The 144,179-nt window shown below is 47.0% G+C and overlaps 1 protein-coding gene and 1 long non-coding RNA gene across 2 annotated transcripts; both read right to left on the bottom strand.

Moving 5' to 3' along the window:
• Positions 1–41,321: 41,321 nt before the first annotated feature.
• Positions 41,322–104,832, bottom strand: LOC142582216 (uncharacterized). Its single transcript, XM_075691652.1, has 2 exons — positions 103,882–104,832; positions 41,322–42,748 (listed from the first exon to the last, which is right to left on the bottom strand). The coding sequence occupies exons 1-2, from the start codon at positions 104,290–104,292 to the stop codon at positions 42,413–42,415; spliced, it is 747 nt and encodes a 248-aa protein (XP_075547767.1). The 5' UTR covers positions 104,293–104,832; the 3' UTR covers positions 41,322–42,412.
• A 23,070-nt stretch (positions 104,833–127,902) lies between these two features.
• On the bottom strand, positions 127,903–131,514 carry LOC142582215 (uncharacterized). The gene is made up of 2 exons (XR_012828392.1): positions 131,314–131,514; positions 127,903–131,128 (listed from the first exon to the last, which is right to left on the bottom strand). It is a non-coding gene; the product is annotated as an uncharacterized LOC142582215 (long non-coding RNA).
• Between the last annotated feature and the right edge of the window lie 12,665 nt (positions 131,515–144,179).

The raw sequence follows: 144,179 nt of genomic DNA, 5'->3' as shown, positions 1-144,179 counted from the left end.
AATGTGCCGTATTGGGATCTTGCAGTTGAGTGCGGGAGTTGGCCGACGTTGAGGAGGACTTAAAGATGAAGATTTAGTTACACTATGTACAGGATTAGCAACAGGTAAGCCCGTGCAGGTGTCGTCATTTCCACACAATCGTTGAACCCGTACAGGTGCCATCATGCTCACCCAAATCGTAGGGTCCATGCAAATAGTGCCATATTCGGCCAATAGGGGCGCTCTATGGGCTCTATTATCCTGTGGCTGCTTCCGTCCGGTGTTGCCTCCTCGCTTAGAAGGCTGGAGGGGATGGGTCGTCCTGAACGACATTCCAGTGCTGCAAGCCACCTTTACCGTGAGAGGGGTCAACGACCTCGAACGTGCCGGCTCCAGTTGCTATTTCGGGAAGCGCCCAGCAGGGGTGAAGACGAAAGCTCCATGCGCGACACGCGAGGGCGGAACCCAACCGGGTTGAAGGGTCCGGTAGCATTGTCAACGCGCATCTGTGCACCATCATTGCTGTGCGACTACGAGTGGTTGCGTTCGAAGAGCTTGAGCGACGCTATATAATGGTCGGCATCTAACAGCCGATTATCTGGCGTCGTAGTCTCTGCTAGAACCCATTCTTCATGTTCTGCCTCGCTCTGCACTACTCTCTAACGACCGTTTCAGGCATTTACCACAGTTGAAGTGCGCGGGATCGTCCAATCTTCAATCAAAGTTCGACTTTCAGCATATGAATTAGCCATGGAACGCGGCGATTCTCACGTCAATGTGAGGTTACATTGACCAACTTCGGATGGAGAGTCCCGCCCTTCAATTTTTATCGATATTGGCCCGGATTTCGACTTCTAAACTTCGTGATGTAAAACTTATAAACTTCGTAAGCTTTGTCACTTTAAAATCTAAACGTTGTAAACTTCTGAACAACTGTTGCAGGAAGACGAAAACATTGATAATTTCCGTCTTTATTGCCGCCGTTACACCTCGACCCTTGCGCAAAAAATTCCTTGAACTCCCCTTCCGTCCTTTTGTGTTCTCAAATATTCCAAATTTATTATAATTTGTAGTTGTGCAGTTTACTGCAGCCACAGGACAATTTACAATTTACTCCATAAGTTTATGGAAGCATCGAGCCGGTTGCGTTGCTAGGGATTCTAACTCTCTGCTGTGATTTTAACACGTGTTCTTTCAATCTAGATTTTTAGAATGGACGCTATGTGTTGTATCACTTAACATATTATCTTGTTTTTTCCTGAAATATTGTTATCTATAACAGGGGCGTAGCCGGGGGGGGGGCTTATGAGGCTTCAGCCCCCCCCCCCCCCCCGAAATTTTTTCGTGCTGTCCATGCGCCGCCGACGAAAGGGACCTCCGGCGCCGGAAATCACTCTGGATTTTGTCAAGGACGTCTTTCTGATGCTCGAAAAGACATTTAACCGCGGAGATTGCGAACTCGGGCTGGATTTCGTGGCAACGCCCATACACCGGGAGTCACATAACGCCAAGCAGACCCATCCGAGCACAAAGTTTCAAGGGCGCTTTGATGGTGAGCGGGCTCGCCGCGGCATTTCACTGAGGCCACGGAATCTATGGAGCGCATGGATATCAATTGCGAAACTTTATGGGTATAAATCTCATAAGCTTTTGATGTGAAAGGTGCATTGACATTTCCAAAGTTGTGCTTAAGATTTTCAATTGCGGAACTTTGTGGGTTTAATGTTGTTATAAACATTTGACGTCAAAGTTCCATTGACTTTTCTAAAGTCTTACGTCGGAACGTACAACGAGACAAGCCAAATCAACACACTAGCAGACGAGTTGACAAAGCACGCAGCGAGGTCCAATGAGACGAAGCGTTGGGGTGGTTCATTTGTGCCGTCATGTCACATAAAAAAATATCAACATTTTTTTTACCTACGCCAGAACATCCCTGTCAAGACACTAAGGCCAGCCAAAGTAACTACGTTCTTATTTATTTTTTCTACTTTGACTTTTATTCGCGAGGACATATTGAGCCTCTTCAATTTTTTTTGGTTCTCGCTACCCTACCCGCGGGCTGCCAGAGCCAGCCAGAGCGCATACGTTTTTCTCGTATGGCCCCGACCACCGCGCTGTGCACTTCGGTGCGCGTTCGGTTTGCTCTGGGCGAGTGGATTTTCACCTGACAGAGTTTTGGACGCTTTCTGGCTAGCAGACGAGAAAAAAAAAAAACAATGGTCGCTCGCCGCCATCACTGTGGGGACTCGAAGGATTGCACCGCGTTCCTTGAGCGGAACCTTTCCGGAAAGTCTTGTTTCGCCGGTGTAGGATACTGAGCAGTATGCGTATGGTTCTGAGTGGACCAAGCGTGTCATGTTTTCTTCGGTATTCCTTCCGTAGCCCCATTAGGTGCCCGAAGTAGGCATTCGATTCTGGCCAACATACTTTCCTATGCGTTTTTTTCTTCTTTTCGGTGCCTCCACCCCACAGAAAAAAAATACATTGTTGCGGCGCAGCGAATTGTCGCATGGTGAAAGTTCGATTTTGTTACTTCTTACTTTGCGGAAAGTAATGGGCGACGGGACGCTTCAGTTGCCGAATACGTTTATTATATTATTGCGAAAGCAATTATATGGACACTCCAGGCGCATTCCTGCCGTCGCCGTCGCCCTCATGTTTCGTATAAAGTCCAAGGATGATAACATCGTGACAACGCGCTGCATGCTGTATGTGCGAGTGAAAGCGTAGGAGGGGAGGTGGAATGGGTGAGCCGACGATGGTGGCTCAGTCTTCTGTGCGCAAAGGTGAAAAGCGGGGAGCAAGAGCGCCGCCTTCCGTCGCGCGCAGTACATCGGGGGGAGTGAATGGAATGGGGGCGGAATCTAGGATTCTGTGAATCTATGATTGTGCAACATGTTTATTTGCCTTGTTTGACGCATTACATACAGTTACATTTTCTTACATACATAGACTCATTGGAGACTTATACGTATACTTAAATATCTTGTTGCGAGGTTTTATGTATACATGCAGTGAACTTTGTTTCCAGTGACACTTTTTTGTCCTTTATCAAGCCGTATTTTCGCATTTGTATATCCCATTGCATCTTTGCATCTCTAATGTACGAGGGCGAGTCAAATGAAAGTGAGCCTACCCTAACCGCGCAATAATGGTTCGGTTCATTATCTGCGAGGCATGCGCGTAGGAGAACGGCATGTCTCATTTACAAAAGTGACACGCAGGTATGAAGATAATTGTTCTTTGTGTTCTCATACACTGGGTTGATTATGGTTGCGTCACATAATGGACGCTTCAATAGTTGAACAGCTCGGTGTCGCGAAGTTTTTGACAGCTGAAGGTGTTTCCAAAACAGAAATTAATCGGCGTATGGCTGCCGTGTACGTTGAACACTGCATTTCATTGACCACTGTGAAGCGTTGGAGCAAAGGGTTCAAAGGACGTTGCAAAGACATTCCAATACCGGGCCAAAACCATCATGCAGTCACTCCCCACACAATTTCAAAGGTTCATGAGCTGATGAAACAAGAACGGAGGATAAGCATCAATGAACTGGCAGACCGTCTAAACATCAGTCACGGTTCGGTTCACGCCATAATTCATGAGCTTCTCGGTTATCGGCTCTTTGGTGCGCAATGGATCCCCAAGATTTTGATCCATCGCGAGAAGACGGAGAAGTTTCGAACTGCCTTGACTCATCTGATCGGGTATCACAATGAGGATGACGACTTCTTGTTTGCAATTGTGATCGGGGACGAACCTTGGTGCCACTACTACGAGTCTGAAACATGACGGCAAAGCTTACAGTGGAAACATTCGAATTTACCACGCACAAAGAACGCAAAGGCCATCATTTCCGCTGGAAAGGTGTTGTTGACTTTTTTTCGATCGTCAGGGTCCATTACTGATAGAATTTGCTAAATCTTGAGAGGCTATCAATTGCTTTCGATATTGTGAAACGCCAGAACGGCAGCGTGTCGCAATCAAGAGCGAACAACGTGGAAAATTGACGAATGGGGTCACCTTGTTCCACGACAATGTCCCCACGTCGCTTATGTGGTTAATACAACAGCGGCAAAGTTCAAGTAGGAAACGCTGCAACATCCGCCATACAGCTCAGACCTGTCACCTTGCGACTTCTACATTTTGGGGCAACCGAAAAAACAGCTCAAGGGAACCAGATAACAGACTTTTTGAAGCAGCAACCCAAGGAATTTTATAAGACGGGAATCACGCGACTCGTTAGTCAATGGGAGAAATGTCTAAATTCTCATGAAGACTACTTTTAATTAAGTACCCCGTTGTTGGCTCACATTCATTTGACTTGCCCTCGTATATTTTGCAGAACTTCTGCTTTTTATACGTGCTCTCTGTCGCGACTATAACTTCGGTGCAATTACTCACGATACACGACAGGGGACAGCTACTCCTGCGTAATACATTGGAACAAACGACAGCGTCATTGAGATTTTTCACTGGCCATTGCTTATATACAAGAATGTAAGCACGGTTCTTGAATGACAAAGTTTCATTAACATATTTGTCCTCAACTTGTTCAGTTCATTGCCTTTTAATTTCTCATATCAGCGGCATCCACTGCTTTCCTGGTTTCAAACTGATATAGTTCTAAAGTTCGTGTGATATTTCCTTTACTTAATAAATAGACAAACATATGGAAGCATTAATATCAGTTATTTTGGGCAAAATTTTTGGAACATACGAGTATATTCTTTTATGAAAAAAGACATATTTATTGTTTTGACAGTGCGTAGCGTTCAAGAATTCGTTTGCAGCATCTTTGGCAATGACAATGCAGTTATTATTCATGTATTTGATCCCTCGACAAATTGTTTAAGAGGAAGCTTTAGCTCGGGCCCAATCCGACGCGGCCTATTCAAATACTTGTAAAACGCAGAAACGCTTTTCTGAGATAATCCTGCTTATCGCTTTTATTGAAATTTGTTGCATTTGTGAGAGAAAGTTAAATTCTAGTGTCTGTTGGAAACAGAACTTCGATTTAGGGCCTGAATTTTGTTTAAAATATTTTGAAAAAATCGGAAGTTTGAAAAACATAGAAGCACGACGTTTACAAACTAATAGCTATGCATGAAGAACAGATATTGTAGTTCTGTAAACGGCATCTATTATAACAGTCAACGCGGACAAGTTTGCTACGTCAATTTGTATCTTACGTTAATTGGTTACGTTGTGTACAAGGGTTCTGCAAAAGCCGTATTTTCACAACACTAAATTTTTTTGAGATTCATGTGTAACATATCTATTTTGTCCGCTGTAGATGTACTATTAGCTGCAATTCACAGAATTGTAGTATCCTTTTTCATTGTTGAGCCACGGAGTTTTAACTTGATAGTTTCGTTGTCTGAAAATTTTCTATTTTGGCCAATTTTTAATAAATAAGTGACCCCCTAAATGAAAAATTCGAAACCAGCAGTCACTAGAATTAAACTTTTTCTTTTAAATGCAAGAAACCTCCTCAAATTTGGTGAAGTGGTTGCAGGGAAAAACGAATTCCCCTTCTACATGTATTTAAATAGGAGCACCCGAGCTAAAGCTTCCTCTTAAGGAGGAGGCCGAGCTGCAATGTGCCCCCCCCCCCCGAACAAAATTTCCGGCTACGCCACTGGCCCAATGTATACATATATATATATATATATATATATATATATATATATATATATATATATATATATATATATATATATATATATATATATATATATATATATATATATTTATATATATATATATATTTATATATATATATATATATATATATATATACTTGGGGCCAGTGGCGTAGCCCCCCCCCCCCCAACAAAATTTCTGGCTACGCCACTGGTCTATAAGTACTCGCTTATTTCTCATTTGTGTGGTCGATATCCCCCTCGTGGGAATGAGCCACGTTCACAAGGAATCACAATTAATGCGGTGGCGTGCCCGCTCTGAGCGGCCGCGTCAAATTCAACCGTTGCGGTAACCATGGCTATTGCGACTTACGCGTGCGGTTGAGGCCGACAGGACCTAACCGGCACGAAATGCTCAGTATGTATTTATTATTAACTAAAATTCTTATGTCCATATACAGGATGTTGCGCCTTATTAAGAAGGTATTTCAAATATATTCGCTTAAATGGGAATTTTAATGTCTATTACGATAATTTTATAGCTCACTTCTCATTAAAGCAAGGTTTCCGTACTAACCCCTGACGCCTTACAGTATAAGCTTCTTATAACCTTCTTCTGAAACAGGGCTGTACATATACCGTAATTTAGCCGTTCTATTGCGATTTTATTTCATTCTCGTGACGTCACATCAGCGTAACTACCGACGTCAGTCGGGAAGTGACCCGCAGCGTTGTTTGGACAGCCCAATGAGACGCTCTCCTTGCTTGTAGGAGGTCGGTTTTGCTTGTTTGGAAGGCAAATAGAATTGTCTACTCTGACAGTTTTTTTTTTTATCTAAGTGGTAGACAAGAGGCCAGAAGCACGCAGAAGTGGAGAGGGTTTCGGCGGGTCCGATCTCGCATAGTGAAAGTAGGCAACCGGACGAGGAGGATGGTGCCGGCGTCTGCGATTCGACCGTTTCTTCTTGCTTAGCTTGCAGTGACTGGTTGAAAATCGCTTGGTATAGCGATATCGTATACGTTCCGAAAGGACTCCACAATGCTATACTGCCAAACGTTCTTAAAAATTATTATTATTGTTATTATTAAATGCAGAAAGATCCATTCTTGCCACAGCGATCGGCGGGCAGCCCTATTTTACTCCTTTCGTAGCAGGGCAGTCTTGCCGAAAAACTCAGCGGCTCTGGGAAGGTGGATGACCAGCGAGGCTGTTTAGCGCGCGACACATAGGTGACCCAGGATATCAAACAAATGTACGAACAGATTTATTGTCCGAATCTGTGGTCATCGTGGCGATATAGGTGGTACGCACACACATTCGCGCCTCATATCTGTTATTAAACGTGTCCGTCACGTAAAACAATGAATGATCATACCCACTTAAATAATGGCTCATACCCCCGTAAACGCGGCCTGCCCATACGACAACAGAAGAGAAGCGAAATTCTACGCTAGAATGATGAGCGGCAACGGAGCCAACCGTGGGAAGCTTAACCAATGCCTCCTTTACTAGATACCTGCCGCATGACCCGAGAAGCTGGTTCCTGCACCTCTCCTTCTTACTCTTCCCCACCCGGGTTAACCCGGGTTAAAACCCCTTAAACTTAGTAAAGTAGTGACACTCTGCTCCTCCGCCTTCACTCCTCCTCGTTTCTCCTCTTTTCCACGCTCCCTCCTCGACCGTAGCGCTACCTACATTGCTCGAGCGTAGCAACGGCGCCAACATGCGCTCCTCGCCACTCCGTAGACGCTTCTCGAGCCAAAATGGCGCTGAAGCAAGGCGCCAGGGCCCACGTGATGCTATTAGACCAATAGCGACGCGGCGGCGGCCTCGGCCAGAGCGCGCGAGGAGGAGGCGGCATTCTTCAAAGCGTGGCACTACTTTACGAAGTTTAAGGGGTTTTAACCCGGGTCGGCTGCGAGCGCTAGCTGCGGTGGCCGCTGCAAACCTAAATCACGTAGCCCTGCCTCCGAGATTTTAGCGGCGTCTGTTGCGATCCCGGAGGCAGGAGCCGCGGTCTCGTCAAGCCATTGGTCGAGCGCGCGCCAGCCTAATCGTCACTTCCTCTGCAACAGGAAGCGGGTCGGCTGCGAGCGCCGTCTCTCCGCGACTACCCTGAACTACGGGAACCTCCGCTCCAATGGGAAGACTAGCGACGCGGCAGGCATCTAGTAAAGGAGGCACTGGCTTACGACGGCGCTCCAGTCATTGTTGATGATGATAGTGCTTGTCACAACGGAGCCAGCTGTGGAAGACGACGACGACGAACGTGGGAGCAGCGACAATAACGCGTTTGCGCGGTTGGCGCCGAGAATTTTTATGCGAAGCATACTAGCCGCACAACCACGCTCTTCCTTGCTGCGCCGCGCGCGGCCGCGTAGCTACCATATGACGTCATAACAGCCGCAAAAGCGGAGGCTCAACTCGTGCGCTCGCTTGCGGCCGCGTAGCTACATAGCCGGGTCTCAGCTCGTGCGCTCGCCTGCGGTCGCACATTGATTGATTGATTGAAACTTTTATTAGAAGGGATGGCCCGTGGCCTAAGATAGGGTTGGGGGGGTTAGGTGAAAGGAAGGATGCCTGCCTCTTTCGCAAAGGAGAGCAAAGCGTTGATTCTTCTGGTGGCATCTGCTTGAGGTGCGACCCAGTCTTCGTACGATGCCACTTTTAGAGGTCGAGTGTGCTTGTCCCTAAGGGTGGCTGTGGCAGGACAGGTCCAGATCATATGTTTAAGATCGACGTTGATCGCAGGGCAGCTGGGGCATTCCACTTCTGTTCTTCTCCACTTGCTCAGGACATCCGGTGTAATAGATGCCTTAGCTCTTGCTTTGTGGATGAGGACCTGGGCTGTTGTAGGAAGGCGGGTGGGAATGGGAGGAAGGATGCTAGGAATGGAGTCCCGTAGTAGAGCCTTCCTCTCGTGTTTCAACCAGGCAATCTGTTGATTTGGTCGTCGCAGATGGTACTGCGGCCTAACTCCCGCTCCTCCCGCTAAGGCACTGACGTCACAACAGCTGCAAGCCGGGCTCAACTCTTGCGCTCGCCTGCGGTCGCACAGCCGGTGCTGCGGCCTAACTCCCGTTCCTCCCGCTAGGGCACTGGCGTCATAACAGCTGTATAAAAGAGCGGCGAGCTCTCGTCGAGGCCAGTTGTATAGCGCGATGGCGGGAAAGGAAAGGGCCGCTCGTCAGACCGCAAAGCGCAAGGTTACAAAGAGCCACGGAAACGGCCGAAGAACGAGAAGTTCGGCTTGCCAAGCGACGTGCACAGTACGCGGCTAAACAGCAGCGTTCCTCCACAGAGTCCGAGGTAAAGGATGAAGTTGCGAGTGTATCTGGGAGTACTTCTACTCGCTCGGAGCGGCGAAATGCAACCAAGCGGAGAATACGTGCCGAAGAAACTCTGGAACAGAGGCAACAGCGTCTCGAAAAGGAACGTGCTTACAGGAAGAGGCAAAGCGAGAAACGAAAGGAGCAGCTCGCAGAAGAGATGGTTTTACTACAGACGCAAGAATACCGATATTGGTTTGAAAATAAAGGAATAAGCAGAGTAACGCATGAGTTGTTTCTTCGTCTAGCCGAACCAAATATAGCCAAGCAACAGCAGTTCACCAGGCTAAACAGTGGTTCAACAACTAAAATAAAGGCTAGTATGCTTCGCATCCTGGGCTTAACCTTAGCTAAGCCACAGCCATTTTTTTAACAGTCCTTGTTGAAAAGTTGTACAAAACATTTCTTTTTCAAAAACATCTGTTCTTACCCTTGTTGTGGGGACTTCTTTGGGTCCCAGGTGTTACAAGGGTAGTTCAAGGGCGTGTTACAGGTTCCCTAGCCCACAGGGGTATGTGCAATTGAGCTTGGACCCTTTCTGCACTATCACCAGGATTGGCCCACACCATAATTTGTTTTTGTCAGCGTCTCAGACACATTTTTTCCAGATCTCTGCCATAGACAGCATCGCTGTAAAAATGTCACTTTTGTTCGGCGTATTAATGCATCTTTAGCAATATTTTACTTGGTTTGGTATCTTAAGAGGAAGCTTTAGCTCGGGTGCTCCTATCTAAATACATGTAAAAGCAGAATTCGTTTTTCTCGGCAACCACTGCGCCAAATTTGACGAGGTTTGTTTCATTTAAAAGAAAAACTTAAGATCTAGTGACTGTTGGTTTCGGATTTTTGATTTAGGTCGTCCATTTTTTATTACAAATTGGCAAAAATTGAAAATTTTCAAAAAACGAAGCTATCAAGTTTACAACTCTGTAACTCAGCAACGAAAATTGATAATACAATTCCGTGAACTGCATATAATAGTACATTTAAAGTGGACAAAATTGATAGGTTACACATGAATGTCAAAAAATATTGTAAAATGGAAATATAGGTTTTGCAGAACCCTTGTAAACAACGTAACAAATTCACGTAAGATATAAAATGACGTATCAAATTTGTCCGCTTTCAGTGATGTGATGGATCTCGTCTGCAGAACCGCGATATCTGCTCTTGATGCAGAGTTATGAATTTGTAAACTTCATGCTTCTATTTTTTTCAAACCTTCGAATTTTTGAAAATCTTTTTAACAAAATGCAGGACCTAAATAGAAATTCCGCGACCAACAGTCACTAGAATTTGACATTCCCTCTCAAATGCGACAAACTTCATTAAAATCGGTCCAGGGGTTATCTCAGAAAAACGTTTTTGCGTTTTTACATGTATTTGAATAGGCGGCGTCGGAGTTGGGCCCGAGCTAAAGCTTCCTCTTAATGCATCTTTAATGCGTATACGACTCTTTTAGATGGCGAGTTCTCGCGGTTTCGTGGCGTCGCATGACATATATAAGTGAAGTGGGCACAAACCGAAAATTTTTTTATCAGTAGCGGTGGGCTAATGGCGAGAAAGGCGTATAATTAAAAATAATGAGAGTTCTATTGTTCGGCCTAATCATGCGCAGTCAGTGCGTGCACGCCGCATCAGACTGCGGTTTTCGTGCCACCGTGTGACAGACAGGCGAAGTGGGCGTTGCCCGAAATAGTTTTGACCAATTGTGTACGGCTAGTGGCAGAAATGAAGCAGAAACAAATTGGAATAGTTTTACGTTATAGCGCTACAGCGTTACAGACACACACATATATGTATATAGTTTCTCGTGACAACGCCAAATTAAGGTGGTTCTATTTGGACCCACGATATTAAACTTATTTTTGGAAGTTGGCGGAGTGCTTGAATCCTGCTTCACCTCCGTCGCGGCGCTATCTCCGGGATCAGCCCACCCATTCCTGTCCGCGATACGGATGTAAGCCGGCCAGGATTATCCCCGCAGGGAACGCATGCGTAGGACACGTACAGATTCGCTGGAAAAATTCAGTTGTGAGTGAAGCGCTGTCCTGTCTGCTTTACTGCAACGTTTTGTCTGTGTGCCGGTGCGCTTCAATACCGGCTCACCTCGACATGCTTTGCGCATCGTTCGGTAGCGCAAATTCAGTGAATGATGTAATAGTTCTGCGGAAACCCGCAATGTGGAGATAAGTAGTTAAGGGAGAATGAGACATCCGCCCAACCGTAGCAATTGCTACGATTGGGTGTATGTCTCATTTTCTCTTAAGCAAATTTAGTGAAGTATGCAAATATCGTTAGGACCACATTCATGGCCGGTGTCCACTCACAGACGATATGTCAATAATTTACCTGGGGCCTTGCCCATTGCAAGCTTCAGGTTACCACCTATTAGCACCTAACCACCTATTACCACCTAACTAGCTGTACGTCAGCATAGTGCAAAGTACTCGGAATTGTTAACGTGAGCTGGTTTTTAACCCTGCCTTTCTTGCCAGAGGATAAATTCCAGATTACAGCCCCGAGATCACGCGTGGCGTGCTTAAAAGCTTTTGGCCCCGGAAGCTGCGCACAACGAAGTCCTCCTTCTCATTTCTCTATGGTTTGTTCACATATGTATACACAGGAGCCACGAGAGAGCCGTGGACGTCTTTCCTCGCGTTTCTCTTTTCGCCTAACAAATGTAAACAATTCGACGCGTTACCATAAAACCGAGGTATAGCGTGCAAAACTCTGAACAGAATTTCATATGCCGTATGCACAGCCGTCGCTGTTTGAACAGAAGTGGCGAAATTTCAAGAGGGATGCTAGAAGGTGTCACTCGAATTATAGCCGTATTCGGTGTTGTTGCGTTTCGCCTGCGACACGCGGTTTTGCCGGCGCGACTGCGGCGGGGCGGCAGACATTTTGGCCCGTTCGGCGTCGCCGCAACGCTCCCCGCCAGGCGTTTCCAGGCGTTTCCAGGCATGTTCCGATGCCACGTGTCTTCATGTGCGTGTGTGAGTGTATGTGCCATTGTGCCCGAACCAGGCGATGCGACAGCAGGGGTCACCCTCTCCTTCCAGTCATTGTGCCCGAACCAGGCGATGCGACTGCAGGGGTCACCCTCTCCTTCCAGTCATTGTGCCCGGACCAGGCGATGCGACAGCAGGGGTCACCCTCTCCTTCCAGTCATTGTGCCCGACCGGCAGCGCTACGACAGTGTGCGTCACCATTAGCCCATTGTACAATCACGTGCTCGTCTATGGAGGGGTTCCTTCTTGCCCTCAACTGCGAGAGTATAAAAACAGCTGCCCCCGGACGCCAAAAGGAGGGCTCCGATTTCTTCTGTTGAGTAAAGTGCTCTCCCGTCTCTCTTCTTCGGTCAACCTGACCGCCAACTCTTTGCGATGTTAAAATAAACAAGTTGTTTTGTTGTTACCAGTCGACTCATGCTTTGCCGGGACCTTCGGATGCTTCCAGTTGTACCCCAGGCCGCCAGGCCAACGCTACCCTTGGGGCTTGCGACCCAGGTACAACCACGGGCGTCAGCGCCGAGTTCCCAACAACCGATGCCATCGGTGGGATCCAAACAACTGTCTGCCAGCGGTGAGATCGCGACAACGGAGGCCAGCAGCAAAGAGATGCAGTTGACGGTATGCTGAGCAGCTCAACAACGATCCGGGAGCAGTGCAACGAGCCCTGTGTGATGACTGGTTGCCTGCAGCGGAACGACTGCGCGGAACTCTTGGCTGCGAGGTTTGGTGAGTGCGGGACTTTCTTCTTCTGAGCTTTGCCAGGCTTTTGTTAGTGTCAGAAACAGAGCTGGTAATTGTGGTTGTCGTTGCTGCCGGGTTAGTTTGCGGCAAGACAATAGTAAGCAGTAGAGAAAGCAGCATTCAGAGCAGCCATGGATTTGAAGTCGTTGCGCAAACCGAAATTGTTGGAGCTTGCAAGAGAGTTGGGTCTGGATGTCTCGGACAAACTCAGAAAACCAGAACTGCTAAAGGCTATTCTTGAGTTAGAGGCTGAGGATGACGAGCTGTCGGAATGCCTTGAGACTATTGAGGAGAGGTCAAAAAGACAGGAGCGCGAACTTAAAGAGCAAAAAGAGAAACAGGAGCGCGAACTTAAAGAGCAGAAAGAAAAAGAAGAGCGCGAACACGCGTTGGAAATGAAGCGTCTCGAGATAGAGATGGAGCGCGCTCGTAATGGAAGTCAGGCACACGGTGCAGGAGAACGCGTATTGTTCAAAATGACTGACCTGATGCGGCCGTTTAAGCTTGGAGAGGACATTGGTTTGTTCCTGGTTAACTTTGAGCGAACGTGCGAGAAGCAGGGGTTCTCTCGGGAAACGTGGCCACAGCGCTTGCTCACTTTGTTACCCGGCGAGGCGGCCGACGTAGTCGCTCGCTTGGATAGAGAGGAGGCAGAGGATTTCGACACAGTGAAATCGAGTCTTCTAAAAAAGTACCGGCTGTCTGCGGAGGCGTTCCGTCGGAAGTTTCGGGAAAATGAGAAAGGCAAAAGTGAGTCATATACAGAGTTTGCGTACAGGCTTATGTCAAACATGCAGGAGTGGCTCAAAGAAGAGAAAGCGTTCGGTGACCACGATAAAGTTCTGCAGTGTTTCGGGCTAGAACAGTTTTATAGTCGGTTACCTGAGAACGTGAGGTACTGGGTCTTGGATAGGCCAGACGTTTGTACGGTGGCTAAAGCCGCTGAGCTAGCCGAGGAGTTTGTGACGCGTCGGGCTCGCGGAGCTAAGGACGGTCAAAAGGATGAATTTGGCTCGAAGTTTGAGAGGCCGAAGTTCACACCCATGAGAGCAAAGGGGAACACGCGTAGTGCGGATGCGAGTGGAAGCAGTGCGACCGAACCTAAGGAGACGGCGGCAGCCGAAGCCAAACGCAGAAAGCGGTTCGAGATGAGGCGAGCGCGCGTTTGTTATACGTGCCAGAAGCCGGGTCACTTTTCGGCGCAGTGTCCGGAAACAACACCAAAAGTTGTGTTTTTTTCAATAGGCAGCACTGACGAGAACATGAAGCTTCTCGAGCCTTACATGCGAGACCTCCTCGTGAACGGGAAAGAGTGCCGAGTGCTTCGCGATTCCGCAGCTACGATGGATGTAGTTCACCCGTCTTACGTAGAACCCCATATGTTCACGGGCGAGTGCGCATGGATCAAGCAAGCCGTGGAAGCTCATAGCGTGTGTCTGCCAGTAGCAAGGGTGCTTATTGAAGGACCTTTCGGAGCGCTTGAGACGGAGGCGGCAGTGTCATCTATGCTGCCACCCCAGTACCCGTACCTATTTTCAAACAGGTCCGATCACCTCCTGCGCGAGAAGGGGCTTTTGTTTGGTGAAGCTAGTGTTCAGGCCTTAACCAGATCGAAGGTTCGGGAGCTCGCTGCAAAGGCGGTAGTTGCGGGGCCGACGTTATCAAACAACGAAAAAGGGTCAGAGGCGCAGCAAGCTGATATTCAGAGCACACCCGAACTGAATAAAATTGAGTCTGTAGCGTTGAAGGCGCCAGATACTGGAGAGGAAAATCCCGATGCGGGAAAGTTAGAAGAGCTATCTACTGATTTGCTCATCGCGCCTACGTCAGACGGACTTGATAGGTTGCTAAAAGTCAGCCGGTCGGCTTTGATAGCCGAGCAAAAGAAGGATGGCAGCCTGGAAAACGTGCGCTGCAATGTCAAAGAAGGTATCGCCAGGAAAACTGCGCGTTTTGTGGAAAGAGGTGGAGTCCTGTACCGGAAGTATCTAGACCGCCGAGGAGTGGAGTTCGATCAGCTGATCGTGCCTCAATGCTATCGTCAGGATCTGTTGCGCTTGTCACACGGGGGTTCGTGGTCCGGACACCTAGGAGTTAAGAAAACTAAGGACCGTCTCTTGCAAGAGTACTATTGGCCAGGGTGTTTTCGGGACGCAGACCATTTCGTGAGGACATGTGACACTTGTCAGCGGGTGGGCAAACCAGGGGACAAATCAAGGGCGCCGTTGAAATTGGTACCTATCATAACGGAGCCTTTTAGACGGCTCGTTATTGATACAGTGGGACCTCTGCCGGTAACAGCCACGGGGTACAGACACATTTTGACTGTGATCTGCCCAGCGACAAAGTTCCCTGAAGCAGTGCCGCTTAAAGAACTCAGCTCAGTTGAGATAGTTAATGCACTACTGTCCATATTTGCGCGAGTTGGTTTCCCTGCGGAAATCCAATCAGATCAGGGCACAGTGTTTACTAGCGCTTTGACGACAACTTTTCTCGAAAGTTGTGGGGTAAAGCTGTTACACAGCTCAGTGTACCACCCACAGTCGAATTCCGTTGAGAAGCTCCACTCCGTCATGAAGCGCGTGTTGAGAGCATTGTGGTTTGAACATCGAACTGACTGGGAGCTGTGTCTGCCTGGGGTGATGTTTGCTTTAAGGACCGCGCCGCATGCGGCTACGGGGTTTTCGCCAGCTGAACTGGTGTACGGTCGCTCGCTTCGATCTCCGCTTCGCATGCTTCGAGAATCGTGGGAAGGTAGGGGCGACGACCCAGTCGTGGTGGAGTACGTACTTAAGCTCCTCGAACGCTTAAGAAGGGCACAGGAGTTGTCAGGTGAAGCAATGACAAAGGCCCAGCAGAGGGCCAAGGTTTATTATGATCGGACAGCCAGGGCCCGTCGTTTTGAGGTGGGCGATGAGGTCATGATATTGCGCACATCGCTAAACAACAAACTAGACGTGCAGTGGGAGGGCCCAGCACGAATTGTTCAGAAACTGTCGGACGTTAACTACGTGGTAAGTCTGCCAGGAAAGCGGAAAGCACAGCAAGTTTACCACTGTAATCTGCTCAAACCTTATAGACAAAGGGAAGCAGTGGTGTGCATGATGGTAAACGTTCCTGAAGAGCTTCCGGTCGAGCTTCCGGGACTAGGCTCAGTGACGAACAGGGAAGACACCGGTCAAGTCATTAGTGACCTTATCAGTAAAGCACCGCTGTCGCCCGAGCAGAAAACCGAACTACACCAGCTATTACAAGAGTTTCAAGGTCTGTTCTCTGAGAGGCCTGGTAGGACTTCTGTCCTTACTCATGACATAGAACTTACCTCCCCAGAGCCAGTACGATCCAAGGCGTATCGGGTGTCACCCCGCCAGAGCGATATTATGGAGGCTGAGGTAAAGAAAATGCTACAGCTCGGTGTTATTGAGGCAGGTGAGAGTGATTATACCTCCCCTTTGATTTTAGTTGAGGTACCGGGCAAGGAACCTCGTCCTTGCGTCGACTACCGCAGGCTTAATTCCATCACTAAGGATCAAATTTATCCGATCCCTAACATCGAGGAGCGCCTTGAGAAAGTTAGTAGCGCTCAGTTTATTTCCACCCTAGATCTTGTCAGGGGTTATTGGCAGGTTCCACTTACAGAAGAGGCTAGTAGGTATGCGGCGTTCATTTCACCAATGGGAACATTCCGTCCTAAAGTGTTGAGTTTTGGTTTGAAGAACGCGCCCTACTGTTTTTCAAGCCTCATGGATAAAGTGTTGCGGGGACAGCAAGAATTCGCTTTACCGTATCTAGACGACGTAGCGATATTCTCCGCATCCTGGTCTGAGCATATGGCACACTTGCGGGCAGTGCTAACCCGCCTGCGCGAAGCGGGCTTGACAGTCAAGGCTCCTAAGTGCCAGTTAGCACAGGCCGAGGTTGTCTACCTCGGTCACGTGATTGGTCAGGGTCGTCGCCGCCCCTCTGAAATAAAGGTGGCCGCTGTGCGACACTTCCCGCAACCGCGCACAAAGACCGATATTCGGTCGTTCTTAGGTGTCGCCGGCTACTATCAGAGGTACATCCCCAGGTTCTCTGATATCGCGGCTCCCCTGACGGATGCTCTAAGAAAGACAGAGCCTCAAACAGTCGTCTGGGACGAGACAAAGGAAAGAGCTTTTAGCGCCCTAAAGAGTGCCCTAACAAGCCAGCCTGTGCTACGATCGCCAGACTATACAAAAGGGTTCGTTGTTCAGTGCGATGCTAGTGAGCGAGGCATGGGCGTTGTACTGTGCCAACGGGAAAAGGGAGAAGTAGAACACCCCGTCCTGTATGCTAGTCGTAAGCTGACCAGTCGTGAGCAGGCGTATAGCGCCACCGAGAAAGAGTGTGCATGTCTCGTGTGGGCCGTTCAGAAATTGTCATGCTATCTAGCCGGCTCGAGGTTTATCATTGAGACGGATCACTGCCCTCTCCAATGGCTGCAGACCATCTCTCCCAAAAATGACCGCCTCCTGCGCTGGAGCCTCGCTTTACAACAATATTCCTTTGAGGTGCGTTACAAAAAGGGGAGTCTCAACGGTAACGCCGATGGCTTAAGTCGAAGCCCCTAACGTAGGAATCAGCCTCAAAATTGTTTGTTACTGATGTTTTTCTTCCTGAGGCAGGATTTTTTTTAACATATTGCTTTTGTTTAGTGTTTCAAAGTGATGATATGCTTTCTAGTGCAATTTTCCAATTTGTGGACGCGTTCTGAGTGATGCTAGACTACTGTAAGGAACTAGGCAGTGGTATAAAAAGGGGAAAGAGCCTGGCAGGGCTTAGTGAGGGTTGTGCCGTGCTTGCTGACTGAGCGGTTGAGTTTCAGCGTAGTTCTAACGCTTGCCGGGAACGAGAACAAAAATGTGAACTCTCCCGAAGTCACTTTGCAGTGTCCCGTGCGAACCTGAACGAGAGAACGAGGCCTTCTCTGTGCGCTGCGCTCAAGAAACGTCGAGGGACGCCCGACTTCGGTTATGAGCATCATCGAGCGACATCCCTCCGGACAGCGGATGCAGTCCCCTGTCCATCGGGATCTCCTTCCCCCGGCGGGGCGGTCTGTTGCGTTTCGCCTGCGACACGCGGTTTTGCCGGCGCGACTGCGGCGGGGCGGCAGACATTTTGGCCCGTTCGGCGTCGCCGCAACGCTCCCCGCCAGGCGTTTCCAGGCGTTTCCAGGCATGTTCCGATGCCACGTGTCTTCATGTGCGTGTGTGAGTGTATGTGCCATTGTGCCCGAACCAGGCGATGCGACAGCAGGGGTCACCCTCTCCTTCCAGTCATTGTGCCCGAACCAGGCGATGCGAGAGCAGGGGTCACCCTCTCCTTCCAGTCATTGTGCCCGGACCAGGCGATGCGACAGCAGGGGTCACCCTCTCCTTCCAGTCATTGTGCCCGACCGGCGGCGCTACGACAGTGTGCGTCACCATTAGCCCATTGTACAATCACGTGCTCGTCTATGGAGGGGTTCCTTCTTGCCCTCAACTGCGAGAGTATAAAAACAGCTGCCCCCGGACGCCAAAAGGAGGGCTCCGATTTCTTCTGTTGAGTAAAGTGCTCTCCCGTCTCTCTTCTTCGGTCAACCTGACCGCCAACTCTTTGCGATGTTAAAATAAACAAGTTGTTTTGTTGTTACCAGTCGACTCATGCTTTGCCGGGACCTTCGGATGCTTCCAGTTGTACCCCAGGCCGCCAGGCCAACGCTACCCTTGGGGCTTGCGACCCAGGTACAACCACGGGCGTCAGCGCCGAGTTCCCAACAACCGATGCCATCGGTGGGATCCAAACAGTGTTCAATGTTGACAACTACCGAAGCGCTGAGAACGATGTTTCATGTAAAAGCACGAGCGCTGCCCAACTGCAATCGTTGATGAGGCGTTCAATTTTATTTCCCCCATCTACCCAGTTTTGCAAATACGCCCTCCGAGAGGCAGAGGCAGGAGGTGCGTGAACACAATAACTGTTTGCAAGTAGCAGGTGTCAGGCCCTCTTGTCATTTTCTCACAAACATTTACGAGCGATTTTCGCCGCGCTTTACAGCGCCCTCCTCAGGCGGGCTTATCGCGTATTTCCACGACTAGACCGTTCCTTACAAGTGCGGGCATTACATGCTCAGAGTAATCAGTTTTGTTATTCACCGCTTCTGAATGCTGTGCAACGGCAGAATCAGCTCCCAGAAGACGTTGCGTGCGTTCTCGATCATGACACCATTGTTCGCAACTTGTACAGCCCGTTCATGTTAATCTCTTTCATTTCGTACTCTTTACTTCGAATACGTTTGTAGTTGTACAACTAGATGCAATTGCGACATATACCAAACAAGTATATTTTTTTGCAAGTGCAGTGTATTTTATTATGTTGCTTCTTGTACTAGGTTTCTTGCTTCGCTATTCTACTCTCGCTGTACTCTGCATGGAGCTTAGATTGCCTTTTGATTGCCTAAACCCTTGTATGATCCCGACATATATTATTCAGACAGCATTGTTTACTAGACTGTAATTTATTAGTGTTGTGCAAATGCTCGGATTTTCGAATAGCAGTTTCGGATATTATGCTGTTCGATATTCGCTTCGAGAGCAGCTGTAATATTCGTACTTTTCGACGTGTTGGCGAATTCACTGCCGCAAGTTTGTTTACTGTCTTATATAGACAACTACCCCTTTTCCGGATGCCCGATTTTTCGGACATGCCCGATAATTCGGACGCGTTCGTGGCACCGCCATGGTACCCCATAGAGTCAATATATAAGAACGTCTGAAATTTCGAACGCAAAAACCCGTCACCGCCTGATTTTCTAGACTTTTTCCCATGACCGCAGGCTCGACACGGCATTAATCGAAGCCATCACCGCCGCTACTTTGATTATTTCGCCGCCTCGAAAAGGCGCTCTCGCACGCAGATCCGCTGGCAGCCGTAGCCACCACCGCGGTAACGCTAGGCCTAGATACTTCGACAGTCGCTACGAAGCTTCTTGCTGTTCGGTGCCGCGTTTTTCATTAAAAGAATTCACCGCTGTTGGCCATGGTGCCGACTCCGCCTTGTCGCTAAAGGCTTCGAAGCTCGGAAAGCACGGCGCGTTGCATAACGCCGGTTCCCGAAAAACTGCTTCGCCTTAATACAGAATTGTTACGCGGTTAAGCATGCGCGCAGTATTGCGGTGAAGCATACGAAGAAAGGGAAGAGGCAATTGTCACGGGGCACAGTATATATTCCTTAATAACACACGCGTGCACTCGCGAGCCCCTGTCACAGTAAGAGCACCGATACGCCTAACAAGTGTGCTGGCAGGCCTTCAGGGCTATTTTGGACGTGCGTGTGACGATTTGAGCTCTTGGGGACAGTAAAAGGCTTACATTTCTTTTTCGAACTGCCCGATCTTTCAGACGTTTTTGTGGCCCCTAGGTAGTACAAAAAATCGGGCGTTGACTGTAATCAGTAAGGCACGATTTTTAAAATAAATATGGACTCACACGTTCAACAACACTATAGCTATCATGGTGGGAGCTTGCAAATATATTAATTGTAGTCATTCCATCAACTCTGTTAAACCACGGGCAAAAGAGACCGAGCAACGAGTTCCAGACAAGCCGGTATGCGCCGGCGCCATCTTTGCCAATCATGGCGCACTGGTTGCCCGCACTCTGTTCTCACCACCGCCGCGCCCAGGTACTAAGTTATAAAAACAAGTATGAGATACACACAAATACCTTTAAAAATTTCTCATAGCCTTCATAATTTCTTAGAAATACTTATTTGCAAGGAAACGCATAAACACCGTTTCAAGAAATTTAAACTATAATATTGCGAAAGAAAGCGATGAGTGAATGACACCACCATTGTAAAAATAGCAGAAGCTTGTTTGGTGAACAAGATGGACTCGAACGACAGCGTAAGAAATCCACTTTGGAAGTATTTCTCAAACTTCACTCTGACAACGAAGCCCGGTGTTTCAATAAGACACATCAAGCGTATGCGCAAGCGCAGCCGGTCACAAAACGAAAACCGCGACTTGCTACTTCTTTCACTCAAGTCTGAGCTAAAAACAAAAATGACAGAAGCTAAACACTTTTACTTCAACACAACACTGTCAACCTTCATGAAAGAAAACCCATCGAAATTTTGGAAAACACTACTACTCTCTTCCTATGACTCTGTATCCTTCATTATCAACCCTCAGCCTTGCTCTGATCCCGTAACCATTTCTGAAGCCTTTAATAGCTACTTTCACTCTGTCTTTCATCTTGATGATGGAACCAATCCTCCTTTCACTCATAGCTCGGAACACCAGTTAGCCAATCTCGAAGTAAGTTACGCTGGGTTTTACAATCTGTTATTGAAAATTGACACAACTGAAAGTGCTGGACCAGATGCCATACCTAATATGTTCTTAAAGAGGCACTCGGAATGGAGTGCCTGTTATCTTAGTCGTTTTTAATAAATCACTGGACACATCCTCCGTTCCCCAGGCTTGGAAAATGGCCAATGTGATCCCTGTGTCTAAATCTGGCGACAAACAACAAATTAGTAATTACCGACCGATCTCCCTAATTTACACTTGCTGCAAGCTTCTTGAGCACATTATTCACAAGCACATTGTTCAGTAGTTAACTTGTCATAATCTTCTGTCACACTGTCAGCACGGTTCTCGATCTGGTTTTTCCACTGTCACTCAGCTCATTAAATTTACTCACGACATAGCTTCCGCTTTAAATAACCGCAATCAAATCTATGCAATATATATAGATTATTCCAAAGCATTTGACATGGTCTGCCATAATAAGCTTCTTCGTAAACTACGTATCATATTTAACGGCAATAAGTTACTCGACTGGATAACTGACTACTTATACTTAAGGCCCCAGTTCCTGACTTTCAACCATGCACAGTCATCGTCAGCCACTGTAACTTCAGGTGTGCCCCAAGGATCGGTGCTTGGGCCTATATTATTTAAAATTTTTATTAATGATGTAGCAAATGTTATTAATGACACCGCAGTGAAGTTACGCCTATATGCCGATGACTGCGTGCTTTATCGTAACGTTGACAAAGCCCATGATCAACAGGAACTAAACAAAGTGTTTTCACTGTTCTGTGAATGGAGTAACGCATGCCAAATGAAAATTAATTTCACTAAAACAGTTGCAATGACATTCAGTAACAGAAAGGATCTGCTGCATGTCTCTTACAGTAATAATGGTAACTATTTGATCCATGTCAGCGAGTTCAGATACCTGGGTGTTTTCATATAACTTAAAATGGAATACTCATATTAATGACATTTCTGGGAAAGCACTTCGCAAACTTGGCTATCTCAAACAAACCTTAAAACATGCCACGAAGGAATGTAAATTAAGTGCTTACAAATCACTAGTTCGACCGATCCTGGAGTACGCCTCAACTGTTTGGTCCCCTCATCACGCGCGCGACATTGACCGTTCGGAAACAGTTAAAAAAAAGCAATACGATTCGTCTTCTGCCGGTACGATCGCAACTTTCGTGAACGTATCGTCATGCTGCACAAGATCGTTCACACGTCAGCTGGCATTCAGGCACCCTTCTCATTTGTGCCCTCAAGCGCACGTGCAACCCGACGGAACCACCCATTAGACATTGTTCCTTTCAAACCACATATAGACTGCTTTAAGTTTTCTTTTTTCCTCCTAACTGTTGAAATTTGGAATCGATTGGGCGGCTCACTTTGCGCATTGCCAATTGAAGATTTCGCTGTTCAGTTGCCTAACAGTTTGACCTGTTGATCTTTTTTTAATACTTCTGTGTTATCTATTTCTAGGGTGCCCATGTTATTTGTTTTTGCTAATGTATGTACCCACTCCTGCTATGTCTCCCCTACGAGACAGCAGTATTTGTAAATAAATAAATAAATAAATAAATAAATAAAAATAAAAGTAAGTCATGCCTGAAGTAACTGTGGTCTCATTCTCACCAAATTAGCCCACTTAATCCCACAAAGCTCGAACACCACTTTACGTCAAAGAAAATTGAAACAATTTGCTCACACGTATTTCTTGTCATGGAGAGTATATTGGCATGAACAGCGAAGTTAGAAATGAGTAAAATTAATTAGTATACTTACTTAGTAATTCCTTTGCTGAACTATTCACAGCTGAACACTCCCTCCAGAATATCGAAAATGCTAGTATGGGCTCTACGTTGGCTTTACTCCACTAAATCAAAATTTTCAGGCATCAAATTGACATATCAAAAATGATACGTTGGACTTTGTGGGGTTAATAACTTCGTATGTCCTATAATTATCTTGCATGCCACTTTGCGGCCTAGATTTTCGAACGCAACTATCCGATATTCGATTCGAAAATATTCGGACAAAATCACTATTGTCTTGAGTGGGCACGGAAGAGCAGCGACGATGTTGTTGCTCAAAATCCCCTTCTGCTTTCATATGCAGTTCATAGCCTTATTCTTCGCGCCTGCGCTTGCGGTTGGACCAACTGCTCCTGCATTGACGCCGTTGCCGTTATCATCACCGCTCTTGATACCTTCGGCAACAGCGAGCGATTATGTCCAGTACGAGCTTTTCCCTGTGCCACCTTCCCATCATGGTCAAGCACGGCATCAACACTGCCGCCGACAGCATCTTGCCGCCTGGATTTAAAGGACTTGCATCGGCTGTCCGCCTTCAGTGGGCACGGGTGAGCAGCGACGATGTTGTTGCTCAAAATCCCCTTCTGCTTTCATATGCAGGTTGGTGCAGCCCCGTCTCTTTATTGTAAACGTTCAAGCAACAGGTTTCTCTTGCTCTTCCCGTGCCCAAGTGTTGTTTGCGATACCTTGAATGACTGTATATTTGTCGTTAAACTTCTGATGCTAAGCGGTGAAGTAGAACAAAACCCCGGTCCTCCCTAGCCTGCTCCTAGCAAATCGCACAAGGAACTGCTTGATGCCATTACTGCCTTGTCAACAAAATTTGACAAGCGTCATACGGAAGTAATGGAATCTTTGGCCGAGTTAAAGGAAAACCAAGGGGCACTCACGCAAAAAGTCTCAGATCTTACAGAAAGATTGGTAACTTTAGAATCTATTGTTGAAGCTATTGAAAATGCGTCGGCGCCAACTGAAATTAACCGCCTTGCTCATGAAACTGTTAGAACTAAAGGTGCCGTACTCAACTCAAGGCTCGACGAATTGGAAGATCGGTCTCGAAGGGACAATTTATTATTTTATGGCATATCTGACAATGCTAATGAGACGTGGGCACAGTCCGAAGACTGTATTAAAGATCTGCTGTCGCGTCATCTAAGCTTGAACGTTACCGATAATATGATCGGCAGAGCGCACAAGCTGGGTTCCTTTGCGCAACTAAAGACACGCCCAGTTATCGTCAAGTTTTCGTCTTCTAAAACCAAAGAGTTAGTTCTTTCTCAGAAAGCTAAGCTGAAAACAGCTGGCATCTCTGTAGGCGAAGACTTCTGCACATCAACACGCTTGTCACGAAAAAAACTAATTGAATGGGGAAAATCTAGCGGCCAACCTTTTTCACAGCGCTTTAACAAACTTATCATCAACAAAAAGCGCTGCATCTACTGCGCATCCACTGATAACGTTTGTGAAGTTGACTCCCCTCGTGACTCACATGGTAATCGCAACCCACCTTTATGCAATACTTGCAATTCGTCTGCGTAGCTATCGTCGTGCCACGCAAATGATGTGTCTCTTCTTTTTAGCAATGCGCGCAGTGTGCTTAACAAGCGAGCAGCACTCTCGGCTCATATTGATTCATGTTCCGCTGATATTGTTATTCTAACCGAAACTTGGCTTTCTGCAAAACTTCAAAGCAGTAAAATCTTTGACTGTGAAAAGAAATACGCTATTTATCGATATGACCGCGATGTTCGTATCGGTGGGGGTGTCTTTATCGCTGTTAATGAAGAGTTTCCTTCCTCAAGTGTGCCAGTCGTGTCAGCTTTAGAAGTGGTGTGCGTGCGTATTACCACTGACAATAGGGATTACATTTTTTGCGTATGTTACAAACCCCCAACTGCACCTCGCTCTTTCTGTGGTGAACTTCATGACGTCTTAAATAATATAGTTACGCGATACCCCACATTGCTTTTCTTTTGTTGGGAGATTTCAGCCTTCCAAACATCTCATGGCACAGTGGTAGCGCCACTATCACAAAAAATTCTTCGGAATGCGCACGGTTTCTTGGTGTTTGTTCAGATTTCAACCTCGCACAACTTGTTGATGAACCTACTCGTACTACTGCAGTTTCCGCTAATATCCCTATTTATTTATTTATTTATTTATTACTACCTCAAATGCCCCATTGAAGGGGGTATTACATGGGGGGGTGGAATTTCAGCAGAACATTCCTTCTATGGATGATCTGAATGACGATGAGTCGATCTGATCAACGATGGCGTGTGGCAGGTCATTCCAGTCCCTTGCTGTATGGACGAAAAAATGATGACAGATGCGCAGAAGTGCGAGCAGGTGGTGGGTAGACGGCCTTCCCGTGGTTTGTGCGATTTGAAATGCGATGGGCGGGGCTGATAATGGAGTTCAGAGATGGATGATAAAAAGAATTTATGAAACAGACACAATCTGGAAATTTTTCGGCGTTTCGCTAAAGTTGTGCGATGAGCATTACGTTTTTAGTTCAGTTACACTTACATGATAGGAATAGGCGGAGAAAATGAAAACGAGCTGAGCGATTTTTGTACAGATTCAAGAGTAATGGAAAGGTTATATTGATGAGGGTCCCAGATCGCGCATGCATATTCTAATTTGGGACGGATAAGTGTTAAGTAAGCAAGGGATTTCACTGATGGGGGTGCTAGTCGCAGGGTTCGTCGAAAGTAATCAAGGACACGATTTGCCTCGTTAGTAACCTGTGAAAATATGAAACGACCAATTTAGATCAGATGTCAAATGGATGCCTAAATACTTGTAAGTTGATACTGAAGCGATTTATGCGTTCCCGATTAGGTATTTTGAACATGGTTGTGAGTGACGTCGGTGGAATGATAGCAGAGATGTTTTTTTTCACATTTAAGGACATTGGGCATGAATTACACCAGGTTAGTACGTGCTGAATGTCAGACTGAAGAAAACAAAATGTCATCGGTCTTAGTAATAGGCCGGTAGATAACGCAGTCATCAGCGAATATCCGAATGTTAGAACATATGTTAGCAGGCAAACCATTAATATGTATGAGAAAAAAGAAGGGGGGCCCAAGACGGTGCCCTGAGGTACCCCAGATATAACAGAGGAACAAGAAGATGAACATTTATTAGCAAAGACAAACTGCTGCCGATTAGTGAGAAAGCTGCATATACAATTAAAACATGTTCGTTAAGATTGAGACAAGAAAGTTTTAGGAATAGTCGTTTGTGAGGAACTTTGTCAAAAGCTTTTTCAAAATCGAGGAAGAGGGCGTCGATAGGAATGTTAAGGTCAATGCTAGAGCTAAGGTCGTTAATAAAGAGGGCTAACTGTGTTTCGCAAGACAAACCTTTTAAAAAGCCATGCTGGTTAGGATGGAAGAAGTTGACGGATACTAGAAATTTTATAATTTGAGAGAAAATTATATGTTCCATTAGTTTAGAAGTGATACATGTGATAGATATTGGTCGATAATTATGGCGAGAAGATGAAGGCCCTTTTTCGGGGACTAGGATGACTTTGTCTATTTTCCAGTCATGGGGTATAATGGCTGATGAAAGGGATTGCTGAAACATATCAGACAATATGGTGCTAGTTGCATGTTTTGTATTTTTTAACACTTTAGTATTAATTTTGTCGACACCAGCTGAGGCGGTTAATTTCAAAGAGTCAATTATTTTGACAATGCCATCAGGTTCGAAGCTGAAGCCCGGCATATGTGGAAAGTTAAAGGAAGGGAAATAGGGTAATTCGTTATCCAGTTCGTGGGTGAAAACTGAGCTGAATGATGAATTCAAAACTTCCGCAACGTCATGATCTTCAATTGGATTATTATCATCGTCACACAGTGTTATGTTTCTGATGGGGTTAGGATTGATGCATTTCCAGAATCGACGTGGGTTTGTACGAATCATGTCGGGTAGAGTAGAAGAAAAAAATGAGTGTCTAGATTTGTATAGTTGTAGGTTATAGGATTTTTCTGCTTCGTAATAATTTTGCCACGTGGTCGGATTATTGGTTTTTTTGGCGGTTCAGAAAAGTCATTTCTTTTTGTTATTCATGCGTTTTAGCACGGAATTGAACCAAGGTGATTCATGGAGCTCAGTTACGGTGATGGTAGGTATAAATTTTTCAATTAGAGCGTGCATTTTGTTTTTGAACAGCAGCCAATTAGTTTCAGGAGTGCGATCATGAAAATCGGTTAGAAACCAGGTTCGGAACGCATCAAGTTCACTGTTGATGCTTTCATAGTCTCCTTTGTCATAAAGTGTGATAGTTTAGTTATTTTTTGGGGGTGCGGTAAGTGGTTGAAAAACGTGGCGTATATTACTGAGTGGTCACTGATTCCTGGCAGATTCAAGAGCGATATCAAGTTTTCTGCATGTGGTGTTAGTATTAGGTCAAATATGTTCGATGATTGAGCATTCTGCCTTGTTGGGCTGGTGACCAGTTGGGTCAGACGAAAAGTGTGACAAGTATTCAAGAAATCGCGCGCACAAGAATTAGACGTGTCAGATGGGTTCAGCCGATTAATTTCGGGAAAGTCACCTAGGACAAAGAGACAAGCGTGTGGAAGTTCCGAAGTTATCATATGAAGGGCGTTGTGCAAGGAAGGTATAAACGAAGCATCACTGTCTGGAGCACGACAGCAAGCGCAGATTACTGTCGGCGGAAATGAGGCTTTAGAACAGATGAATAATATTTCGATGGGAGAGTCAATCGGCATAACATGAAATTTCAGGCTGTGGTGTGTTGCTATAACGCCACCGCTTCGTTTACCGATGCAGTCGCAGCGGAAGACATCACAGTTGCGGAATGCGGTCTGTACTTTGCTATCCGTTATGTTCTCGTTTAACCATGTTTCTGTTAGTACGACTACATTGCTTTCTGTGGTGTTGATTAGGCTAGATAGAGCATCGCGTTTAGGCAGGAGGCTTCTAATGTTAGTGTAAAGGACTGATAGCGAGTTGGGAATGTTTTTTTGGGTCTGTTTGGATGATAGCTATGGCGTTCGAGGTAACACTGATTGCGATGTGTGATCGAACGTGTACGTGGTGGTGCCGATAACCATCCTGTCATGTCGAAGGGTAAACTTTTTTTTATGACTTTTAGCGTAATATATGAGGTTTTTACGGGCAATACGAGTGTTACGGGAGTAGTCTTCGGATACGCTGTGATCTCATTTCTACGCCTTGATATCATTTTTACTACTACACCTGATCTGGTTTCCAAACTTACTTATATACCTGGTTTAAGTGACCACTTGATTATTCATTTCACTTTGCGTGCCCATGTTTCTACTGAAAAGAGCTTTAAGGTTGTTCGCGACTGCAAGCACGCCGATACGGCTTCTATCACGGCAGAAATGGAATCATTCACAGCTGCTTACATCCCCGGTTTTGACGAACGCTCAGTTGAGGATAACTGGCAACTTTTCAGAAATAAACTACTATCTTTAATTGACAATTATATATACCTCAACAAAAGATACCCTCAAACACTAGATCGCCATGGTTCAACAACTCTCTTAAACGCCTGCGCAACAAAAAAGAAACGGTTATTCCGCCGGGCCAAGCAATCAAATCTCCCCGCTCATTGGTCAACGTACCGTCAAGTGGAAACAGAATACATCCAAATGACTAGTAACGCTAAAACTACCTTCTTGAATGTTACACTGCCCTCGTTTCTTCAAACGAGTCCGCGCAAGTTTTGGAGTGTTGTTAATCACACTAAAACAAACATTATACATTTAACTTACCCTGATGGCACCAGTGTTCCACCTAATCAATGTTGCAGCGTTTTAATGAGACGTTTGTCTCTTTCCTCAATGCCAATATCATCGTCAATTTACTGAGTGGACCAAGTTCAAACTTCCCTGTGATGGATCCCATAATAATTGACTGGGTTGGTATTAGCCGGCTAATCAATTATCTGCAGATTTTGTCTGCCAGCGGGCCTGATAGTATTAATTCAACAATGTTGAAATGCACTGAGGTGTTTTCATGTTATTCTTTCTAAAATTTTTGCTCAGTCGTTGCAGTATTCTTCGCTCCCGCGTGACTGGAAGAAAAGAAAGGCGGTTCCAGTCCCAAAATCAGGCAATGCGCATGCTCACGAGAACTACCGTCCCATTTCATTGACAAGCATCCCATGCTAACTTTTGGAACACATCATTTACTCTCACCTTGTTGAATTTTAAGAAACCAATTCATTCTTTCATTCCTGTCAACATGGCTTCAGAAAAATGCACTCATGCGAAACCCAACTAGCTTGCTTTACTAATGATCTTTTGCTGCATCTGACAATAACTTTGACGTTGACTCTGTTTTCTTGGACTTTGCTAAGGCCTTTGATACCGTAACGCACGATCTACTAAACCTTAAACTCGATCAGCTTAACATTAATCTTTTAGTGTTAGCCTGGATTAAGGACTTCCTTTCCAATCGAACTCGGTACGTAACTGCTAATAACGTTTCCTCTGCTTTTTGATCATTTACATCAGGGGTCCCGCAGGGATCCGTCCTCGGGCCTCTGCTCTTTCTAATTTGTATTAACGATCTCCCTGACTGCGTGAAATCGTCTTCAATTACCCTTTTGCTGATGACTGCGTAATATATAATAAGATTAGTGACCCCGCCGATTCCACTAAACTACAAGAAGACCTTAACAATTTGTCTATATGGTGCAATGCGTGAAACATGAAACTAAACGTAAATAAATGTAAATATATGCGCATATCACGCCGCTCTAACAATACTGACACGCGCATATATTTTCTGAATAGCGCTCCTCTCTGTCAAGTTAATTTTTACAAGTATCTCGGCCTTTACATCACTCACGATCTATCATGGCACAAGCATGTTGAATTGATAACTTCTAACGCTAGTCGCACGCTAGGCTATCTACGCAGAAACTTTTACGCCGTTCCTGCATCTTTAAAACTGACGCTCTACAAAACACTTGTTCGATCAAAATTAGAATATGCCTCTGCCATCTGGGATCCCCCTTAAGTATCACTAACCCTCTCCCTCGAAGCCATTCAGAACCTAGCGTCCCGCTTTATTCTATCTGTTTACTCTCGTCATGCTAGCGTAACACTCATGAAGCAAACCCTTAACATACCGGAACTTTCAGTACGTTGTGCATGCAGTCGCCTCTGCCTATTCTACAATATTTACCACAACCCGGTATTAAAAGAAAAACTTCTTACTCCTCCTTCCTACTTTTCATCCCGCAGCGATCACCTTCATAAAGTTTTCGTGCCATCTTGTCACACGGACGCGTACTATTACTCTTTTTTACCTCGCACCGGCAATGACTTGAACCACCTCCCCGCATCGGTCGCTGCTATTATAGACCCATCGAGGTTCAAGACTGCTGTTTTCCATGCCATCTAACAAATATTTTATTCAGTGATCTGCATTCTTTTTCTGTGTGTATGTACCACTCCTTTCTGTAGCACCAACGGGCCTTGAAAGAATTTAAAATAAATAAATAAATAAATTGGCTGCGAATTCGTTTCGAACTCAAAATCCGCTATTCACACAACCCTACAGTTTATTTTGCCTTGTGTCACCTTCTTTGAATTTGCGTTTTGCGGTTGCTTATTTCGCTGCAAAATGTATTACCGCTTTCTTTTATTATTCTTTCCTCTAAGATAAATGCCTCTACTGATTTCTAGGTTGACAGAAAAAAAAAGAACAAGACTACGTGAAGCAGCGTTGTTGGGTGGCTCTAGCGAGTAATGAAAGTTCTAGCACGGAGCGGAGCCGTCTCGAGCGCACTCACCGGTCTTTGTGACGTCCAGAAAGGCGAACGAGACGAGGGCGATCACTGCGCCAGTGAGGCCGAAGAAGAGGCATGCCGCGCCGTTTTTTGCGCTGTAAACAGGGATCGAAGCGGGGCTGATGCCGTCATTGAGGTGGCATCACGCTGACGCATAGCTGCCTTCGCATTTTTCCCCCCAAGTCGATCATCTGGGAACATAGAACTGACATCTAACCATGGAGATTATTGGAATGATTAGGAAAAGCACGCCAGTGATGATTAACAAATTTACCGAGATGAAATCAGTCAAGTGAAGCGACAGACATCGGGCGTCTCACTGTTTAAATTAAAACGACCCTGAATTCCCCATGAAAACTGTTTCACTTACTTCCCCCATTCTACCCCTTTTCTTCTCTGACCCCCAGCCCCTTACGTACTTAATTACTTACTTACTTCATCCTTTGAACTATACCCCCTTTCTTCCTCTGAGCGGTAACACCTGGGGTTTCTACACCTTCGGGGCGGGGTGGTGGGGGAGGAGGGAGCCATGAGCCCTCTCAAGGACGACCGCTGCGTTGGCAAGGCAGACGTGCCCACTTGCGGCGGATTACAAACGGCGCCAGAGAACACGAAGGATCCGCCGTGGTGGCGTAGTGGCCTTGGTGTTGCGCTGCTAAGCCCAAGGTTGCGGTATCGAATCCAGGCCGCTGCAGCCGCATTTCGATGGGGGCGAAATACAAAAACACTTGTGTACCTTGCATTGGGTGCACGTTAAATAACCCCGCGTGGTCAAAATTAACCCGGGGCCTCCCACTACGTCGTGCCTCGTAATCGTATCGTGGTTCTGGCACGCAAGACCCCAGAATTTAAATTAACACGAAGGCCCTAATAGCTAGGAAGAGACAGTACGATCACAATCTGGTTGATCGCCTTGACATCGCCTTATTTTTCATTTTGCGGTGAAGCTGTTAGCCTCTAGTTGGTAGGGATTTTTCGTGGCCTGGTCACCCAAAAACCGGCAGCTGGAAAAGGGGTTTGTGTTTGCGTTTCCGCGTAAAATAATTATGTTTTCTCGTGTGTTAGAATTACAAGCCTATGCTATCATGTCTGTAGGTTGTGTGTAAGGCATATTTTACGACTGGGATACATAGCGCAAAAAATGACACAGGGACAAGCAGAACACAGGACGAGCGCAGGACGAACAGAGGACGAACTACCCGAGACATATCATTATATCGGTTGCTGAAGGCCTGCATCGTCAAAGGAAACTAACTTCACGCATGAGCGATGAGCAGAGAGCGGATGACGAAAGAGAAAGGAAAGAAGAAAGGGACAAACGAAAAGTGGCGGTAATTCCCTACTTCCATAAGGTTTCCCACAACCTAAAAAAGGTTGCGCAACGTTCTGGTGTAAACGTTGTGCTTACAGCACCTAACCAACTCTTGAGGCTGAGTGTGTTGAGCTGTCCAATGAGGAAACGAAAGCCTGGTTGCGCTACCGCGCAGAAAGATCATTTTGTTACATGCACTCGCAATGTTGTGTATAAGATCCCACTTTCGTGTGGGAAGTACTACGTGGAGCAGACGGGCAGATGTTTAAACGTGCGTCTGGCGGAGCATAGTAACAAAGTGGAGAGCATCGCAATAGATGGGCATCTGGCTGCCCATTGTAGAAAATGTGACGCGAAGGCACCATGCTTCCCGCTCTTGAAACAAACTGTTGTTGTCTATCGCCACAGGAATAAGATTACGAGGGAAATTGTGGAAGCAGCAGAGAATGCCAGAGCAGGTGACGAGTGCGTTAGCACGCCGTCTATACTTTTATCAAGGAAAGAGCTTGAATTTTTGGGCATAGTAGTCACATGACTGTTTTTCCTCCTTCCCTTCAGTGTGTCTATTGCAGTGGCGTCCCAGTAAAAAAAAAATAGCGCTCGTCCTGTGTTCCTGCTTGTCCCTGTGTCATTTTTTGCGCTATGTATCCCAGTCTGTATGTATCCCACCAATACGCCCAAACTTCTTCCCTGCTAAAGGATATTTTACGAATTTTCTGACACATTTTACTTTGAGAAACTGAATTAGTTCAATAATTCACTTGCGCTATGCGGAGGGTCTACAAGAATGAGGACGGACCTCAAACGACAGTTGGAACAGGGCTTTGTCTGCGTCCGCGTAACAGAATTATGTTTTCACGCGCATTCACGTTACAATCCGAAGCTATCATGTCTGCAGCTTGCGTGCATGTCGTACTTTACGCATTTTCTTACACCAATTTACTTTTAAACACTCATTTCGTTCAATGAGGCACTTGTGCTTGGCGGATGGCCTAGAAGAATGAGGATGTACGAGGTCTGTTAGAAAAGTATTCGACCTTTGGCCGAAGAAAAAAAAAACTGGCATAACAGGAGCGTTAGAAACCTAATCACCCTCAAAGTAGTCTCCTTGGGACTCCACACATGTCTCCCCGCGGCGCTGCAATTGTTGGAAGCACTCCGAGAAGGCCTCTTTCGAAATGGAGTTTAGCTCAGCTGTCGTTGCAGCCTTAATCTCCTCTCTTGTCTGAAATCGCGTTTCTTTCAATGGCCCCTTGATTTTGGGAAACAGCCAGAAGTCGCAGGGGGCCATATCAAGAGTGTAAGGAGCCTGTTGAACTACAGGAGTCTGGTTTTTCGCCAAAAAAGTCTAAATCAAGTGTGAGGAATGTGCAGGAGCATTGTCGTCATGGATGCGCCAATTTCCTGTTGACCACAACTCCGATCTCTTGCGCCGCACAGCATCACGTAGGCGACGGAGGACATCCCTGTAGTACTCTTTGGTGATTGTTTGACCATGTGGTGCGTACTCGTGGTGTGCCAAAGCGCGGGAGTCAAAGAAAGCTCTCAGCATCACTTTGACGTTGCTGCGCACTTGGAGAGCCTTCTTTGGTCTTGGTGACTTGAAATGCTTCCACTGCGACGATTGGGATTTGGTTTCCGGGTCGAACCCGCACGCACAAGACTCGTTACCAGGGATTATGGTGTTCATGAAGTCGGGGTCACTGTTTGTGGAATCCAGCATGTCCTGTGAGACATCAACATGAAGTTGCTTTTGTTCCACCGTGAGCAGCTTCGGCATGAATTTCGCCACAACTCGCTTCATGGCCAAATCTGTGGTCATAATGGAATGTGCAAAAAAAAGTGCTTATGCCCACCTCTTCCGCAATTTCTCGGATAGTCACACGACGGTCCCGCACCACCACAGCGTTCACTTCGGCAATGACCTGGTCATTTCGGCATGTTGATGGCCCACCCAAGCGCGGCTAGCTCTCCACCGATGTGCAGCCGTCTTTAAACCGGTTGTACTACCCCTTGATCTGTGTGCTGCTCATAGCATCGTCACCGAAACCCGCCTGAATCTTCCGAACGGTTTCCACTTGGCTGTCGCCCAGTTTCTCGCAAAATTTGATGCAGTAGTGCTGCTTCAGTCGCTCCGCCATTTTCCTTGCAATAAAAAACCGACGAGAACACTGCGCCCTACCTAACTCAAACGCTAAGTCCCAGCGACTGACGCTATCGGCAGGCAGGAGAAAATTCGTGCATGCGCACGAAGGTTCAAAGTCGGCTGATGCAAGCGTGCTTGTTTCATATCCATTAGGCGTCCGCAAAAAAAAAAAAGAAAAACTAACGTCGGATACTTTTCTAACAGACGTCGTATGCTGCACTTCCGCACACGTGCGTGTGCGCGTGACCTACGTCGTTTGTGGTGCTTGTTTAAAGTGGTGTAACGTCATACGTCATGTAACGTCATGTTTAAAGTGGTGTAGCCGTCTATACAGTTTGTGTCATCTGTACGTACCACGCTTACTGACATAAATCTGAACCAGATGCTTTGTTTGTGCTTGCTGAAGCACTCTTCCGCAATGAAGACACAGCAACGCCGCCACTATCGGTACGACAGTCGTTATCATGAATGAAAGCTATGTACTTACGTCTGGCTCACTGTAAACACAATTTTAAGAAGTGTGATGAAGGAAGCGTAAGATTGGACACACAACGCTCTTTGTGTCGCTTTGAATATGCGTATTCATTAGTAATCACATTAACTTTATATGTACTTCATAATGCTGGCTTAACAAAGATGGGCCTTAATATTTTATTTATATATTTTTTTGAAGTGCTTGTCAGAAAACAACATCGTGAATGATGGTTGTGATCGGAAACTGCTAAAGATGATAAGATAATCCGCTGCATACACAGGCCACACCTTTGCGCTAGTTAAGCGCATCAGTTACGTGGTGGGTTAGGTCAGGCACAGCGCAGTCCGAACTTGGCCGTGTTATGAATACAGCGTTGCAGCGTGCTTGCCACCATTACGCGCGGGAAGAGAATGCCAGCACAACGCATCGCATGTAATGTGATCGATAGTCGTTATCTTGTGTGTTCAGCAACCATTCATAACTGCTTCCATAAGAAATTTGGCATTATTCTAACGTACTGGACCATTCAATGCTCCAAATTTGTCGGCTGCGTTGTCAGCCATACCACAAACTGAATATTTCCTTGACGGTTTGCCCAATGGTATCGGCTTTCGGGGTCACAACGAGGTAGAGATGAACCGGTTGCTAGCAGCAAGACGCGTCTTCCTGTTTCACAGACTCCCAATCCAAGCATTTACAGTTAAATGACATGATGTCATTCATGAAACAGAAACATTATGCAGTAATGCAGACGTGTTCTTGGACGAAATTGTGCTGCTAATACAACAACGTGCTGCCGTCTTTCACGCACGACAGGATGTCGCGTAGACCATCGCTCCCACCTCGCGCTGTCCGGCTCACAACATCGTGCAAGATTGCAGTCAGCTAGTAGCCCAGATACTCACCCATTCTTCTGGAACGGTTATTTGAAGAGAGATGCTGCGGATGATGATGATGCCCTTGATGGACTTGGCGCATACCCACTCACGGGGATGGGCCAGGAGTGGGGCAGACTTTGTTTGTGTGTTCAGGTAATTAATTTAAAAATCTATAATTTTGATGCATAAATTTAAGCGAGGAAAATTCAAATCGGTTCAGTAGACTGTGAATCAGTCAAAAGAGAAGAAATTATATATAATATAAATGAGGCAATAAAGGAGGAATGAAAAGAATAATACGGTCACCAATGAAATCGGTTTCATTTAACAATGAATTTTTCTAAGGCAATGCTCACATTCCTGTGTGAGTGCCCAACCACAGACGCTCCGAAAGGCAGCAGAACCGGAGTGTTCAATAGCAGGCCGAGCTGTCGCACTGTAATTTCTAAAGTCATTTTTCTGAGGGAGGAGAAACGCCGGCATTCCGGTAAGTAGTGCTCGATCGTCTCTAATGAGTTGTAAAAATGGCACGATGGGGATATTGCCAGACCCCATCGGTGCATGTAAATATTTAGAGATGGGACTCGACAACGCAGTCCCGTTAATGTGACTTCCGTTTGTCTTGTTTAGCATAATTTCCTGCTCCAAGGGAACTGTAAGTGGCCTAGTTCCAAGGATGATATAAGATTTTATTTTGATATTAAAAGGATGTATCTTCTGAACCTGACAGACGTGATAAAACCCACCGTTGGAAGAAGGGTAAGCAGCAGGCCGCTGATAGAAGCCTTGGCCAAGCTGTCGGCCACCTCATTCATAAATATGCCTTCGTGCCCAGGTACCCATATTAATCGTAAACTCCGCAAATGACTTGGAGCCAGTGAGTACAAAGTTTTTAATATATGTGACTTGCCGGGAGCAGTAAGTGAGGTGCACAGCGACAAAGAATCTGTGATTATTACCGCGGTTGTCCTGGAAGATTGTACCTGGAAAAAGCGATGCCCAGCCACAAGTTCGTGTCGCTTCCTCTTCTTTCTCTTCCAGCTTCCCACAATCTTGATTAAGACGTCCATTTCTCAGCGCTTTCCATGACCTACCTGTCAACACGCCAGCTAAACATGCCTGAGAAACTGCTTGGCTAACAACATAGCCAGAGCGGTCCTCATTCCCTCTATTTTCATTTTTACACAGCGTGCATTATAACTTTTATTACGTCATGATCATTGCACAGGCCACCTCGCACGAAGATAACACGGAGCATATCTTATTTCACAATTTTCATTATCATTCATATTGCCTACCAACTGAGTGACTGCCCCACCAATTAACGAATGCCAGTTAATTGCCAAGCCAATGTGGGCAGCGAGCGCGTCGTGTCCCGATTTGTGTAGCCATTGGTTGTTCTCTTCATTTATTGAAATGACAACCCGAAAGGAGAGCTTATAAGAGCATAATATCCAAGGCTACTTCTTTTGGCTTAAGTATACAGAGAATACCGCAAACTTGAACTTTAAGAAGTGGACTGTTTCCTTCTTTTTTGCTGAAAAAGGAGCTCTCTTAAAAAAAAGTCTCTTAATGTCAGCAATAAACTCTTAATTAAGAAATCGGCTAGTAAAGTATTTGATTTTTTTCGAGCCGATCACGCATCAATTCTCGACCGATTGGAAATCGGTGTCGATGAAATGCCACATCATGAAGACGTAAATGGGCTCTGGCGTCATTTCCTAGCAGTCGTAAATGATTGCTTGCTCAAATATGTTCCCCAAAAAACAAAAAGGACAGATTGGCCAAACCCATGGATTACACGAGATATTATTCATCTAAAACGGCGACTGCGCCGTGCACGTCAGAGGATTCAAAGAGACGCGACAGCTATCAGTAACCTCAGTGCGCAAGTGCGTTGCGAGTTAAAAAAAGCTAAAAGCTTTTTCCTTTCCAATACGTTAACTAAATATATGCAAGAATCGCCGCAGAAATTTTGGCGATACATGTTAAGGAGCAGAGACACAACTGAAGCCGTTCTTGTAGATGGTATGTCGTGTTCTGAACCCTCCCTCCTAGCTGAAGCATTTAACAAGTACTTCTGCTCTGCATTCACTTCAAAAGATGATAGTACTGTCATAAAACACTCGGACATAAATCTTTTCAGCAATGACATTGTTATCACCAAAGAAGGTATAATTGCTGCTTTGCTAAGACTAGACAACAAAAAGTCACCGGGCCCGGATATGATTCCAAACGCTTTTCTTAAACGTTATTCTGAGTGGGTGGCATGCTTTCTCGAAAAGCTTTTTTCGTTATCGCTTCATAGCGGTATTATACCTACTGACTGGCTGATGGCAAGGGTGAAACCAATTTTCAAATCTGGATGCAAGCTTGCCATTGGGAATTATCGCCCGATTTCTATTACGTGCACAATATGCAAGGTCCTGGAACATATAATTGCTAAGGAGTTAGTTCAGTACATAGAAAATAATAATCTTTTCTACAGTAAGCAGCATGGCTTCCGAAGAAATCTATCAACTGTGACCCAACTGTTTGAAACCATCCACAGCTTTGCTGAGGCAGTCAACTCGAAAGCGCAAGTTGACGTAATTTCAATTGACATGTCAAAGGCATTCGATAAGGTCTGTCACAGCAAACTGATCAGCAAGCTTTATGACTTTGGAGTCAACGAACAAATCATTAATTGGATTCAGGCGTACTTGACAAATAGGCTGCAATTTGTTGAAATTAATGGCCAACACTCCCAAAGTTTACCCGTTTCTTCTGGTGTACCGCAAGGGTCTGTGTTGGGGCCGATATTATTCTTGATTTACATTAATGATATAGCCGAGCATATAGATACTAGTGTTGAGGTTCGCTTATTTGCGGACGATTGTATATTGTACTGCCCAGTGAAATCAATAGATGATCAAAAATTACTGAATAAATCCTTGGAAGGAATCCACAATTGGTGCTCCAAATGGAACATGGAAATTAATTTTGAAAAGACCGTGTGTATGACTGTCTCGAACAAGAAAATACCACTGTGTTTTAATTACTTTGTAGGCAACAAACAAATAGCCCGCACGACAAAACTAAAGTATCTTGGTGTCACCATCTCAAATAACCTCAATTGGAAGAATCATGTAAACAACATATGTAGATCTGCTCAGCGAAAACTTGGATTTTTGAAAAGAAAATTGTCACATGCAACGCCTGCAGTTAAACTTAAGGCATATACAGCTGTTGTACGTCCTTCTTTGGAATATGCTAGTGTTATATGGGATCCTCACCAGCAATATCAGATTAACCAACTTGAACGCATTCAGAGACTTGCAGTACGGTTTATATTTTCAGCGTATCGCAAAACACAGTCCGTGACCGCTCTGCTCGCTAGGGCAAATTTATCGACACTGGCAACACGCAGAAAAATCGCACGACTGAAGTTTTTGTACCAGCTTTCTACTAATAAATTTAACTTAGATCAGTCGCGCTACTTGTTACGTCCTGGCAGAGTCTCCGCCCGTGTGAATCACCCTTATGTTTTTATGCCTTACAATGCCAGAATTGATGTTTTTAAATATTCTCCCCTTGTTAAGACAATTGAAGACTGGAATGGCCTTGATGTGCAGATTTTTGATGACACAATGACTGTACAATCATTTGAACGGAAGCTGGAAATGTACCTCTCGTGATGTATTTATCTTGTTTCATTGCTTCATGTGTTGTCAAAATGTGTCAATCCTCCCACCCTGTACCAGCCCGAAAAGGGCTAACAGTATTCGAAATAAAATAAAATTAAATAAAAAATATATAATCACAAAAGAAAGGCATACTTAGGCGACCTCTATCGCGTATCCCTCTCTCAGTACTTAATATTTTATCCTTTTGTTGGACCACTCTTTGTCGTGCCTGGAAGGAAGTGTCAGATTGTGCAGGAGTACGTCATTGCTGCAGGGAGGCTGACATTTTAAACACCTTTTATACCGGATTATTAACACTAGACAGCATTGTTTAATAATTTAGCAGCTTCAAAAAAAATTTGCATCCTCACTTTTCAAATATTGTTGTTCATTTGTAAGCAATATTAATTAAATAAAAGTTAAACAGACAAGCAAGCTGAGGGAAGCAACGAATTCTACTATGTTTCCATTACAAACCTTGTCCAATACCCCGCATGGGTATATGTGCCATGTGTTACAGGCAACCGCTAAAAAAAAAAAAAAAAAGAATCACCGACCATTACGATACTCCCTATCCCGGTCACGGCGACCGCATTTCGATGGGGCCGAAATGCGAAAACATCCGTGTACTTAATATAGGCGCACATTAAAGAACACCGATTCCCCTACTACGGCTTGCCTCATAATCAGATCATGCTTTTGCTACGTAAATCCCTACAATTTAATTTTGTTTATTGATACTCATTCATGTGAATTTCGAGCACAGCTGTTCGGGTGTTTGGAATTCGCGATACATTATGGCAAAGAATTTGATTCTGAACGTTGGGGTCCTCTCGGCAACGGGCAGCTCGTTCAGTGCAGCAGCGGCGGACGAAGCACTTGCGCCGGTTGCGTCGTGAATACGGGAACGCGTGGCTCGCGTGGAGCGCATTCTCTAGCGGCGGCTCTGGCGAAGTAGCGCATGCGCAGTGGGTCCGAAGCCCAAGCCAGCGCTTTGTTTTCCGGTATGGTATCGCCCGGCGCGCTCGCCGCACGCCTGGTCGCCGCCGTGAAGCACAACTCGTGGGGCCCTCCGCTTTCCTCCTCACCCTTTCTCAATACTCTCCTCCTCCGCTTTCCACCTCGCGCTATCTTCGCTCTCGCCGCCATACTTCGCTTTGCTCGTTCGCTTGCGGACGCTCAACCCAGAAACGGGCGCCCCAGGAGCTGCGCTCTAACAACAATAACAACTGCAATCTCCCTTAATGGGTACGCGTCATGAAATCTGAACATCATCAACATCGACAACGCTCACAATATAAGATAGACAAGCTGGCTTCGTATCAGCCCATGTTAGAAATGTTCATGTCCACAGAACATAAGTTCCCGCACTTACAGGTACTACACCAGTAATGGTTCTCGTCGTGCCATACAACTGACCAGATCGATGACATACTTTAAGTGGGAGTATGCGCCACGTGTCAACTTGGTTATTTCGGGCTAATCGTGCGCGGCAACGCAACCGCAGAATTTACAATTGATTTTAATACATTCATTAACTGTGCCTTACGTTCTTCACGATATCACATACACAGGCTTCTTCTGCGTAGCAAAACATAGATCCGATTGTATATTGTAGCAGGAGCTACGAAAATGTGTTTCGAATCAAGCTCACTGAAATTTTGCAGATTTAGAGGCTGAGCGCACAAAAAGTTATTTGCGACAGGAACGCTTGTGATATTGCTAAAAAACAGTGCAATACAATGGCGCATCGGGCCCACCTCCTCAAAGATAGAGGTATCTTTCTTTTATGTTGTCGTTGTCGTTGCCTCAATACATGCTTAATGAAAAAAGAGAGCGCTACGAAGACAAGGACGAAAGAACAACGAGTACGACAGACAAGGCGAAAATGCGCCTTGTCTGTCGTACTCGTTGTTCTTTCGTCCTTGTCTTCGTAGCGCTCTCTTTTTTCATTAAGTATGCTCAACCAACTCGCCCACATCAAGCTTCTGCCTCAATACATGGTTGTTTAAATACGAGTATTTCTTAATTCTTGTTGTGCTATTTAAAGAAAGGGTACAAGGAGATGGCACACCAACATGCTTACTTCGTTTGCTTGCAAATAACACTGTCATTGCGGTTTTTGTCGTTTTTTGTCTTGAAGTTATCTTTGTCGGCAGGAAATAAACACAGCACTCATAAAACATTTCAAACAAAACATTATTTTATTGTCTAGTTTTAACTCTGAAAAAAGGCAAACGATATCAGTGATGCATTGCACAGAACCGCGGTTCTCCGTAAAAGTATACCAGCTAAGAATTTCAGTCAGTTCTACGCAGACACTACCATAACAACGGCGAACATATGTCACAAAGCAAAACCTACGTCGAGTAATATTACAGGACCCTTCAGTTATAAAGAATTTTAAAGAGGTTTCAGCAGCGGCATTGGATAACTTCCACCTTATGGAATATTTTACTTTAAAAGAAAGAGCAGCAAACATGGAGGCAGTGAATCAGCTTTTCTTTTTCTGACGCAGTGAGAAGCGGAAACACCCACCTAAACACGCAGCTATTCATACCTCGTCCTAAGCAAACGTTCAGAGCAACTGAGGCAGTAGCGTTTCTTTTTTTTTGCAATTCCAGCGCCCACTTTACTCAGCTCGGAACACTGTTTCGTCGCCGGGTTCCGCTATCACCTAGTGGTCGCGCCCAGATAGATTGTAGCCGTCGTTTGGTGGCCCCGACTTGCCGAAACGTTTGCTCCAACCTATGAGACACCCCTTGTTTGACCACAGTTGGGGCCTCGCACCTGGTAGGCGAGTGAAGTGCTGAAAATGCATCGCAAAGTAAACCTTAGAAATCTATTCTAGCCACTCTCAGTTCGGTCGCTCTGGCGCGAACAACATTAGAGATCCACAATTTTTGGGAAATTGCCGCCAAAGTCTCGTCTTAACAACACAATTGTTATCGCACGAAAAGAAATAAAAGGAACACGAGGGAAACACGAAGGAAAAAAAGAAGCACAACTGGTCTCTTCTCGAAGCTGACGCAGCTAAGCGAACGAGCCCGGCTAACGCAATGTTGGCTTCACTGTTCACCCTAGAGATGCACTTGCGGCGGGCAAATTCAAGCAACGAGCGATACTTCCCGAGCATCTGTATGGAGGCAGTCGCACGCACAATCCGTCATATATGCACCGCACCTCGCGTTCCGTCTCCAACGAACTGCGCCGGCCGACGAGCGGACACACGGCGCACACGGTTCTTGCGTCCGTGCTGTCGACAGCCTTGCCGTCACACGAAGACCTCGTGGTCGGACTCGGAGTGGCTGGAGCCGTAGTGCAACTGCACGCCCGAGTCGTAGGCCTGCGACAGGGCGCGCCGCCGCCTCAGCTGAGCGGCGGCCGCGCACCGTCGACAGCCTCCCGGCTCGGACGAAGACGACGACGAGGCGAGCGACTCGAGCGAGGCCGGCCTGCTGGGTGGCTTCACGGCGGAGCACTCGCCGTGGCTCGTCGTCGCCGCCGGCGTCGCTGGCCTCGTCTCGCGCGCCAGCCTGAGCTCGGCGATGCTCTGGTGCAGGCCCAGCAGCTGGCCGAACAGGGCGTTGTCCCGTTCCATCAGGCAGCTCTGCGCCGGGCAGGTGTGAAAACACACGCACAGTTGTTTTAACGTGAATGAGTTTTAGGGTGTGAATGACTTGAAATTCTCGTCGGCATTTATTACACAGCGAAGCTGTATATGGCTAAGGTTCCGCGCACTTTTGTTCTCAGTGAACAAAACTATCATCATCAATTGCTTATAAGCGAGCATTCATGCTCTCGTAAGCAAGAAAGATATGCAATGGCTCAAAGACCCGTAATGCAGAGGCTACAAGCACTCAGAAAAGTGAAGCGAACACTGCTTAGATTCTTTCTAATTACGCATACAACATACAGAACAGCATGTCAAAAACTGTCATCATCAATGGCTCACACCCCCGTGGCAATGGCTCATAACCCCCAAAACAAGCAAAGAAATGCAATGACTCATAGTCCCGTAAGGTTCATGGCTACTAATTTTGCATGAATCAGCTGCGATAACACTACCGCTGTTGTCGTTGTCGGTGATTTCAATGTGGATGTGTCGGTACCTAAAAGGGAGCGGTTTAGGCATTCCGTGTTGCAGACATATTCCTTGCGATGTCACACCGACCCGTCACAACCGACCACCCAGCAGCGTACGTACATCGATTTGCCATTATCAAATAATGTGATTGCAGTTGCGAGGGAAATCAGGACCACCGATCAATACAATAAACGACTGTGCTTACCTTTCGTGACGATAACCACCAATCAAGACAGTAAATAAGTTAGTGCCTTTGCTCAAAATTATGCGTCACCTCCGTGTCGTGTGCTAAACAGCTTCGCTGGTCAACCACCTGCGCAGAGTATGATGGCTCGTGATTTTTGCATACTAAATGACGGCCATCGAACAAGCTCGAGCAAGCGAGATTGCGTTCTGGCGCCCTGGCGAGGCGTTGGTCGTGTGCAGGCGATATACGCCGGCCAAACATTGCATTTCAGTATAGAGCTTTCTCACTTTCTGCAGTTAAGGCCAGTTGGTTATGCACTGTTTCGTAGGAACGCGCTGTTTTACACAAAACCAGTATAAACGAGTTTATGGCTGAAAATGTGGCGAAGTTGCGGGAAAGAAATTATTTATAAATGTATCTATATCTGTAACCATATCTCTACGCTGCACGAGCATTTCGAATAAATGTCTGATATCGACGTTCTTCCTTTTTCTTAAGGCGGCTGACCTCGTGGGAAGGGCTAGAATAGAATAAAAATAAAAAAGTAAGAGTGCTTGGGCTATATAACGTAAAACTATTCCAATATGTTTTATTCCAATCTCCTGACGTCAAATTTGCGTGACCACCGATGCAAGCATCGGGCGGCGACGCGATTGTTTGCTTTAAAAACTAATAACGTTGCCTACACTGAGCGGCTCGTCTTATCTAATTGGCTGACAAGAGGCGAGGAGCACGCTCAAGTAGAGAAGGTTTCGATGTGGCCGAGCCAGTGCACTGAAAATCGATAACCTGATGAAGAGGGTGGTACCGGCATCTGCGATTGGTCCGCTTTACCTTACTTAGCTTGCAGTGACTGGTCGAAAATGGCGTCGTCATGCAACAGAATGTTAAGAATGCTGCTAAAACGGATCCTCAGCAAAAAAAGAGTTGGCAGAACGAGGTTGTAAACGTGCCAAAAGTGCTCGGAAACGTTACATGGCCATCCAAGAAGCTTTATCGTACGCAAATAAGCCCGTGCTTTCCGGCAGGAGCGAGTATAGCCAGTGCCTGAGCAATCGGCGGCGGCCATCTTTTATTCCTTTCTGAACGGGGAAACCTGCGGCTATTTAGAAAAAAAATTCAGTTTTGTTCGGCATATTAATGGATCTTTAACGCGCCCACGTGACTTTGACGCGGTGAGTTATCGCGGTTTTGTGACGTCGCATGGCAGGTCGGTGAAGTGAGTGCAGCCCTAAAATTTTTGACCAATAGCCGAGATCTAATGGGGAAAGGCGTCGAATGATAAATAACTATCTTTCTTTTGTTCTGTTCAATCATGCATAATCAGTGTGTACGCGTCATATCCGATGGGGAGCTACCGTGGTTTTCGTGACGTCACGTCACAGAGAGGCGACGTGGGGGTGGTCCAAAAAGTTTTTGACCAATCGTGGAGGGATGATTGCAGAACTAGAATAGAAAAGCTTGGAATAGCTTTACGTCATAGCGCCCCTTATTTGTGCTGATAGAATACAGTGTATATCAGGAAGGGAAGGCGAACAAGAAGCATGCATGCGCCGTACCGCCGGAAGTAATGCTCTTAACTAAATGACAGCGTGCATAGCCAATATAAAACCGAGTGGTGTCTTGAAACTTCTCCTGCAGTCTCTACTGAAATATTTCTCCACTTACAAGATCCGAGAGTCAAGCAGCTTAGTAACGGACACTCTCATCATAATAAAAATGAGAATATTAAAATTTCCAGTCAAATGCGTCCTCAGCTAAAGAAACGATGGCCTTATTCATAAATATGCTAGAACTGTTCGCAAGAAAAAAATTCAGCGAATCCTTAGGTTGGTCATCTATCACCAGCGAATGCAGCCTAGAAATGGCAAAGAGCACTTACGAACGAGCTTTGTGAATTAGGCTCGAGGACGACAACTGAATGCGGTACAACGCACCAAGACTGACAGTATGCAGCGTAAAACTGTGGAAGCCAGCAACAATAACTATAACATAAAGGTCGCTTCCCTGCGAATCCTGACATCATACCATACTACAATCTTCTCGCAATATTACGCGTTGCTTAGGGTTTGTACTTACGGTGACAAACGGGTTGATATATCTAGTTGAAGCCCTCTTCGGTGTTGCACCCGAGTGCCGTTTCACTTGAGGGGTAAGAGAGGACAAGACCGCGGAGGAAGGGCTGCATAGTGACAACACACAAGTGCATCCTATAGCTGCCACACTTGAATATTGCGGTCATCAGCGCTTATTGGCTGGATTGTACGATACGTGTCAAAGTGCCTGTACGTCGACAGTGTGCAGCCCGACTGACACCGTGATCTTGACCTCACAGGCGGAAGACAGCGCGAGGAGGCTCCGCCTCGCCACTTGAAGAAAACGTTCGACGAGTCGCTGCTTGTGCGCCAGTCATCACTCGCCACGCCGGGCGGTGCCGACGCCTGTTTTATGGACCCCGGCACAATTGAGCCTATCATCAGGAAGTGCTCTCGTGCGCCCAGAACAATGAGCCCTGTTCTGCATTTAGAGCTTTGTGGCGTTGTCCCCGAGACTTCAGCAATCATGGGCCTTAATGTCTGCGAACGAGGCCACTCATTGTGCCCTAATGCGATTCCAGCTTTTGGCACCCTGAACTCGGTTGCAAAAGCCCCTAGCAGGAGCGGCGTTTCCGTGCTGAACGGGTGGTGTCAATATTGCTGATGTTCGATACCAGCTGCGCACTAATTTAGCGTGAGGGAGGCGTGGCCTGTCATTAGGGGAACATCGAGGCAAATGAAGATTCTCTCACGCACACAAACTAAACATTCGTGAACTGAACTGACTTTGAAAAAGTTATTTAGGCCTATCCTGATCGCCGACTCCCAGCAGTGTACCACCAGCACGAACTGAAATTCGAAAAAAGAATAAACTGCTCAAAATACCCGTTACGCATCATTACATCAAATTCTAGCGCGCAACCACTCCTTCGTCATTTTCTCAGCATGGTGTCGTGCGAGACACACGTTTCGAAGCTTAAGTTGAGCCAAAATTACAAATGCAGACGAACCTGAACCCATGGTAGCGCAACAACGTTCTCGGGCCATTTTCGACTTGTTCGCGTTCAACGTATGCTCAAAGTATAGTTTTGTCGTTGTCGAGGTGGTCCCGGCTTGCATTAACTGAATCGGCCATGAAAGGCAAGGATGAGCAGATGGGTGCGAACGAAACGGTGGAGTGATTTCATAAATCACATTGGTCACTTGGGGGCACACGCCGTATCCGCCTGCGTATGGGAAGAGCAGCTTCTCGGAACCGCCGAGAAGTCGTGCTAGGGAGCACGGCAAGACAAGCGGTTCAGTGACAAAGTGGATAGTCCTGTCGTAGTATATTGTAATGGGACTTGTTGGTGGATCTGGGACTTGGAAACTCGAGTGCGAGCAACTTGACGTGCATGGCCTGCATGTGTAGTATACTCTATCGAGCATAATCAGTCCGTGGGAACCCAGAGGAAGGCACCAGCGTGTCGAAATCCTACATTAACAATGTAGAATTTCGAGCGCATAAGACGAAAAATAAGGGGGGATATTCAATGCACTCAAGTCTGGGACTGGCGTACACAAGTGTCTCAAAAGGCAATACAGCGTCCAAATCCTAGCTGGTGTTCGGAGAACACATACATTGCCAACATATCGGTAATCGTGGGGTCCAGGTGTTCCGTCAAGCTGCAAATGGTAGTCCGTTAGCTAACTTGTGTTGTATCGAGCGAAATATTTAAAATGTTCAAACCACGTTCAAAATTAGATGTCTGCCCCGGTGGAGCAGGAGCTTTCGAAAAGCCCCGTGCTGGAGTATGATGTTATGCAGCAAGAACTCTGCAACATCGGTGCCATAGCTCGCGGGAAGTTCACGAGTGACGGCAAACCAAGTCGCATAATCTGTGGCAACGGCGATCCGCTTGTTTCCAGAAGTGGATAGAGAAACGGTCTAAGTAAGTTGTGGCCGACGTGGTGAAATTATTCGTATGGAACTTCAAGAGGCTCAAAAGGACCAGCAGGCGATATATATATATATATATATATATATATATATATATATATAGTGTCACCTTTTTCCGGCGTTGACACATGTCGCACAAGGCCACGTAACGATGCGCTAGACGGGACACGTCAGACCAACAGAAACAACCGCGTGAGAGAACGTAGTTGCGTGATGTATGCCGAGATGTCGCGTAGCTTGGCCAAAAGAGTGGAACGGAGGTTTGTCAGAATGACAAGCAACAGGTCAGAAATGTTCGGGAGTAAACTGAGATGATATAAGTTGTAACAAAAACAGTGACACCCATTCACCTACACCCTCCTGGACACAGGCACTGCGGTGTGCGTGTGTGATATATATAGACAGAGATAGAGCGGAAAATTTTTCAATTGCTATTCCAGTCACATGGTATTCCCGGGGGCCCAGAACGGTATACAAAAGGCAGGCATTCCAGCGGCTTGTTCAGCGTCGCTGGATAATGATTTCCTTCCACTTGCATTTCTTTTGCCTGCGGCGTTCGTTGCCAAGCTCGCTTTCACCGTCTCGGTCGTTTGCGATTCCCGAAGCCCGCCGCCGAGACAGACTCGTCCCAAGTGGGCCGGCTCGCCCACGCTGACGCCCGCGGCGCACATGCTCTTCCGAGCGCAGCCTTCCTTCGCGGCTTCCCAATTATCGTTTATCCACGCCAACAATCACTCCGGGCACCGCGCCCAGCCGTGGGAATTGGCAAGGACGGCAAACGCCGGAGACATAACGCCTCGCACACGGCCGCGGCGTATCACCACATATTATCGCAACCGAACATTCTCTTCTCTCCGGAGCTTCGTGCTATCATTGAAACGAAATCGCCGTTGGAATTTCTGACGACACCTCTGTTTCTTAAGACGCCGGAAAACACCTGCCTGCTTTTTCACAGCACTGTATGTTTAACAAAAATAAATTACATTCAAGAGGCCTTTCGGCTATTTTCTACAGCTCCTTTAATATGACAAGCTGATGACAAGGCTATTAGCTCCCAATAATGACTTGTGAATGTACAGTGCCTTGCCTATTGTGTGAATCGGATGGTTGACTATCACGCAGGCTACGACAATTCGCAAGGCGCTGAAATGGGCGGACTGCTTCGTCATTTTCAGATCTAATTATTAAGCTCTCCTAACGATGAACAATTCATTGATATTTCATATTGATATTTCATAACGATGAACAATTCATATTAGATAATTCAGAAATACCGACGTCACTCCTCAAAGACAAAAGCAGCAAGAACACATAATTAAAACACCTGGGGGATAACGAACAAGGACAGCTCGCGTAACAACAAGCCAGCGTTTAAAAAATCGGCTTATGTGGCAGCGCTATTAGCGCAATCATGAAGTACTGGGTAATGAAGAACCCTTTACTGCTTCCACACCACAGCGTATAAACCTCCTGGCAGAAAGAAATGCCCGAAATAGTACGCCGAGGTTCCTTGTGCGGTGTGTGCCCTATAGGCGTCATACTGTCACCGCGATCGTACACCGAGAAAAATCGAATGGAAAATTAAGTTGGGTTTGTTACTAACAACGGCCCCGAGTCTCGTATATATTGCGCGTTTTACCAATCACTGAATAATTATTGAAGATGCGTGTACTAAGGAAAGGACTGCTGTTCCTGCAACTCAAGTAAGAGTAGGCCTATTGATACGATCTCGACCCGGTGAGGTGGGTCTTCACCGCAAGAAGCAGGAAACAACGACGAAGCCGGGCATCGTTATAATGAAAAAAAAATAGAAAAGATTATATTCACTTCATTGGTACATGGATGTGAGTCTCACCTGAATCTCGCGCAGTTCTGTTCACAGATGGGTCAGCACGGCTTTAAATAACCTCTGGTGGTCCTGTCGCCTTCGCCATCTTCTTCTCGAGCCTGTTTTTCCCTTTTGCGCATCCTTGGTGTCAGCTCGGGGAAAAGGGGTGACGTCGTCTTGACCTTTGGTTTCTGCTTCTATCATTTTGTGTCAGCTCGGGTAAAAATGTAACGTCGTCTTGACGGTCGGTTTCTTCTTCTATCCTTTTGTGTTAGCTCGGGGAAAACGAGGTGGTGTCGATTCGGAGAAGAGGGCAATTATGTTGACGCGGGGAAGCCCGTTTGAATGCTTCTCACACCTGACAGGTCGATCATAACACTATAATGTTCAAATGTTGAGATAGGGCATTATTGCAGCGATAACAAAAGTAAACAAACCTTGAAATACAGTGCTGCAGATTTTATACAGTTGATTATAGGTGCACTCGTTGTGTGGGTCGCATGTCACGCAAATGTATCGTGTGCGCGGCATTAATATTTGGCGTGTTGTTATTTATGTGCAAAGCAAGGCGTACTGCATGAAGCACCGCTTAATGCCGCCTAACCATGCATTAGTTTTTACGCTTTACGCACGTGCTGTACATGTTAAATTATTTGTAAGGTTGGCTCCCAACCCGTACTTCTATTACTTGCCGCCCAACAGTCGCGCCCATTTTATGCATGTTTACACATACGGCGTTTTACAGTGGTAGTGTTATTTGTCTTAATGCACCGCTGATTTGGTTGCCGGTTCGACAATGCCATAAATCATTTGTAGCGCCAACTTGATGTGTAAATGAGTTAGACATCTGCACTTTTGCTTTAGCAGGTGAATTTCCAGTTACTCCGTTAGTTTAATACGGGGACAGTAAAGGACTGAGGACCAACTGAATGAATGAATGTGTGTTGTTTATTGGCGCAAGGACCAGTTAAGGCCAGAGAGCGCCATGCCAGTGTTAGTGACATCGCAGTGGAGTGATGAGTTCTATGAAGTTGATATGACGTGGCTGTAAAGGGGCCTTAAGAATAGTCGCTGTAAAGTGAGTAAAGTATACGCCTAATAAGATTATGGCGATGACTGATGACGTGTACTATGACGTGTACCATGCTTTGGCTAAAAAATGATACGGTATACAAAATATATCAGATGAAAAACTTGTCTAGAGCACTACTGCCTCACCATGGCCTTTGAAACACAAGGTCCTAGAGGCATGTGCTATGCAATACTAAAATCGCAGCGGCATCCTCTAAAGAGAGGAAGCGCTACGAATTTATGGGGCTAATAACATGTAAGACATCTTTCAGAAAACATAGGACTTCATTAGTACCAAAAGCGGTTCTGGACCGAGAAACATGATAGGATGAAGAGGAACGTGCTGCCAGTATGCTAGGAGAAAATGTCTTTCTCTCAGATTCGGCTTCCCGACACTTCAGGTTGACGTGGAGGACGGTCAGCCACTCCCCGCATCTACGACAGGTTGGAGGTTCATTTCCAGTGAGCAGAAAATTATGGGTGCCAAATGTGTGTCCTATTCTGAGACGACAGAATAGGACATCTGTTCAGCGTGATTTTCTTGCAGAGGGCCAGAAACCTAACTGTGGCTTCATCGCGTGCAGCTTATTATTTGTTTCCGCGTCCCACATGCGTTGCCAGCGGTTCCGCAGTTTCTTTCGTAAGAAAGGTCTCAGATCTGTGATAGGCACAGTAGCGGTAGGATTAACAGGTTGCGATGCAATTGACGCGGCCATCTGGTCCGCTAGAACATTACCCTCGATGCCCCTATATATATATATATATATATGCTGGCCAGGCGCCCAGCATATAATGACATGCTGGTTAGACATGTTCGCTTTACACAAGACGGCTACTCACGGTGGCAAAAGTGGTCAGCATTTTGTTCCTCGCTAATGCTATAATCAAGGGCTTACGGCAGCGGAGCCCGCTAAATGCTGGTCCACTTCTGACCAGTGGGTGGACAGCGGGGATAGTTTCGGTATCGGAAATAAAGCGTCGTCATGACACTGCAGCCAAAGGAAAAGTCAATAACTTTTGCATATGTGGCTCTATCTTTTCAACCTACATCGCAATAAAGTCATGCAATTTTGTGAGCAAATAAAATGTGTTTTCGGCTATTTTCTTTTTCGGCGTCGTATATTTAGTCGCTTGCGCCCGACGGGCGGTGCTTTCATTCTCATCGCTCCGGCCGCCAGTCTGTTCGTCTGCTCTTGCCGCTCTCCACTCACGTGCACGCTTTTTCGTATGCTCTACAGTGAAAAAAAACTTTTTCCTGTGCCCTGGAACGTTCCGTCGATGTCGGAAAAACTGAGGAAAGGGCACACGGCGTGCTGCGCGGCTGTGTGGTGTGGCGACTCGGGGAGCAACAGCCGGGCGAAATTATTCCGTTTCCCAGCAGACGAGCACCCTTTTTCTGCGGCAGTTATGAAGACAGACGGCTATCCTCATAAAAACAGATATAGGACGAAACGAAAGATATTCCACGGTTCTTTTCTAGTGAATATGTTTTTTCTGGGTTGGCGTGGCACATTTTTCTGCGGTGTTGTAAGAATTGAAGCTGCTTGTTGACAGTTGCTCATGAGCCGATTGAGGCTAGCTGATGCACAGACGGAAATTTTGCTTCGCTATATATGTTAGCGGTTGCTCTTCATCTTTTCCACGAGTACAAAACTTGCAATTTTTATTTGCCCAAGGTATTTGCTTGTTGCACAAATGGGTTTTGCTGGAGAGCATTCCACGGACCAGTTGTTTGTTGTGACATTACCACGCTTGAATATTCATGAACGCCGCTGATGCCCCCCCCCCAAAAAAAAGAAACAATTATGAAGCAGTCACCGTTTGCGTTTTGAATTACACGAAGTTTGAGTTACTTACCTGCGCGAGAATCGAAGTGCGCTTTACTTTTAATACTCTAGTATATAGAAGGACAGAGTTTTCTCGTTGCTGCTTCGTAATCTCAACATTGGTTTATATTTCATCATGACCGCGCGTTTCTGCGCGGTTTTCAGATATGCCATATGGAAAAATTACGCTGAATGGGCAGTCCTGAAAGGGCTGACATGGTAGCAGATGTACGTACAATGGCTACCACTTCTGCTTGTACCACTTCACAAAGACTAGGCCAACCCGACCAAAACAATACTGTTGTGGTGGGCTATGCCGGCTGTTAGAGTGGCAGAGCGATACGCGATCGATGAAGGTAGGGAAAAAAAGTTAGTAGTGGGTGCGAATCTGTGCTTCTGTCGTTCATTATTTTCTTACAGAAACCAATAGAGCATGGCGCAAGTGCCACGAGCACGGCGAGCGCTGTCATTTCCACGTCGTCTTCTACGGTGCCGGGTGCCAGTTATACGCAGCAAAATTTGCCCCGCGTGGAGCTGAGAAAACTTGCAACCTCCTCTTTCAAAATTATTACATAGCTACCATACAGGGATCTTGGGATGCTAGAATCTTCTTGAGCTTACTTCGATAATGTTGTGCAAGTTACTAATGTTGTTCGACACACTTCACTTCGCTGGTTTCATTAATATGGCAAAAGCAGGGTGGGGTACCTTTAGGCAAAACCACGAATAATTTTAATAAGCAAAGAAAGCATGCTGTGCCAGAAACGAGTGTTACAGAAAAGTTGAAACGCTTTCGCCTCCTTATTGTGTCGACAACGAAATTCTCATGACGGATGACCTACAGCCAATGATGACATGTATCACTGGTACTATGCGTCAAACAGGTCGCACGAAACTGAGCCTATGAGTTCTGTTAAAGAAAGTGCATAATGCACATGTACTAGCCCAGCAAGCAACCATTCTGCATAATGTACATTCAGCGTATTAGAGTATGACCTTCAAAACCATTCAAAAGAAAATTCTTCTGAGGCGGTTGCCCTGATGCATTGAATGCAACCGAGTTGAGTTACTTTCAAAAATATTTCACCATGTTCTAAAGCTGCGCGTTCAATAATACGGTTGTGCATCACTCTGCCTTTGCCCAACTTCAATTAACGATCACCCGCCGATTGAAACATTTTTCTCCTGCATTTACTGATTCTTGACAAAAGAACTCAGTGCTTTTTGTTGTTAGCTGTCTTGGAAATGCGCCATTTATGCGTAGATGATGCTAGAACAAACTAAGTGCATTACAAATGTTTAAGAAACATCTGCAATATACTCGTGAAGAATTTCGTAATGATACCTTGTTAGCAATGTTACAGCGCTGAATTAAGCTCTACTGCGCATATATGTTTGTCGCGAAATAAAACCAAATATAAAATAATATAGACATTTTTCAATGTAATTTGCTAAGTAGTTATCCGCACATAAGCACAATGAGAGCTATTCAGAAAATTTACTATGCATAGCATGTTTTTTGGACTAGGAAGTATATCCGTCGTATGGAATAAAAAGGGAATTTGTTTTTACTGTTATGCAATGATGTGGATCTGCTGTTCTTGATAATCTTTTTATTATTCGCAACCAGCTATTGCGACAATAACCGCTTTGTTATACTCGCGTTGTGCACAGTAAAAAAACATGGCCTCTGTAGCCCTTTTCTGTCTGAGAAATTTCAGGAAGCTGCTTTATGTATGCATGATCGCAGTACTGAATGCGCCCATTTGTACTGAATAATGAGATACTCAGCTCTATATTATTGCGTTGTGTATTGAATGACTTGCTGTGCGATAGGTTACTATTAAAAGCAGTGAATAAACCATATTTTCCAAACTGCTTATGTTCTGCCGAAACAAAATAGCCGCGTGCCATGGCGTGATGGCTCGCGCATCTTGAACAAAAAAAGATGTTTTCACTCAGATGTGTTGCAGATATGTCGTGACCTCGTCAGGAAAAGTAGAAGCCTCAGGGTGTTGACAACACTGTCTGAAAGATGAAAACAATCTGAAAGAAAAAATCCAGGCGGTGTTGGTTTCCGTTGTAGCGCCTACAGAGAAAGTGGTGCGCTCGTCGAGCGCATAGCAGACGACAAGCGGGACGGCGCTTGCGCATCAACAAAACCGTTTGCATGACAACATGCTTGATTTCTTTTGTTTTTTTCTCTCGGAAGTTTTGCCTACCAAGCACCAGGGGAGAAATTGGTGCTTGTGGCGCTACTCCCGTTTACCTGGGGGTGTGAGCGCCCCGAGGGCCCTGGATGGCAAGGTCGTGCCGGGCTATCTGTATACAATCAGCAATATTGCCTCAGTAGCCTGACAACCTATTCTTAAGGCGTGCTTCCCTTAACTTTATTATTTTAAAGGCCCTCAGGATTGGGGGTATTACATAAGTAGTGGGTAACAAATAAAAAAAATTAATACACAAGGAAAAGATGATTAGGTGCAAGTCTGCTCGCTGTTAAATATGTTAATTATATAGTTCAAAAACATGGATGGGCAGGTGATTGCGGCGATGTCGTGTGGAAGGCCGCTCCAGTCCGAGGCTGATTGTGGAAAGAACGATGAGGCAAAAGTGGTAGTGTGCGCTCTTGAGCGAGCGACTTGAAGGGGATGACCAATGCGGAGTGAAATGCGTGCAGGAGGACTCATGTAGAGTGGATGATGAAGTGAGCTGTAAAAGAACCTATGGAATAAGTACATAGCAGCAATACGACGCCGACAAGCTAGGGTTGTTAGGCCGGATTCTACTTTTAACGATGATACACTGGCATTGTATGAATAGCATGAACGAATGAATAGCATGAAAATGAATCTGAATGAAGACCACTAGCCTATGCCACGACGCAGCCAACTGTGCGAGCTGTACAAAGCGGTATATTTATTGCCATAGTAACGTACCACTTTCACTCGAATGCTTCTGCAGGGCCAATCGTCTAGGTATATGTGCATCAAAGATATAGCGGGCGTGAAGACGTCCCTTCTTTCAGTCAATGTGAAACCTAGCATTGAAAGAAAAATGACCATCCTTGTCTATATATGTGAGACCAACAGTGATGTGCGCCAGGATACAGTCAGCCTATCCCAACCATGGAGAAAGGGGGGCAAGAGTCGTGAAAGGAATAATCGCAGTTTGCTCGGCTTTCTTAAAGTGGACCTTCAGGCAGAGCAGGGCGTTTTCGCGATCCGACCAGCCTGAAAAAAGCGGCCAATCGCGAGGGGACTTTGAACGCGTTTTCCACTGCCCTGGAGGCAGCAGCAGTGTCAGAACAAACCTTGGTCACCGGGGCTTGCGAAGTGGGGCTGGAAGTTTCCTCCCGTGTGCCCGCCGTGAGCGCCAATTGGGCGTCCTTTTCGGCAGTGCGAACGCGTGCACGCGGCCGCGTCACGGCCGAGGAAAACAAAGCTGGCCGAGAGGAAGGCAGGGCGCGCTGGACGCCGGCGAAAGTGGGCCGCCGGAGAGGGCCGGACACGTCACGGCCCCGAGTGGCTCGAAATGATGCGGCATGGAGCGCTGGGTGAGGGGCGCTCGCGTGTCGGCAGTCATTTATTGACCGTTTTAGTAACGGCCAGTGGGAATCGCCATCTTAAAGGTTAACTCCCAAAGGGTTTCTTATCGTGTCTTGTAAGGGGTCGTTGTCTTCTCAGCGTCTCCTGTAATGGCTCTAAGACAGATCGATTCAGAAAGATCTCCGAAAGAATTTCAGACAACGAAAAAAAGAAATGCCAAGTAGGAACCATATCAGTTTGTTGGGTCAGAGAGCTTTCCGACATGACGTGATCGGTGACGTGTGAAAAGGAACAAGGCCGCTGTAGCAACATTTTCAGACGATGTGTTTGACTGCAAGAAATTACAAGTGCTCCCGCATATCGCAACTTTAGATGAAATAAACAAACAAATACCTGCTTTGGGAATGTTACACTGCCGAAACCTTTTACGGAAGCAGCCAGATATGCTCGCTATTGGCAACAACGGTCCCGCGCACTTTGTTTAAAGAAAAATTCGTCGCATGTCAGCAGACTCACCACTGGCGCATGCTGGTACCTCACCGATGTCACCACCGCTACGAACGGCACGACGAGCAAGCACGTAGTTTCTCATGAGGACAAATAGTTGAGCACGCTGGTGTGGATTCACAGTGGGGGCAAGCTAAGGGTAACATCACAAGAGGAACGACCAGAACAGTACATGTGCGGACTCTACAGGCGCCTGGCACCGGACAGAGGGCGCCGCGGCCTTCTCACTTAACATCACAGCGTCGTCGACACCTGCAGCTAGGGGTGCGAAGAAACTAAGAAAGACATTGAGAATCACAAGAACCCACCCGCCATCGTTTGTCTGAGTGTCACGTGCCGAACTTTGCCGATTCATGCGGAGCATGCGCGCATGGACGTTTTCAGATCTCGTACACTCCTTGCCTCGTGATACGTGATCGGAGATGTCAGGGCGAATTCTTATATCATTCCACCTAGTCTGCTTCCACCGCTCGCAAGGCTGTGCTCTGGCGCTGCTGTTCCCGTGGAACGCTTCAGCGGTAGGTGCTTCAACGCACGCTATCTGCGCCGTGACGCTCAATTGTAGAGCGTCCACTTCTCGCCGGTTTAACGTAACCGTGCGCCGCGCGTGCTGTTGTGCCTGGCGATGTCTCGGAACAGAGCATGCTTCACCGGCAGACGTGCAGCTGTGGAGTGCCATTCACGCTTCGTCGTTTACTCAAGGCGACTAAATCAGCGTGGCCTGAGACTGACGGACAAGCAATTATGTTCCGTATCATCGGCTTTTCGACCGCCCAGAGCTGACAGGGGAGGCGAGTGCCCTCCGAGCCTATGACTGGACCTGGCACCGGCGGTGACGCAGAAACAGTGACAGATCACTGCAGGACGACAGCGCCGCGCTCCGACGACCGCCAAGGCCAGTCTCCCGATCGCGACAGATTGACTGTCAGGAACAGGCCGCTAATTGATGAAAGGGGCCATTGGCGAGGACTCCCGTGGGAACGGCATCGACAGGTACATTAGATTCGTCGGCGCCACCTGGACCAGTTCACGATGTGCTGTACCCTGCCATTCGTTTCAGCACTGCAGCAATGGCGTCTGCTGAACCCCGCCATTCGTTTCAAAAGGTGCAGGAGAGGTGCAGGGCTGGTTCATGATTTTGCTGCGCCCACTCCACTGACCGTGCCAACTTGGTGCAAGCGTACAGCTGCCAAGCAGCAGCGTAGCAGACGACGCAGCACACGGGCACGAGTGCCGTTGAAACCCCGCTTGCGCACGTCTGATGTGCCTACGCAAGTGTGGTGTGTATTTACGCCCCAGTAGCCGATCGTACCTGCATTTTAGGACCTCTCAAACATACGCATTCCGTGCCCGTTAGTCGGACATAACATAACGCCTGTACCATATCCCTGCTCCGCGTCTTCACCTTGGCATTCGTTTCGAATTTCGCGCTGTGGCTGCACAGCAGAAATCGAGCTGCACAATTTCTGAACTTATCGTGAACCGCCGTGAACTGGTACACAGTGGCGCAGGTGAATCGAACGGACATGACATCAGGTTCACAGTTTGCCACGTGGTTGCTTCGTATGTGGGGGCGATTGTGCAACGTTGGAGAACGGTTCGGCGTTTGTGAGCAGCCATGAAGAAGAACAGTGAGTTCCTTCGACGAACGAAAGGAAAAGAAAAAACGGGATAAGAAAAGCGGATCTGGACAGCTGTGAAGAGGCTCGGACATGCAAAGACTTAAGCATGCAGTGTGCTCCATACATGGAGCCGTTCTTGCACAATTCGATCATGGACATTTGTACATAAACATTTTTCACATAACTTGAACGTCGCTCGAAACCTTTCTTCCTCCCGGCACCATCTATGGAACCTTCGTGGCCGCACGGACCTCCGACTTCACAGAAGTGGCCGCAAGCGTGCGCTACGCCGGACTATATATCCGCGTTTTAAAACTTGTAAAAAATGTTGATAGGAACCGCTATTCTCTATGCAAGTTCTTGTCTTTCTCTCCCTCTCTCACTGTCCACTCCTCTCACCTATGCGACTGTAGCATAATTCTCCTCTCCATTTAGTTATTTTGACCATCACAAATCAATCTTAGCAATCCCCACAGTACATCGAATAGTTAGACGGCGTTGCGCCTGGTCAACCACAGTTCGTGGTTAATTAATCTCTGGTTGATGCAAAGATCCGTCTACCCTAAACATAAGCTCAACCGTAGCTAACTAAAGAACTTTAAAGTTTACTTTCCTACGGCATTCTACAACTTACTAATATGAATTACATAACACCTCTCCGATATTTATTTTTCGTTCAACTGCTCCTTTTCTTTCTGCGTGGCGACGTATATTTCTTAACTTATCGCCTGCAGTGAACACGACATCCCCGTATCGACTACATAGGCGTGGTAGCTTCTAAAGTCTGTATGGCAGGGAGTGAATCTTAGGTATGCGCAGGACTGCCTTTCTGTCCTCTATGCTGTATGCTAACAGGAATATAGAAATGACCTGTTTTAGGGCACGGACCAGGTGCGCGAACGAAAATATTTTTTTATATTTTGGTGACAAAAAAAAATTTACTCGTCATTCCGGCACTGCGAAAGTGGATGTCCAGCGGAGGTGTTCAAAATCCCCGCTACAACCGCTGAGGGAAGCATAGGACTACGGGGGGCTTCGGGGCTCGAGCCCCCTCCCGGCGATGCCGAAGCCTACCCCCCTCCCCTGCCCCTAACGTGTCAATGCCAGAGTTTTGTAACCCACATCATCTGAGGTTTCTTTTGACTTGTCTCGACCTTTTCACTTAAAATTTGAGTGTGGCTAATAGCTTACTGCATCGTTGTTGGCGCGGAAGTGCATGGATTTTCATTCATACTTCGCTTTATTTCTGCAAATCCTGACAATAGCAGAGCATGCGCATTAGAACTTCCAGCGGCGGCTGCCTCGTGCGTATTTTCGGACTTAAACACTGTCTCAAATTTCCACTCTAAACACCATGCACGTAAAGAATATATTTAGATATATACACAGGAAAAGATTTATTATGTGTTTTAAAGATAAGCAGGCAGCGAAATAACAATTATTTCTAAAGGTGTGGATAGCTTATGCTTAAAGAATGAATATGTTGTTGTGTGTTCGCATCACTTCAAAATGTTTTGCGTGCTTTTTTGGCCCTGCAAAGAACGTGTAGGCTTTAGTGACCCCTTCGGTAGAGTCTTTTATGAACGGCGTGTGAAATGCACATGAATGATGTGTCTCAGTCTCACTTCTCCTTCCTATCGACTAGCCATGTACAGCTCGGCTGTAGAACATCGTCATCGAGCTAGTGCCTCATCTTCCGCGCCTCGGTCTAAGTAACACGTCGCGTTTGGTGTTAGTTAATTGGAAACAAACTGTGATAGCTGTTTCTTAGTGTAGGTAACGTGCACGGATGGTCCTTTCTTTTTTGCCACAAAACCTATCACCACAAAACAAAATGGACGTCAGTGCAAATGTTTAAAGTTGCGTGTTGTTTCGTCCCAGTCGCCATGTGTTTCTCTAAATTTACGCCGGTGTTATGATCTGTCCCATCTTCTTCGATCACACACTGAACCGGACAGCATTCATTGGATGGACGAAATACTGGAAGGAGTGGTGGATGAGTTTCTCAGTGAAGTCCCGCTATCACGTCTTCCACTTCCGTGGTATCAGCAAGGTGGGGCACCAGCACACAGCAGTAGCAGAGCACGAAACTGGCTGGATGCAACTTTTCGTGCGAAATTGGCCGGTCAGGCCACATGACCTCTCTCCACTCGATTTCTTTCTTTGAGGTTATGTGAAAGATCGTGCTTACATGATCGAGACGGAAGTCAGATTAGGTCAAGGCAAGGATAACGGATGTCTGCCGTTGGATTCCAGCGTCGGTCACCAAGAAAGCCACTGAAGATGTGATAAAGTGGACTCAGTACTGCGTAGCTGCAGAAGGAAACACCTCTTCGAACATGTCCTCTAGGCAGCAGCGGGAGTTCAACGGCGCTTACGAATTCATAGATAATAAAGGTACACTGAAATCTGATGTATTTTTTAGTTTGTTTTTGTGCAGGCGTCCCGACTGCCAATTCGGCTCATCTAGAAGCGCTATATTTACTTTCTTGAACGCATCGGTTCTGCCTTTTTCCTACACATGGGTCGCTTCCCAGTCTGTTTATTTCACTTTTATTTTTTCCCACGACCCTATTTTTGCAGAAAGTATACCCTCTCATGAAAAATAAAACCGTCACTCTAATTTGGCTTTGGTCTGAAGCAAATTTCTGGCGCGAAATATAGCTGCGCGCGCACTCTGTCGATTCGGTGCAAGCAAAGCCTGGATTTTGAAACATGCTATGCGTATTACATTGCTTTTGCGTTTCGTCCGTGGTCCGAGCGGCGCTTCGACCGCGTTATCAAGGGGCTTTTGTTATCAATGGGATCAGTCGGCCTTGAGATACGGATAATAAGTGTGACGTAGAGAGGAAGGAATAGCTGCAAAGCCGGGAAGCCTGCTGTTGGTGCTCCTTCCGTACCATAATTAAGGTGGTGCGCTGTCTCTTCGGGTTTGCGACAGCCAATGCAGTTGCTTTCAATAAGTTTACTTCAGGGCGCTGCTTTATGATGCGGGTGGGAGCGTAGCCACTTGATATTTCTCGTATTTCGTGAGGTTTCTTTGCCAGTAGGAAAACACAGCAGTTAGATGCCATTCGGGGGTGCCTGGGGGTGCTTACAGATGCCTCATTGACACTTTGATAATTAGGACAATACTTCTAGAATTAGAAGATTGCAATTGTCGAATTAAATTTAAGGAACGAAATAATTAATGGCGGCTACTCCACTGTACTGGAAACAATATCCAGTAGGCTTTTTTCGAACAACGCAACTGCTCTTAATTTAAGTCTTGGTGCGTGATAGTTCGGGCACCCTGTATAATTCACTCAGTAACCGAAATGAGGCCAAGCCGGATTCACTCCAAATTATAATCAGCAGCAGTCACGCGCAGCAGCGCTTATACTCGAACTCACATAATAAGAAATAAAGACAGAGCAAGGCTGCAGTTTCTCCGGAAACGCGAAACAGTATTAGTGATAGTGAAGTATACGAAAATTACACGAAGGAAGATTACACCACCGAGAGATGCCAGATTCTTGGTGGTGGGAGAGCACTCAGGCTGTGAAATGGAACTGTCTCCTACTATGAGGCCTTCTAAAGTCTTATATAAAGCCGGCACTTCAGTGAACAATTCTTCGAGGTCACACGAAGTTTCTTCAAGTGCAAGATATATATATATGTGCGTGTGTTTAGGAAAGCTGGTTCCCTCCCCCCCCCCCCCCCCTGGAAAATGAAAACTGTCCGCCTATGGAGGGGAGTACGTATGCAATACTTCATTGCTCACGAAGTTCCTCCTCCGGCGCATTATTCAGCCACAGGAGAATGTGAACGGAGAGACTTCCCCTGTGCTGGAATTGCACGGCGATAGGTGACCAGCACCCGCCGTGGTTGCTCAGTGGCTATGGTGTTGGGCTGCTGAGCACGAGGTCGCGGGATCGAATCCCGGCCACGGCGGCCGCATTTCGATGGGGGCGAAATGCGAAAGCACCCGTGTGCTTAGATTTAGGTGCACGTTAAAGAACCCCAGGTGGTCAAAATTTCCGGAGTCCTCCACTACGGCGTGCCTCATAATCAGAAAGTGGTTTTGGCACGTAAAACCCCAAATATTATTATTATTATTATACGCGACCAGCGGCAGCACGCCGCTGCTCGTCGTATTGCTGTTTCGTTTTCCCTTTGGTGCTCCTCGTAATTGCGTTGCTCCTCGGGAGTCCTAATTAACTATGCGTTGCCTATCAATAGCGGTACTGCAACAACAATGAAATCAGTTGCGGGGCTGCTGCTTTTATATATGAAAGACTAGTGGCGCCACTTCCCACTTCGCAAGCTGCCGTCGCCGCGGCTGCTTGCGCAACAGTAATCTTTGGCGTGAAACGTATGCGGAGAGCGCTATGTGCAACGTATTACTAGCAGGAGGGCCTTATCATCAATTATGTAGTTTGTATGCTTGTTTTTTGCTTGCACTTTATTGAAACGAATGATGCGTTGTATGTTCTGTGCGTGATACCAAAGAATACATGCGCTTTTCGCTTCAATCGCTGAAGGTTTTCTTATTATTAATTTTTTTGTCCGTGAGAATGCCGCCGCGAAATATCCCGACCAACTACAGCCAAACAGTTTCTTTGTGAAAAAACTGCAGAGCTTTCAGTCACACCGTTTGGTGCATATGACCAAAGTGCCCGCTACAATTTATACCATACATATTTCGTTGAAGCTCACATACATTTCCGAAATCACCAGTATTGTCACTGAACGTGACCAGAAATACTTTACATAAACATCCGGTGCCGCCACCTGCTGCGAGCTGGAATCTTCGCACATCCAAAGAAACAAAATTTGGTCGCAAGAAATAGATTGTGCTGACGTGTCCGAAGATCACACAAGAAACAGTGCTGTTATTGTGCGGGTGCATTTTTTATCTTGCAAATTTTGAAAGGTGCGAGTCTAAGGAGATCTGCAGATGTAGGTGCAGTGCAATGATTTGCAGCTTTAAGTACAGCACATATAAGTAGTCGTGTAGATAAGTTACGGGCTGTGGGGCCGTGTTTTGTAATTACTCACTTGTCGCAACCATCCTAGTAACCTTGTTCTGTATGTAACTATACTTCGTAACGTGTAGTTTAAAATCTTAGGAAATAGAGCCCAAGTAATGGGTCGTACGCTGACGAAGTAATATAACACATGGTTTAATTACAGACATTAAAATTATTGATACAGCAGCTCAAACAAACGGCTTCGCTAGAACTTGGCTTGCGCTACAGGGCGACGCAAATCTGCCGCTTTACGCTCGCCGCCGCGCTGCGCAGCACGAGGTCGCGGGATCGAGTCCCCACCGCACATCATGGTGAAAGCGAAACGCAAGAACGCATTTAGCACTTACGCTTAGACGCACATTAAAGAACTCTGCAGCTGGTCAAAATTAAGGCGCACCCCATAATCAGACCGTGGTTTTGGCTCGTAAAAGCCCGTAATTTAATTTTAAGTCTGCTGCATCTTCCTTCGGTATATTTGGCTTCAGGGCTTTCTTGTAACATTTAAAAAAATGACGACAGAAATAATTACTCTGGATTCGATTTTAACCTAAAATATACAGGGTCGCAGGGCAATGTTTCGCATTAACTAAAGAGTAAACAAGAAGGAAGGCTTTGAAATACGAGAGCTTGAAGTATATACAGGGTGACCCAAATATCATGCACCAATATTTAAAGATATGCCCATTTTACGTAGCTGGATAGAACCAAAGTAATGTTGTTTGCCGTCGCTTGGAGATATTCAGATTTCTTCCATTACACCTAATTACATAATCAGTCTCAATTAATCAACTTTTCAAATATTATTATTAGATGAAAAGCGTCAATGAGAGAGCAACATGAAAAGCTCCCGGTACAGCTTCCTGCTGCTCAGTGCGTGCTGCATAAAAGTGCTTTTCCGAGCGCGGAATGCCCGCGAATTGCCACGAGCGGCTAGTCGAGTGGCAATTCCGCGTGTATTGGGGGGCTTCTTCTTAAGGCGGCACGCAACAAAAAATTTGAAGGCCCAGTCACCTCTGTGAAGGTGGATCGCCAGCGAAGCTGTTACCATCTATTTAGCCTATTCTGGTCTAACGAATGAAATGAGTGCGCCGTAAAATGCAGTGTATAACCATTTATTGCACAACGACATTCCCGACGGCTTTATGACCACCGTGGTATACACTGAGCTTTTCGGTTTTGACACTTGCCACGTTATTCGCTAACGTTAGGTCGACACCCGAGCCACGGATTGAGTTGGTTAACACATTAACAAACTAGTAGAAACTCTCCGAAGACACAGTCTACGAACCATTTGTTTTCCTGTTTCGAAATGCGCTACACGTCATTTTTTTCTTGCGCTAAATCGTCGATTTCTAGAAAGCCGAGTTCTCTGTGGAGCGCCACAAAAGAATCGCCGGTTAATGAGAGCAGCATTCCGGGCAAGTTGGTAATCCATTGCTTAAATGATATTGCGCGACATAAAAACGACACGGACGTGAAAGAAGACGACACACCAAGCGCAAACTTTCAACTAAGTTTATTGTGCCACTGCGTCATTTTATAACGTAGATCGCGCATGCGCTTACAAGGAAATGAAGTGCCAAGTCATGTAACATGGTTACGTGTCATGTGACGCCGCGTCCAAGTAACGTAATTCTTTTTTTGTGAGAGCCAGAGACGGGAAGCTAACACACGCATCACCCAATTTCGCAATCATCTGCGTTTCAGATATCTCACGGATGAGCTGCGTTCTGCCACGGGAAACAATCGTGCATTGATCCTCAAGAGGCTTACACCCATGATCGCGACAGTGGATCGCCAAGAAACCACCTGAGCCGTTTTTTACATTGTTGCTGTGTTCGCGGAGCCGATCATTGAGGCAACGCCCAGTTTGTCCGATATATTTCTTCCCACATGAAAGCGGGAGGTTGTACACCACCCGGTGTACACACTCGACAAACTTTTTTCGGTGATGCTTTCTGCACTTATCGGAAGGGACGGCATTTGGATCAGTCAGCCTGCAAAGCTTGCCGAGCTTGTCGGGAGCAGAAAAAACAACTCTTACGTTCGCCCTTTGGGCAATCTTTTTCAAGTTGTGGGATATCCCGTGCATGTATGGTATGACACTTACTTTAAGTAGTATGCCAGGAGAGGCATCGGCAACTGACTTCTGCGTGCTGGATCGCGTTTCTCTTAAGATGCGTTCCGCGACAGACACTAGCACCACCCTAGGATATCCAGCCACGGACAACCGTAAAGTTTGCGCTGCTAAGCTTGCGTCCACAACATGACAGCAAGACTTGCTAAGGGCATTCTTGAAGCACAAACTGATAATGGCCCGCTTAGCAAGCTTAGAATGTGCGGACGTATACGGCAGAAGTGGTTTGTTGGCTCGCGGCTCATACGACCAACACGTGTGGCTGTCCTGAAAGTTCAGGCGAAGATCAAGAAAACGAAGAGACCTATCTACCGGCATCTCATGAGTAGTTTGAAGGGGGACTAAGCACTTCTGAAACGTTGCTAACGCTTTCTTACTTTCCAGAATGAAGGCATCAGAAGACGCCGGTTGGTAGAGGTAAACAGCTTCGCAGTAATAACCTGAGTATCTACAAGCGACGGCAAAAAACATTTCCTTGGTTCTGTCCAGCCACGTAGCATTTGCATATTTTGAAATCTTGGTGCATGGTAGCTGGGTACGTGTGCATCTCTGCTATGCGCAGCCAGAGAATAACTTTCGGCATAAAACCTGAACATATAGTGTCGGCTCACACGTATCTAAAGCCCACCACTTTGTTAATAGTGGAATGGTGAATTATATTTCATGGATTCTTTTATTTACTTTATGTTTTGCTTGATTTATACATTCGTTATGTGAAGTGATTTATGTCATCATCAATTCAAGTATACATATCTTATCCAATGGTACAGCGGGAAGGGGCGGCGAAAGGGCAATTGGATGCCTGACAATGCACCAATCCCCGCCCAGACCACGATATTGCATAACACTCATCGTGTCACGCTATGTAATACATAAATGCAGTGAAGAAACGAAAACTAAGCCGTAGTTTTAACAAGTGATCTAGAACATACTTGATATCAAGAGCTTATCGAAAAGAAATTTTCACGGCTGAATTTTAGGGCGCAATACATTTCTGAAAAAAAGTATACAAGATAAGCAAGTCTTACGCAGAATAGAGAGAAAAGATACCTTGTTTGAAGCGAGAGTAGATAAGCGTGTAGCTTTATCTTTTTTATTTTTGAAGATTGCTTCTGATCGGCTTTAATTCACTGTGCTCATGGCCATCCTGTTAGAGTTTAAAAACCAAGGAATAAGGTGTTAGTTTTTGCTTGCCGTAGTTTGTCCGAATCCTTTCACTGTAATAGGTGGTTTTCCTAAGATTATACGTGCTACTCTGGGGGTGCACTCGTTCTTGGCCAATCATCCAGAATGGACGTGTCCCACTGTCACGCAAGAGGTACAGAATCCCCAAACGTTGCTTGATATAATAGGTGTCGTGCTTTTGTGCGCATGGTGCCTGTCGTTGCCACTCTTCCCTCGGCAAAGGTCGCTTTGGTCCTCGTGACATCGCTGCGCAGAAGCAGTGCGTCCGCCTGATTTGGGCTTCGCATTACGGCATAGCTTAGGATGCAGTGCATAAACGTAAAAACTACATGACGATAATGTTGTGACCTTTGCGGTCGATAAAGATAAACGCTAGCTCCATGAGATTACACGTTGTATAGGATGAAATTAAAATTGTACGCATCACCGGTAGTTGAAGAGCATTGATTTAACCACCTTGCTAAAGCTTTAAGAAAGGTTCTGCCCAGCTACGTAGCATTTGTATATTTTTAAATCTTGGTGCATGATAGTTGGGACAGCCTGTTTAAACTCAAGGAAGCAATCCGACTGAATCGGCTTGCATGCAATACGGTAGATAATAAATGTGCCCTTTCCTTTATAACAGCCACATCTAGACTTGTCGAGATGAAAATGAAACGACATTGGCTGTCTTTATTCTTGAATAAAGCGAGAACACTTTATTCGAGTTTCGCCCATCTAATATCAAAGTGGTATGTATGCTGTATAATCTAATTATCTTGCCCTTACTTAGTCATACCTATTGTCAGTAGTTTTAGCACATTCATTTTATAGTCAGCGTTTATAGCAGCAATTGTATGCCCTACCCTACGGCGCCACCTCAGCCCCATTTCCTGTACGCTGTCATTAACTCCAGCAATTATTGACAATGTAAAATGAAGCAAACAATGGCCACGCCGCATTATTACGACCAGGTATGTCTCATAAGTAGCGGAAAGGGCAGAAAATTTTTGCGTAAGTTCGCCGGACCTCAAAACCATCTATTTTGCATAGTCAGAGGAAAGTGTTGGACCGGAGCTAGCTTAGGAAGCTCGACCCCACGTAGAAAGAAAGAACGAACAGGTGCGGATGTGTGTGCATGTGTGCGTCCATGCGTGTGTCTGGGGTGGCTTGGTTCTCGGCTTCTTGTGGGATTCACATATCCAGAGGGGGCCCAATGGAGATTTCATGCGAGAGGCATGGTCTCTGGGCTCCTCTTGTCTGACCGCCAACAGCCTTGTGGAAGAGCGCCCGCAGCGGGTGTGGGAGGCGCGCGCTGCAAACGCGCTCCCGGGTCTGGTGCTCGGCCATCGTGGAACCGCAACGCTTGCAAAGAGGTGTTTCTCCTCGACTCCAAGGCGTCCCCACGTCGACAGGTGCACTTGGGGCGCCACATAAGAAATTGCCGCCACAGGCGCGGCCCAAGCCTTGTGTTTATTGCGATAGCAATTATATATATGCACACTCCAGGCGCATTTCTGCCGTCACCGTTGACGTCGCCGTGAGCACGGTGTTGGAATCACCACCGTGGTCGTGAGGTTCCGTATAAAGTCCAAGGGAGATAAAGTTGTCGCCGCGCACCGTATGCTGTATGTGCGAGCGACGGTGAGTCGATGAACGCGGCTCAATCTCGCGTGTCCGAGCGAGGAAGGCGGGTCGGAAACGCGCCCTGTCCTATTGCGTGCAAGGCACGTGGTGAGGCGATGGCGTGTTGGGGTGGGGGGGGGGGGGGGGGGGAGGATGGCGGCGTTCTTCTCTGGCGGCTGCTGCTTACGGCGTGGCCATGCGGGCGCCGTATCTTGATAGTACACTTCACTTGAAAGCGATCTGCAACGTCGCCAGGCCCGCGAGCGCCTCATATTCAAAGCGATCTGCGATGTTGCAGAGTGCGCGTAGTGCAGATAGATTCGTATGCACCGTGCTTTCGACGTTTCGTTCGCGTTGAAGCGAGAGATGCACGAAGGTCAATTCGACCGCTGCCGCTGCCACGATTCCTCACTCCAGCATTTTGACAGCGAGTTTCTGCGCTGATAGAGCGATACGTGTTCATGTTTACCTGTGCGCGCGTGACACCGTGCTTGTTAATTTAGTTCGAACACTGAGACGGGCTAGTTCGTTTGAATCCATGAGATAATCTGTAAGCGCCACTGAACGAGGACGTACAAAGAAATACACACATACAGCGCGGTCTCTTTATGTCTGCTTTCTTTATCTATACGTCTTCGTTCAGTCGCGTTACATATTATATCATTTTTAATTTAGTCAGCGAATGTTTACAAGGTTATACGGCCGATAAAACTACTACCCTTGCTTCGTACAGCTATCTACTAATTTGCTATCACAATCGGTGCTTCGCCTTTCGGGCTAAACTGCGAATTTTTGTGCCCATAACTAAGGGACCATCGAGTGTAATAACGTCACTAATGCTGTTATCATGTACGTGAGAAAATGTGAATAAACTTGAACTAGGGCTCCGATGGGAATTTATGGCGCAGGCGTATCACCCTTGAAGGAAGCTTCGAACGCCAGGCCGGGTAACACCGGTGCCTGTTTTAGAACCAGTGGGTGCCCGGCGGTGGTGGGAATCGACCACACAACACCCCGCAGCCGAGGCGCGCGCTCTACGACTAGGACACGGCTGCATCGGAAAAGTCAGGAAAACTTACATTATCACCCCTGATGTTCATTATACGGGAAGTGGCCAGCTGCTCTAGCCGTGACTAATTCATATGTTTTGTTGACTTTAGGTAAGAATGAATACCACACAAATAATAATTATCTTTAATAACGATGTTTGCGGACGCTGTACTGTGCTGTGAAAGCTGCTTTTCCTGCCCTCACTGAACCACGGTCACTGCCGGTGCCTACCTCTGTCACGCCTTCCGCTGATGCTTTTCCGAGACCTCGCAGACACGCATTGCTTATTTTGCATGACTAACACGAGGGCAATAATGTCTTCGGTGGCGGAGCCATAATGACATTCCACCCGGCATTTCTAACCGACACAAACATTAACGGCGAATGAATGAAGTCAACTTGAGGACCTCGAAGCCACATGCTCGCTATCGCGCGATTCGCCAAGGTCTCGCGTCGACTTCAGCGTCCACATTCTGCGACTGCGCTCGCCGCCACCATTTTTTCGCCAATGCGCATGCAGCTCGCCAGCTGTCCGCGGAACACGAAAGAGCTAGATGAGCCCGGACGCGAAGTGCCGCCACCGCCTCGAAGAGAAGCCCCCTCGCGTGCCTGCAACACGCGCAGCGTTTGGGGTCAGCTCCACCGCGACCCTCATTCGCGCCCTTCCGGACGTTTGCAGTGCGCGCTGCATTAGTAATGCGTCATTAGCAGTGCGAGACTGCGTTAGGAGTCATTTCTCGGCCACTGACGTGACGTCCTTCTCGAGGCCAAGCGCAAGTAAAGCGAACAGAACGGCGCGGCGAGAAGGCAACCGGCGCACGCGCGCTGTGCAGAGGCGCGAGGCGCGGCGTCGAGCGGCACGCCCTTCAGAGCGCTGAGAAAAACCTGAGAAAAACCAACAGCACAACCCGCCAAATGCAGCTCGCTCGCGACTGTTTCGTGCTGCTTTCGAAGACGCAGCGTCTTCAGGCACCTTATATTCACCCTGTTTTTATCCCGGGCACGGCACCAGGCATAACATCTCAACATCTCTGCCTATACTGGCAGTGGTACGATGCATGGAAACTTGCGCATCTGCAAATAGTGTGGCATCAAACGTGCTTGTCAACCACTCCTCACAAATGTCATTCGCTAGCACCAATCTATCCGCAGGCCACCTCCGACTACAGGCCGGGTCGACGGCTGAAGGACACGGCTTGTGCGTTGGCTTGAGCTTTGCGTCACTCATGCCGCGTGTGTGCGGCCTTTTCCTCTACCTGTCCCGTTTATCTTCTGTGTAAATGTAAATGAAGACAGAAACAAAGAAAGAAGTGGAGTAAAAAAGTTACCATGTAGAAAACTGTTCGCTATACCACGCGATTTTAAAGATTCAGCGTTTCCCTACTCGATAACGAGATGACCTTGTCTCAGTTAAGATTTCTTCTGTGTACACAGAAGAAATCTTAACTGAGACAAGGTCATCATGTGAAAATAAATATGTGTTCAAAAAGTAGTCACAGCTCCACGTTCTGGAAAAATTTTTCTGCGGAATCTTAAAATTTAAAATTAAAATATATGCTGCCCCCCTCACTCAATGCCTCACTTTGAGGACTGTAAGGTATTTTAAGTTAAGTTACATTAAATTATTGAAAATGAAGAATATTCGTGAGCCGCTTTGTGACTTTCCTCATCTGAACATGCCTAGCTGCCTCATCCGTTGCAGTGGCGTCACTGCGCTTTCACATTAGGTTGGTGCATCGTTCATGTGCACGGGGAGAATTTCAGATAGCAGATGTAATTAGAAATCAGTGCCAGAAAAAAAAATGCTAGCTCCCCCGTAATCGAGAGTAGATTTAAGCGTGAAATGGCAACCGGCAAAGCCGATTGGTTGGAGACGATATTAGCCCCAATCTTAACATGGGTGCAGTGCATGTTCGTAGCAGCCCACCCCATGTTTCGTCTCAACACGGCCAAGGAAATTAGACGTTGAGCATGGGGCAACCCCGCCCATTCATCAGCGCCTATCCAGAAGTCAACGCAGCGTTGACATTGACGGTTGACGGGTCACCAAAAGACCCCTACACCTGATAGCCTGAACTAATGATGAAAATGGCCAACGTCGAATGCTACCGTGGAGACGGCTTCGACCTTGGATTCCCAGATTGCTACGCGCTTGTTAAATATGCGGGGGCGAAGGTGGAACTTCGGAGGCGGAGTTCGGCGGAATGGTGCGATATCATGCACTCTTAAGCAAAATTACACCCTTTGGGTTGTGTCTTGCCACACAACAGTAATTGTCATCTGCCTCGCCCGCATTTCCTTTCTGTAACGCCGAGAGCCCGGCACTTCCACGTCACGAGCAGCATGCGTGTTATCAGCATGATAGAGCATTCTCGACGGGAAAGTATCGAGCGCATCGTTTTCAAGAAAGGAAACGCAAGCAAGACAGATGACGATTATTGCTGTGTGGCACGTATACACCCCAAAGGGTGTACATTTGTTTAAGAGTGTGAGCGGGATATTGCGAACGATTCGACGATTGTTATTGGCCGCGGTGCAGCCATCAGATTCCTTACCCTATAGTCACCCAGGGAAGGCGACGGTATTAAAAGAGGAGACCTTTCGTGCAGTGAGAAAAGATTGACGCGTCCTGGTGTGAACTCAGACGTTTAATATGCCCCTACATAGAATAGGCTTCCGTATCTAGAGGCAGTGTTACTAATGTAAAATAAACCCATTCTCCTTCATTCCTTCTAGCAGGCGTATTCGTCAGCGGGCTAGGTGGATTCCTGGCCCAAACGCCACCTCGAGCCGCAGTACCCACCACACCACACCACACCACGCCATACTGTACACTGGTCCATATGGACGCTGCCCAACTAAAAGAAGAAAACTGGTTGAATGGGGCACAACGGGCAGCGAATGACGCCAGGAAGACGGAGCGCACTGCCCAGCTAGAAGGAAAGAGCCTGAAGAAAGCGCGTCCAAACGTCTCAGCAAATATCGATTCTTTATCCATGATCTCCACGCAAGAGCTCGCGTGTTGGGCCGCCACTATGCAAACGGCTGGCTTCACGGTGCGTTCGCGTGCCAAGGCTGGCAACGTATCGCAACGCTCTCTTCATTTAGAGCGCAGCTCTTTGGTAGCCATTCCCGCGTTTCGCATCGCCTTAACCAGCTCCGTAGCCGGGGCCAGCGCGCTGCTCTAGCTGCGCGCGGGTCTTAATCTCCCCTTGTCCTCCAAGGCCGGTTCGCGTGTTCTCGCCTATCCTCTCGTCCCCTTCCTCCGCGCAGGGCTCTTGCGGTGACTCGCCGCTACTGTCTCGCCGTCCCTTCTCACGCTGTCGCAGCACTGCCGCGGTGCCGGCGACCGGTGCTCCTTGCCGCCCCGCGCGTGATGCACGGCTCTCCGCTCCTCCGTTTCCGCGTCGCGTGGCTGTGCAGCTCTGAGCCGTTTCTCTCGCTTTCCCGTTTGCGGGGTGCGTTCTTCAGTGGCACTTGTCGCCTTTGGCAGTGCTTGCGCCTGGCTGTCCTTCTCCCGCCTCCTCTTTTGCCCTATACCTCCCATTACCTGGCGCAGCGCCGTTGCGGTGACGCGAAAGACATTTATAGCGTTTTGTCCCCTTACTTTTACTTCCCACCCCAACCTTGTGCGGCCACATTGAGGCCTGTCTGTTAGGGAATGAGTGTGTGCCCTCTACTCAATACCCCTGTTCTCCACCCGTTTTCTTATCTCACCTCACAAGAAACATTAAATAATAATTGCTAATCTACCCCCCCCCCCTGCCCTCTCCGCAGCGGTGACCCGCTATAACATGGCGCGTCGCCGAAGCGCCGCCTCGATAGTGGCGGATCGCGGTGCCTGATCTGCCTGATCCGAAACGCAGAGCCACCTCCGTTCGGCCCTGTATGCGGTTTCCTGTTGAAATAAGGCAGCAGCTGCGCTCAAAAATCGCATTGCCGAGAAGCGTAATCCGGCCAATTTTTTTCCTTTCTCTATGAAGGCAAAGCAGCGCGTCAGACGCTTCAGGCGCCACGCCACGCCGCAGCTCGGTGAGCGCAGCAAATTACATTTCCCGGAATTGAAGCGTATGGTGCCCGGTATTTGTCTTTTGAACGCCGCTATTGGAAATGATAAATAAAACTTCAGCATACTAGAATTTACGGCTGGAGTTGTGTTGTAAATAAACATTAGGAAGAACTCGGAAGGAATATTTTTTGTAGCTTGTTTGGGCTGTAACTAGCGTATGTAATGCGGTCCTGTACAAAGGGTTGGGGGGCCACAGGCCGCATTCAAATGTTTTGACTAGTTGCCCGGTTGGTGCATGAACCAGCGTCAACAAATGAAAAAGAAGAGGCATGCAGCTCGGGAAGTCACAACGCGCGATGTTCGCTGGCCTCCTCAACTGAACAAGAAGACCGTGACGTGGCGGATCACAACACGCCATGTTCGCTGGCCTTCCAAGCAGCGAAGGACACGCGTGCTGTGGCCGAAAGCGCCTCCACTTCGGCTGCTACCATCACTCCTCCTGATCGCAGCAAAGTTTTAAACGCAGATAAAACACCTGACCCTGCGATCACTACAGTCGATATACCCACTAAATCTGTTGTGGCTCCATCCGCCTCAATTGCACCTTCTACAACGGCGCAACCATTACATCTGAATGAGCCCCCAGCTGCCGAAGTTGTCGGCGACGATGAAATCAATCCCGCCGCCCTACCGCTACCGACATCATCCTCATCAGAAAACAGCTTCAGCCTCGGAGTTGATAGCAGCGTTGGACTCTCGCCAAGCCTGGATGAACTCGACGTAGAAATGGCGGCCCCACGAGACGTAACGCGCGCTCATGCGTCAGCCTCTGGCTTGGACGGCGGCCCGGATCGTCGTGCCGAGTTACAGCGGCCCAAAAACCTCGGCCTTCTTCGAGAGGGTCGAAGAAGTGATGCGTGCACTGCTTAACCCCTGGACTTGTTCCCGGGCCGCCCACTTGAACAACACGACCAGGTCAGTTTGGTGATTCATTTAATTAAATATGGCTGACACCCTGAAGATTATTTCATTAAATGCACAAGGGTTCCGAAGTCCTGTAAAACAAGCCGAAATTATCAGTGTGGCCCGCGCAAAAAATTGTGACATACTGTGTTTACAAGAAACAAATTTTTTCACCATTGGACATGTCCTTACTTTCAAATGCACTTTTAACCTAGACTGTTTCTTCTCCTTCGCGACATCACGATCTAGCGGAGTTGGTATTATTATTTTCAACAGAGCTCTCCCGCGAGTTCATCATGTCTTTTATGATGGGACTGGGCGAATATTGGCATTTGATTGTGTACTATCTTCGTTTAGGTTACGGATATTGTGCATATATGGACCCGCGCAGGCCATTAAGTCCAATGATTTTTTTTTCGTGACCTGGACGTGTATTTCCTTGACAGTCGTAACGTGGTGCTTGTCGGGGATTTGAACTGCGTCTTAGACACGCGAGCAGATGTGCAAGGCCCGGGCTGGGGTCGCCCTGATTGTAACGCACAGGGGTTGCGTCGCCTCGTCCAGCATTTTTCGTTGCTGGATACATATCGACTTTTTCGTTGTGCTTTATTTGCCTGGACCTGGCGACGCGGTGCGTCGTCAAGCAGGTTAGACCGTGCCTATGTGCCAAGCAGTTTAGCTCAGTATGTCACCCGGTCTGATGTGATAACGTTACCTTCATCCCCTGTTTATATTTCCGATCACAAACCAGTTATACTTGAAATTCGCTTCCCTGCTTCCTCATCAGTAAAACCTTGGCGTCTAGACATCCGCGTTCTACATGACGCGCGTTCGCGCTCTTATTTGTCAAGAGTCTTGGGCGCCTCTGTTTATAGATCTGACCGAGAGTCATGGGATGCGCTCAAGGTGCAGTGGCGTCTGCACTGTTCAGTTGAAGGACGTGCACTCAGACGACGTATGTCAGAAGAACTGGCGGATACTGCCACGAAGCTCCGCATCGCCCTTCGGCTCAATCAACTGACTCCGTTGATGCGGTCATGGCAGCGTGAGCTACGGAGGCGTTTCCAACGCCTCATCGCGGCGTCGTCTTTGTCAGCTGCTGCTTGGCGATGCAGACGTAATCTGTGTGCACACCCCGAAGTTCTGCGCTTTTCAAGAAACTCGCTTTTTAGACAGCCGAATGCATTCGGTTCTGCGGCCCCAGGAGCACTTCCTGTTACACCACCTCCCACGCGTGATTATTCGCTCTTTGTAACGCATTTTGAAAACATGGCGCGTACGACCATGCAAATAGATTCTGGCTCTCGAGGATTTGATGCACTGCTTAGTGGGCTTCCTCAGGTTCCACCTGAGGTAGCTGACCGCCTTTGTGCACGACCATCAGCCGAGGAAGTGAAGGCAGCATTATCTTCCATGAAGCGTGGCTCGGCTCCAGGGCCGGACGGGTTACCCGTTGAGTTTTATCTAACGTTCTGGGAAGATATTGGTGCCGCTTTCGTATCTGTTATCAGCCAATGCTTTGAGAACTTTGATTTCCTGTTTAGTTTTCGGGACGGTCGTATTGTGCTAATACCTAAGCACGATCCGTCATCAGTTCGTCCAGAGGAATGGAGGCCAATCACGCTTCTCAACGTTGACTACAAAACCTTCACAGCTGTTCTCACCCGGCGCTTGAGAAGCCTGATGCCTTCCCTAATAGGACACCATCAGGCATGCTCAGTCCCTGGCAGAGAGATACATAGTCTTTCGTTCGTTACGCGTGACATAAAGACATACACGCTGACCAGGTCGGCACGTGGTCTCTTAGTTTCACTAGATCAAGAAAAGGCATTCGATCGCCTTGAACATAACTACATTTTTAATGTACTGACCTCGTTCGGCTTTTCGTCAAATTTTGTTGAACTTATTAGGAATACCTATTCAAATATCCAAAGTACATTGTTCCTTGATGGTCGAGAAAGTGCACCGTTTCCCGTTACTCGTGGCGTTCGTCAAGAGTGCCCTCTATCCCCAGTACTCTTCGTGCTCAGCCTTGAACCATTTCTGCGCTCCATAGTGAGAGACCCTTACGTATGCGGTCTCCCACTGTGTTGTGAAGGTGACAGCCTTCGCCGATGACATCACATTATATCTCAGGAATGAAGATAGCTTAACCCCTAGCCTTCGAATTTTCACTGAGTACGGAAATATTTCAGGTGCTACGCTAAATTATTCAAAATGTGGTTATTTGTTCATTGGTTCACCACAGACACGTCTAAGTCCCCTTTTCCGTCTTCAAAAGAGCAATTCTCTTCGCATTTTAGGCCTTGACTACACCTCTAATGGCATATCAGACTCTGTGTGGCTCTCAATTCTTGAAGATGTAAGGCGAAATATTGAAGATGTTCAAGGGTATGATTTACCCCTATCAGAAAGAAGGTACTTAGCGCAGTCTGTATTTTGCGGCCCAGTGTGGTACGTTGGTCACGTCGTACAGCCACCATTACGGGTTACTAGATCCTTGCAGTCCCTTCTTGGTGCCTTCTTCTGGTCGGGCCGTACAGAACTGGTCTGTCGTGCGGCGCTTGGGCAACCACGCTCTCGCGGTGGGTTCGCCTTCCCATCCGTGTCTGTCCGCTGCCGGCTGCTTGCTCTGCGACTTCTGCTTCGTCTGTTACAGCATGATCAGTGTCCAGCGCGTGAACTCGCTTGCTATTTCCTTGGCACGAAAATTCACTACATGTTACCGGGCGTACACTTAAATCACGGACCACAAGTGTTAAACGCACCTACATTTTACTGTACGGCCGTGGCATTTTATCGCCACATATAACAGGTATGCCCTGATGTAGACGTTCTCCAAAACCGTGTAGTAGATACTATGTCAGCCTTAATGCTTCCTCTAGTTCCCCCAGCGCGCCTCGCACGTTCCAATAATGTGTCGTGGGATGCGATAACGGCGTAATTTCTGCCTGGCCACCTACGCAACTTAATGTGGCGTCTAGGGTGGCAAGTGCTTCCAACTCGGGTCAGGCTTGAGCGGTGGGGCATTGTCCCACCTTCGCTGTGTCCCAATTGCCCCCTTCAAGAATCCAATAAACATGTACTGCTGCAATGCGTCGTTGCCAGGGTACTTTGGAGGGCCGTGCATACTGGTTTTCGCGGCCTTGGAGTTAAGCGCTTTATTACATCTGGTAGCTGCTCACGTGGCCGCTTCGCGCGACCTTTAATTGCTGCGGGGGCCTTCTGTCTATGGCGTAACCGGTGCGAGGCAGTTGCCACGGAACGTCGTCACCGCGCTCTGTTTCAACTTATGGGGAGGCTCTACTCTGAGCTACGGTCGTTTCTGTCGGAGGAGTTGTTCTTCTTTGAAGAAGAAGAGTTCCTTCGACAGTGGCCATGTCGCTTCCTGTCGTTGGCTGATGGACGCGTATGGCTGAATTTTCGTACAGCCTGGTTCTTGTAGCCAGACCATCAGAAGTATTCATTTAATGCACATAGAATGCAGGTGCCCGTGATTTCTGTGTGTGTGTCCTCTCGTATACATCATCATTTTTGTATATACACATCTCGTGCACATCACTTCAAAATTGTGTAAAGTGTTCTATCGCATCATCATTGTACATAACCATTGTGTACACTGTATATATTGAAAATCATTTTGCACATGTGGCATTTAGTTTATGTGTAACTGTGCCTTTCCGTGGGTATATGTGTTTATATGTTGGTGTGCGAGGACTCGGACATCACTTACGTTAAAACGTGCTGTGTTTCGTTTCTTACATGTTATCGTCCCGGTGGAATTGTACCGTGATTATGACTCAGTGTTCGTATCGTCTCTTGTCGAAATAAACTTTTTCTAAACACACGCGACAATGCTTTTGCGTGGACGCTGTAATGATGTTTTGTTGTTGTGTGTGGCAAAGCCAGTGCCAAGCAGACACCATTTGTTATTTCATTTGCTAATCTGTTTTGTTTACATCAGGTACGATGTATTAGATGTGCTATACCTTATATTGTACTTTACGTTCATACCACAGTTGTGCGCGTGCCTACGGGTGAATAAATTTCCTTGTCAAATTGCCCGTTTGGGTGCCCGAATAAAGGCTCTGGCTTTTCGCTCAAGACCACTTGAAGGACGCCGACAACGGGAGCTAAAAGTATTTTATGCTTAATAGTTACCTCCCTTAAGAAAAGTTGCTGCACGCGCTCTCGCATGCTTGCTACCCCAACGTAGCGTAGTACGAATGCCGATGCAGAAGCCCTGAAAGCTCGAGCTCAACTCATTTCATGGCTAAAAAGACGCAATAAAAGCACAATCTGAGTCACTCTCTTGACTGCAACTAAAAGAATGAGCTAAGAATTTAATACGAGCGTGATATTGACCTTATTATTAGAACGACACATAGTTGGAATGACCATACATAAATCTTAAAATACGATAAATTTTCTCACAGTAAATAACACTGCAACATGTTCTCGCAGTACATTTACCAGTACTGGGTGGGAATTCTATGACATCTTCATAAGAGTTGGTGATGTCTTTTTTAAAACCTCGGATATGTTTCAATGTTCGCTATTCTTGCAATTTGGCATTTTGGGGATTCTATAACGAAGTAAATACGTGGTTTAGTTTCTATTTTTTTTCCTTCTTTTTTCGCTTGGGTTGCCACGCGGGATGACGTCGTAATGGAGCTAAATATAAGCATGCAGGCCCGTTTCATAGATAGCGCTACAGTGAGTTATAATATGTGTTGTCTATAAATCATCTGTCATAGTCTTCGACTTGATCACTGTGCAATTTCACACGTTTATGGACCCTTTCGCGAATTCCCTTTGTCCCAGGGCAGGCCCAAAATATATGGCGGGCATTCCCTGCAGACGCAGGAGCTCAGCACTTCGCACACTGAGCCACGCCTTCGTACGGTTGGCCCCAAGCACAATTGTGACGGCTGAAGGGTGGCCCCGGCCCGAAGTATCCGGAGAGAGATTTCCTCATCGCGAGAAAGACTGTGGCAGCAGACATGCGGGAGGATGCGGGCACGAGGGCCACGCCGAAGGATGGACTTTCGGGCAATGTAAACAGAGCGGGGTAAGAGGAGTAGTAACGGGTGTCGAGAAAGAGTGAGCAAATGCGGTCCACGAGGTCATTGTTGTGGTCATGACCACTTGTCTGTGCCCAGCAGACAGTAATGTTTACACATGTGGGACTGGGAATTTCATAACACAGAACTCGGTTTGTAGGGAAAAGTTGAAGAAAACTTACATTCAGGTAATGAAGTACACTAGAACAAAGGACGACATCGCAGCGTAGGAGACAACGTCCACTCTGTCTGGTCTCTGAAGAGCGCCTCCTCTTCTCTACACACACGCGCTCACACACGCACACACACGTGCACACGGTCCGTCCCCCTTCGTCGTCGAAACTCTATCCCACCTCCAAGATGTAAACACAACAGGAGCAACGCCCTGCTCTTCGTCAATTCCCGAGGGCAAATGTTGCCTCCACAGAGGTGGTGCTCTCCCTACTCTCCATTCCAGCCAGACGATGCGTCCGTTTCGGTTTCTCCAGGAAAGGCATCTGGAGTGCGCACGTGTGTTTCAAACAAAATTAAAGGAGCACTTGTCCCTGCGTGGATGAACGCGAAAGTATTGCAACAACGTCAGCAGAAGGGCGTCGATGTCCGGTGGCGCCACTGGCACAGTCACGTGACTCAAGCGGTCACGTCAGCAGAAGCGCCGCAACATCACGTGAGCAACGGTGTTCGTCACAATGTGCGCACAATGCAAGGTCGTGGGCTCGAGTCCCACCAAAGGTCGTGGGTTCGAGTGCCTTAATTAACTGTACCCTAATTAACTTCACCTTCATTGGCAACAAACGTCGTGGGTTCGACTCCTACCGAAGGTCGAGCATTCGTAGTCTTTTTGGACCATTGTGTGGTCACGCCAACGCCGACAACTACGAAGGATTTTCCGTCATCTGAGCCATATAATGATCTCGCATTAAAATAACAAGAATGCAAAATACAACCGTATCTGCTCACAAATACGCATTGCTATCATTACTTGTTCGAGATGTTTAACTGCGCCGAGGCTGCTAGTATAGTTGTGGGTTTCGTTGAACTGTTAAGCAAGTTGACAAGAGTTTCTATCGCATCGTGTACAGCCTGCAGCTCAAGTAATAAGGGGTCTGAAAAGTCCGTTGCGTAGCTACGAGTGGCTTGGATCTCATGGTGTGTAGGACTTGAAAAGGTAATTTGTTCTCATTTTGAGTTAACCGCAGCGTCCGTGTATGTTGCATTCTGTTGAACCCTCCGGCGGAGCATTGTCGCCTTGTTATTGGTTAGTGATCCATACTTCCGCGTTGTTAGGTTGTCCAACTTCGTAGTCATTGCACAATCTACACAGAAATAGGACTAGAGCGCCGCGACTGTCGGTATGTGGCATCTTTTATGCTTCCTTGCTTTTATTATTGCTTTTATGTTTTCTCACTGCTCGACGAGCTCGCATACTTCTTTCTTTAGTTTGCGAGAAACCTTTTGAAGATTTGTCAAAAATACTTTTCGGCTTCACCGCCTTAGCTAAAATGGCCTCAAGAAACCCTTGATTTCGGGCTTAGTCAAAGGCAGTGGCGCAAAAGCCACAGTTCGGCAATTTTTCAAATACATGCTATGATTGATATAAATTTATATCCTTGTGGGTCAGTAGCGCTAGTGGTGTAGGTTTACGGAAAACATTTTGGCGGGGTACAATGCGTCAATTTTCGGCTGAGAGACCTTCGAATTTGTAAGATCTGCAAGTCGCTAAAACACTCCTTTCCACCTTTAGCGAAATCAAAATCCTTTTCAACAAATCCGTACTAAGCTTCGCAAAACGAAGGTTGATTCCGTTGTGACACCTCGTAAAAATATTTGGCTGAAGACTGACAATGGTCTGTCCTCATCTGAACATGGTCATGTGTAACGACAGTTGCTTTATAAATTTCTTGGTGCAACGTCACGCAATAACTAGTTTGCTACTAAAAAGATAACGGTGCACAGTACTATCATTCTTTCGTTGCAAAAATTTATTGCACAATGGTGCACAATTAAATATATAAAGCAGCTGTCGTTACGCATGTTAAACCATTCTCGATAAAGGCCGTGGTCCAAGCATGAAACGTGGAAAATAAATTTGTTGCGTTTTTCAATGTGGATTTCTTTATATATATATAGAAAAGTGTATAACAGCTGGGTCTTACCAGTGCTCACGTACGGGGCAGAAACCTGTAGGCTTACGAAAAGGGTTCTACTTAAATTGAGCACGAGGCAACGAGTTATGGAAAGAAGAATGATGGGTGTAACGTTAACGGATAAGAAAAGAGCAGACTGGGTGAGGGAACAAACGCGAGTTAATGACATCTTAGTTGAAATCAAGAAAAAGAAATAGGCATAGGGAGGACATGTAATGAGGAGGGAAGAACAACGGTATGTTCGTGGGCTATAGGCAACAGGCGTTTAAATGGCACCGCGGACATTACAGTACACATAGCATGCGGAAGTGTTGTGTGCATTAAACATATATTGGCAGGCTGGTGCCGTTTAAAACCAATGTATCGTATACGTAAAATAAAGCGTAGATAGTGGATTTTCATGGATGTCCACTTTTGCAGACTGTATAGACATTACATGTTCAAGTGGTAATAAGCGACACTCGCTATTTCTAGACTTGTCAACGTAGGACGAGGAACGTCAACGTAGACGGGTTTCAACGCGCTTATCAATCGTAAATTCGGGCGCATGCGACATTGGTGTCACACTCGTGCTGGCGCACTCTTCTTGCTTTCTGCCGGAGCTTCTTACGAACGGCCCCGCAATAGCGACGTCATTCGTTACGCTGCGGAACGATCACGGAGCGGTTCTCGAGTCGGACCCCACGGTATACCTGCAGGGTCGGGGTGATCGGAGAACAGCCGGTGAACCCCAAAGAGCCGCTGCGGTTGTCAACCTCCTCTGCTTTTTTTTTTTTTTTCCTGCGACGGGGGCGGGCTTCGCTCCTCCTCCCGCACGCACTTCCGCGTGTCGTGGCCGCAACCGCGAAGCCGTGACCGCTTCCGGCCGGGCGACAATGGCGGGGCCGATTCGACTCGCTGCGCGTCGTCGCGACGCGCGTCCAGCGGGGGCAGCGGTGCCAGTGCGCCGCGCATCTCTGTGCAAGCAGCCGCAGCGCGCGAAGACACCGAGCTTGCAAGGAGCCTCCGCTGGACGAGTGCGCGTTTCCGCATCCTCCACGAGCTCGTCCACTCGCTGTTGAGTCATTCTAACCGCAATATATCGAGCGCTTTCAGAACCTGCGACGTCACTTTCTTTATTTCCTTTTTTTTTAAACTATAGGTGTTATCGAAAGGCACATGCAGTAAGCTTGCTGCTAAGGTCCCCCTGTGTGCTTGAAAATTCGCATTTCTAACTAGTTCCTGCGTACCGACACCTGCTTACAGCTGCATGCCGATACTCAAAGGCTCCTGGTTTCCCTGCCGCAAGCTTAATCTGCAATGATCTCTGAACAGCCACGCAAATTGCAAATGGAGTAGCGTGCTGTAGACAAACTGTACAGCAGTTTCGTCTGTCGCAAGCTATAAATGGCCAAATGTTGAGACAAATTTGCGGACTGACAATTATTTAAAGGGGTGGAGACATCAAAATTTTCGTTCATGCGTTTGTTGATTCAAACGTTGCGTCATGCTTCAGGGAGCACGATACACACAGCGGGATTCATATATAGCCGATAAATGATTTAATAATAGCCTTATTATACCGAGCGATTTCGGTTTCTGGGCTCCGGGGGGATGCTATGACGTCACAGAGGAGGAAACGCAACATGGCTTGGTCACGTGGGCCACAAAAAATAGTGACGTAAAACTATGCTGCGTCGTCTGCTCGCTCGTACGCGTGATCTGCCAGCAGAGGTCAACAACTGGCGATTCGAAGTCCATGTCGCGATTATTATAATTATTGGGAACAGCGACAACAACCGTAAGAAAATATTGGGGCTTGTGAGAGTCGGTGATTCATTCCGACGCGCCGTAAGCTTTAGCTTTGAAGTGTACCGCATAACGCCTAGCGAAGATATCGCTGGCGCCGAACGATCAGAAGCGGTGAAGCTGCCGTCGGTGCCAGAGTGACCACTCCTTGGTCGCTGATTGGCCGCTTCGCCGTACGGATGCCGCACAAATGGGTCCCGGGCCCGTCCTCTCTACGGCAAGGAAATCTCGCCGTTCGCGAGCAAAACCGCCGTCGCACGGGGGCCCGCGAACGGCAAACGGCGTGCGGCGAGTTTCCGTGCCGGTAACGTGGACGGGCCCTCACATTGAGAAAGGCCAAGCGAACGAGAGACCGCTCCGAACTTCTCTCCTCTTGTGTCCGTGTCTGCACGCCTTACCCCTTCTTTGCATTAAGAAAGGATTTCTATATGCCTGTAGCTCGGTCATAGTGGAGGCTATGCTCGGTCGCTCGGCTCAGCAGGCTCCGTAATCGGCATTTCATCGCTACTCATCATACGTCACGTTTTTGTGCTAGTGTGCTATGACATCAGTATTTTCGTTCCTCCTCTGTGACGTAGTAACTGCCGCGCTAGCGATGGGTCTCGACTACGAGAAGGAGTTTTTAATGACTTTTTGGAGCTGAATTAAAATTATTTTGAAATGTTTGAAGCGTCCAATACCTCGTTCTGGATGTCCTTGCATACGGAAGCAGCCTACAACATGCTTTTTATAGCTTCAAAATTTGGTGTCCCAACCCCTTTAAAGATACTGTTCTACCTCGCATCGTCATCCGATGTAAAACGAATGAGATGACGCTGCAAGAAAACAGGTAGCGGGAGCGCTGCACAATATATCTGCGCCGTGAGCGCGGGCGGACCGCGGATGTCCCCGCTCGCGCTTTATCCATTTTCTTTGCCGCCACCTCTCGGTTTCGAAAGTTACAGCGACTGCGACAGAGGCAGCGTCGCTCTTTTGTCCTGCGCAGGTTGCGCTGTACGCGTAAGGCATATGACGCACTTTGGCGTGACGTGTGCCACCAACGAGCCCGACGTGCAGCCAGTGCATGCCGCAGAAAAGCGGCACCGTTTTCTTGCTCGCGCGCATACGGCCAACTCCGCGCACCATTCGACAAACAGTGCGAGCAACTGCGGACGACCCGTTGCAGCCTCCGCTCTGTCGACGACCTCGACCCGCGTGTGAGGAGCGCGTGCTGCATGCGACAGCGGCCGTGTTTCGTGCGCTTTCGTTTCGCGCACTTGCAAGTGGTCGCTGTGAAATGTCGAAAGGTCTGCTACACTGGGCAATGCTGTGCAAAAAAAGGAAATCGAGAATCGGTGTGCTCGCTAATATTCCCACACACCAGTCGTTACCGGCAGCATGTAACGGCGCCTTGGAGGCTGATTGAGTCCCAAGTCCCAGTCGAACCGAGTGAGGCAGTGGGGTGGGTAAGACTGTCCGCACAATTGTTGACGCAGCAGCGCCGCTGGTATTGTGTTTGGTAGCAAAATACACGGGGGGCGTCCCCGCTAAATTTAGCCAGAGTTTAAAAATGTGCGAATGCCACGTAGCTGGACAGAATAAAGATAATGTTGTTTCCCGTCACTTGGAGATACTCAAACTAGTTTTCTTTTCTTTCCGCCTACTTAGATAATTCGTCTTAATTAATTATCAACTTCTCAGGTATTATAATTAGATGAAAAGTGTCAATAAGAAAATTGTAGAGCGACATGAAAAACTACCGATACAGCTTTCGGTTCCTCAATGCGTGCTACATAAGTCTTTCTGAGCCTGAAAGAAGCCCGCAAATACACGCAAAACTGCCGCACCGATGGCTGCTCGAGGCACTTTGCGTGTTTTCGCAGGCTACTTTCACGCTCGGAACAACACATTTGTGTAGTACGCATCGAGGAACAGAAAGCTGTATCGGGAGTTTTTCGTGTCGCTCTACAATTTTCTCATTGACACTTTTCATCTAATTATAATATTTGAGAAGTTGATTAATTACTTAAGACGAATTATCTAAGTAGGCGGAAAGAAAAAACTAGTTTGAGTATCTCCAAGCGACGGGAAACAACATTATCTTTGTTCTGCCCAGCTACGTGGCATTCGCACATTTGTAAACTCTGGCTAAAGTTAGCGGGAACGCCCTGTGTATCCGACCTCAAGAAACGGAAAGCTATGACCCACTGGTTTTTTCTAAATGGGGGCGGAACTGCAGCAGACACTTCACAGCGGAACCCCACGGGTGATAATTACGCGAGGTCAGTTTGTATAGCTGCCAACACGACACGCCACAGGTATGCGGCCGCGCTCAGGCATCGAAGGTGAATCAACTTTATGCTGACTTTTCGTTTGTTGTACTTCCCCAAAATTAACGTCCAATTCATGAACTGCAACCGGCAACAAGATTCATCCCGTTCGATTGGCAAATAGCTACTGTACGGTAGATCATTTTGTCACTGAAAGTATACGGGCGCCGATTCACTTTGTGCGCGTTGCACAGAAGCAGCAGACTGTGCAGCAGCTCTCGTCATCAACACCTTCATTTCGATTACTAGCCTGTCGTTACTACAAACCGCTTCCTCAACGTGGAATAGCAGGCTAGGGTCACGCTACCCAGGCCGACCTCTCCACCTTTTTCTGATTAAAGCTTTCCTCCCTCTCTCTCTCGTGCACTCTCGTGCAAACAGCACTGGTGTCTGCACATGCCAGCCCGAGGTGGAATATATGAAGTATGCAGCTCAAAGCATTCCCGCGTTTTGGTGCGTTCGTTCAGTTTACTCTTCGTGTCCTTTCTTACGTGTCACGCTCCAACGAACACCAACACAAGTCACGTTGACGCAGCGATGCGTCGTTGTGCACGCACCTAGAAGTTGTAACCACGAACCGAGCGCACAAGCAAGGGCCAAGTTTTCAAGAATGCGTGGCTCAAATAAAGCGAGCGCACCTGCGTCAGCCGACGCCACTCCGGCCGCGCCAGTCGGCCACGCGTGTCCGCGACGTTGGTGGTGGTAGAAACATTTTATTCGGGAAGTTAATAACTGCCTCGCTTTTGGTGGCCTCTCCGCACGCAGCGCCCGATCGGGTTGGATTCAAGGGGCGCTGTGCGAACAGACGAGTGCGGCACCCGCGACGGCGCAGCTGGCACAGACGTCTTTCGAAAGGTTGCCCGACGAAATGTCGCCCTTTGCAAGCTGCCAACCGAGCCCATCGCGTTCGGCGCAGCTTCCGGCCGGACGCCGGCGGTTTGGCGAACTCCCGTGGAGAACGAAGTGACGCACGAAGAAGGGGACCGGGCACCGAGGCCCGCGGTAAAAAGTCCGAGGGGAAAACAAAACCGAGAGAGACGAGAAAGAGGGAGAGCGCGAGGATCCCCTGTGCAGCAGCAGCAAGGAAAAGCAGCAACCAGACAACGCGTATACGGCGAAGCGCGCACGCGCGACAGCATTCTTCGGGCAAGCGAGCAAATTGTGGGTCACGAGTGCGCGTGCCCAGAACGCAGAAGCAGAACGTCGGGCTGTGTGCCTGCAGCGCCCTGTGTGTACGCGCTGCGTGTGTGGCAATCGTGGCTTGACGCGATGCGCCAAGCCAACGTTTTGCATAGGGCGCTTCTTCGCTCGGCATGCTACGCGAAGCACCAACGGGCTGCTATCATTTTCTGCCTTTCGTTGGCGTCATTTGCAGTCGTTATGCTGCACCTCCAGTCAGTTCCTCGAGTTTTAGACCGAATTAAAGGCATCCATCCACTCGGCGAAAGTTCGCACACTCCTCAAGTTTCAAAGCAATATTCTTGGAGGCAGCCGCAGTCGCAGAGGTTCCGCGCGCTCCGGACTGATAAGTAAGCATAATAATGCATGAGTACAAAGGCAGAATGAAGGTGAGTATGCCCCAAAACGTGGGAAGAATTTGCCTTAAGGCTGACACCCCATCGCCGCAGCAAAATGTTACATTGATACGACAGACCAGGGGCGGCTTGCACGAATATTTAATAACGAAAATAATAATGATGAACGCGTTTTTAACTGTTCCATAGAAAATTCCTAGTGCGCATTAGAACGCGTTCTTAAATTATTTATTTTCGTTATTAAATGTTCGTGCAAGCCTACCCTTGTCTTTCACCTTATACATGTTGGCGTCGGGTTGTGAAAGGACCCTGACTGCCGTATAGAAATTTGTCACAATGAAACAAATTTCTGATGTGGCGAAATGTCGTTCATATTGTGCGAATATCCTGAGCTTATATTAGTGCTTTATTTGTGAACGTGTAAAAAATAACAAGAAAATTTGAAAGCTTGACTGAGTATATATAGTGCGGTGACGATAAGCTAAACACGGAGTAATAAGAACGGAGAGAAAGGAAGCGGTGATGCGCTTTAAACACTTTTCGGCGGAGTAAATTATAGGTTCAAGCTTACAACATCTTAAAATGAAGCACTGGAGCAAATAGGCTTGCGAGAAACATCTTTACAAAAAGAAAAAAGAACACGTCCATCTTTAGATCGGGTGATCCATCAAGCGACTCTTTGTTTGCCCCTGTTGGCGCCTCGGCTGAAGCTTCAAGCTCATTCGTGTAGCGTCGGGCAATTCGCCGGAAATATAAGCTGGACATAGTGTAGCACTGCGGGGTGGCAGCTACAGTCTTTCTCGTTTCGAGCCTGCAACACCGAAAGAACATCCAGGTTCACCTGTATCGCCCACTGAGATGGTTCGACAATGGTGCTCTTGAAGTGGCGCTTTTTGTGCACCGAAAGACGGCCAGAAATGAAGTCCCCTACAGCGCCAGTTTACCTCGTGCGGCTGCAATTTCAGCTGTTCAACGACACCACACGCGGGCTCTAACGTCCCTGCTGACTTTGCAAGCAAAAAGAGACCTTTTGGAGTTCTGTATGACGCAAACCATAGCCCCCACCGTTTGCACGTGCTCATGACCTGGTCGTAGCGTTGCATCTGATCTGGCGAACGGTTGAATGCAATTTCTCGCACATTAAAAGCATGCAACTATACCAAAGAATTTCAACGAGCCTGGGGTTGTTGTTCATAGTTACGTTTCCGGCGTATTGTTTCTTTTTTTTTCACCACCCGCCGTGGTGGCGTAGTAGCTTTCTCATGGCGCTGCTAAGCCGGAGGGTGCGGGATCAAATCCCGGTCGCGACCGGCCGCATCTCGATGTGAGCGAAAAAAAAAGGGGGGGCGGGGTTGGACAGCGAAGCTGTAAACGACAATTAGAACAATTACCCATTGCGACGTAGGTTGAAATTACTCCCTTGATGACACTGACATGCACTTCATCCAACGGTTAGACGTTTCGACGGCCTGCGACTTGGCTTGCGCCGTTACTTCGTGCCCCTACGAAGCGTGAACCAGAGAGATTCGACGCGTCTCGCGTGTGCGCTGCTCTTTAGGAGCCCTCGCAACACATGGCTTTCCCATAGCACTGTCACAACATAAATCAGTCGCTAGGCGGGTTTCTAATTCTTTTACGTACGAAAGATTGGTTACGTCACTCCCTGCTTCATATGCTACAGTCAAGCTGCCGTCGCCGCGGCAGCTTGCACAACAGTAATTTTTTTTTTCGGAAAGCGCATGCGGGGAGCGCTACGTGCTTCGCATTGCATTTAGGCGCAGAAGCACCTTACCATCAATTATCGAGTTCGGATGCTTGTTTTGTTCTTTAGTGAAACATGTGCTGTTCTGTATGTCGTATGCGCGATTCCAAAGAATGTTTACAATTTTCGCTTCACTTTGCAGACTTCTTGTTATAGCCTCTGCCTTACGGTGGTATACGAGCCACTGACTTTGGGGGTAAGAGCCGTATATGACAGTTTTCTGTCGACGTTTCGCTACGAAGAATTTCCGGGATCCTAGCCACAGACAGCTTCGCCATGAAACGCCCGTGCACAATACATTAGGTGCATCTTAAAGAATCTCAGGTGGTCAAATTTGTTCCGGAGTTCCCCACTACGGCGTGCGTCATAATTGTATCCTGGTTTTGGCACTTAAAACCCCAGAATTTAATTACTTTTCTTTTTTCACCTGTCACCATTCGGTTCATTCGTCATTTTCATTCGTCCGCCAGCAGGCAAAAACGCGTGTCAGATTCGGATTCGCCATCCAATCCGAAAGCAGCGACATTTAGCAAACCATGACTATTCAGTGCGAAAGCGGACATGTTCTGTGGCTACCTCACCAATTGCCGCAGGCGGTAGGTACGGGCAAAATGCGCGTGTAAGCAGAGCTGCGATTGATGTCAGTTGGTTACACAGGTTTAAGCTCGAATTCGCGAACTCCAGTACACTACATCTCCAGGCTTAGAGTGGCGCCTGACACCGGCTTAGGAGTAAGGATCAACGGCGAATATCTCAGCAATCTACCATTTGCAGATGACATTGTCCTGTTCAACAACATTGGGGATGAATTACAACAAATGACTAAGGACCTTAACAGAGAGAGTAGAAAAGAGTAGGGTTCAAGACTAATATGCAGAAGACCAAAGTTAATGATGAACAACCGGGCAAGGGAACAAGAGTTCAGGATCGCCATTCAGCCTCTAGAGTCTGTGAAGGAGTACGTTTACTTAGGTAAACAGGGGACCCTCACCATGAGAAGGAAATTCACAGACGAATAAAAATGGGTTAGCACACACGGCAGACATTGTCAGATCCTGACTGGAAGCTTACCATTATCATTGAAAAGAAAGCTATACAATCAAGGCATTCGACCGGTGCTGACATATGGGGCAGAAACTTGGAGACTGACGAAGAAGCATGAGAACAAGTTGAGGACTGCGCAAAGAGCAATGGAACGAAGAATTCTAGGCATATATACGTTAAGAAGCAGAAAGAGAGTTGTTTGGATCAGAGAGCAAACGGGGATAGCCGATATTGTTTTTGACATTAAGATAAGGAAATGGAGCTGGGTAGGTCATGTAATGCGTAGGTTTGATAACCGGTGGACCATCAGGGTTACAGAATGGGTACCCACAGAAGGGAAACGCAGTCGAGGACGGCAGAAAAATTAACAGCATGCTAACCGAGTTTGCAAGCTCCTTTTCAAACGAATTTATTATTCGTACAACTAATGAAAATTGGATAGTGTTCTGTGACTTCCTTAAGAAAATCGAAAATACGTGCATCCCTGAGATTTCATTCACATCAAGAACTCCTTGGTTTACAAAAAAAAGTCAGACATTGCCTGAATAAAAAGAATAGAGCGTATAATAAGGCCTCGCGAACCAAAACTGATTATGCGTAGAAAAAAATAAAGAATTAGCTCGGGAATCGGAAAAAAAAACAATTGAAGAAGCTAAGGATCATTATTTCAATTGTACCCTGCCCAATTTGCTAAAATCTGATCCAACAAAGTTTGGCTTGTAATTAACCCTAAAGATACGGACACTGGAATAACCCTAAAGGACGCAGATGGCTGCATTGTGCCCAATGAAGCATGTGGTGACCTCTTGAACAATACTTTCAGTCAAGCTTTTACCGACGAACCGCCACTCGACCAGTTTTGTAGCGTCTCTCTTTCTACAATAACGTCACCCAAGCGAGCGAGCCCATCAACGTTACTGCAGCAGGTGTATCACGGCCTATCGACAGGCTCCCACTTAGCTCCAGTCCTGGACCGGATGGCATCAGCTCAAAACTACTAAAACTAACTTTCCACGTATCATCGTTTTACTGTGTTTAATTTTCCAACAATCACATGGATACCGGCTGTGTTCCAAATGATTGGAAGTCTGGCCATATCATACCCATATTTAAATCTGCTGAGCCCTCATGTCCAAGCAATTATCGCACGATTTCACTGACACCAGTTTGTTGTAAACTACTTGAACACAATTAACTCCCACATTATGGGACATCTAAATGCAAATAATTTGTTATTCAAAAATTAGCACGGCTTCAGATGCAAACGGTCTTGCCAAACGCAGTTGTTCGAACTAACCACTGAACTACATGACTCTTTGCCCAATTTGCTTTATACTGACGCAATATTTATTCACTTCTCTAAAGCCTTCTATCGTGTTCCCCATAAACAGCTAATCGTGAAAATAAACAGCCTTAAGTTAGATGAAAAAACTACCAAGTGGATTAACGAGTTCTTATCTGGTCGCTCTCAATCAGTAACTATTAATGACAAACAAGCTACTTTCTGCCGCGTTAGGTCAGGGGTGCCTCAAAGGTCAGTCTTAGGCCCGTTATTATTCCTAATATATATTAATGACATAGCTACGAATAGAACTTCAACAATACGGCTGTTTGCCGAAGATTGTGTAATTTATAGACAGATAACCACCTCTGATGACGTTGCCATATTACAAAAAGATTTAACCACATTAGCTGAGTGGTGTCGCGTATTGAAGATGGGTAATTAATTCAGATAAAACTAAGGTCATGACATTTTCTTCCAAATTAAGCTTTCCGTTCAACGTATCACTCTACGAAATTGCATACTCGAACGAACCTCTTCTTTTAAACACCTAGGCGTTAATCTTACATCTGATTTAAGCTGGGCCATGCATGTTGAGCATGGCAAGACTATACGCAAGCTAATTGCTAAAACTGAAAGTGCTGTTCGTTTAGTTCGGAGGGTATCAAATCGGCATCATGGACTCAAGGAGGATAACCACATTCGTTTAATGCATGCCTTCGTACTGTGCCACATTACATACGTGGAAGCCATGCATCGATGGAAACGGGCAGAGCGGGAAAAACTGAATGCACAGCTTAGGAATATTACTAAGCGGGTTCTCGGGTTACCCGTATACACTTGTACAGAGCGCTTAATGCAGCTTGGCATTCATAATACTCTTGAAGAGATTGCAGAGGCCCAGGAGTGCGCACAGCTAACTCGCCTCACTACAACGAAGGCAGGGAGATCCATCTTGCAGGAATAGTGTAGCGGAGGAGTTCTCTGACGTTCCTCCGTCGATTCGTGAGAACATTACGGTCGCGCCCATACCTAGGAACATGCACCCCGATCATAATCGCGGTAGAAGGAGGGAAAGGGCGGCCTCCTTAGGCAAATACCCAGTGATCAGCGACAGGTCAGTTTTGTGGATGCCGCTTCTTGTAAGGGACGTCGGGCTTTCACCATCGTCACTGTCGATGGTCAGCAAGGAATCACCAATGCTGCCTCGGTTCGGACGAGGGACTCCGAAATAGCTGAACAAATGGCTATTGCACTAGCCCTGCTGGATAGCTCACGGGATGTCATCTATAGGGATTCAAGATCTGCAGTCGGAGCATTTGAAAAAAAAAAGCACCGTTTCCAAACAGGACGTCAGACTTCTTGGGGGCAAGGCAATCAAACACTACTTTATTTATTGGTTTCCTGCACATCAGGGTCAGATAAAGGGTACTCCGCCCAACCTCAACGAGTCGGCTTACGAGGCTGCGCGTGAATTTACCCACCGCGCTACCGTCGACCAATCGGAAGCCGACTCCCCAGAGAACAGGGACACGCCCTCCACCTACAACGAGATTACTAATCACTACTGTCTCAGCCGTAGAACCTACTTTGTTCCTCATCCGCCGCTCAATAGAGCTCAAGCATTAACGCCTTGTCTACTATAAACGAATACCTATCCCGATCCGTCGCTCTTACATAAAATCTATCCGCATACTTACAACAATGCTACCTGCCACGATTGTGGAGAAATAGCCACGTTAGACCACATGCTCTGGCGGTGGTCTCACTCAAAACCACTCAAAAAGATCAAAAAAGACCCACCCACCAGCGCCACCACCCAAAAAGATCACGTTCTCGTGACGCCTGCGGTAAGAAGGACGTTCCACGTCCACCGCCAAGGTCTGTGAGTGGTGGCGCTGGCTGACACTCCCAGGGTTCTACTAGGACACATAAATACCCAAGAAAGTGGATGGGAAAACAGCGCCGCGGTAGCTAAATTGGTAGAGCATCGCACGCGAAATTCGAAGGTTGTGGGTTCGGTTCCCACCTGCGGCAAGTAGTTTTTTCATCCACATTAATTTCCATTAATTTATCCTTTGTTTATTTCATTTATTAGGCACAAGTAATTTCTCCTATATTGTCCTTGGTGTCAGTGTTTGTTGGCTTCTTATGATATGACTAATAAACATCGGGCCCCTCGGTTAACCCCCTTTCTTCTCGTATATATATATATATATATATGTGTGTGTGTGTGTGTGTGTGTGTGTGTGTGTTTCCTACGCCCATCGGCCACGTGTGCCATGTATAGCACATGTGAATTGTACCGTGTACTCCCACCCTAATTTCTTTTCGTTTTCTTTCTTTCTTTTTTTTTGTGTTAGGCTGCTGAGCACGAGGTCGCGGGATCGAATCCCGGCCACGGCGGCCGCATTTCGATGGGGGCGAAATGCGAAAACACCCGTGTGCTTAGATTTAGGTGCACGTTAAAGAACCCCAGGTGGTCTAAATTTCCGGAGTCCTCCACTACGGCGTGCCTCATAATCAGAAAGTGGTTTTGGCACGTAAAACCCCATATATTATTATTATTATTATTATTATTATTATTATTTTTTTACAAACAGTACCCTTTACCGAAATGTGTGTTTGATTGTTGTCTTCAGTCGTTTTTATTGTGTTGGCATATCATGTGCGAATTGTATCCCCCCAATTCCCCCCCCCTTGTAATGCCTTTCGGGGCCTTTAGGGTATTAAAAAAAAATTAAGACTAGGTGGGGCGATGAAATTAGGAAATTCGCGGGCGTTTGTTGGAATCGGTTCGTGCAGGACAGGGGTAATCGGAAATCACAGGCAGAGGCCTGCGTTCTTGCAGTGGACACAAAAGATGATGATGATGATGCACAAACGCGCTTTTATTCACAAGGACAGTCAGACGAAGCACCGCACCACACATAGCGTGAAATCGAACTATCAACTGTTTACTTCAGATGATTTAGTGATATATATATATATATATATATATATATATATATATATATATATATATATATATATATATATATATATATATATATATATATATATATATATGCAGCCGCACAGTCAGAAGTATGATGAGCATTTATTCTTGCTACGTTTCCTGCATTAATTCGTTATCAGATGGACGTATTGATGGCGCGCTGCCGCATTCTCCTGCACGTGCGTTTTCCATGGCATACGCCTCACATATAACTATTTCCATTCTGTTGTGCCTAACTGATAATACAGTCTTTTCTTTAGAACTGCTGAGTACACTTGTACTGTGACACATGGGATGCTGGGTTACCTATAGCGGGCTTGTCTGTTGGCAGCTATATTTCGATGTTCTCATAGCCTTGTATTCATAAGCCTTTCAGTCTGTCGACCGCACTTCTTTCTGCAGGTGAAAAGAGTATTCTTTTTCGCAATCCACGAACTTTAGCATGTGGTTTATGCCACATTTCTTATTTTTACGACTTTGTCTGTTGCAGCCATTTACTGTTCTATACATCCGGGGTATAGAACATTATTTCGACTTTTTGTTTTATGGGCTATTTCAGTTTTTAGCTTGCGCAAAACTTTGTGTATCTACGGCAGTACTATAGGTATTACTCTGTCATTACTTGAACCATTATATTCCGTATTTATCTTGTCATTCATTGTCGTCAACAGTTCAGCTAATGACGCTATGAGGCTGTCGGGGAACTGGCTATTCTTCAGTCTTTCCAACTGAATGCTTAGACTTCGCAAAGCCTTTTGGAAACAATATTTCTTTACCCCTTGCGATAGCTACAAAATCGCTACGTCTGTTTTAACAAGCCTTGAATACACGAATCATATATCAGGATTGCTTTTTCGCCTTTTGCTAGTTATATCCAACACTGGTGCTCAAAATCTATGAAGATGTTAATACCCAAAAATTTTAACGACGACTCACTTAACCTAACGGAAGCCAACCTGGTGCTAACTGAGAACTGCATCTGACTTCTTTGTAGTTACTGAGAAGGAAAGATATCCCCAAAAGTGGCAGAAGCGATAGCCAAGAACTTCGACGCTACAAATATCAACGAAATAAATATTAAGCAGATGCAAAACTTGGCAGCGAAAACGTGTGTAAGACTCGGCCTTGAGAAGGTAAAAACAGACGTGAAAAGAAGTAACAAGCTAAATATAACGTCGTGGTTCGACAAATAACGCATAAATTATAGTTGATTACGAAGCAACATGGCAGCGAACTGTGGCAGTGTGGCCTACAGACACAACTATCGCGTTTGTGAGTTGCAGTTATGCGCCTGCCCGCAGCTGCCCTGACGGTGCCGGCTGAACGAGGCGCTGTAACGCCGCCGATAACCGGATCGCACGGTCGCCACACTGGCCAAGCGCGTCGGCCTCCAACAGATCGTGTGGCGACAGAGAATAAAGACGAGGCTCGCCCAGACTCGTCCTGCAGTTGCGCAACGACCGGTTGCACGCGGCTGCTCGCGTTTCTCTGCCGCGAATGAATCGTTGTGCGCGGTGATCGCATTCACTTTTGTTTCCTCATTCTTCGCGAAACTGGTCGCACGGCGGCACGGCCGAAGCGCCAAGTACGACGGGACTTGGAAGGAAAGATCCATGCCGAATAGAGGCAGTAGCAATCGAACGCTGGCGCCTGACTGAACCGTTACCCTGCTGGAGGGAGAACGAGTTTAACGTCGACGAGAGAAAGGAAAAATGTACTGCAAGAGATGTCTGCGCAAGGTGGGGAACAGAAAATCAGGTACGTAGTCTTCCAGACGGCATCGTGAAGAAAGCCGTGTCATTCAGCGCAGCGAAGTTCGATGCCTGAGGAGTCGCCAGAAACGCCAGGCGCTCGTCGTTGTCGCCCACGCCTTATATATTCTTGGCGTCGTTCGACGAACTTGCGTTTTTGCAAGACGCGCTCGACTGAAATTCAAACATGAAGAAAAAGAAAAATGAGTCAACCCGTATGCATGTGCACTCTAACACTCCCCCGTCCCCCCTCTCTTTCTGTACATGCCAGCATTGATCGAGCGTTTTAAGGCGAAAGCCTTAGGCGTTTATGTTGGCGGTGCCCTTGGCGGTACTACGCGTGATGAAAAATGGCCGAAGCCCAAAGATTAAACACACGTCAAAATTGCTCGGATTGACATCACATTTCACAGGGAGGTTCCTGTGAACAAAGTAAATTAGTGGTTTGGGTGGGAATAGCGCCCGGACCTCCGGGGTCCTAAACGAGCACCCTTCCCTGAAGCAACGGCTGCTCCACGGTTCTGGCTTACTGACTGCACACGTCGCGTGCGCAGCCATCTCGCTGACTAGTGCGTGCGTCATTGCGCGGTGCACGTGACCCTGCGGAGGAGGTGGCGACACGTCCCCAGTGCGAGCGCGTCGATGACGTTCCGAGGTCTACAAGCGGTACAACGCTTTCGCATCACCACACGCAAGCAGTCTTCAGTGTCGGCCGAGTTTTACGTTTAGTAATAATTGCTGTCGCGCCAGGTGGCGTTGCGCAGAAAACCGGGCCGGCGGCGAGCGATCGAGGAGCGTGCACGCTCTCGCGGTCGCGCGAGAAGCGCGTGTCGCTGCGCCTGAGTGACGCCGTAGTGCCACGCTTCCCATTGCGGCTGGTTATGCCTTGCAAGGAGTCTAGCCCCGATTGTATACCTTAATGTATTACCAATGTTTCTTACAAGGAAGTCTAACCCCGATTGTATAACTTCATATGCTACCAAATGTACAGCAGGCTTCGTCTTCTTGTGTTAGAAGAGTGTAACACTCGCCGAATTGGATTGGACAAACTTTATTAAAGGTACTGCAGGACGCACGTGAGCACGCAGTGGGCGTCGCCCACGCAGGGACTGACAGGGGAGGGAGTACGTGGAGGCCGCTGCCGAACTTTTTGTTTCTTTCTTTTGTACCAGCTTGACCCCCTACATATCTTTCAGCTGTGTGCTTGTTCGTTGGTTCTGGTTACTGGCAGGAAACTACGAAGGCGACTTCTTTATAAAAAAGGCGCCCTTCAGTCTCGTACGTATCCGTGGAACTTTATGCTGCGTTTTTGTTCTTTTTCTTTCTCGATATAAACGCGCGCGGGCGGTCAGCGCTGCGTGGACAGCTTCCGCTGCGCGCCCCCGCACCAGCCTTCTTCGCTCCCGTCCCACGTCCAGCAACAATCGGGTAATCGGGACGCATTGCCTCGTGCAGCGTATGCTGTGACTCGATGCTTTCCACAGCGGCGAGGTCGACCTGGCTGCGTCAGAGGTTATCCTTGCCCAGCCTAAAAGCGCGCGATGTGTCTGCCGCGAGCAAGTGATGTACGTTCGGAGATCCGCGTTTGGAGCGCACATCATAAAAAGGCGGCACGTCGCCACGAACAGATTGGCTTCGTACCCTTTGTTTTTCGTAAATTATATAAAGACGATCAGTGGCAATTTAGCGGCAAATGCGACAGCAGTGTGGCAGCATTACGTTGCACTTATTTGATGCCTCGGGTCCACGATATTTAAACCACTTTGCCCGCATTGCAAGATGATGTTCAGGAGCTCACTCGACAAATGTCCTGCCTCTTCGAGGAACGTGCAACTGGCGGTCGGTCGTCAGTAGCGCGCAGACAGCATTCTGCTTAGCTAGATCAAGTTATCTGGTTGCGAACCGCAGTAGTGTTCACTGGCGCTGCTTCATTGTGAGCACGCGTGGAGGCAAAGGCTCCTTACGGTGACATTGCCGCTTGCTCGGTGCCGCGAGCCCAGGAGAAGTATCAGCATATTTCAAGACCACACTGGGACCCGAATGGCATTTGTGAACTGTCCTTACTCGAGCTGCCATTCACAGCAGAGCATAAACTAAACACACGTGTAGCCTGTGCCAGCGCTGCCAGAAGTGAACTGATACGTTTTTAACGTTTGGCTGCTATTTAAAAATTCTTCGTGTCGCAGTTTCGTATGCCAAGAAAAATAGTGTTCTCTAGGCTAAGCATCGGGCTTTGTTAAGTATACTTGGGAGTTACTAGCCATTTTTCGCACGTACTTTCTTCTGTCAAGCTCAGCGTTGCAATAGTGTCACTGCCAAGATAAAGAAAACATGATGCGTGCACTCTGGCAAATTAACGTATTGCCAGTGCCGCACCGGTAGCTGAAGTTTCTTCGATCCGCTTGATTTTCATACGAGTGCGCCCCGGAACAGGCCGGAAGCACAAAAAGAAAGAAAGGAACGAGCACTGTCGGAACGCGTCAGATGCCGGAGAGATTCAAGTGGCGGGTGTCGCTGGCGCAGGCTGCCGTGTGGCGAAGTGGGAGGATCAGGCGGTCCTTGGGGAGTCGTCTCTACAGCGGCGGCCGCATTCCTCACCGCCTTTGTGCGCGACCGTAGCGGTCCACCTTGGGCGACCTTGCCAGGTTGCCGGAAGGGACTGCCCTCTCTGCCAGAGCCGCACAATGCATTCGCTATAGGTGAACCAGAAGTTAAATGCTAGAATCGTAGCTGCAATGCCCGCGTCGGTTGCACAAAGATCGCGGGGGCTGGGTTCGGTGCTCGTAGTATTTACTGACACGAATGAGTCTCTGCGAACGGGGTGGAAATAAAGATCGCTCGCGTACTGCGATTTAAGCGCACGTTAAAGAACCACAGGTGTTCAAGATTAACCCGGAGTCAACTACTATGGCGCGCCTCATAATTAGATGGCAGTTTAGTAGCGTAAATCCCCAGAATTTAATGAGTCCATCTTTATGAAATAGGTGTAGACGCAAGCAGTAAATATTAAACGAGCGTGCGGGCTGTGTCCAAATAAATTTTATTGCCTGCGTCTTGTTAATAACAACTTCCCTAGTGTACTGCTACGCGGATGCGGCCGCTGTTTTCACGTCAGTGAAATGCCACTGAAGCAATCTCTTTTGCTCTGTACCCCTACGGCCCCGTATTAACGCCGCAGTTGCGCTCTCAAATATTCTTATGAACCGTGAAGTAAGACTTCGGCATCTGTTTAGTTTCTGTTTGTCTTTTTATTCTTTTGCACTCTCTGCTGAGTGCGTCCCTCGCGTAAAAGGCTCCTTGACTGTGACGCTGGGCGAGCACTCTGTAAGCGTTAGCTGCACGCGCCTTTACCGGCCTGCGTTCAGATGGACATCGCGCGTCACGGAATCAGCGCTGCACAGTTACACGCCTGTCAGTTACTGAATTAAGGAAGGGCTCATCGCGTTCTGAAAATTTTGGTGAAAAAAAGAACTGCTTGATTTTTCTTCCTTTCTTATTCTTTTCTTTTTTTTTTTTTTTGCAGTGGGTTTGTGGAATTACTGCCGAACCATCGCCAGGCCGCGCAGGTTCCACAGCACAGCACACTGGGAGCTCTCAGTCAATTCGCGGAAGCCGACCTCGATTTTCTCAGGAAAATGACGGCCGCCCTCTGTGTTGCGACGTGCAGCGAATGTCACTGGCTATTCTGAATACTGCCGGCAAGCTACAAGATAAGAGAAGAAAAACAACGCTAGGAACTCCACAGCAGTTCTAAAACCCTGCTCACGTCCTTACATGACGTCGTCCTCCGCCGGGAGAATGATTAGTCAAAGTGGCCACCCGGTGTCACCTTCGCAACGGTGTCCTCCACATTTCTTATCGAAATTTCATCTCGAATACGCTGGTTTCCTAGAACGTAACGGGACTCGAAACTGTCAGCTTGAGCACCGATGCGCTATCATCGCGGCCTTTTTGGATGAACTAAAAGAAGAAGAAAGAAGTGGGGCGGAATTCGACAATGTCGGTCAGAACAGCGCCGCAGTCCCACAAACCCCAGTGTGGAAAGGAGAACCTGTCAGTAGATACGTCACAGCGGTCACTATACTCTCCTAAGCACATGCCGGTTTGGAAGAAGTGGTTTACAAAGCACAGTCAACGCGCTACCTGACCACCTAACAAACCATCTAGAATTAATCACTCCAAAGTAATACGTTCTTGCAAGAGTTCAGCTGTTTCGAGATTATTTTTCTCGACGGCATACAATGATGATAGAAATTGATAACCCAGATCTGTCGATGTTTTTGAAAATGCTGTCCTGTAGCTCTCTCTTTCTCTTGGGCGAAACAAATGTCTGCAGTGTGCATAAATAAATTAATAAAGTGTCGGTGGGAGCTGTCATTAAAAAGGTAAATTATAGGGTTTTACGTGCAGCAACTACGATCTGATTATGAGGCACGCCATAGTGGGGGACTCCGGAATAATTTGGACCAGTGAGCTGTCATTGTGTGGTTTCACATGTGCAACGAAGTTACGAATTTTTGAAATAAATTCTGGAGATGACGTATAGTTAACATACGGAGCCCATTTTTTGTTGCTATATCAACCATATACATCCTGAACGGCTTAGCATAACACATACCTGCGACCCTGTGTTTTTCACAGAACGTTGCATAATATTTTCATCAGTCTGTTTGAGGCAGACTACGTGACATTTGGTTTAAGGCAGCATTATCATTGCTGCGTGAACCAGATCTACAAATGTCGCCGATTGCAAATCTCACTATACCGTTCACAACCTCATTCCTTCAGTTACATTAAGTTCATTCTTTGTTTATATTCATTTTGTGAATTTGCTTATTTCTATATATATAGACGAGACGAGACCCTATCGGAACCTCGCTTTGACTCATTAGGCTAATTCATTCATTTACAGTATTCACCTTAAAATCACCGCATAACCGTTCTGCGAACCCACGATGATGCAAGGACTTAACAGAACAGCGCACACTTAACGACACGCAAGATCACAGGAAACCTTCGATCGGTTTGATATATCAACTGTGACATTAGTAGTAGTAGTAGTATAAGACTTTTATTCAGCCAAAAATTACAGGCCGAGCATATCGACCGCCTGGGTGGCCAGTCGACGCTGTTCTTCACCTTCAGCGCCAAGCCCTGTGACATTAAAATATGAATATGATCTTGTGAAACCTCACTCCGCAGTGTATGCATGCATGTTCTAAAAGTAAATGGCTCGGATAAGATTGCACACACCAAGCGAGTTCGACACGTACCGGACATTCACCTGGTTTTGGAGGTGTAATGCAGCCTCCGTGCGTTGCGATCATTGCTGAAATGACGCCTGTTTTCGATTCCTGTACAAGCAACGGGTACATGTACCCGGTGTAAGTCTAGATTTACCCAGATGTGAATAATTGCCCCAGAGAGCCTAAGGTGTCCCGACGAGTCGGCAATCCAGACCGTGTCGATAGCACATTTCTCTGGCAATTCCTTCCGTGTTTTAGTGCCGAACGCCCGCTTTTGTGCGCACCGTTATTGGCGCCCGTGACGTCATCGTGTCGCGATGAGCGTGTAATCACGGTACACACGCTTTAAGCGCCGCGTGTGCAAAAAATGGTGCACGCCAAGATGAAGCCTCGAAATCAAAAGCCTTTATACAAATAACCATGTTTAAGATGGCTGTCATGCATCTTGAAAAAAATTATTGCTGGGTCTTGGTTTCGAAGTTAGTTAAATACGTGTGTAAAAACAAAGCAAAGGTAAGATGGACAGATGGTGAAGCGGGCAAGTTGAAAGTTATCCATTGTGATCGGGGCAACGATGTTCAAAGAAAAACGTTCGTGAAAGTTCTGCCTGCTACGGCGTCTCTTGCAGTTCCTGCGCAGTTCCGGGACATAAAGGGGCACGCCAGCGATAGCATTACTAAAATAAGCGGTGACGTGTCCACGAGGCAGTCCCCGCTTGAGCGGCAGAGGTTGCTTTGCTCGGCCACCAGATCCGTTGAACACATCTGCATGTCTTACGCGTGACGTCATCGATGACACTACCCTTCATGTTGCTGCTTCCTGCATGGCCGAGAAATTGCGTATATATTTTCGTCCCGGTACGGCGGCGGGAGTACGGCGCCACGTCGGCGCAATGTATGCGTTCGTTAACCGAGGGTCGCCGTATAGTGAAATCTGGATGAGGTGCAACATAGAAATCGACTACAGCTACGATCGCGGAGCCGGTGAGCTATTGTGGCACGTCAATTGAATATTACATGTACACGGCACTCTTACTTCAGGAAACAAAAGAGCAGACGCCACTGCTAAATATTCGCCGTAGGAATTTAAGTATATTAGGTACCTATGTGGCACTGATGCGGATATAAAAGACGAAAATCATATACACACAGTTGCGAAGCTCTCTCGCGACTTTATTAGCAGTTTCACGACTGCATGCTTGCAGCATAATCTTATTGCCCTTCTACAGATATGGAATACAGAATGGGTAGATTAGTTCGCACAGACGAAGTTACTGAAGAAGCGAGATTACGAGAACATTGTTGAGTCCCTATACAATCTCGTGTGTGTGCGTGTGTTCTTACAGGGACGCACTTGAAAGGTCAACCTGATGGGACGTTTATTGAAGCATTTTTTTTTTAATTCTTTGGTAGCCCGAAGCCCATCTCGGTTTACACTTTCGGAAGGCAGGAGCATCTCCAGTTGAGCCAGCGAAAGTTAGTGAACCGCTGATGTCACGACGGAAGTGACCTTTATTTTGGCAACAGATAAGATTATGTGAATCTTCCTCAGTGGTATTTTTGCATAGGACCGCCAATACCGCGTACAATATGAAAGAATATACTGGCAATCTGCATGTACATGTAACACCTAAGGCGTCTTCACTAGAAGCTCTTACACCTTGATGGCGATCGGTTGGTGCCAAGAACTGCTGAATGCAGGATCGTGAAGTTACGGAATACAAACAGCGCAAGGTGCTCAGCATGACGTCCTAACGACCTACTTACAATATGCTTGCGGAGAAAAGCCATAGTTTGACCAAATCGGGAGAACATCCTAGTCATGTAAAGGAGAACGGAATTGCTTACTTATATACGACGACACTATCTATCCCGGACTTTGTACGTGTGTAGTAAAGGTATTGATGCTATTGAGGATAAAGACTGTGTAGATAAACACCACTACCTAAATTTACAGTTCAGAGAAAGGGGGAACAGAGGAAAGCTCTTAGCGATGCTGCGTGTCATGACGAATTTGCGGGCTTTATTCAGAAAAAATAATCAGCCCTTCCATTCTGTGAAGGACGAGCAGCGAAGCTCTGGTGTGTTTTACCTCAAATGACGCATCTATGTATATATAGGTATTATTATTATTATTATTATTATTATTATTATTATTATTATTATTATTATTATTACAAGATCGCCTAGGCGACTATATGACGTAGCAACAACACAGAACGCCCACTGGTGGTAACAGTGTGTATTCGACGCAGGTGGCCGTTAAACCAAGCCTCGACGCGAGCGACGATATGCGCTGACCGGAGCGCAGTCAAAGGAGTGCACGAACCTAAACAGGTTTGTTTGTAATTCGCGATTGAGCACACTTCCTAGTTAATTAGCTGAATGAAACTTGGAAGGACTGGAGTTTCATTCTAGCGGACAAACATGGGGCTGTCCGTTTCCCTCCCCTAGAAGCCCCTGTATTGACAGTCGACGGGTATTCCAGAATATTTACAACTTCGCTGTGAATTGCGTGTTTAAGAAAAGTAGATGGAACTCGGCGTAGTCGTTTTAGCAGCTAATTGTCATATAATTTGTTTTGCGACAGTTTTTATATGAGACGAGAGCTGACGCCGTTTTCTATGACCGTACTCCCTCCGCAGACGACCATGCTTTCACAGCAGACGGGGATTCTGCAGCGTTTACAACTTCACTGTCAACTAACTAATTAAGACAAGTAAATGAAACTCGGTGTAATGGTAGAGTCGTCTTAGCGGCCAATTTCAGCACGAATTTTTTTCAAGATACATTAGGCTAAGAGCTACACAGCATTCGCGAGAAACTGGATACGAAAATTTTTTCGTGTCGACGCAACGCGTATAGACGGACGGACATCGACCACCACTGGAAAGTAGCTATACGCAACAGCTTCGCTGTAAATAAATGAGGCCACCGGGCAGATAAGCTGAGATGCCTGGCTGCCTGCAGTGCACCTGCACTGTGGACTGGGAGACGAGCTGACGCCATCGGGAAGTTTCTGACGCCAGAAGTTTCACGAGCGCAGTACAACACTGCCAGTAGTCAACACGCGATCCTTAGTGGCATCGCCTCTTTCGAGAAAGGCAAACGATCAGCCCACATAAAAAACTACGAAACTCGAAAAAGACCCAAGAACACGACGCGTGATGCACTATACGCGGACATTCAGCTAAACGGCCAACTCACGATTTCCTTGCGGAGCGAATCCATAGCCAGGTCAAATCTGGACCGACGCCAAGTGGACGTGGCTTCACCATCCGGTAAAACCATCGCGTCGTCGTCCGTGGAACACGCTGCTGCTGGCTCTTGGGATGAGCTGTCGCTTCCGGGCGGAGACGCTGCTGCCCACTTATTCCTCAGCAGCTCGGACTGTCGAAGCCGCTGCACGTAGAAGTCGCGGCAGCGTCTCACCAGCGCTCCTTGAAGGCGCGAAGTCGCCACGGGCTCCGAGTGCTCGCGCCGTCGAGCCACGCGTCGCCACCCGGGCTCGTCGGGACGCTTGGGCGCGCGTCTTGGACCGGCGATGCCCGGCGGCCTTTCGGCGCGCAGTTGGCGGCTTCGCTGTTGGTGGTGACACGAGGGCGGCGGGGAAGACATGTCGCCGACGTGCACTCTCGGCGTGTTCCGCAGCGCTTCAGTTAGCGGAGGTGCCTCGCGGTCCACGATGCCTAACCATCCCGGGCCCAGCAAACCAGCACCCCTCGGAACCACGAACGCGCTGCGGCGCTCCGCCCCGCACCAGAGAAAGTTGGCCGACTTATCGCGGCGGCATGCTGCTCGCGAGGAAGCAGCGCCCGCGAACTTGCTCTCGGTGTGCTCCCGTTCGGTGCTCGCCTTCGAACAATTGCCCCGGGGAAAGACGGCGACGCTCCTGGCGGGCTCGCTCGGTTCCAGCGCAGCTGAGAAGCCCGTCGGTCGGCGCGGCGTTCGCGACGTGCGCTTGCTGTCGGGGGCGTGCGTTGGTGCCCCCTCGCCCTCTGGCGTGACGCAGGCAGCGGTCGCTGCGCCGACGCGTGACGGCGTCGAGGGCAGCGCCGTCGGTGTAGGGCGCCGGTCAGTACCTGCGCTGACGACGCGGAACCGGCATTGTTCAAGGTTGCATCGGTCGTTCGCCGCCGCGCTGCCAGCGCTCGTGAAAAGTGGACCGCTTAGCGTACCCCCCCCCCCCCCCGCCGCAGATGAGGAGCCTTACTGCAGCTAATGGAGGCTCGTCGTCCTTCTGTCAAGTGCGCGCCTGGAGAAGGCAGCACTCCACTTCTATGTAACATTTCTCTTTGTGTAAGGGTCCCGTTTTCCCATCAACCCTTCACTCTCTGGACGCAGGAGTGAAATATCATTTAGCAGGCTTAAACCCGTCCATATTAGAGATCAGGTCTACCGCGTGTATTCTGTAGATAAAGTACTGTATTTGCCGGACGCATTGTGGCGACAGGGCCAGGTGTTCGAAGGAGCCTCCGACACGCCGAAAGGCTGCCTGCGTGCAGTAAGTGCAAGTATACGATGTTGCCCACGTAATTTGCGCCAAAACGTAAAATATGCAAGTGACACGTAGCTGAACAGAACCAAGTTTATGTGGTATGGCGTAGCTTAGAAAAACTCGGATTATTCTTTTTATTTCACTTAACTACATAATAATGTGCTATTAATTAACTTCTCAAATATTATATTCAGAGCAAGTCACAATGAGAAAATTCTAGACCGTCCTGAAAAATTCCCGATTCCGACTTCTGTTCATACACGCTGCGTAAAAGCTTTTTTCAAGCCTTAAAAGCCTTAATGCCAAGGTAGGCAAGAAGCAGGCTGGAGACAAGGCAGTGGGGGAATATGGCATAGGCACTAGGAATAGCAGGGGAGAGTTATTAGTAGAGTTTGCGGAACAGAATAATATGAGGATAATGAATACCTTCTTCCGCAAGCGGGATAGCCGAAAGTGGACGTGGAGGAGCCCGAACGGCCAGACTAGAAATGAAATAGACTTCATACTCTGCGCTAACCCTGGCATCATACAAGATGTGGACGTGCTCGGCAAGGTGCGCTGCAGTGACCACAGGATGGTAAGAACTCGAATTAGCCTAGACCTGAGGAGGGAACGAAAGAAACTGGTACATAAGAAGCCGATTAATGAGTTGGCGGTAAGAGGGAAAATAGAGGAATTCCAGATCAAGCTACAGAACAGGTATTCGGCTTTAACTCAGTAAGAGGACTTTAGTGTTGAAGCAATGAACGACAATCCTGTGGGCATCATTAAGTAGTGTGCAATGGAAGTCGGTGGTAACTCCGTTAGGCAGGATACCAGCAAACTATCGCAGGAGACGAAAGATCTGATCAAGAAACGCCAATGTATGAAAGCCTCTAACCCTACAGCTAGAATAGAACTGGCAGAACTTTCGAAGTTAATCAACAACCGTAACACAGCTGACATAAGGAAGTATAATATGGATAGAATTGAACATGCTCTCAGGAACGGAGGAAGCCTAAAAACAGTGAATAAGAAACTAGGAATTGGCAAGAATCAGATGTATGCGTTAAGAGACAAAGCCGGCAATATCATTACTAATATGGATGAGAGAGTTCAAGTGGCTGAGGAGTTCTATAGAGATTTATACAGTACCAGTGGCACCCACGACGATAATGGAAGAGAAAATAGTCTAGAGGAATTCGAAATCCCAAAGGTAACGCCGGAAGAAGTAAAGAAAGCCTTGGGAGATATCCAAAGGGGGAAGGCAGCTGGGGAGGATCAGGTAACAGCAGATTTGTTGAAGGATGGTGGACAGAATGTTCTAGAGAAACTGGCCACCCTGTATACGCTATGTCTCATGACTTCGAGCGCACCGGAATCTTGGAAGAACGCTAACATAATCCTAATCCATAAGAAAGGAGACGCCAAAGACTTGAAAAATTATAGACCGATCAGCTTACTGTCCGTTGCCTACAAACTATTTACTAAGGTAATCGCAAATAGAATCAGGAACACCTTAGCCTTCTGTCAAGCAAAGGACCAGGCAGGATTCCGTAAAGGCTACTCAACAATAGATCATATTCACACTATCAACCAGGTGATAGAGAAATGTGCGGAATATAACCAACCCTTATATATAGCTTTCATTGATTACGAGAAAGCGTTTGATTCTGTCGAAACCTCAGCAGTCATGGAGGCATTACGGAATCAGGGTGTAGACGAGCCGTATGTAAAAATACTGAAAGATATCTATAACGGCTCCACAGCCACCGTAGTCCTCCATAAAGCAAGCAACAAAATCCCAATAAAGAAAAGCGTCAGGCAGGGAGATACGATTTCTCCAATGCTATTCACAGCGTGTTTACAGGAGGTATTCAGAGACCTGGATTGGGAAGAATTGGGGATAAAAGTTAATGGAGAATACCTTTGTAACTTGCGATTCGCTGATGATATTGCCTTGCTTAGTAACTCAGGGGACCAATTGCAATGCATGCTCACTGACCTGGAGAGGCAAAGCAGAAGAGTGGGTCTAAAAATTGTGTGTTGTGCACCCGTTGAATGTGTGCGTGTGTGTCGTGCTGTGTTATTTAGCAAGTGTGTGTGCCCGTGGAGGGGAAGGAAGTGTCTTCTGCATCCTGCAAATTCCTGCTCTAAATGGCTGGTTATCAGATGCTCTAACACACAGGCACCAGCCTTCTTTTTAGTCTAGTGTGCCAAGTTACCACTAAGATTATTATTATTATTATTATTATTATTATTATTATTATTATTATTATTATTATTATTATTATTATTATTATTATTATTAGAATCATCACTACGACCACATTTATTGTGTTGAAGCCAGCGTGACACATAATTCAATATATTTCTGGAGCTTTGTGGGCTCTCTCTTCTGAAAAGAGTGCCAAAGATGTACGTCTTCTTCATGAAAGTAGTGGTGTTGTCTCGAACACTGCTGATGCCTTTGCAGAACATTTCTGTTTGCTATATGGTGTGAAATATGCTTCAAGTAACCTTCCTTCTCAGTCTGGCACAGTGTATGCTATCTGTCAATGAAAACCTTGCTTCCAAGTATATGAAGTGCCTTAAACTTTGCCTTAAACTTTCCCTTTCTTGTGGTGTTGATGGTATTTCCTCCACAGAGATTAACCCTTTGAGACGCTGTCAACAGAATTGTGCACAGCAGGAGCGTGCATCAATAGCAAAAGCACTGATGAAAGTAGTGGTATTTAAAATGTGTTTCATACATCTTGAAACACTTATTATTGGAACTGTGTTGCAATTTGGAATAACGTGCAGGATGTTTTAACAAAATGAGTGGGAAGGTAGGCGGCTGGGTGTTTTTACTCTGTGTCAGTATGTTGTATGGAGCGGGTTCACTTCTTTCATTGTTTTTTACAATGTCGTGCACCAGGCGGAATTTTCAAGTGGCTGGATAAGTGCTTTTCAAGCTTTTCAAAACACGAAATAGTACATGTTCTCACATTTTGTGTTCCTGTAGTGAGTTTTCGCATGGAGTCGAAATTTTGTAAACTTGACAAAACTCGCTAAACAATTGAAAATTCTTAATATTTGCTGCAGCTGTACACTTTCTACGATTCTGAGGATGCAAGAGATGGCGGTGAAAGCAATTTTTCAATCAATGGGATAAAGTGGTGTCTGAAAGGGTTAAGACGTGTGGAAGCTGTGGGGATGCGCGACCCTCGCGCCTCCCCTGATGTTTTTCCCGCATAGCGCGTCTCCTGTATTCCGGCTTCGCCGCATGGCCTGCGTGATGCCCGCGGCGGTCGATGTGGTTGGGGCGCAGTGCGAGAGATGGCGCGAGTGTTGCGTTGCTAACGCCGCCTCACGGCAGGGTTACTTGGGGGCGCAGGGGAGGACGGGCTGTCTCTTCCCCGGCGGGTCGGCGAACGGCGTGGACATCCCGCGCGCCGCCGACCCATGCTTCTGCGAGACCGCCTCGCGTGGCCGCCTTGGAATGCGCCACCATTCGCGTGACAGTACGCGTGAACGACCAGGCGTTTGGATCCAGCATGGGGCGAACATATTCGCTCGCTTTCCGGTCGCGGTGAGTCGGACTCCTAGATTTGTCGCGCGCCCATCGGCATGTTTTGTGGGTAGCAACTCGGCTAGCAGGCATTGATCTATGAAAGGTGCAATAAATGCCCTTGTGATTGTGTGCACTACTGTGTTGTCGTTCCTTTAATAATAATATTTGGGGTTTTACGTGCCAAAACCACTTTCTGATTATGAGGCACGCCGTAGTGGAGGACTCCGGAAATTTTTGACCACCTGGGGTTCTTTAACGTGCACCTAAATCTAAGCACACGGGTGTTTTCGCATTTCGCCCCCATCGAAATGCGGCCGCCGTGGCCGGGATTCGATCCCGCGACCTCGTGCTCAGCAGCCCAACACCATAGCCACTGAGCAACCACGGCGGGTTGTCGTTCCTTTGTCCCAAGAGCACGGGAGGAGAGACCCCACAAAGCATACTTGTTCCCCGTTCTCACAAGCATCTTCAATAGTACCCTAAAGTCTAGTACCTTTTCTAGCACTCGGAAGGTAGCATGAACATTGCCTATGCACAAATCAGGTGCTAGATGTGCAGTTACTAACTGCCGACCTATGTTAGTGCTATGAGCATTTTAATAAATGAACAGCACAACTTTGTGTGCCGAAAACTATTTCAGACTGTCAACAATGTTCACCACTGCATCGACTTCCAAAAAGACATTTTTTAACTCTCAAACTGGCGCAGAAACAATAAGTACTCTTAAATACTTCCAACACTATGGCATTAAGTTATATGCAGAAAATGCACCACGTGAAATTTTGATACACCCTACGTGATGCTCCACTCCTTAGGGTAAATGAAATGAAAGATCTTGGTGTGTACATCGACAAAATGCTAAGCTTCTCTTCACATAGATAATTACACAACATGACCTTCACGCTCTTGGAATTCATGCCGTATATTGCATGATTTCCACTCACCTGTTGTGTTTCTGAAATTCTGCTGTGTGCCTCCAACTACTAGAGTATGCCTCTGTAGGAGGGGATGCAATGAGCAAATCTAATTCTGACCTCATTGAACGCATCCAGAATAAATTGATATCTATCTTAAAGCACCACTTTTGCCATTCTGGCGACCACAGTTGAGCCTTCTCAAATATACGTCAACTCACACCTCTAGCTAGATTCAAGACTTAATTAATCACACCATTTGTTCCTGTATAAGGTGGTCCATGACATTATACATTGCTTAATGTTTCTTGATCATATGCATTTGTTCGTGCCGCAACAGTATACCAGGTAGCATTCCACATTCGTTGCCTGGGCTTGTTACAAGATTGTCTAATAGGACTCGACTCCAAAACATACTTCAGAGTTCATTTCCTGTGTTTTGTGTACCTGTAGAGAATCACGTAGGATTAACTCCCTTTTACTTTTCCTCGTTTCCTTTTTTTCCCTATTTGTTTCTCTATCTTCCATTTTTTTTTGTCTACTACATTCATGTTTTCTGTACATTTTGTCTCACATAGTGCTCGTTAAGCGCACCAGTACAAAGGCTCTCTAGCTGTGCCTGGGCACTACAATAAAAATTTGAATGATTGATAATTATCGTAGTATAAAATCGTGCTTTTTAAGCATGTACTAGTATACTATTTCAGTGCAGTAGCTTTTGTGCAATTAAAAAAAATTGCATGAATGAAGAAAGTGCAATAATAATATGTTGTGTGCCTGATCATATGCAGTGTGCTATTAATTTCTTCTGAGTTTTAATAATGGCTGGCTACTGTATGCAGTGTAGTGCAATAAAATAATATGCCACAGCAATTATTGCGCGCCTCGCAGAACAAATTGAATATATCTTTCTCAGTCAAAACATCACAGCAGGCTGAAAACAATAAACTGCAATTTATCTTTTTGTGGTGACGAAGTGTATAAATTGGTAAAATAACCTGTTTATATAGTTCTTATACTATGCAAATGAGCTGCTCCCATACATTCGAATAAGCGCTTCAATAGTACGACTTGGCAAAGGGCAACGAAAGACTCCTATTAAAACCCTCTAATTCTCAAGCTTGTATTATCTGACGGTATGTCATTTCATTAATGTAAAGAAAGACAAACTTGATATAGTGGGCTGCTGAGCACGAGGTCGCGGGATCGAATCCCGGCCACGGCGGCCGCATTTCGATGGGGGCGAAATGCGAAAACACCCGTGTGCTTAGATTTAGATGCACGTTAAAGAACCCCAGGTTGTCAAAATTTCCGGAGTCCTCCACTACAGCGTGCCTCATAATCAGAAAGTGGTTTTGGCACGTAAAACCCCAAATATTATTATTATTAAACTTGATATGTGGAAACCAGTTACAATAGAACATGGCCCTTACACTGTGAAAATGTTTTGTAGCAATACACTCAATGTGAAGGCCTCCGGATGCGGTGTTGATGTATCAGAACAACCTAGAATAATAAAGGTGCTCCATGGGCTAGGCTTGACAGAATCAAGAATTGGGGGGAGACAAGATACGAATTACGTACATTTTAGCTATTCTAGTTTTTTTTTTGTGAGTGCTACAGGTGTTTCAATTCTTTTCTGCTGATTTTCTGAGAACCCACTTTTTCACGTTTCTTTCATGCACCAACAAGCATAACTATATTGACATGGATGCTTTATCTGTATCCGGGTACCGTATTTCACCGGCTTAAAAAAAGAATGTTAAACGTTATCGCTCGGTGCAGGATGCGCCTGGACGTATCGGAAGTTTCGCGAATGTTATCGATGGTTCTGTCTGTTGTCGACGAACTCTGTTATTCTGATTGCATACGCGACGCGAACTGTGTAGTAGTTTCTGGAAGGCGCGCGGGCACCAGTGAATAGGCCGTAACTTTCGACGACTGACGTATGCAAACCGACGCGCTTGACCCGCAGATGAGATTTCCGACGATTGCCGGCATTGCTCGCCGCTATCGTTGCGATTGAGTCGGCACTATTTATTTACCGTCACTACTACGTGGCAATATTTCCAACACAGATTTTTTCAGTTATACTTTGCACGCCTAATTCTTACATAGTTGGCTGTGCAATAAGCTACTAAAAAATGAAATGGTACAACAGTTTTTGATATATGGCATCGTCGTGCAGGTGTTTTCAAAGCGATCTTGCAGACAGACGACGCGCGAGCGCTGATGTCGATATTTTGTGCACTATTGTTACTTCAAAAATAAAAACAAACTGTTGCGGCAGGCGTATATTCATTATTCAAACGTGTTTTTTATATCTAAAAACACATACAGATCACTAACTTATTGTTTCAAGCTTAGTTTACAACAGGCTGTTTTAGGCCGGACTTTGACGGATGAAGACGGAATAGTCCAGCAACAGTGCGCCGCAGCCGAGGAGCGAGCTTCAGCGCGCGTCGTAGCTTCTGTCTAGTGGTTGCGTGCCCTCTTCCTCCCACCAACGCGAAGCTAAGCGTTCGCTTGTCGGCGCGCGCCGAAGCTTGCCGACGCGTGCCAGTGGTTGGGGCATAACAGGAAAGGGTAGGTAACATGCACTTAGGGTAGGTAATGACCACGGATCCGGATCATGAGACTGAAATAATCAGAAGAATAAGAATGGGCTGGGGTGCGTTTGGCAGGCATTCTCAGATCATGAACAGCAGGTTGCCATTATCCCTCAAGAGAAAAGCATATAAAAGCTGTGTCTTACCAGTACTCACGTACGGGGCAGAAACCTGGAGGCTTACGAAAAGGGTTCTACTTAAATTGAGGACGACGCAACGAGCTATGGAAAGAAAAATGATGGGTGTAACGTTAAGGGATAAGAAAAGAGCAGATTGGCTGAGGGAACAAACGCGAAATAATAACATCTTACTTGAAATCAAGAAAAAGAAATAGGCATGGGCAGGACATGTAATGAGGAGGGAAGATAATCGATGGTCATTAAGGGTTACGGACTGGATTCCAAAAGAAGGGAAGCGCAGCAGAGGGCGGCAGAAAGTTAGGTGGGCGGACGAGATTAAGAAGTTTGCAGGGACAACATGATCACAATTAGTACATGACCGGGGTAGTTGGAGAAGTATGGGAGAGGCCTTTGCCCTGAAGTGGGCGTAACCAGGCTGATGATGATGATGAATCTTGTCGTCTTCCGAATGTAGCCAAGATCCTACCAATGTCAAATTCATTTCACAACTGCATGCATGTACGAGTAGTATGAGAAGCCAGCAAACCCGATATTATAAACAATTCCTCGGGCTTTCAGCCTTTTCTAGTGACAATATTACGATGCAGGTTATTCAAAGTATTCGTCGTCTTGCGGCCTATAAACCACTTCGTCAAAGCATTGTTTTGCTTTATTCCGCAAATACAAATCAGTCGGCCGGTCATCGAAACAGTCAAGCCGTCAAGCTTCAGATATCCCCCACACGTTAATGTAGTTCAAGATGATCGCTTTATATATGACGTCATAGTGCCCATATGCGCCTCGAATGCTGCATGGGCCTGCGACGTGTGTATAAAACTTGCGTACTTGTAATGCACATTCTGTGCTAGTGTGCCGAACACGACATATTGCGCGCAGATCCGTGACACACAAATACCTATAGTTATGAAAATAAAAAACAATAGATAGCAGGATAATTATGCCCCTTCTGCCAACGCAGACCACGTACACGTCGCATTCGGGCCACGGAACGATTGCTGCCGACGAAAGAGCACGAAATTTTGGGTCGTTTGTTTCACTTCTGCGGCTTTCGGCGCGCCTTTTCCTTCTCGCTTGGCTTGTAAGCGTATCGTTGTCTTAAAGAACAAGATCGTGGCACGGTAGATTCAGTCCCGTAAGATTTATGAGCGCTAAACCATGTGTCCCAGGTGTCTACGAAATCTCGTGTCGTCGTCTCTTCTGGGCTCGCCTTTGTTTCTTGCCCACCTCCTCCTTCTTACTTTAAGCATCGCATGTTTAAATGGCGAAGTCAGAGAAGAAAAAGAAGCCTAGCGCCTTCACACATCGGAAGGTGCGGCACAGGAAGTGCGGTGCTCCTCAGATCAGGCGAGGATCCGGGACGCGCTCGTCTCCCGGGTTGCGCCTTCTGGCGGTCGCCGTGGTCGGCGCGTCCCCTTCGACGCGCGCAGTCTTCGCCGCAGGGTTCGTCTGCAGCGCCTTGTCGCTGCCGCTCGCAGAAGAGGTGGTCGCGTCGCCCTTCCTGGCCTCGGCTGTCACATAGTGTAGCTCTGCAACCGGTAATAGCACGTCTCGGACAGTCAGTTTAAGTCGGTATAAGGACAGAACGTTCCTTGTATGAGCACGGCTATAACATGTCAGGAGCGCATAGAAACGGCGCTTAATGCTCCAGATACTTCGCCGAAGGGCGCACTTTGAGCGTAAGCGCTGACGCTGTGAATTTATTTTCTGGACTTGTGTTAACGACAGCCACTCAGCCTTATCCACGTATTCTCAAACGTGTAGCTTCCTTTTGTTGGTTTACCTTTATTTATCTACAACGAAGACATTCCACGCAATGGACAAGCGAAAAGCCAGTTTTATAGTATTCGTCGCGCAGCTTTCGTAAACTTTATCTTCCCACGTGCTATAGGCCTTTGAACGTATTTACCAGGCGATATCCGTTTCTTTCCAATAATGAACTTTCATCGAACCTAATGGCAATATAACTTCATAAGCGTTGTTATTTTCCATTTTTGTATACTACTTCTGTTGCTTGTAAATAAATAAATAAATAAATAAATAAATAAATAAAAGCCAGCAGTTCAAGTTCGAAATGGTCGCTGTGTAAATAGCTAAATTAAGATTTGTAACACGATTTAATTACAAAGTTGATTATAAGTCTAGCAACAGCCAACAGTATGAGCTCTCTCGCAATCACGGATCGTCGTCTTCGAGCTGCCACCGAAATTCCGAAGTCGTACGCGCAGGCCAGAACCACGATTTAATTATGAGGCGCACCATAGTGCTGTATTCCGAATTTTGACCATGTGTGATATTTAACGCTCACCGAATGTACAGTCCGCGAGCGTTCTTGCATTTCGCTCCCATGGAAATGCGGCCAGGATCCAACCCACGACATCGAGCGATTGGGCTACCGCGGCGGGTAGTGTGTGCGTAGCGGTGTCCAGCTCGTATCTCGCTGGTTCATCAGTGCAAATAAATCCCAGCACATTTTAATACTTGTAAATGATCGCCGGGAAACACCCGCCACAGAGTGGCTATATGGTGGTTATTAATGTGCAGTAAATACAAAGAAACCCTAACTCCGAGTTTTTCTTTCTCAGCACAAATACAGAAGGGCACGTTGGCCACAGACATTTTCGTTGCATAACATTACACATTTAGTTTGTCTTATGAGAAACCCGTACTCTTGAAATCGCGGAATGTTCACTGTAACATCAAGTCAGCTCAAACACTCACTGATGTTCACCACTCCGAGAGCCATGAAGACGACGAAGGCGGACAGCGCAGCCACGGCCAGCGCGCCGACGAACGCCCAGCAGCAAGCGCAGCTGCGGCCCGGATCTCTGCACGGAAACAGCTAGCGTGTGGCTCAGTTGTGTGGCTCAGCTTCCCGAGCACTGGTGTTTTGGTGCGTGCACCCCTTGGCCCCATGCACTTATCTTTCATTCATTTCTTTTAATATGTCACCGTACGGAGATGCCGACAGAGCATGCTGCTCACTTTCCACGAGCATTCGGGCATCTCTTTTGACCCCTTCAAAAAATCAGATGAGAAAAAGACCAAGTTCGTGACTGGACCTGACTAGGTACCTGTAATCCTATGCTCGTATACATAAGCGTAAGTACACATTAAGTTAACAAATGAATGTCCAGAAAGCATGAAACAATCACAAAAAATAGCGGGAAAGCACTTTGATGTGCATCATCAAGATGCACAGCCAAAGCGCACTGAACGTAACATAAATGCATCTGCATTCACTTTCTCGCTTGCGTATCATATACAAGGTATTTAATTAAATTTAGAGTACACTCCCCATCACGCCCACTATTCGTAGCAGTTGAATTAAACTTGTGATTACCTGCAGCGGCGTTAATGCGGCTGTGGCGTTGAAGCCCGAGGTTGCGGTATCAAATCCCGATTGTGGCGGCCGCATTTCCATGGGGACTATACATGCAAAAACGCCCGTGCCCAGTGAACTGGGGGCACGTTAAATATCCCCTGATGGTCAGTATTAATACGGAGTCCCCCACTACGGCGTGCGTCATCACCATATCATGGTTCTGTCCTGCAAAATCCGAAAATTAACAAAGTAAACTAATTGAAACCGCAACAGCTATACAAGAAGCTGATTACTTGTCGTTCTTCGACGTCGTTAAACGCCTCGAAAGTATGTCACGAAAATGTCTGCTTAGGTTAAACTTCTTTTTTTTCTGGCTCGTAAGTTAAGCATACTTGTGACTGAAAGTATAACGTGAAAAAAATCGCAGTCATAAGAAAGGAAACTAAGCGTCAGAACAAATTGGTGCTTGGGTTCGTTTCCTTGGGACAGAGTTTTTTTTCGTTGTCGATGAAATGCGACACAAAAGCTCGCCAGAGGCATCGCGCAGCACCTTGGTAGCCTTTTTCTGTGCGAACACCCGTAAACGAGATTTGCTTTTTCGCACTGTTAGTGAAAACGGATCGTAGAGCGACACCAGCTCAACCAGTTCATATCAAATCAACAGGATAAGTTAACTGCAAAGCATCTCTTTGGTACTAAGAGTTTACCTGAAGTCGCGAGCTTTCTGCCAAATAACGTGTCGATTGGGATGGCTCTTTTGATCGATATTCAATGCCTCTTTTATTCAGTAGGTTACAACGAACTTTTTAGGTTCAAGATAACGTGCGCAGAAAAAAATTTTCAGTCAGTTTTAGAATTTCATTTGAAGACTCCCTTTGTATCTCTGGATAATGTGTTAAATCTGCAACGACAACGCGTGTATTGCGCCATGTGTTACACTTGTTCTGTGTGAAATGTCTTATTTTTTCAATGACCATCATCCTGGCTGAGCTTTGTATGAAGGGACAGTTCTGAAAGCTTCAAGCTTTGTTGAAAATTGACTCTATGCAGGCTTGCTTCTTTGAACAGATTCTGAGGTTAGGTTGTTCAATGTTCTTAACATACTTCAGAACGTTGAGCTTGGTATATCCGCCAGTAGTTTTGACAGCAGCCGCTGAAACTTTTCCACAAAAATCTAAAGAAAGCGTACGTAACCCACGGCTCGAGTCTTACCACAATTTACGGCAAAATCGCAAGAAATACGTGCAGAGACTATTGCACAACCTCAAGAAGATTGCAAACCGATATGAAATCGCAGTGGTGCTTTCGGCTCCGGCAAAACTAGCACGTGTGTTCGCACATATTTCACACGACAGTGAGCACATGAGACAATGCGGCACGATGCACTTCAAGCTGCGTGTGAGTTGTTCCACAAGGGTGCTTTGTCAAATCTCGCTAACTGCGACAAGCTATGCCTAGGCAAACGGGATTCTGCATTAACCATCATTCGCGGGAGCAATAAAAAAAATTAAACAACAACGTTCTGGCACATTCGCCAGCCCATTGCGCTGCCTAAAAGTGTGAGACACTTTTGTCAGCGTTTAGAACGCTGGGAAAATGCAAAGGTAAGGGCGTACAAGAACCAATGGAGGCTTATCACAACGTGAAAAAGACAAAGTGCCTGCGTCAGTGACACCTATATATTGCTGTGCAACTCTGAGACATTCCTCCTCGATCGCGCTGCTGGTGAATTATGTGTTCTTACCCTCTCCGTCTGCGCAAGCGCACTATACCGAGTGCGCCGAGGTGTGCACTGTGACGCTATGCAGAGTAAACTCAGTTGGCGCTGGTCCTGTCAATGTGCTTCTTGTGCAGTCGTGTTTTTTCGCGCAAACAATTAAATTATGTATTTTTACTTGTCAAAACCAGGGTCTGATTATGAGGCACGCCGTAGTGCGGGGCTCCGAAAATTTGGACCGCCTGGGGTTCTTTAACATGCACCTAAATCTAAGTACACCGGTGTTTTCGCATTTCACCCTTATCTAAATGTGGATGGCATTGCCGGGATTTAATCCCGCGACCTCGTACCTAGCAGCCCAACATCACAACCACTAGGCAACCACGGCGGGTGGCGCAAACACTTATGCTATCAAACATACCTCTTGCTTTGACGCAAGCAGACTAAGAAAAAGGCACCGATATTACACACATTAAACAATGTGTCCGATCAAGACACCATGCCTTTCTTGGGGCTTCGCCGCTGAAATTCATAAGGGTGCAACCGTATAAGGCGTGTCTGCGCACGTCAACCATGTCGTCAGGTCTGTGTATGTTGCTCGTTAGTCCATTTTCCTCTACCTTTGTTGACCTCACTTGGCAGACCACCGCCATACCGATGTGGATTCTTCCTTCTGGATGCAAACAAGTGGCCTGTCGTCCAACAATGCGGCACCAGCTTAGGGCGAGATACAAGCACTGGCGTCACGTGTTAAGCACTGAGTGATTACCTTGCGGTTGAGCTGCTGCTTCGGAGCTTAAAGCACCGTTCGTGATTGAGCATGATGATAGCACAGCTGCTGCGCCTTAACAAAGTAAAATTTTCAGTTCTTATTGAGGAAAACTAAGTGCTCGAAGTGTGATATACTTACTGCGTCACTGCAAAAGTAAGAACGCATGGTGCTGTGAACGACTTGTAAACAAACGGTGGTTTAAAAGCATTTTCCCTCAACAAACTTTTATCTTAAACTTCTAAATTAACCGCTTCTCGACATTTTGTGGGCACTCAACAGCATTGTTGTGAGGAGTTCAGCGCGATGATATTTCTAGGTCTAAACTGTCCTCAACCGCCGAAGTAATGGATAAACAGCGGAACAAACGAATGAAACAGAATGAACACAGTGGCAGCGGCAATTAGTCAAGCCAACGGACAACCCGTTGCCTTTTCTGCTACCTGAAGGCGGGCGATTCCGACGGCACATAAAAACTCCACTCGCTTGCTAGCACTACGTACCGCCTGCTGCCAACCAAGGCGGCTACCAATATCTCCCAACCACGCTGCACCATTTCAATTCATCGCGCAGCACCACCTGCCCGCATACAGCCTGAATGGACCCATTAGTGTTTCAGGCGTTTAGTACATCTGGAATGCTGGTCTAGGCAGTACGACATTGTGCGCCATAGGACCACCCGCGTGTCTGTAAATACGCTACTAATGTTTGTACTTAAAAGAACACGTCAGCGCACATTCATGAGAATCGTATAACTCACTCGTGATGCCTAGAAACGTACGCTGTACACGCCGTCCGAAAGGTTAATCACCGGGACTCAGGTGTCCTCTCGCGCAAGAACGATGATGCTGATGAGCGATTGAAGAGAACGAGGAGCAGATTACACTATTCGCATTCAAACCAAAAGATTACGTCGAAGATACTTCCCTATGTTAATGGTTCTCTGCCACATTCCCCACAATTTTTCTCCCTAAAATTCTAAAATTGGAAATTTTCAAGACAGGAATAAAAATTTGTTCGTAATTTATGAGTTGCTCCTTTCATGGTCCCTCTTTGCTTCTCCTGGTGTGTTAACTTAAACTCTTGCAATGCGAGACTGACTACTCTGTTGCTCATTCCTTTGTCTTACTCATGATCGGTTTACTTTGAGCGTTATCTTTTCGTTATCCTACCATCACAGAACTCCTATTGTAGCGTCGCGCCCGAAGCCGAAGGACGACGCCGTGAGGTTGGCGGAGACACTTCTTCCGGATGAGAGGGTCTGGCCAACGTGGCGTTTATTCGGCTTATACAGCATTGGCTGGTACACAGGCGGCTCCCATGCGTACATGGCAGATAACAACGGTAGCGAGTGCTGCTTATGACACCAGAGGACATCACGACGCAACACCTATATAAACTTAGAGAAGGGAAACTTTACCTCCTATAGTGCATGTATATTGTAACGGTAACTAAGAACGCCGCAAGTGATGGAAGAGGAAGAGAAGGGCAAGCAGAAGGATAGAGTAGCAGTGCAACGGATATAAGAGTAGCGGTGGTGTTGTGAGCTAAAGTAAGCGACCGAGAGATGGAGCTGACGAAAATCAAAACTCAATAAAATCAAAACGGCGGGAGATATGGTGGCGGATGGACGTTTTTTCCATTGGCTCCGTGGCGGCGACGAAATCATAAGTTTTCTTGTGTATGCTTAGAGCTTGCTTCTGTTCTTGATTTGATTTTTTAGCCTTTAAATAATAAATGGGTAGTTTTCTTTTTTTTAAAGTGAAGCTTTTTTTGCATCTTCCTTCGACTTTCCCACTGCTGCTGCTGCTGCTGCTGCTGCTGCTGCGGGCTACTGTGGCTGCTGCTGTCCCGCAGACCGCGTCGGGGGGGGGGGGGGGGGTGGTTCAGAGCGTGTATATAGATGACAGGTGCGAGTAAGAGAGGAAAGGCGATGGGAGAAACTCGTTTTCAACCCACCGCGTCGAATGTCCACAATGCCCTCTGGAGCTACCTGGCTGTCGCCATCTGCAGGCTTGGAGTGACGCCTGACACTGGCAAAAGATGCCGACAGCGTGTGGGGCTATACTACTCCTGGCACAACCAAATTAGGAAGGCCCACGAAGCTTCAACAAAGACACTCACTCATTATAACAGGAATTTCCCTCCCTGGTGCAGTAGTATTCGGCCGCTACCTCCCAAATGATGTACCGTCGGCAAAATAATCTCTAGCTGCAAGGTCCCATTGTTTTCATGACACACTGGCGAAAGGCACGTAGTGTAAGGGGAAACATTATGCCAAATTTTACAGCATATATTGTCTGCTCTTGGTACATCAGCTGCACATTTAGTGTTCAGGTGCGGCAGTAAAGGTTTTCAAACAAATGGAGCACTCGTAGGAAAGCAAGAACGCTATGGAGACAACAGTGTTAACAAAGGCCTCTGCAAATAGTGTGTGAATAAACAAGGACACCAGGTAAGCATATAAGCAAGTCCAATTTATTCCCACGGATTCTTCGAAAATGCAATTTAGAGTTTCATGTTGAGAAAAAAAAATTGGGTTTGTGTATTCGAACAAGGCAAAGAGGTTTCAAGGAGATGAACACTTCAAATTAGTAGCAGAGGTAAGCAAGGGAAGCCTCAGCCTGGAGCTAGCGTTTCAACAAGCAAACATATTTGTGAGGGCCATGACGAAGACAAGTCCCCACGCTGAGGCTTGCCTTGCTCGTCCACTGTTTATTCGCTGAATGTTAAGTCAAACTTGCTACGAGCATATTTCCAAAACGTTTTTGGCAACACACTGGGCTCAGGTTTATCAACTCCTGTGTGAAGAGAAAGACAGAATGTTTTTAGTGATTTTTCATGTTCGGGAAGTGTGGAGTAGGCGGGTTGTGTGAACTTGCCTTTTCTAGCCATCCGTTATGATGCAGAGCTAGCCTAGTTAATTATTTCATGCAAACTGTACATGAACCATTTGTAATCAAGAAATGGAAAATAATGGAAAAAGAGAACAGCGCGCAAAAAAGACCGAGACACGAGGGAGCGGCAAGCACAGGCCCTGTCTCCGCGCTGTGTCCTTCTTGTCCAACGAATCACCAACACGCTCAAGCTTCCATGCTAAGCAAAATAATGCATTTATTCAGATCTAATTATAATCCTAGCACTTGCCATCCTAAGAACGTTCCCTTAGATCTTGTCATGTCATATACATATCTTGGTGCACATATTAATAATATCTTAAATTGGACCATTAATATAGAGTACATCATTAGCAATGCTAATCACATGCTCGGGTGCTTACGTCGTAACTTTTGCAAAGCGCCGTCCACTTTAAAACTACAGCTTTACAAGACTCTTACACGCTCGAAACTTCAATGTGCATCTGCACTATGGGGTTCCAGTCGCGTTAATCTCATTACTCCGGTTCAGCTAGTGCAAAATAACTTTACTAATTTTATTATTTCTAATTAGTACCGTACTGGGAGTATAACCTCAATGAAAACTAACCTAGCACTTATTCCACTAACTAACCGCCGCAATGTCGTCCGTCTTTCGCTAGTTCATAAAATTTTTCCATCACAGCCCACTTCACGACGACTTCACACCGCGGCCTCAGTGCATTTCAAACCGCGTAGATCATCGCAGTAAGGCAGAAATTTATTCATGCTACACGAAGTCTTTCTTTTAGTCTTCCATCCCCCGTACATCTCAGAAATGGAGCCACCGTCCCTCAAGTATCGTAGCCATCTTGGATAACAAACTTTAGTGAAAAACATTAGCTAACATTGTATAATTGCGGATAATTTTTATAGTACAGGAACTTACTACACTAGTTTGTTTGTTTTCTTTACTCTACTACTTTGTAACCGCTCCCCTCTTTAATGCCTTATGGCCCGGCGGGTATTGTAAATAAATAATAAAATGAACAGTGACTACCAGAATGTCATTCAACATGAAGTGTTATTTCTTCAAAATTGCACTGAGTGCGCTTGGAGTACTCTATTCGAAACAGTAATGAACACAATACAGAAACTTCTCCTATAACTAGAAATGAGGTCAGAAGGGCCTTGCAAGGCATAAAACAGGGAAAAGTGGCAGGAGAGGATGGAATAACAGTTGATTTAATCAAAGATGAAGGAGACATAATGCTAGGAAAACTGGCGGCTCTCTATACGAAGTGTCTATCGACTGCAAGGGTCCCAGAAAACTGGAAAAATGCAAACATTATACTAATCCACAAAAAGGGCGACGTTAAAGAACTGAAAAATTATATGCCCATTAGATTACTCCCAGTATTATATAAAATATTTACCAAAATAATCTCCAATAGAATAAGGGCAACACTGCAGTTTAGTCAACCAAGCGAGCAGGCTGGCTTCAGGAAAGGATACTCTACAATGGATCACGTCCATGTCATTAATAGGTTATCGAGAAATCGCAGAGTACAATGGCTTTCATAGATTACGAAAAAGTGTTTGATTCAGTAGAGATACCAGCAGTCATAGAGGCATTGCGTAATCAAGGAGTAATCAATCTTCCAATCGCCTCTTACTAATGTCTATTGCGGACATGTTTACTTTCCCCCTGCTCTCGCTGAACTCAAGGGCTTCAAGGAGGCCAGTGCTTTCTAAATCGACCTTTGGGCAGATATCTTCACATTCTAATAAAACATACTCCATCGTTTCGCTTACCTTATCGCAGCAATGTTTAGCCGCCACTAGCGGTAAAATTGCGAATTAGAGTATACGACCAAATTACAGTTGCTTTACTTACGTGCTACATGTTCGAATGCCCCGCGGTTGATTTTTCACCCTCTGTGGCCATTGCTGTAACTTGAGAGTGTGCGGGGCCTAGTACTATCATCCGACTCTTGGCTTATCTTCCATACTGGGCTATTGTCATTATTTAAGACGTCATCGTTGTGATTACCACCAGAAGTCAACACCTGAACACAGTACTTACCCTAAGCAAAGTTACACACTGTTGTTAAGTTAGAGCAGTTGAACCTGGCGAAGTATGTCTTGATCTCTCCTAGTGCCACTCCTTCAAGAAAGAAGGATGACGACGACGAAGTTTCCCTGCTAAGGTGGCTGCTCACCGCTCCTGTGAAAAATCTCGCCTTCCGCGTAAATAGATTCCATACATCAAGAGATTGGACCCCAAGACATCTGAGGATGCTCCGGACGCTCATGCGCAGTCTGGTTTTCGGACATTCAGCGAATGTCACTCCATCGGCCCTGCAGCTGAATTGCACACCGGGACTAGGCCTAGTGCCTCCGGTGACGCGCTGGCGGAGGTAGATTCGCCGGCGCCGCTCGCCACGACGGCATTACCGGCCACACAATTGACACCTGAGCCTGGATCCCAGCTCCTGGTTCCTGCTCCAAGTCCTTCGGCTACAGCCCACCCATCGCCTTCCCAAAATGCACATCAGACCGTGAGTGATCTGCCCTCAGGGCGGAGCCCGGCGACGGCTTCCCAGACACCGATCGGGAACGGGGCTCCATTTGTTGTGCATGACGGAACGAGTACCCCTGTGGACTTGCCTTCTGCGCTACCATCTGTGCCGTCGGCCCCCACGTGGTTCTCAGAAGCGTCTTTCGGAGTAATCTGCACCAGATTCGTGTTCGGCCAACAGCGGCTCCCAAGGCAAGCGTTCCTGTCTAACGACTGACCACCCAGTTGTGTCGACACCGGGCTCGGTTTGCTATTAAGCAACCATTTATTTATTATTTATTTACAGAATACTGCAGACCAACTTGTGACCCAGGCAGGAGGGAATACGTTCATACAGTAATGTAATTAAATACGTTCAAACAAAAGAAGTGCATGTGAAATATGAAATACATTGAATCATATGAGGTACATTGAAGGATGATATAAATACAAAAAACACATTCTACAAGCATACAATGCAAGGGATTGAATTGAAAGGAGAAAAATATTTGCAGTACCAGTTTACACAGTTTACACAGGTTGTTCTTCTTTTCATGCTAACACGCATGAAAGTACTCATGCGGTCACACGTTTATTTGAAATGCAGTTTTTCAATGGCATGTAATATGTTATTGGACAGGAATACATCGGTCGGCAGAGAGTTCCAATCATTTATTGTTCTAGGAAAGAAGGAATATTTAAAGCAATTTGTACGCGCGAAAATAGGGGTTATCTTGTCGGGGTGATAATTTCTGGCAGCTCTAGCTGGTAGCGGCTGGAGACAGGGTGAATGACCAAGTTGTAGTTCCCTTTTCCAAAGGCGGAAAAGCAATGTTAGTCGTGCTACCTTTCTTCGGGATGCTAGGGTGGCAATATCATTTTCATTAATCAATTGAGAGGGGGAGTCATAACGTCCATAACAATTATATATGTAGCGGACGGCAAGCCTGTTTATATTTTCCTGTTTTTTAATATTTGTTTTCGTGAATGTATCCCAGACAACGCAAGCATATTCTAATCGCGACCTTACGAGTATGTTGAATGCCAATTGTTTCACGGATGGAGGAGAATGTTTCAGCTTGTGTCTCAGTAGGCCGAGTTTACGTCGAGCAGACGCACAAACATTATCAATGTGTTGCGACCAGGTTAGACGATTGTTGATGGTTACACCCAAATATTTAAAAGAGTCTGTTTCAGAGACCGCGGATAGTGTATTGATATGTTAGAGAGCGTTTTTTGTTGGTAATGCGCATAAAAACCGTTTTTTCTTCATTAAGTTTCATTTCCCAGGTGTTGCACCAGTCAGAAATCGCAGTAAGACTTTTATTCAGGATCACTTGATCATTGGCATCTTTAATCTCTTTGTAATGTAAGCAGTCGTCCGCGAACAATTTAATACTCACACTATCGTCTATGCATGCTGTTATGTCATTAATATACACTAGGAAAAGTAGCGGTCCGAGCACGCTTCCCTGCGGCACTCCCGAATTTACGGGGAGACATCCAGAGTAATGGTCCTCAACATCGACGAATTGTCTGCGCATGCTCAAATATGCACAGATCCAGTTTACAATGTTAGGTGGAAACCCATAGTTGCTTAGTTTTTTTATCAAACCAAAATGAGAGACCCTATCGAAGGCTTTGCTGAAATCGAGGAATATAACATCAACCTGGCCGGCTTTATCAAGAACGGAGGCAAAAGCGTAGACGCTAGAGAGAAGCTGAGTAGTGGTAGACAGCCCCTTACGAAATCCGTGTTGGCACGGAGACAGAATACCACGTTTTTCAATAAATTCCGTCATGTAATTTGAGATAATACGCTCTAAAAGCTTGCAAGATGTAACCGTCAGTGATATAGGGCGATAGTTTGATAGTAATGTAGGGTCGCCTTTCTTAAATACAGGCACAACACGAGCGACCCGCCAGTCTGATGGAACGATGCCACAAGATATCGACGAGCGGAAAATTACGAGAAGAAAATGTGAAAGCCACTCGGCATAGCGACGAAGCAAAGCATTAGAAATGCCGTCAGGACCGCATGTCTTTTTTGTGTTTAGATTTAAGAGCATAGAAAATATACCCTCGTATGTTATAAAATCAGAATTTACGTTTTCTACGTCTTCAGCAATGACCGGAGAGCCTTGATTAGACTCAGAGAAGATAGAATTGAAGTAATGATTAAATTTGGATGCCTGGTGTTGCTTATCTTGAATTATCTGACCATCAATCTTTAGGTGGTCAAGAGCTTGCCTCTTCTTATAGTTCAAATGTCGGCAAAATTTTTCAGGGTCAGTCTTAAGAAATTGGGTCAGCGTATGGGAGCAATAAGACTGCCTACCTGCTCTAATTTTTTTAGTGAGTGTTTGTTTTAGCTCGTCGAATACTGGGCCAAATTTTTTTGCCTTCGGAATCTTTTTACTTTTCTAACGAGGTGGATTATATCTCGATTGATCCAAGGATTTTTTCGGTGGACCTTCTTCATTTTACTAGGGATGAAGTTATCAATACAGAAGTGGCAAATGGATTTCAGCTTTAGCCATAGGTAGTCAACATCATCGCCGGAGAAGTCTTTCAGTGCTAGTTCAAGGTAATCGATAACGGACTCGTCATTTGCTTTAGTATAGTTTTTGACGGATTTGCAATCTTTAAGCGTGTTATTGTTTGAACTATCTGTTCGACATGTGAAGCACACTAGCCGATGATCTGATATGCCTTCCTCAACAGATATTTCAACGTTTCGAAGAGATCTGCTGTGAAAAACCAGATCAAGAATAGAGGAAGCAGATCCCTGCACCCGTGTTGGAACGTGAACTGCTTGGTCGAGATCGCAAGCTAACATTGTGTCGAAAATAATTTGGTCCGCTGGAGTAGGTGACGGAAGTTTGTTCCAATTTATGCTGGGAAGGTTAAAATCGCCAGCCACTATTATGGTCTTTCTGCAATATTTAACAATATGTTCATGAAGTTTGGTTAGGAATTCCGACGTGGCACACGGCGGACAGTACACTGCTACAAGGTTAAACAGGAACCCCTACAAATTGATCTGTAGGAACAAACTTTCATTATTATCAATTTGTTCTAGTAACGATAACGATAAAGCTCTGGCCCCCACAAGCCTCAGGGAGATTCCGAACAGGATTATTCAGGCGAACCTAAACGCTTGTCTTGGCACCACAGGCTTCCGCGGCTTCACGGCCAGGAAGAAGTCAAGTACAATCGCTGTATGGCTCCCGACATTGGCTGCTGTCGAGCGTTTGCAAACGCTTCAACGTCTCTTGATAACAAGCGAAGTCACCGTGCCGGTCTAGGTGTACCTGGTAGAGGGCTCGGATTTACAGCGCTGTGTCGTTTACAACGTTGACGTTGGCGAGGACCAGACTGCTCTGCAGCGTGAGCTATACTGCCCTACTCACCGTGTCATTCAAGCGCGTTACATGGAAAAGGGGCGCTCTTGCATCGTTACCTTGCAGGGCCCACCAACTCCCCCAGCCCGCCTGTACTACTATGGCTGCATTCTACGACCTCGGTCATATAAACCCAGTGTCGTCTATTGTTACGACTGTTTCCGACCGGGCCACATGCGCCGATCCTGTCCATTTACAACGCCAGATGAAGCTGTACTAGCTGCGCAGTGTCTTACCGATGCGGACTCTGCAAGACCGACGACCACGATATCACTTCTCCAACTTGTCCCACAAAGCAAAAGGCCACTCAGAAGGTTCGTCGCGGGATTCATAAGCAATGGCCTCAGCATGCTGCAACACAACCAGTGCCGACATCTAACAGGTTTGCGGCGCTCCAATGGGATGACGACGACTGGCCAGAGCTTTCCGAGCCAGACCAAAGCCACCTAGAAAAAAATGTAAGGTCTCCGCACGCCGGTGTGACGTCACGCTAGTCGGATGGGCCGGACAGTCGACGCCGTCGGCGTCTCCGCGCCTAGGTTCGTTGCGCTTGCAGTGTCTCTTTGCGCGTCGCGGATACTATGGCATGAGAAAATTAGTGCTGTCCTTAAAGTGACAGCAACCTATAAATTCAGATGCTTCGTTTCCAAAGCAAGACACGTATAGCTGACGCAAAAAATAAGGGGGAGCCACTGGTTCACCGCAGTCAACACCACCATAGAAAGCAGCATTCTTTCATACCTTCCTTAGATTACTTGATTGGCAACATTTTTGTTTTTTGCATGTATCGCAACACGACCTGCCTTATTGTGCTTGTGATGTTTGGTCGGGACTAAGACAAGCAAACTGCATGCTGCTTAGTCACTCAACTTTAGACGGAACGAAAGAAAGAGGAAAACTGCATATTGAAGACACAGAATATACTTTATTCACAAATGATAAGAACTGCATTGAGAAACAAACATTTTAAATCTTCCATATACAATTATCATTCTCACTCCTGCATTGCGTAAAACAGTCCTCTCTAGACACAAGAATATCGAGGTTAATTTTATTGTGAAAATTTTATCATTATAGGGTCACGCACAACTAATTCTCAAATAGAATAAGCTTCCGTCTTTGTTGTACCATTTCTTGTGGTTATTTTATTTCCACCCGCCTTGTTTGCAGGCCTTATTGGTCTTCATACAATACTGAGATAATGGTGAAAAGTAAGTAAAAAACGAGAGGCCTACTCTCAGTCCTAAAGGCAAACATGCAATTAATGGATTGCGGTAGCATGGAGAGTTCGAATCATAAACAGGTAGCACAATACACTCAAATAACATTTGAATTGGCCAAAATGCAGGGTTTAAATTTTGATAATGTAGGCAAATAAGTCCTAGCTACGCCACAGGTTTCTTTTTACAAGGGTTCTGTCAACACAAACATACGTAGATGTTCAACAAAACAGAGCTTCATGAATAAAAAATAAATAATGAGAAACATCTCAGGCCGTCAAGGTCTGCAATTTTCGGTCGTTCTTGGCGTTGCGTAATTTCTCGTTTTCTGTGCGGCACAAGTTGTTCAGCAGTGTATTCGCTGCAGCACTTACAACATGCCCCATTACCTCCTGTGCAGGATGACCGAATTCACACACATCGACATCCTCAAAGTCATGAAGGGTAGCGAACACAAGGCCGACAAGAGTATCTTTCTGCCTAGGAAGGCTGAAAAATCGTACGGCATATTCTGGTGTCCTGAGCTTGTCCAATATAATCTCAGTAAATAGTACAGCATTAACTACAACTGCTCGTGGAAACTTCAGGCCACCCCTTGTCATCTTCGTGATTAATGCATTCTCAGGGTCATCTAGATCGACGTCTTGCATCATAAGGCTTTCACTGCAAGATGCGCATGTCAGCTTTTTTAGAGCTGCATGGGCACAATAGCCGGCAACATAGGTTAGTGCCGGTAGCCTTGACGTTTTTCTCTCAATGTCGGAGTCGGTCACAGTGACTTGAAACTGGCCGTTTCCTGAATGTACACTTGTCTCCAACGTGTTCGCGCTCGCTGGTAGTAGAATGTCCAAATCTGGCAGGTCCAAAACCTTCTGCAAACGCAATTTGTTTTCAGGTTCATATATCTGCCTTTTAGACACGTGGTAATTGGCACCAGACAATTGCCGGTACTTTCCAAAGCGGTCCTCTAAGCTATCAGTTTGAAATTTGCCCAAAAGAACATACTCGAAATGAAGCTCTTTGAGACAGTATATGGCAAGTTCGTGCAAGGCATGGGTAGTGTGGCTGAAAGCTATGTGCGTTTCACGTGTCAAGCAGCCATTGTCATGTTCGAGGCTTCTCCAGTGATCAAGCCATTGAACTACTCTAAGAATTCTAGTTGAGGACATGACGATGAAGCTATTGGACCTTGCAATTGATCTCGCAACCGCTGTCCTTTTCTTGGCGTCTTGACGTTAACAATGTTCCACCAAGTCAATATGGTGTCGACATATTGAGAGGTTTTCTTTGCATGCTGGAACGTTGCAACACTGAGAGCAGCAACAGTAGATGAGTCAAAAATCTTTAAGGCCAGTTTAACGTTCTGCCGTTCCATGTTTGAGGGGTTCAGTGCCTTCAAAGTGAGCGTTGGTGCTAGCTTCAAGAGCTCATGCTTTTCAGCTTCGTGCAGCTGGCATAATACCTTGAAAGATGCTGTAAGTATCTTTGGTTCAGCCTCATCACTCTTCGGTTCAGGAAAGTACATGCATTTGCCAATGTTTCTTTGATTCAGCCAGTTATTTCTTATACACTTTAGTATGTGAACTGGGTCCACCACAAAAAACAGGGGTCGTGATGGGTCAGCAGGATGCTGGTAAACAATGCTGACACTTGCCGGCTTAGCGAAGTAGGACATGGCTTTTCTGTTTATGGAGTTATTGTCCGAGATCACTGCGATTATTCTAAAACCAGATGCCTCTAGATCAAGAACAATCTTCCGAAGGAAGTCGTGCTGCGCCTTAGCATCGATTTGTGCCACAGGAAGGATGTGTACAACATCCTTATTTGAAGAAAGCAGGCTCTGTATCATAAATACGTGGGCAGTTTTTGCTGCAGTCGATGAATTTACCGCAGCACCAGTAACCAACCCAGCCTTGTAATAAAAAAATGATTGAAGGTGAATCTCATCAATCATTAACGTTACAGTCTTTTCATGCTCTTTATATGTGCTTACAATACGCTTTGCATAGGAAAGAAAGCTACATTCTTGCTGCTCCGTTTCAGGGCGTACATCGTACGATGAACACAGTCTTCTGATCGTATCAGGATGCGGAATCTTAAGCTTCATCGAACTTCTCAGGAATCTATATGCATGAGGTGAAATTGTGAACAAAAGGCTAGCAAAAACCAATAAATCGGGGGGATATCGGCCAGCATCATTCAAAACAAGATCGACTTGACTCTTCAAGAATTTAAGCACTTCCAAATGCCATTCTTGCAACTCGCATGCGAAATGTTTTCCACTTACTTCCTCTAGCAATGTCGAAACCAATGTCAGTAGATGACGGGCCTTTTCAGAACGCTCAGTGCTGATATCCTTACGTGTCTGTTCGATCATGTGCAACACTTTCAAATCTCTCAAGTCGCACAGCTTTTCAGGAACTAAAACATCACAACACTTCCCCACACCCGTTTCACCAAAAGATACTTCGACGCGCAGGTCTGTGGACACGATCACCGAAGTACGGACTGCAGGAGCAGACTGATGTGACAAGTCCAAAAAGAAAACCTTGGAGCCCTTGTTCAAAACTGTCCAGAAGTCCGAACACTGAAAGCTTGGCAAGGCCTTCAGCAAGTCCGCAAAGCTACCAACCAGATTTTTGGCGTCCTCTTCTGCTTGGGTTTGCTGAGAAAGCATTATTGCTTTTTGCAAATATGTGGCTTCCAAGCGCGCTCTTTTGGCAGGCGGCGCTTCTCGAACGCACACTTGCGGACGCGATAAATAGGCAGGGCCATTGGGAAACAAGCTCGGAACTGCAGTTTTCTTCAGACGGATATTTTTCATGGCAACTTCGACCACTTTTCCTGTCTTGACGTCCGTGTAAGATGTCGTCTTCAAGTAATCCGATGGCAAGAAATGCTTTTCACAGAGCTGAAATAAAAAATAAACAAGCCGTTACAGGTATGAAGCTCGACGAAAATGTTGAATTTACAAGCGCGTCGACAGGTGCAGAGACCCATCTATTGTGCACGCATGCACGAATGCATTGCGCACTATGCTGACGAAACCTATTCGTCTGGAAACCCAGAATAACAATAGAGAGAAGAAATACTTACCACTGTGTACTTCGTTGGCGAGAAGTCCTTCCGCGGAACTGCTCTCGTCCATGCTTCCCGAGTGGCTCGGTCAGATGGGAACTTGTGCACTCGGACACTTTGTCCTCCGTCATAATTGGACTTGCAGTTTGGTGCGCAACAACAGCCAGGCATCGTTGCGCTTCCGTGTACGACGAACCACGCACAATCGAAGAAAAGCAATCGCGTCTACGGTGCAGCATGCCCCACCAAAGCCACCAAGCAAATGCTCCACGCGTTGCCGCTCTAGCGTTGCAGCCACAGAGAAAATTTGTTTTCAGAACGCGCGCCGCGTTCTAGAAACGCAGCGCTCCCCCATCCACCGCTACCATCCGACTCTCGTGACGTATTGACAGGGGAGAGGAGGTGATGCGGTGGCCTTACATTTTTTTCTAGGTGGCTTTGGCCAGACCCGCCTGCACCCCATTCCCAACAGACTTACAGTGACAAAGTTCGCAAAGACCGCCGTCGCCCGCTGGTTACACAGAAGCAGAGCGGGCCGGAACATCCGTGTGATGATATGGCAGCAGTTGACAATCAAATTGCCCGCCTTTTAGCTGAGGTATTCGAGCTCTGACAGCACCATGGACTACTTGCGCGTCAGCGACGTGCAGTGGAATCTCACACCACTACAACTATCGATTCCGCTGCATCGTCGTCTCTATCACGCCCTGCTGTATCGATCGCAGAGTCTACCAGGCCTTCAGCTCCGTTGCCGGATAACTCTACAACATCCCTTTTGCGGTTCATGGTCAGCCAGATATCCAACCTGACATCAGTGATATTACAACGCCTGGACTCGTAATCAAAATGGCGGGCACATGTGTTTGTGGCGTGCTTCAGTGGAACTGTAGAGGGCTCTCCACGAAAGTGGGGGAGCTTAAATCCCGCCTACGTATGAACAAGCTGTAGGTGTGGGCCCTGTTACTACAGGAGACCAACGCCTTGCCTGCCATTCCGGGCTTCAGTGGATACGTGTCTCCTTCGATGAGTGGCCGTCGCGTGCACACAGCTGCCCCTCCAGGAAAGGCGGCAGTGTATGTTGATACGCGCTATCCTCAGGTCTGCCTTTCTCTTGAAAACTGGTGTAACTCATATCAGGAGGTAGTAGCAGCAGCTGTGAAGTTACCCAAAGCAACGGTTGTGGTAGTGTCATACTACATGAGACCAGCCAGTGGCTCTTCAAAAATTAATCTGGGCTGGTTAGTGAATGTCCGTCGCCAATACCCAGCGTGTCCTATATTAGTTGGTGGTGATTTCAACGCCCCTCACCCAGATTGGGGGTACCCTACTTCTAGCCCTCGAGGTAGGCGTGTGCGGGACGCCTTCGCGGATGCGTTGTTTGTATTACTGAACCATCCCGATTCAGCAACGCGGGCTGTGCCTCAAGCTCGACGTACAACATACGCACCGGATCTTACGTGGTGGTCGAGTCCCGGCACTCCCACTTGGCACCTGGAGCCCGATTGCTGAGGTAGTGACCACCACCCTATCATCATCGGCCTTCATCCGTCGCAGGCCCACCGAGTGCGCCGCAGCTGTTCTTTGGTCAACTGGGACGCCTTTCGCTCCGTTATCCAAGATACCTCTGTGGACTCGTCACCACTACTTGTTGACCGCATACAAAGCGCGCTTAATGAAGCTACAACCATCAGCTGGGTAGACGTCGATCGACCGGCACCGGGTATCGGCCTGCTCAACTTGTGGGCTGCTCGCAGACAAGCTGAGCTGGCAGCATCCCGAGACCCCACTTCTGTACAAGCACGTACAAGACTGAATTTCCTTACTGCTAAGGCCCGCAGATATGAACGCGACCTCTCGCGGAGGCACTGGCATACGTGGTGTGAGCGGTTTTCATCCGAGACATCGAATGCTTCTCTCTGGCGAACGTTCCGTGCCATGGAACACGGTTGCCGCCATCCAGATGCGGCAGCCACAGCCTGCTTCGCTGCCGGCTTGTCGGCGGATGATTTCGCCAGAGAAGCAGCCCGGAAGTTTTTCCCGCAGTACGACGTGTTGCCTCAAACAGCCAATGGTGCTTCCTTGGCAGGCATTCCGACACATATCGGCAGGTTACCATCTACAGCAGACTCCGAGGGGATTGCAAGCTCTTTCACCATGCCTGAGTTGCTTGCAGCGATAGATGGTACCAGTCGCAAGACAGCACCCGGTCCAGACTCTATTACTTACGAGGCCTACAAGAACCTGAGTTCCGCTGTGCTGCCTCAACTCCTCGACACCATTAACAAGGTATGGCTAGATGGCGTTGTTCCTCCAAGCTGGAAATCAGCTATTGTTATCCCGATTCCGAAACCAAGCAAGCCGCCGACTGACCTTGGCAACTTCCGACCCCTTCCCCTAACGTCAACGTTCTGCAAGCTTGCTGAGAAAATGCTAGCCACACGACTGTCGTGGTGGCTAGAGCACCACGGTTTCTACCTCCCTGCTCAAATTGGCTTCCGTCCATCCATAGGTACTGAAGATGGGCTGGCTGTCTTGGCATCCTCGGTTTTATCGTCAACTCGTAGCCACAGTGTCCGTACTGTCCTCGCTATGGACGTCGAAAAGGCGTAGATAACATCAGTCATGCTGCCATCTTGGCTTCAATTGACATGCTGCATTTTCCCCCTAGAGTACGGAATTTTGTCAAATCTTTCCTTGAAGACCGACATTTTGCAATTCGCCTCAGTGGTGACGCCGTCCGATCTTTTGTCCCTCTTCGTGGCGTACCCCAGGGATCTGTATTGTCACGCACATTATTCAATATTGCTTTCATTCCGCTTGCATGGCCCTAACACGAAGTACCCGACATAAAGTTCTTGTTGTACGCTGATGACATCACGGTATGGAGCACTCATCACGACCTGCAGACTCAAGCCGTTGCCCTTCAATCAGCTTTAAATATCACGGCGACTTACGCTTCTTCGGTCGGCCTTAGGCTTTCCGTCAGCAAATCTGCTTACATGTCAGTCGCCAATCGCTGGGGCCGGCGTAAACTCTCGGCAACACCCATTCGTCTTCATCTATCCGGAACCCCTCTTCAACAATGTTCAACTATAAAAATTCTGGATCTGATGGTACACGAGTCGGGAACCGGAACTGCTTGGCTCTCCAGCGCTAAAAAGCAGGCAATTCAGACGTTGGGTCTGATTAGGCGCATTGCTCCTAAAACGGGCGGCGCCAGCTCATATGTTGCGCGACAGTTGGTGAAGGCGGTAGTGCAACCACGCCTTGTTTATCAAGACCGATTCCAGCATTTGACGAGGGCACAATGGGATCGCCTTGAGGCTGTTAATTGCGAGGCAATGAGGAATATCACTTGCCTTCCCCGCATCAGCCCGATCGCGGCTCTCCAAGAAAATGCACAGCTCAACACACTAGATGAGCTGATCAAAAATAACATACAGTGCGAAGGACAAGGACTGCGAAGACGACATACACAGCGCTGTATGTCGTTGGAAATGTTGTTGGAAGAAACAGCGCTGTGTATGTCGTCTTCGCAGTCCTTGTCCTTCGCGCTGTACGTTATTTTTGATCATGAATTACATAGCTCAAGCAACCACCCTAGATGAACTGGCGCAGCTGCGACGTGATGCTCGCAGGCTTAAGGCCAGCCTTTCACACGCAACGTGTGCTCTCAGGGCTTACGCTTTCTCGCTTCTACCACCACCATCGCCAGTTCTTCCTCCCTGGAGTTTTGTACAGCTGAGTGATAACAAGCCAACTGATATACATCGCCCGACATCAACTTACGCGGCGGCGTCTCTTCGTGACCGAATTATAGCTCAAGATGCCCACCTGCCGCTTGACTCCATCGTCCTTTACGTTGATGCAAGCATTCAGGACTGTGAAACAACCACTGCAATTTATTGCCCATGCGCACCTGCCTTTAATAAGACGACTCGGTTTCAAGTTTAAGAACCTCCTTCCTCCTTTTGTGCTGAGCTCCTTGCTGTCCGAGAAGCGTTGTGCTCTGTGGCCGCCTTTCCCATGGTCCCCACGGCCCGCATCGTCATCCGCACTGATGCCCTCCAGGCGACTCGGCTTCTGCAACGCGTCAGTCGCAGCCCTGACATATGCCAACAGATCCATCTTCTGGCGGGACGCATCCCGCAGCCAATATCTGTCAAGTGGATCCCACGCGACCTTCTAAGCTTCCAAAGCCGTGCGTATTCTGCGATCCGTCTAGCGACCTCCCTCCCCATCGTCACTGCCTCAACTCTTTCACCTAGGTGATGCCACCCTCCTTTTAACAAGAAAGGAGCACCTGCGGCGCCGCACACGTGCTCTCATACCTCCGTGTGCGGTAAACCTCCCCCGCGGTCTTACCCGTAGAGAGTAGGTTGCGCTTCGGAGGATCCGGGTCGGGGTTGCCCTCACTCCTGCCGTGACTAGGAAGTGGCCGCACTTTCGCCCGTTATATGCTCGTCTTGAGTGTCCTCTCTGCAAGTCGCGAAATGCTGAAACCGACATCCACCACCTGCTGTGGGTTTGCCCTGCACTGAAACCGACGTGGCTCCGGCACCTCGCAGCTGCGGGATTCTCGCCGCATAATCCGAGCGATTACACTGCTTGGACGCAGGGACCGCATTATCGATCCTTCTTGGACTTCATTAGGGCAGCAAATCTTTTTTCATTAATTTAATCATCCTTATTCACCCCCATCCCATACCCCTGTATGCCCTGAGGCATTTACCTTCGCATTAAAAGAAAAGAAAGAAAACATGGTAAGCATTGTGGTGCAAAAATGCGCTGTGTTCAGCTTCGTCTATGTGTCTGATTAGATCTAGAAACTTTAGAATTACTGGCACATACCCACTCTGGGGGATTTGCCAAGGACTGTGTAGTTCGAAATAAAGTAATCTGAAGCCAGAATTTTAGAATAAGTATGTTAGAACCAAAATATATAGATTAGAGAACATAGGCGCCTGCTACGGAGGTGCTCCGGGGCCCGAGCCCCCTCCGTAGTTTTCCGGGGTGTCAAAGCCCCACCACCCGATGTTGCCGAAGCCTACCCCCCCCCCCCCTTTACAGCATCATTACCACAGCGTTAACAGTTATCCACATCATTTGAGGTTTCTTTTGAGTTGCTTCTACCTTTACACTTAAAGGGCCCCTCACCAGGTCTAGCCAGCTGACAAGGGCGGAGCATACAATGCGCGCTAACGATCGTGTCTGCAAAGTATTACATCGCTACGCGCCGCGGAAAGATATGAAATTTCAAACAGAACGCAGTTTTTCTTTCTCCTCGTGGCCGCCGCGCTCCAAGCCGGACGGGGACGTAGTCGTGCCCGTGCGCCTACGTAGTCGTGTCCGCAGTGAGACGTCGCTCGTGGTGACACGTGACTTCGAGAATTATTCAAGGCACTATCTGTTATTTCTGTGATCTGTTGCTTGAATTGACAAATAGAAGTTTAGAGAAATAATAAAATTCACAAACGGAATGTCTGCGTGTTCTTTTACTTCGCACCGAAGCAAAAAAGATGTACTTCCGCTTCGTCTGCTTGTTCCCATGGTCGTGCAGGTACCGAAACAATGCCATTTTCTACCGCGTTCCAGCGCGTGATCATGCTCTGCGATACGCTTGTTCTGCCTCAGTATTCGTACTCGTAGAGCACTGAATTAAACCGCTGGTCATGTTTTCTTGTGCACAGCGCGCAAGAGCGTGCGCTGCGCGAAACGAGACATCACAACAGCTCGCCCGCAACACCGACAAAAAAAAAAGTAAGAAAATGAAGGCGGGGCCCGTGACGTATGCGTCACGCGATCCTCGAGGTCCGGTATGGGAGCACGCAGGGAAGGAATTTCGCTTGCGGAGGCTGTACGGGGCGAGTGAAAGAGTGTCTCGCTATGCAGTGGAGCTCGCCTTCCGAAATCATGGGTTCGCGGCACTGAAATATTTCTATCCGGCTATAAATGAGCCAATTTGAAAAAGAAATTTGTGGCAGAACGTGCCCTAGAAGACACGTAACAACTTCTACTGTATAACAAGAAATTTGCTATGGCGCCTGGCGAGGGGCCCTTCAAAGTTTTATTGAGGCTAAGAGCTTACTGCATCATTTTTGTGGAGAACGTGCTCGGCTGTTAAATAATTATTTAGCTTTATTTCTGTTGATTCTGACAATAGGAGGAGAAGCACATTAACGCACCAGCGGCAGATTCGTCATCCGTATTTTTTCACTTAACATTTTTTTTCCTCTGTAGACACCATGCACATGCAAAATATATGTAGATATACAGGGTGCTCAACTATCATGTACCAAAATGTAAATATATGCAAATGTCACGTACCTGGACAGAACCAAGGTAATGTCGTTTGCCGTCGCTTGGAGATATTCAGATTATTTTTTGCATTCCGCCTATTTACGTAATATGTCTTAATTAATCAACCAACTTCTCAAATATTATGCTTAGATGACAAGTGTGAATGAGAAAATCGTAGAGCAACGTGAAAAAACTACCGATACAGCTTTCTGTTGATCAATACGTCCTGTATAAAAGTGCTTTTCCGAGCGTGAAAGAAGCCCGCGAATACTCACAATGTGGCTCGACTGGACAGTCGCGGCGCAATAATTGCCATATGATAACAAGCTAACTAACAGACACCAGGGACGGCATCGCAACATGTGTGCGTGCCCCGCCAGCGGTCAGTTGTTTTATGCGAAGCATATTAACGTAGGTTTCGGGCCTTCGCGCGACGCCCGGCGGTGGCCACCATTGACCCTGAAGTGGGGTCACGTGACATGACGTCACGTGATGACGTCACACGGGCTGCAGATGGGGCCTCATATCGCGCCGTCGGTCGCCTCCCGGCGGTGGCCACCATTGACCTTCAAGTAGGTCACGTGACATGACGTCACGTGATGACGTCACACCGGCTGCAGATGGGGCCTCATATCGCGCCGTCGGTCGCCTCCCGGCGGTGGCCACCATTGACCCTGAAGTGAGATCACATGATGTGACGTCGCGTGATGACGTCACACCGGCTGCAGATGGGGCCTCATATCGCGCCGTCGGACGTCGCCCGGCGGAGGCCTCCACGCTTCGGTTCACGCCGTCGCGCGCGACGCGGCGGCGGCGCCACCATCGCTGCGTCACGTGATATGTGACGTCACGCCAGGGATGAAGCGGCGCGCGCCCGCCGTCGCGTCAGTCTCTGTGCCCGCAACCGCGCCAGCGTCTTTGCGCCGGGCGTGTATGCGGTCAAGATGCCTCCAAACGCTAAGGATACGCTAAGGTTAACAGTAAAATGTAGGTGCGTTTAACACTTGTGGTCCGCGATATAGGTGCCCGCCCGGTAACATGTAACGAATTTTTGTGCCAAGGAAATAGCAAGTGAATCCACGCGCAGGACACTGATCACGCAGTAACAGGCGGGACAGGAATCGCAGAGCAAGCAGCCGGCAGCGCACATACACCGATGGGAACGCGAAGCCACCGCGAGAAGCCCAGTGGATGCTTCGCATCCACTGGGCTTAGCCTTGATAAGCCTCCAATTTTTTTTATTGCGGTAGCAATTTGATGGACGCTCCAGGCGCATTTCTGCCATCGCCGTGAGGATTCGTATGAGTGAAATCCTGTGAGGGCGAGCCGGTGAACTCGGTTCAATCTCGCGTGCGCAACTAAGCAACGCGGCCCGGATGCATGCCCTCTCCTGTGGCGCGCAAGGCAGGGGGGTGAGTAGGAGCGGCGTTCTTCGGCGGCTGCAACGGTGCCTCGATAGCCTCCTCGCCCGCCGCTCCGTACAGAGTGGAGACAACCGCGGCGTCCACTGCGGCGTTGGCCCCACGAATCGGGGATGCCGTAGTAGACGCGTTTGGGGAACGCCGTAGGGACGCGTTGCCGGCGCTCGTGTGTCTTGAAAGCGGTCGGCGACGTGGCTTAAGTGCGCGCCCGCACGGGCCTCATCTTCAAAGCGATCTGCGGTGTTTGCAGAGTGAGTGTAGTGCCAGTAGCTGCGTATGCGATGTGGTTTCGACGTTTCGTACGCGTTGAAGTGACAGGTGCACGGGGGTCAGTTGGCTCGCGGCTGGTGCCACGATTCCTAACTCCAGCGTTTCCACAGATAGTTTCCCCTGTCATCGAGCGATGTGTGTTCATGTTTACCTGCGTGCGTGATGCCGCGCTGGTTTGGTTAAAATACGTTTACGGGCTAGTTGGTTTGTATCCATGATAGAATGTGTAAGCGCGACTGCACAAGGACGTAGAAAGAAGCAGACACAGAAAGACAGCGCTGTCTCAGTGTGACTGTTGTTAATTTAGTTAGTAAGCGAATGTTTACAAGTTTATGTGGCCAATAAAACTGCTATCCTTACTTTGCACAACCATGTACAAATTTGCTATCGCAATCGGTGCTTCGCCTTTCCAGCGGAACTGCGAATTTTTATTGGACATTCCAGGCGCATTTCTGCCGTCGCCGTGAGCTTTCGTATGAGTGAAATAGTGTGAGAGTGAGCCTGCGAATGCGGTTAAGTTTCGCGTGCGCGAGCGAGGAAGGCTACCCGGATGCGTGCCCTCTCCTGTGGCGCGAGGCAGGAGGGTGAGGGGAGGTAGGAGGGGCGTTCTTCTCGGGTGGCTGCTACGGTGCCTCTATGTCCGTACAAAGAGGACACAACCGCGGCGTCTACTACGGCGCTAGCCACGCGAATTGCGGAGGCCGTAGTAGACGCGTTTGGCGGACGCCGTAGGGACGCGTTGCCGGCGCTCGTGCGTCTTGAAAGCTATCTGCGACTGGTCAAAGTGCGCACCCGTGCGGGCTTCATCTTCAAAGCGATCTGTTACGTTTGCAGAGTGCGCGTAGTGCCGCTAGCTTCGTAAACAGTGTGCTTTGGAGGTTTCGTTCGCGTTGAGGCGACAGAAGCACGGATGTCAGTTGGTTCGCGGCTGCTGCCGCGATTACTAACCCCATCCTTTTCAGACAGTTTCCGCTGTCAACGAGCGAGATATGTTCATGTTTACCTGTGCTCGCGTGGCCCCGTGCTGGTTAATTTAGTTAAAGCACGTTGACGTGCTACTTGTCTTTTTCATACCTTTATTTACATTAATTTATCATTTTTTTCAATAAATAAATACATGCAAAATTCCCGATGCTCCTCAATGTCTTTGTAGCTTCTTGTGATATGACCAACAAAAATCGGTTTACCTTCTTCTCGTTCATATATATGAACAAGAAAGGCGATTAACCGAGGGGCCCAATTTTTATTAGCCATATCATAAGAAGCCAACAAACAGTAACACGAAGGGGAAATTACTCGTGCTTAATAAATGAAATAAAGAAACGATAAATTAATGGAAATCAAAGTGGATAAACAAACAACTTGCTGCAGGTGGGGGCCGAACCCACAGCCTTCGCAATACGCTGGCGTTGCTTTAGCAATAAAGCTACAGTGGCGCCTTGTGCCCATCCACTTTCTTGGGTATTTATGTTTCCAAGTAGAACCCTGGGAGTGTCAGCCAGCGCTACCACTCACAAACCTTGGCGGCAGACGTGGAACATCCGCCGCCAAGGTTTGTGCCTTGGCTATTGGTTTGTGCCATCCGCCCTTCGTTTCTTCAACTATATATATATACACACACACACGAGGGGAAGTCAATAAGCAAAGGGACTTTTGAGAAAAGGTATATTTATTTATTTATTTATTTATTTATTTATTTATTTATTATATACGGCCAGCCTGGATGTCAGCCTTTAGGCAGGAGTGGGGTACATAACGATACAGTATATAGGAATACAATGTACATTTGGTCGAGCAAGTACGGCATGAGAAGAACCCACATAAGCTATACAAAGAGGAGTACAAACAATATGCCACGACAATGTGAAGTATCGTTAGCTATTGTGGAATGCACTTAAGAAAGAAGACGCCATCAAACACTCAACCACATTGGCAGGTAGGTTATTCCATGTGCGAATTGTGCTCAGGAAAAATGAGGCTTTGGACATACTTCTTCTGCACAAGAACTCGTTCACCTTCTTTGAATGGAAAGAATGGGTTTGCCGCTGGGTAATTGAATGAAAATATGCATTTTTGTTTATTTCAAGTTGGATATGGTAAATTAAGTAGAACATTTTTAGTTTTTCCTGGTGTCGTTTTACCTGTAGGGTCTCTAAATTGGCTGTTTGCAAAAGGGCTGATGGGGATTTTTTCCAACTATAACAATTATATATGAACCTGACGCATTTGCATTGGACATTTTCAAGTTTGGTAATATTGCACTTTGTGTGTAGATCCCAAACAATTGCTGCATATTCTAGAATAGATGTAATGAAAGTTTTGTACGCGAGCAGTCTAATTTCTGTAGAGGATTTACTAAGGGTCCTTCTTAAATATCCAAGTTGTTTCATTGCCTTATTTACAGTGTACGTTATGTAGTCATTCCATTTCAAATCTGATGCAATTATGACTCCTAAGTATTTGTATTTTGTAACCTGAGACAAAGTGTTGTTATCGATAATGTAGCGGAACTTCAAAGGATTAACTTTGCGCGTCACAGTCATAGCTACTGTTTCTTATAACTGATGCACATGTGCCAAGTTGAGCACCAGGCTTGAATTTTACGTAGAGACATATCTATTAATTCCTGATCTTCGTGGCACAAAAGCTCATGGTAAAGTATACAATCATCGGCAAACAGACGTATTTTAACTGATATAGCGGCTGCAATATCATTTATAAATACCAAGAAAAGTAATGGTCCCAGGACGGTGTCCTGAGGAACACCAGACTCTACAGGGGCAGGGTCCGAACTGATTCCATCAATATATACTGTTTGATGCCTGAATAATAAGTATGCCGCTAGCCATGCGAGCAATATATCATTTTTTTAGAATAGGTTTAAGTTTCAAAAGCAGTTTTTAGTGGCACACTCTACCAAAAGCTTTCTCGAAATCCAGAAATATCATGTCTATTTGATTGCCCCCTATCTAATGCTGCTGCGAGGTCATGTACAATCTCTAATAACTGCGTTACCGTGGAATGTTTGCGACGGAAGCCATGCTGTGGGCTATCAATAATGCAGTTTTCCTCAGAAAAAGTGGAAATATGTGCGAAGATAATGTGCTCGAGTACCTTCGCACATGTACATAATAAGGAAATAGACCTGTAGGAAGAGACAAGAGACCGGTCGCCGGTTTTGGGTATCGTGCGATGTTAGCATGTTTCCAATCGTTCGGAAGTTCAGCACAGGACAATGATTTATCAAATATCAAGCATAAGTACTTTGCGCACCCTTCAGCGTAACGGAAGAGAAAAGAAGCAGGTATGCCATCAATTCCCGGCGACTTTCTGATATCTAGATTGAGCAGAAGTGTCCAGTACACCCTCTTCACTAATAGATAGATTATTTATTGCAGGAATTCCGTCAAAAGCATTGAATTGTGGAATTACGTCATCATCCCTGGTGAACACGGAACAGAAGTAAAGGTTTAATGCATCCGCTACGTCCCTTCGATCCGTTACAGCAGTGCCATTTATGATAACGTTTGAAACCGATTGCTTCTTTGGCGACAAGTGACGCCAAAATTTTGCCGGCGACGCAGCAAGAAACACTTTTAAACGTACACTCTGATAATGGTCCTTACTTTTTTTTTGAGAAGCAGTCTTCTTGAGAAGCAGTCGCAGTTCAGATAACTGGTGTGCGCCCTCAGGGCAAGGTCGTTGTAGAAACCGTTTCCTTGCTTTTTTGTCTTTACGGCTTGCACTTGGGGGGGGGGGGAGGGGCTATTTCTTTAGTCTTCCATGGCTAGCAAGTACGTTTTGCAACCTTTTTGTGTGGAATGAAACAGTTTGTGCAGTGCATGACTAAATCTTTGAATTGCAGCCATAACGTATCAACGGATATGTCATTGCATTCATATTGGGAAACAAAGGAAGAGAATGATTTGTCCAATGCATTGACTACATCCACATCACTGGCGCGAGAAAAATCGAGTACAAAGGTCTCCGTCTGTTTCACTTTTGAAACTTTCTTCAATTCCATGACAAAGGACACTATCTTGTGGTCTAAAATCCCTTCAAAAATGTGCACGCTCGGATTCATACGAATAGCTTTGCGATTGACGAGGAATAAATATAAAGTTGACGCATTTCCACCGTGAACACGCGTAGGCAGTTTCACTAATTGCGTTAAATTGTGTAGCAAAACTATGTCAACAAAGGGCTCCGCAGTAGTAGAGCTCGCATTTGGGTACTCATTATCCCAATCGACATCTGGAACGTTAAAATCACCTGCCAACAAAATGCTACAATATTGGTTCCTATATTCGCATAGAAACACATTCAGGTTTTCAAGAAATGCTGGGCTGCAGTTTGGAGGGCGATAAAATCCCGCAATTATTCGATGGAAGTCTTCAAGAACAACCTTTACAACAACGCTTTCCATTCCAACAGGGTCAGGTAGTCAGCACACATTCAAGCACTCCTTAAAAAGTACGGCTACGCCACCACCCCGGCAACCTCTGTCGTTACGGTAAATTCCATACCCTGCTGGAGTGATTTCGACATCGTCGATACCTCGATGTAGCCAAGTTTCAGTAACAATTATGATCTGTGGGCTATGGACCATAACAATACCTTCCAGATCTGCTGTTTTGTTAATTATGCTACGCGCGTTCACGTTGAGACAACAAAATGTACTTTTAACAGGAGAGTCGGGTCATGTTGTCTTCTCAGACGCGAGTGAACGTGCAACGATGGGCACTATTTTCGTTTGGGTAATGTCCCGTTGAAACATTTCATTATCAATGCGAACTTTGTCGTACATCAACTTGACCTTTCCTCCCTGCCTTCTAATATCAGCCGTATTGTCCCACAAGTATTTTCTTACTTGCCTCGCGGCTGCCGAGAAGT

This window comes from Dermacentor variabilis, chromosome 5 (genome assembly GCF_050947875.1).
Source record: "Dermacentor variabilis isolate Ectoservices chromosome 5, ASM5094787v1, whole genome shotgun sequence".
Taxonomy (NCBI): domain Eukaryota; kingdom Metazoa; phylum Arthropoda; class Arachnida; order Ixodida; family Ixodidae; genus Dermacentor; species Dermacentor variabilis.
The sequence above is the reverse complement of the archived record's forward strand: the minus strand, read 5'-3'. Positions and strand labels throughout refer to the sequence as shown.

Bases quoted from the DNA above. Each gene is read 5' to 3' on its own strand.
- LOC142582216 (XM_075691652.1), bottom strand. From the start codon at position 104,292: ATGTCTTCCCCGCCGCCCTCGTGTCACCACCAACAGCGAAGCCGCCAA. The intron at 42,749-103,881 runs GTGAGTTGGCCG...TGCCCGGCGCAG, and splicing joins ATTCGCTCCGCAAGGAAATC to AGCTGCCTGATGGAACGGGA.